Source organism: Lagenorhynchus albirostris, chromosome 5 (assembly GCF_949774975.1).
Source record: "Lagenorhynchus albirostris chromosome 5, mLagAlb1.1, whole genome shotgun sequence".
Taxonomy (NCBI): domain Eukaryota; kingdom Metazoa; phylum Chordata; class Mammalia; order Artiodactyla; family Delphinidae; genus Lagenorhynchus; species Lagenorhynchus albirostris.
This window is the reverse complement of record NC_083099.1, coordinates 47,100,777-47,222,672: the sequence shown is the minus strand read 5'-3', so window position 1 is coordinate 47,222,672 and position 121,896 is coordinate 47,100,777. Positions and strand designations below refer to the sequence as shown.

The 121,896-nt window shown below is 36.5% G+C and overlaps 1 protein-coding gene across 2 annotated transcripts; it reads left to right on the top strand.

Moving 5' to 3' along the window:
* Positions 1–4,825: 4,825 nt before the first annotated feature.
* On the top strand, positions 4,826–110,253 carry ZBBX (zinc finger B-box domain containing). 2 transcript variants are annotated; one of them, XM_060149218.1, is made up of 19 exons: positions 4,826–4,893; positions 8,902–9,015; positions 11,694–11,784; positions 18,504–18,552; positions 19,424–19,533; positions 25,367–25,462; positions 57,161–57,319; positions 62,502–62,676; positions 70,236–70,356; positions 79,385–79,494; positions 79,875–79,975; positions 81,160–81,239; positions 83,023–83,162; positions 88,311–88,618; positions 92,295–92,448; positions 93,198–93,314; positions 98,874–99,131; positions 108,224–108,362; positions 110,127–110,253. In XM_060149218.1, the coding sequence occupies exons 1-19, from the start codon at positions 4,826–4,828 to the stop codon at positions 110,251–110,253; spliced, it is 2,517 nt and encodes an 838-aa protein (XP_060005201.1). The 2 variants fall into 2 exon arrangements, with proteins under 2 accessions (XP_060005201.1, XP_060005202.1); XM_060149219.1 differs by lacking the exon at positions 93,198–93,314.
* The last annotated feature ends 11,643 nt before the right edge of the window (positions 110,254–121,896 follow it).

The window sequence follows — 121,896 nt, the reverse complement described above, 5'->3', positions numbered from 1 at the left end:
TAAGCCTGCCCCCTTCTCTAACCCTGAACTCTCTGAAGCCCTTTATAGGCCACGAATCAGAGACCTTTTGTTCAATAGTCTGCAAATTAGGGAGGGGGAAATCCCTACCTTTTTATACTGGATAAACAAACTGAAGCTCAGAGACCCTCTAACACAAAGGTCTTCTGAACTTAAACCCAGCATCTTTTAATATCACTTATCATTTTTATTTTATTTAAAACAATTTTTATTGAAATATAGTTCATTTAAAATGTTGTCTTGGTTTCAGGTGTACAGCAAAGTAATTCAGTTATATATATATATATTCTTTTCCATTATAGGTTATTACAAGATACTGAGTATAGTTCCCTGTGCTATACAGTAGATCCTTGTTGGTTATCTATTTTGTATATAGTAGTGTGTATATTTTAATCCCAAACTCCTAATTTATCCCTTCCCCCACCCTTCCCCCTTTGGTAAACGCAAGTTTGTTTTCAATGTCTGTGAGTCTATTTCTGTTTTGTAAATAAGTTCATTTGTGTCATTTTTTTAGATTCCATATATAAGCGGTATCATATGACATTTGTCTTTCTCTGACTTACTTCACTTAGTATGATAATCTCTACGTCGATCCGTGTTGCTGCAAATGGCCTTATTTCATTCTTTTTCAGGGCTGAGTAATATTCCATTGTTATTCTTCATGGAACTGCTTATCATTTTTAGTCAGAAATTATCTTAAAAGGATATCTTGCCCCTTGATATTTAAAGCCAAACTTTTTCAGTTGTTCTCAAGGGAACTGGCACATAGAAGGTAAAAAGTGGGTGACTTGGGTACCATTTAGTGCCCTGAAGCAGTGTTTAATTATCAGATATTTTGGTTGGTTGAAAGATTGAATGCAGCCTGGATGTTAATCTCTGATTTACTTTCAGGGTCTATGGTAGGAGAAAATGACATATATTTATTTAGTAGGGCACCCAAGTATAAGATGTTATGCTAAGGACCATGTGTCCTTAGATTAGTCCTTTCCTTAGATTAAAATATATATATATATATATATATATATATACACACACATATATTTAAAATAAGGATTATATCAGGCAGAGAAACTGTTAAAATTCTTTTATCAATTTAACTATTTTTAATTAAATGCATTTTCATTTAACATTTCTTGCTTAGGCCTTTGATTTCTAAATACTATGGTAAATACCCATCCCCAAAAGCCTGCTTATTAGACCCCTTGAAAGTATGTGCTAAAGTAAAGAAAAATCCTTATTTATTGGCTTTTAAGTTTTCAGCTCTAAGATGATCTGGGTTGTTAGAAGAATCAACTAACCTTAGATAAGTTTTCAGTTATATGAAAACAGTGGTTTCCCAAATATCCCATTCTGCCAATGGTGTGATGATAAATTCTCTGAGCCTAGGGCAGCTCTTGAATACTCTGAGTTTGTAGATTTATAGAGCATAAATTCCTTGTTTCCATTCTGTCGCGGCAGGCCTTGATGCTTGGGTTGCTTTCCCAAAAATGGGAACTTATGTAGAAGGATCTTTCAAACCATCATGGGCAGTTCTGGGTCATATTGTGTGTATGTGTCTGGGGAAGAAGAAGGTTGGGGACAAAAATGATGCAGTCTAATAAATCAGGTAACTAGAAAATTTTCCAAATAACTACTGAACTTTTGGTATTCAATTATAAGAAGAAATTTATTGATCAAAGGACACATGGAATTATGAGGTTTGCATAACAGAGAGTATATCTGTATTTCCATGGTTCCATTAAGTGACTAAAGTTTTGTGCCTTGCTATTTTTCCTGCTGACATTGTTATATCCTTGCTGTCCCAAGAACGGTGACTAATTCTCTGTTGGTTTCAGGAAAGGAAACAGGCAGAAGAGCGTGACTCACAATTATAATCTTCCTTTTTTTCTTCATGCAAGAAAATTGGCCTTTGTTTGTGGCTTGATAAAACATTTAATTGAGAAGAAACCTTACTAATTGCATTCAGTGAAGTGAAATGCCCCCTGAATAAGGCTATTTATTGGCTAAATCACATTATCAGCAGAGCTATAAATCTGAATCATCTCATCCTAATGAAATTTACAGATTTTTCTTTCATTCATTTCAGTCCTTGTGTATCAGTTCAGCTTTATGCATAATGTACACACACATATAAAATTGTATATCTCAATGCATAAATGAAGTTAAGGCAATTTAAGTTATTTTAATTAGTCAGACATATTAACTTTGGGGATTCTTTTGTTTTAATTTTTTTTTTTTTTTTTTTTGCGGTACGCGGGCCTCTCACTGTTGTGGCCTCTCCCGTTGCGGAGCACAGGCTCCGGACGCGCAGGCTCAGCGGCCATGGCTCACGGGCCCAGCCGCTCCGCGGCACGTGGGATCTTCCCAGACCGGGGCACGAACCCGCGTCCCCTGCATCGGCAGGCGGATTCTCAACCACTGCGCCACCAGGGAAGCCCTATTTTAATTTTTGATGATAATGGTAATGATAACATTATGGAACTTTTCACGAAAAACTTACTGACAGTAGATGAGTGTCCAGCTGTTGGATTTCCTGATTTAGATCAAAAAGGGATACATAGACTCTCTGTTACTCTATGTCCTAGAAGTTTTTAAAAGGTGCCTTTTGTAGTCTCTGATAGAAATGAGACAAAGGTTTTACCTATAAAGAAGGGGCAGAAGCAAACCAAATTTTGTTTTTCATTCCTGTGGTATCTTTGGTTTTGACACTGATTTTAGCTTTGAGAGACAGGACTTGGTGGTTGAGAAATGAGTCTGAGTTAGACATCTCCCCTAAGTACTTTCTTCTTTCAGAATGTCGCACGGTATTGTCTTTATTTGTGTGTTTTCCCCTTGACTGTGAGTCCTTTGAGGGAAGACACCATGTCTTATTTACCATTGTAACTTCAGTACCCACAATAGGGCTCACAAAGGAGCAGCTAAATAACTGTTGACTGAAGGCACAAATATACTTTGTCCTATGATGCAGCCATTACATTACTTACAGTATAAAATTATTTTGTATAATTCCATTTTGGAATTCTCTTCAGAGAATAAATTCCCTTAGAATTTCCTCTAAGGAATTAAAAATCTACCCTTTCAGGCTAAATCTGATTTCTGGAGGTAGAGTAATTTGAAACTAGATTTGAGTGAACAAAGTAGTTGCTTCTGCTGGCCACCATCATTTTTAGTTTTGAATGAGGTATATAGCAAAGTAGATTTGTGTGTTTGTTGGATATATGATGGACTCTGCAGACAGTCTCAAAAGAGGCATTCCAAAAATGTTTTGATCAGTGGTTGCATCATTGGAATTATAAAATAATCTCCCAGAGATTCGATTCATTCGATCGTGTTGACTTTAATGTCACAGTAGACTTACACTTGATTACTCCTGTTCTGATGTCTTCTCTGCTTAAGTCTTTGAGCATACCTTCTAGGCTTATTTCCTGTTCTTCCTTCTAAAAGTTTCAGTGATTCTCATTAGCTACAGAACACATTCCAAATGCTTTAACTTGGGATTTAATGTCACCCATTATTGGGCCTCAGCCTACAAGTTTACACCTACTTTTCCCCCTCCATTCAAGAGCTGTTTTCCTCTAGCAGTGAGGAAAGTTCATCCCATCCATATCTTTATATATATTAGCCCCCTTCACCTTAAAGCCCCACTTTAAATGCTATCTAGCTTGAATTCTCTTCTTTTGCTCCCCTCTTATATCTGTAAGTTTTATAGCCTTTGTAATTCCTACCTTGTTTTATGGCTTTGATATATAAGTCTTATATGCCCTATTTGACTCTACTATTTGAGCCCAGAGAACAGATCTCCTTGGGCCTTGACTCCTTCATGTCTCTCAGTACAGTGCTGTGCATATAGCAGAGGCTTAATAAATATTTATAGGGGTTATGAGCACATGGGAGCACATATATAAAATGACGGTATCAAAGGGTTTGGGCATTTATGACTATGGACTCTATTATATTGCCTCATATTTAAGAGTGTTTGGAATTTGGAAATTTTTATTCATATAAAAATCTAATAGTTGTGCATGTGATTCAGCAATTCAGCATTACAGAGTAAATTATTGTAGAACCGTGAGTAATTGGGATACTCAGGAAATAGGGTGTTCTGAATAATTTAATTTTCTGGTTAACTTGGAGTTAGGCAAAAAATCTTTTTTGTTTCATTTCTTGTTGAAAAATTCTTTCTAAATATGCTAATTTTTGATCTTAGGCAAAGAGCATCATTAAATTTTTCTTTGATAAATGAATATACTTGAATGCCTTTGGGTAATTTTTGCATACCTTAGTTCTCATTTTACATTACCGTATATGTAAAAAAAAAAAAGGTTTTTGAGTTTGGATTGTGTTTCTAAGGTTCTTTTCACTACCTACCTAGCTTTGGATATTATTTTTGGCTGGGAACAAATACCTGATATATATTGTTATAATCTTAATCATAGAAAGAGCCAGAATATGTGTTCTATTTGTCTTAAGGAATTCATTCTTCACTTTCAGTTTCCACAGTCTTTTGCTATATAATTATTGGCAAAATTTTAGTTCCATCAGATATGTTATAGTTATAACTATATTAGCATATAAATATTTGTATAACATAATACATTTATCATTTATAATAATTTCTTGTTGTTTAACCATTGATTCGATTTTTTCCCTCATAATGTTTTCTTGTTTAAAAATTTTCCTGAGTTATATGTATTTTCAAATTTGTAACGTTAACCACTTTATGTTGACATAATTCTTTTGCCTTTGTTACTTTTTCAGAAGTTTCCGCAAATCACAATAATTTTTAGACAATACTAAGATAGTAATCATGAACACCAAAGATTTTGTGGTTCTTCCATGGGGAAAAGCTGGAAGTTCTGTAAAGCTAAAATATAAGTAAGTGCATATGTGTTTATTACTTAAATAGAATAGTTGCTAAAGTTTCTGTATTTTATAATTTAAAGTATTCTTTTCATATGAGGCTGTTTAGAGTTGAAATAAAATTTTGTGAATTCTCATCTCCATTTTCTTCACATTGCTCTATTTTAAGAGAGTAGGTTTGAAATACTATAAATCTATAATGGTTTAAAAATGAGGACTAAAAATACTTATGACACAAGAATCTATGCGACTTGGGTTCATCAACTATTGAAGCAATACAACAGAAAGTTACATATATTTTTGTAACAATTATACAAAATTAGAAAAGAATCACCCTGAAGAAACTGAAAGAAATTGAAATTTAGGGAGACTGTAAAAGTGAGAGACGAGACCTTTAAACAGGGAATAGAAATCACTAACTACCCTTGCACTTTGCATCTTTAAAGGACTTTATGTTGAATTCACCTTTCCCAGGACAGGTATCTTCTGTCCTAGATTGCCTTGGAGATGCATTCGGCCTGAGTCAAGCAATTCTGGGTATCCTGGAAATTTCAGGACATGGTAGGGGTACCAGAAGTTTCAATATACCATTTCCCTTTTAGATCATCTAGAGTCACTGGGAATTCCCAAGGCCTTCCTCTCAAATATGATTCAGGGCCAGCCATCATGGGTTGGGGGCAGACTGTCAATGTTTAATTTTAGTTTCTGAGTTCCCTGATCCAGATAAATAGTCCTGTGGGTACTCACAGAGCTTTCCTAATTCTCCCTTTACTTTTGGGATACTGTGTGGAAAAGCATTTTGTCAACTGGAAAAAGTTATATGGCATTATCATTATTAGGTTTACTAGTTTTTGGTAGGGAGGGGAGCTATCCAATTGCTAGTATTACTAATTTTACTTTTTTAATGCAAAAAGAGAAGGGACAATGCATTTTGGTGATATGTTTTAAGTCTGTGTGTATATATCTATGAACATTCATCCAACAAACATTTGTTAAGTACACATAGTCTATACACTGTGCTAAGGAACAATGGGTACAAAAGAAGAAAGTCACAATCTTTGCCCTCAGGTAGCTTGTGGAGGATATGAATAAGTAAAATTACATTTACAAAGTAGTGTGAAACATGGTGTGATATTAAAAGCACAGGTAGCTATGAGAACATGGCCCAAACTGCTAGACCAGGGGTGAGGAGGTCTCCAAGCTTTGCCTGAAAGATGCAGTTAGTTGGGTAGTTACTGGGTGAAACTTGTTCAAAGGCACACAGACACATAGTCTGGGGACTTTCAGACATATCCAGTTCACTAAGATTTATAGAACAAAATTGGTGAGAATGGCAAGTCATGTAACTAATAAATTAACTTGTATGCCACACTAAGGAGTTTGGGATTTATCTTGGAGATGAGGGGGAATCACTGTTCCCTGGCCTGCATGTCTCTCTGGTCCACCCATGAACCACAACCCATAGAAACTAGGGCAGGAACACCCATTCTATGGTAATTGCTCTGGAGTTTCTTTTCTTGCCCTTTCCTTCTTCCAAGTCTTTCTTATTTGACATTGTCTCAGCAATTGTCTTAATGTTGTCTTACATTTTGGTGTTCTCCAATTCCTCTCTACTCTTTTCCAGCCTCCACACCATTTCTGTGGGCTGTTTCTGCCTCTTGGATTTGTTGTATTGACACAGTCCCTGTGGGATCAACTTTAGTTGCCCTTCTGGCTCTGTGTCTAAGGATGTCTCCAGGAAGAATCTTTTGTCTTGCTCCAGACCCATGGAATTGCACCGTCAACTTGACCACTTGGTCAGTAGGCCAGTTGCTTTTCTTCAGTCGCACCCCCTTCCTCTACCGTAGTGGGGACTTTCAAAACATCAAAAGTTTTATAAGCAAAGAAGTGACACAATCACATGTGTACTTTTGAACTCTTCCTCTGGAGACCATGTGGAAAGTGTTGTGGGCCACCGAGACTTTGGGCCACTAATCCTGAACTGTGTCCCCAGCCCACCCCAGAGTGAATTAGTTCAGGAAATGGCATCACTGGCCTCCTGGTTGCTCTTGGGATTATCTCAGGTTCCTTCCTTGTCCCTTCCTTGGTCAGTCACCTACTTCTGGTCAGTCTCCAAGTCCAGTTAATTCTATTTTCTTATATTTCGCAAATGTTCCCATTTTTCTCTCCACTGTCTCTGTCCAGTCAGACCAGCAGAGTCTCTCTGTTATTAGGATTACTGAGATAGTCTCCTAACTGGCTGCCTTGTTCTCAGCCTTACACCCTCTGATTAATATTCCATTATACAGCCAGAGTGATCTTTCTAAAGTGCAAGTATTATCAAGTCTCAATTCTCTTAAAACCTTTTAAAAATTCTTATTGCTCATAGAATACAAATCCCAATTCCTCATCATGGCCTACACAGCTCTTCATAATCTGGCCACTGTCCACCTCAGCAGTTCCATTTCTTGCCACTCTCCCCGTCCTGCACTTAATGCCTGGGCACATGGAACTTCTAGTTCCTGGACCCACACATCACTCTTTTCTACTTGTACCCACACTTTTCTTCCTGGAACACTGCTCTCACCACTTCCCTTTGACCGGCTAAGTCCTTTCATCCCTTGGGACTCAGCTTAGTCTTCACTTCCACCAGGTACTGTTCCTACGGCCCCAGGGGCTGGGTATGTGCCCTTTCTGTGTGCTCAGGTATCTCCCTGTACTTCTCCAATGAAAACACCATTATACTATACTTCAGTTACCTTCACACTTGTCTACGTTCCTGTCTATAATGGAAGCTCCATTGGGTCTCACATCCTATCACTTATGACAGTGCTTGTTTGTAGTAGGGGCTGAATTACTCCTTGGGGAACAGATATAATGAAAATAATGCCTCTCTCTCTCAATATCTTCACCAGCTTCTCTGAAGGCTCTAGACAGTTCTCGCCTCCTGTCACTTTCCATATATCTTCCTGGACTGTCCACCTGGGGACATATCTTTGGCCCGCTTGCTCTTTGGTGGATTGCTCACCACCTCTCAATTATTTCCCTCTCTTATCTTCATTATTCTTATTCTGGTTCCTTGCCATGGCACACATACCCAAGTAGCCCACACTACTTGATTATAATAAGACACTAATGAAATAACGAAGGAAGAGATTTAAACTTATGATAGAGAATGAAAGCTAGAGAACTAGGTTGGTTTACTTCTTGAAAGAGAGACTCAGTGACTAATGCTGACAAGGGACCAGAATTGTAGAATGAAGAAAATAGCTTGTGTCAAAAGCTTGATGAACTTCAGATATTATTACGAAAGCTCTTGTACAGGAATCTGTAAGGGGGCTCTGCTCTGTCCTCAGAAACTTTTCTTCTTGTTGCTTTCCTTCAGTGGAAACAATAGGTGATGCTTGGCTCAGTTCCCATTTATCCCTTTGATGGCTCCTGTTCCAAAACCCTTGATAGGTGTTTTCTTCCTAATAGGCTCCAAGCAGGCCCTTCTCTCTCTTTCTCTCTCTCTCTTTCTCTTTTTGTATTATACATAAATGGCATAAAGGTAGAAATTTATCGAAGTTTTCCAAGATGATTAATTTAGCAAAAATGTGTATTCTGCCCATACAGAATAGTTATTTTAAACACTATGATTCAAAGTATTAATACTTGAATCCTTTAAGGACAGTATGAAAATTAGAAAATAATTTTTATTTTATTTTCTATTTGTGTGTCATGGATATTTGTACATATATAAAGACATAGCTCATGTATAACATGAATTACGATTTGAGACCTCTAACAATGTAATAAAACAAAAGTCTAAGATTTGGAGCGATACCTTGCTTCAGGAGAATATTAATTGAAGGCAAATGCTAACTTTAGAAACCATATTTCAAAGACTACGAAGGACGTAGTTAAAATAGTTGTTCACATATTTATTATTCATAATTTTAATTAAGGGCAAACCATAATATAAACTTACTTTGCCTTTTTTTTCTTTTTGGGGGGTTTGTTTGTTTACCCCAAATGAACATTTTGCATTTAAATCTCATCCAGAAATGCTCAAGAACTGAGAATGGAGAAAGTGCAGTTAGAGTTGGAGAACCAAGAGATGGAAAAGAAGCTGCAAGAATTCCAAGCAACAAGGAGCAAAGAAAAGGAAGAAAGAGGGTGGGTGACATTTTTAGAGGATTTTAGAGGAATAAAATGAATTTTATTATAAACTGAAGTCCTTATGTCAAGAACTATTTTATATATTATTGTCATTCCAATGACTGTCTGTCCTGAATGAATCATTTCTGGCTTTTCCTGATGAACAAGCAATATTAAATTTCCCCTACTGTTTCTATTTGTGTCCCTTTCCTCTGAACCTTATTTGGTCTTACATGTTCTTATTTCTCTTCTTACATTCCTCTTCTGAACCAGTTATAGTCTGGAATGTTGAGGACAGCAATGCAGAACTTGCCCTTTGCTCCCATAAAATTGCCATGAATAGGAGACTGCCAGTTTATGTGTAGGGCATTTTTATTTATTAAAAGACTTTTGGGGGGCAGGGGTTAACACGCACACAGATAAGAATCATTCAGACCCTCACGTATGTTTGAAATATTTTTAGCAAATGTGTTTTAGCTGAAATTTTATTAATGAGACTTCTCTAATATTATGCTTGCATATCTGTACTAACTTTACTGAGCATTTTGCTTTGTTGTAAAAATAATACATAAATATAATTAAAATCAAGTATAACTGATAGTTATATAATGAAAATTATCTCTTCTTCACTTTAGGCTGACTCCCAGCCCATTGTGTAGTACCACTTTTAACAATTAAAATGTTTCTTCCCACAAATGTCTTGTCTTTGTTCAAGCCTATGTATATATGTGTTTGAATGTGTGTGTGTGTGTGTGTGTGTGTGTGTGTGTGTGTGTGTGTGTGTGTAGGTTTGTATCTGACATGTCTTTTACATTTTTCAAATGAGTTCATCTATAAAAGTCTGTGGATGGATTCACATTCTACTTTTCTACTTGATATATCTTAGTGCTCTTGCCATGTCAGTGCACAGTGATCTCATTCTTTTAGTGGCTGCATAGTATTTCTTTGTGTGGCTATAATAGCATTTATTTCTCATATCTTTATTAAGTTTTCAGTATTTTGTGATTATATATGCTGCCATGAATATGCTTCTACATATATTTTTGCTTACATCTATAACAGTGTCTATGGGATAAATTTCCACCCATGTAATTTTAGGTCAAAGTATATGGCAGTTTACATTTTGGTAGACATTGGAGAACTCCTTTCAAATAGGCTTCAAAAGTGTATAACTTTCTCCTACAGAGAATGAGTGGGCATATTTCATATGCTTTTGGTGTTACTAAATATTACCAGACTCTTTGTGTATTAAATTTGCTTTTGTTTAGTATTCAAAATGATGATTATCAAATATCTATAAAGTACCTTCTGAACCATTAAAGAAAATTCAAAGGTTTATTATAGTTTTAGTAGTGTTTATCTTTAGAGATTAACTCTGTGAAAAAGTATTCATGAGCTATACACACAACCTTTCTAATAACCAGAGTATCGGTTTAATCAAAGTCATCTCAATGTAGTACATCCCAGGTGACAAAGTTTATTCTGTATCTTGCTGCTCTTATCCTAATGATCCAATGGCCAGTTCTCTTTTTTTATTGTTTTTTTTGGTTTTTCGTTTTCTTTCTTTCTTTTCTTTTCTTTTTTTTTTTTTTTGCGGTATGCAGGCCTCTCACCGCTGTGGCCTCTCCTGTTGCGGAGCACAGGGTCCGGATGCGCAGGCTCAGTGGCCATGGCTCACGGGCCCAGCCGCTCCACGGCATGTGGGACCCTCCTGGACCGGGGCACGAACCCGCGTCCCCTGCATCGGCAGGCAGACCCCCAACCACTGCGCCACCAGGGAAGCCCTCTTTCTTATTTTTTTAAACCTTCACTAATTTGGATTTAGTTTGGGCTTCTCAGTGGATCATGAATATATCTGTGAATCAGAGTTCCTGAAATCAGCCCCCAAGAGTAAATTTTCATTAATTGAGGAACCTTTTCTAGATGTTTTCAAAAATGTTCTAAAGCTTGACTGGGTTTTCAGAATAGTTAAATGCTTTTCTAAGGTCACACAGATAGTAAATGTCACAGCCGGAATGAGAACCTGCTAGTCACTGGTCAGGAAGACGGAAAGTCCGGTTATCCAATCTTGGTTTTATGATTTATTATTTCTGTGGCTTTGGGCAAGTTTTTCTCTCATTATTATTTAAAATAGGAATTGGCCTCCCTGCTCTGTTGACTTCAAAAGATTTTGTGAGTATCAAATAAAAGTACTTTGAAAACTGTAAAACGAAACAGTTTGCCTTCTTTGCAAGCTCTGTTACCTTTTGCTGTTTGAGCTAATTTGAAGTCTTAATAGGAATTCATCACATAGTAGATCTGCTGAATTTTGGGGGGTCTTGTTTTGCTTCCTTTTTCTCTTTGCATTTGTGAACACTTAGCTTTTAAAACTGCATGACAATCTGTAACATTTCCTATAAATCAGTAAAGCTATCTTTAGTCATTGTAAATGTCTAAAAAATGAAATTCTTCATCTGTGTTTGGACATTTCACTTTTATTCATTTCTTCTCAAAAGTTCCAAATATAACAGAGCTATATTTTAAAATTACTGAGGATATTGTGGCATTCTTGATATTTCATTTTCATTTTGTGGTGGTCTGTTAAATGTTAACAACTGAATTTCCATTTTCTGAAACAGGGAAAATATATTTGTTTTCATTAAAAGGAGAAATATATTTAGTAATTACATTTTGTCTTCTGTTCATATATATTGAAGGTCAAGTGGATGTCACTGGAAATCTGCACAAGTGGGCAGATTGGGTAATCAATCATGCATGATGTCACAAAATAAAGGAAATGTTATTAAGGTAAGAAAATACCATTTGATTCTTAGGCAGTTTGCTGAGAAGATATAAATTATTTTTTCAGATCTTGCATTCCCTTCCATACTTAAGAACCTCCTATTCTTGTTTTAACAAGTTTGCATGTTATTGGATTTCAATTATATTTTATGGGCTAATATGCAACTTTCACTATTCAGATATGTTTTTGTTTTTCATCTGAAAGTTGATTTTTAAAAATTCATCTTCAGGTGAATTTTCTAAACTGAATTTTTCCATTCAGTTCAGTTCTGGTTTTTAGTATGTGAAATAGAACTATGTAGTTCTATATTAAGGTGAAAGCAAACTTATTTGATATAACAAAGGACAGACTTTTTTCTGCCTTTTTGTTATATCACAGTTATTTAATGTATTTATGTTCTGCTGGAATAATAATTATTCATAAACTGTTGATTCCATATGTGAAGTTACCCAAGGGAAAATGCTTTAAAATTCCCCAGCCATAGAATTGCTTTATCTTTACTGTGTATTGTAAAATATAACATTACATAATATTTAAGGTTAAAGGCAAATGAGTGTCCTTATGTAAAGAAAACTGTTTTGCTTCTGGATTCTTTAGTACAAAATCTGTGACTTTGTAAGTTTTAACTTCTATAGCTTTTTCTTTTTTATATACCTATCATTAAACTTTCATTGGGTCAGTTGGCATCTACAGACATCTTGGCACTTCTAACAGTTTTGGCTTAGAAAAGGCATTTTATTCTTTGGTGTCATTCTCTTACTGAGATATGTTTCTTTAATTTTTGCATTAAAAGTTTTATAATCCACTTTGCATTTTTCATTATCTTTCTGAGACAGTGTTCCATACTTTAGATGTTGTTGTAAATATATTAAAAGTGCTGACTCTGTGATTATTGATTTATTTATTCAATAGCATTTATTAATGCTATTTATTTATTTATTTATTTTTTTTGCGGTATGCGGGCCTCTCACTGTTGTGGCCTCTCCCGTTGAGGAGCAGCAGGCTCCGGACGCTCAAGCTCAGCGGCCATGGCTCACAGGCCCAGCTGCTCCGCGGCATGTGGGATCTTCCCGTACCGGGGCACGAACCCGTGTCCCCTGCATCGGCAGGCGGACTCTCAACCACTGCGCCACCAGGGAAGCCCTGCTATTTACTAATAGCATTTATTAATGCTTCTTTGTCTTATACTGAATTATCCTTGTTCTCAAGGATATCCTTACCTAATGTAAAAGATGATGCACATATGAAAATATTTATAGGAAAACTCACTATGTAATTTTTGCCATGTAGTGTATTTGTGCTTGGGAAGTAATAGTTTAGCTCTACAAATATTTGAGAGTGTACTAGATATATTTGTAAGGAAAAGTGATGAATAAGTCATAGTGCCCATTCCCATAAACCTCATAATTGATGATGAAAGCATGAGGGGTTGGGGAGTTACAGAAGGTGGGAGTAGAAATAAGATTGGGCAGGAGGGTAGGAGGCCTGAATACCAGACTCAGGAGTGTTGACTTTTTCACTGGGTGAATAGAATTCCCTGACAACTTTGAAGCAGGAGAGTAGCAAGTTTAAGGTAATGATGTATGATGGTTGATCTTGTTAATATCCAGTGCATTTGAAGTTTATATAAGTAGAGTTTAGAGCAAATGATATTCAAACTCTTTTGATCATGTACCACAGCAATAAAGAATATATTTTGAGGGCTTCCCTGGTGGCGCAGTGGTTGAGAGTCCGCCTGCCGATGCAGGGGACACGGGTTCGTGTCCTGGTCTGGGAAGATCCCACATGCCGCGGAGCGGCTGGGCCTGTGAGCCATGGCCGCTGAGCCTGTGCTCCGCAACGGGAGAGGCCACAACAGTGAGAGGCCCGCGTACTGCAAAAAAAAAAAAAAAAAAAAAGAATATATTTTGAGAATGGACTTTCTATCCATGAATTTTTTATCTACTTATAAATATAATTTATTTATATACATACTAATATGTCATGTTCATTGTAAAACAAAATATGGAAATTAATCAAGGACGATATAAACATGAATAGATGCTTCTTTTCTTCTCTTTGATCCTTTCCGAGCTCCCTCAGGCATGCATACATGCTACTTTGGAGGCCACTGATATAGAAGCAGAGACATTTATAAGTCTGTTAAAAGGTCAGATGAGAAGAGTCTGAATGAGAACGTAGCAGAAGAAATATAAAGGAAACATGGACCCAAAACACAGTGAGAAAGGAAAAGAAGAAGTCAAATATAAAACTGGTATTCCAGGATGAATTGCCTAGGAGATAGAAAAATGAAGGAGCTGGAAAGAAAAGTTCTGGTGTTTAGATTTAGAGCTAGATAGTTGGCTTCCTCCTTCTCTCCCTCCCTTCTACCCTCCTTCTCTTACTTTCTTTTCCCAGCTTTATTGTATAATTGGCAAGTAAAATTGTAAGATATTTAAAGTGTACAACACGGTGATTTGATATACATATACATTGTGAGTGAATTCCCTCTATCGAGTTAATTAACACATCCATATTTACCTTGTTTTTTTTAATAAAAACATTTAAGTTCTACTCTCTTAGCAAATTTCAAAGATTTCAGAGTTTTGTTTGCATTCTCATGTTTTAATTGAAGCTGAGAGGGTAAATGTGCTCTCTAAGAATTTATAAAAAGGATAAGAAAGGTGTAAAGGATAAAGGGCAGGTATGAAGGATAAAGCCCAGAGAATATGGAGGCAAAGAGAACTTGAATATTTATTCACTATCTGTTTTATACCAGTCAACAGTGCTTTTCCTGTTATATCTCATTAAGTGCTTATATCACTCATAAGAGGCAGTTGTTATTTTTTCCAGTTCCACAAATGAAGTAATTTAACATCAAAAAAGTTAAATAACTTGCTCACGTCAAGGGTCAGGGCCAAGATTTGAAATGCAGGCTTTCAGGCTAGTTCTAAGATAATTTGCCAGCTCTCCAGTAAAGGGAGCCTGAGAAGAGAAATAATGGGAGAAATAGAGTCAAAGTAATGTAATTTCATAGGAGATGAAAGTAAAGGAGGACATTTTTAGAAAAAAAATGGAGAAGTCAACCTTGATTGATGTATTCGTAATGAAAAAGTTGGGTTTAGTTTTAGCAGTGTTTCTCAACAGGTGGCAATTTTGTCCCCCAGGAGACATTTGGCAATGTGTGGACACATTTTTAGTTATCACCACTGAGAGGGATTTTTTTGGCTAATGGTGTGTAGTGGCTACAAGCCAGGGGTGCTGCTGAACATTCTACAATGCACTGGGCAGACCCCACGACAAAGAATTATTTGGCCTAAAATGTCAGTGGTACCAAGAACAAGAAACCCTTTGGTAGACTATATAGATTAAAATCCTGACTCATCTCATTAGCTTTGTGATTTTAAACAAATGATGTAACCTTTCTTGGGCTACTGTTACCATATTTGTAAACATGCATAACAGTACTTGCTAACTACTTCACAGAGTTTTGAGCAAGGTGTGAGATAATACGTGTGAAACCAATTGTAATATTAACTGAAAATCACATTAAAATGTTTACGGAGAATGAGAATTTTTAAAAACAATAAATTTGATTTGATGGTTGGATTGTTATCAGATGTAAAAATATATTTCAAGTGGTTGAAAAAGAAAGGCAGGTGGCAATGAGTAAAGGCTAAAGTTTCAGTAAACATGAGAACAGAGGGTGATCTCTCAAGGCTTTAATAGGATCAAGGAGACTTTATATATATAATACAAAAATATATAAACAAATACTATATATATAAATACTGTGTGTGTGTATATATATATATATATGTGTGTATATATATATTTAGAATCGGGGGAAGATGTGAGCCAATTTGTAGCTGAGGGATAGATTCACTAGTGGAAGAAAGATTGAAGATTCAAATGAGAGAGGTGCCAGTTGCTGAGGGCTTTGAAGAGGTAGCTCCTTGAGGAGGGCCTGGCCAAGGGAAGGAGGGCACATTTTCTCTGAGACAAGAAAAATGGAAGAGAAAACAGGTGGCAGTAAAGGTACATTTTTAGAGGTTGTTTTTGACAGGCGGTAAGGCAAGAAGCTGTGGAAAAATATTAATAGGAAGACCTTGCCATTCTTAGTAAATTTGAAGGCAAGATCATCTGTTCAGATTAAGGAAAGGAAACGGGGTAGATCTGAGGTTTTTGGAATGGAGAAGATTTGGAGTAGACAAATCTTGTGGGAATCATGTTTGAGGTTTAGTAGCAAATGGATGAATGGATTGCTGAAGAGCCATAAGAGCCCACGGGGCTTATTCAGCATGGATTTGTAGGGGACCCAGTTGCTATTATTTCATCACAATGGTTGGTAGATAATGGGAGGTCTAAGAGGAAGGAGGTAAGGAGATTGCAGTTTGCACTGAGAAACTCTGAGTTTGGGATTTTGAAAGTGTGGCCATTCAGATTGTTGCTTAGGTCCAAGGTTTGGTCATAATGGTCAGGTGGCTGAGGAGGCACTTAGATGTTCATAGTGGTCAGCATGTCGGAGGGTTTTCAGCATCAGGATATTAGGTGAACATGGACAGTAAAGTCTCCACGATCATCACCCAGAAATGTGCTGGAGAGAAATACTGAACAGACTGCTGAGGTTTCAGGTGGAAGAGGATCCTGGGTATTGATAAAGGTGGTAAGTGGATGGTGGGGACCTTCAGTAGAGGCAACTTCGCGTATTGGTGAAAGCGGACCAGTATTCTGGAAGCAGCACTGGGGAGCAAACAGGGAGAACATTTTCCTTCTCTCCTGGTGAGTGAAAGGGGGTAGAAATGGAGCTCTTTCCTCTGGAGAGTTCTGTGGAGAAGGTTGAGTGTGCGGAAAGGTGGGTCCAGTTACTGTGAACTTTTGGAAGAGATACTTTAAGGAAATTTTTAAGGCATAAGAGAGTTAAAGGACTCTTTAATAAGGGCTTCATGGAAGGGCAGAGCAGCCTGGACGGAAGGACAAGTAGTGGAGAATGGCAAAGGTTGAGTAGCTAATTGGATTAAGAATGAGGATATTTGAAAAGGTGGCTTGTGGAAGGAGTGTGGGCCCAGCACGGTGGATTAGGACATTAGTGGCAGGATGGAGGCATTTGTGAATGCCAGGGAGGCTGATGAATACAACGTAGTCTGACCCCAAGGGCCCAGATGATATGTCTGTGTGGTAGAGACACTAAGCTGCCCTGACTCCTGATAGGACCCCTTCAGCATCTCCTGGTGGAGTCATAAGTGGGTTAATAAGATATAGGCTTCAGTATATTGAATTCCTGGTGTTTTATATATACACACATATGCATATCCATATATCTTTATGGTGTTTGCCTGTGTGTGTGTGTGTATCCCTAGTCCAACCCTACTCCACCCTCATCTCTTTCCCCAACAGATAAAAATCAGACTTAGGAAGAAATTCTATTTGCCTAAAAATAGTAAGCTAGCAGTTTGTTCATTGAAATATTTGTATACAGTTTGATTCATATGAAGTAAATATGGCTATATTCATAGAGCAGAAAAATATTATTCACAGTAACAAGAACAAAGTATAACATGTCCCTAATAATGAATTCATTTTGCTTTGGTATATGCATTCTGCCCAGGTAGCCTATAAACACATAGATCATGTTGCAATTCAGATGTATCATTAAGGTAATAGTATTGGATAATTTGGTTATAAAAAATAGGATTAAATTATCTGTAACTTGTACAACACTGCCAGTTTAAAAATAAAAGTGTGGTTCACATAAAAATTGATTATTTCAATTCTATTCTCTTGTCTGCTGTGTTTGGTACATAGCATTTGAGCAGCTCCTTAAAGAATGGGAACAAACAAATGCCTTTTGAAGCAAAAGCACTAGATTCACTGAAAATAATTAGGCCTAAATTTTCAAAGATGACTGCAGTTGGTACAGCCATAGACATAGAGGCAACCATTATTCTCATATTCTCATGTACAAATTGGGCAATTGAGCATGCAAATTGAAAATTGAAAATGAGGCATGAATTGACAGTGTGTGTATAAGTGTGCGCCATGCTCCGTGAATATCTGTGTACTTCAGACGTTGGTTTTAATAAGACCAAGGCAAGTATGTGCAATTGGAGAGTCTGTTTTGTTTCTTAAACTCTTAAGATCCAAGGATTTTAAGTGATTATTTATTTGAAATACCTATCCATAATTGTTACTTACTCATTTTTTTGGCTACAACTTGGGAAAGTCAGGGATCACAAATAATATATTTGAAGGTTATGCCTATGATGCTTAAACATGTGGTTCTCTGATTTGGGCAATTAAGATAATAATATTAGCTTCTACAGTTATGTGAGCAGAATAGCTTAGTCAGAATTCAGCTTAGATTCAGTCTACACAAATATTAGGCTTTGTGTGTTTCAGAAAGATCAGAGATAGAAAAGGCTTACTGAGCCTTTACAATATCTGAATGCTAGTGCTTTCCTAAAATCATTTCATGGTGATATGTAATTTTTGTTTAAAGATAATTTGTGACATTTAAAAAAAACTGGTTTATATATATTTCCAAAATATATTTTTCTTTTATGAATTTTCTCTTGATTTAATTAAAATTCCTATATATGCATTAAAGATCTCATATTATTCTTTCAAAATGTTTGTTTTGTTCAAGATGCACCAAAATGTTATGGCTTTATAATATTTTTATTAGTAACTTAAACTTTATTTGAGTTTGTATACCTGATGTACAATATCTATTTTATTAATACAGCTTTCTGCTGGAAAAGTGAAATTAAAATTACTGAAGGAGCAGCTTCAAGGTAAACAGTTTACCATTGTATTATTAGATGCTGAAGGTATAATTTCTTTTTTTTACATTTGAATTACATAGAAAATTTAAGTGCTAGAACCGTTCATGCAGCATAAAGATTCTAAACCCCAAAATGGTGACTCTTTATCTTTGATACTCAAAATATACTTTATCTGTATTTTGGGGAGGTGTGTTTATTTTATGTCAAAAATCAACTTAGGATATGATCATAATAATAGTATTTTTGAAAAGTGAGGACTTTCATAGCATTGTTCCTTAAACTCTAGGAAGAAAATTTTAGCAGTATAAAATTATAGATTGAAATTTTACTCTGGGAAATTAAAAGAATATTGAAAGTTGCTTTATATTTTAATACATTATTTGAAAATAGCAAAAACCAAAAATAAAATTTGAATTTACAGTACTTCTAAAAGAAATAAGATTTTTAAAATAGAGGATAAACATTTAATTTGGATAGTTAAGATAATTTGATAGAACAAATTATAGAAATATATATAACATTTATTATAGAAGTTGTTCTGTGTGGGCTTTAGTTTGATCCAGAGATGGGGCAGAACACTATGGGAATTCTATCCAAAGCATAGTTTTTAACATTCTGTAATTTTACATGTCTAGTTCAACTGAGTTTACAGCAGAAAGGATATGGGTGGATATGTGTGGCCCTGTGGTCACAGTGGGTGGGAGGGGGACTGTGGGCTCCCTAGTCTACTGGGAAGATTAGACTTGGCTACATGTCATTCTTATTGGGCAACTAATATTTATATACTGTTTGAGAATTTAGAAATGTGCATAATTTCCTTTATCAATCAGAAAACTGAACATCGTATTTTAATGTGATTGGTCTTTTTTTTCCCTTTCAGAGCCAGTGAAAAAACCATCTAATTATAAAATGGCAAATTCTTCTGAATATGAAAAACCCAAGATAAAAGGGAAGGTTTGTGGGCAGTGTGAGAACAAAGCTGCTCTGCTAGTATGTACACTGGAGTAAGATCAGACTTTCACACGGGCTCATACACCTGTCCCGACTTAACCTGCTTGGTAGCCATGTCTTTTTCTTCATGATCATTACTAAGGGTGAAGTGTGCAGGCTGCCAGGAAAGGCCAATGCTACATGATGCCCTGAATCTCATCCTCTTATTCTTGTTTAAAGACACCACCTAACTTTTGTCCTCTCTCCCTTGGATCGTGCCTATCAGCACAAGAACATGCAGTATTTCTCGAACCAAAACTGGAACAGAAATTCTTCTTTGATCCCCACATCTCCCCCTGTACCCCTTTTAGTAACATTTCTAAAGAGTTGTCTACACTTGTTGTCATCACATTATCTCCTCCCATTGTCTCTCTCTCTCTTTTTTTTATTGAGGTATAATTTACCTACTGTGAAATGGACAAATCTTAAATGTATACACCCCCATCAAGATAATAGAATACCCCAGAAGGTTCCCTTGTGCCTTTTCCAATTAACTCCCACTACAAAACCAACTACTATTCTGATTTTTAGCAGCATACATGTAGTGGTGCTAAACCTATTGAAATTTATATAAATGGAATCGTATGGTATGTATTTTTCTGTGTAGGGCTTTGTTGTTTTTCTGTATTCTTGACCCCTTAACGTTGGAGTGCCACAGGGCTTAGTCCTCAGGCCTCTTCTCTAGTCTGTTTATACTTGTTCTTTAGGTAGTTTCATCTACTCTCTTGGCTTTAAAACCCATCTTTATTTTGATGGTTCCCAAATTTACATCTTTAACTCATATCTCTCCCCTGAACTTTCAACTCAGACTGCCTAATCAACACTTCTACTTGGATTTCTAACCAAAATCACTAATTTAGTGTGTTCAAAATTCAACTCTTAATATTTCCCCATCAAATTTTCTCCCTCCAAGGTCTCCTCATATCAATAAAGGTCAACTCAAACATTGCCTGTCCTAACAGCTCTTTATAAAATAGCAACAGCTGAGATGACTCTCTATAGTTTTGTGAAGCTGCCTCATTCATCTACATAACATTTATCACCCTTTAGTGTACGTTTATTTGTTTATTTTCCACTCACCCACAATGTAAATTTCATGAGAGTAGGGATTTACTTTTGTTCCCTGCTGTGTGCTTACCACCTTGAATTATGCCTGCAATTTAATAGGTACTCAGCAAATGTTTGTTAATGAGTCATTTCTTTAAAGCGTTTCTGTTATTGGAAACACTGTTATCATTGAAGCTAACTGAAAGGAAGATATCCAATATATTTTGCAATTAAAATATTATACATACCTAGGAAGCAGTTTTCCCCCAAAGAATTTGATTATAACTAATGTTTGTGGATCACTATAACTAATATTTATTAAATTTCAGAGAATTTAGTTATAATCACTTCTGGTTTAAGATTGTATTACTAGCCGTATTTCATGGCAGTTTTAACTGAGCTCAGAGAGTCAGAGTGCTTTAAGTCTAATAAAGCACTAATAATATTAAATGTAAAACCTTGGCTCTTGGTATAATGCTCTTACTTTTACATCATACATCATACTATTTTTCTCCTTACTTGATATGATGGTGGAATTTTAACAAGTTATACCTATCCAGAAAAGTTAAGAAAATATAAACAAACGCTAATATTCCTGAAGTTTGAAGTATGAAAGCTAAAAGGGTCTTATGGCAGAATTGAATTGTTGGATTCCACTGTTCATGATCTGAAAAAGTATTTGCATAGGAGCTATGAGTCAATATTTCTTATTAATCCTCTTCTATGTTGAGCACTTTTTAAAGACCATGGAATTCAAACAATATGGCATATGTAGATAAGATTTGACTTGGAAATAAAGGATCTGTTTTTCCAGAGAGAAGGAAAAGCAAGCAAAGGACATTCCTGGACAGTATAAATGGCACGTGCCTTGGCTGGAAAGCAGATGAGAGTGATGAAGTGTGCAGTGATTACAAAACTGATTTGCCTGAAAACTGTTGTAAATAGAAGTCAGGGTTTAGGCCCTAACCATTCTTAAAGAATTTACTAAGATTTTAAGAAAAGATGTTCTTTGATTTGAAATGAAAATAATATCCCATGATACTTGTTAAAAGCACAAAAATTATTTAAAAATTCAAGCTCGGTAGATGTAATGAACTCTATAGTGTTGAACTCTGGGGTTACCTTGCGTTCTTAGCTTCCATCATTCTAGATGGTCATGCTGACTGGATAATCAGAGTCAACCTTTCTATATCTTATGACAGGACCTTAATCAGGGAAAATTGTACAGGGATGGGAGGTAGGGAGTAAGAGCTTGCATTTTGGGGGTTTGAATCTCAACTTTACCTGTTGTTAGCTATGTAAACTTCAGCAAATGACTTAATTCTTTTGTTTCTGTCTTCTTTGTAAAATGGGACAAAACGGGTAACAGTGGTATAACGACCTCAGAGTTATTGAGGATAATGGTTAATGCATGTGAAGTGTTTAGCGTTGTGCCTAGCACATTGAGAAGAGATAGTAAATTGTATGCCTTTTGTTGTTGGCACATTTTATATATGTTGCATTCATATATGTTGGTGGTAAAAATAAAACCCCAAATTTGCAGATTTCTTATTTTTAAAAGAAATTCCAGTGGCTTTAGGCTGTTTCTACATAACAAAAGTGAAATGGATAGTTAAAAATTATATATTAATTTGGCAAATGTGGATAATTTAATTAAACTCAAATGGATTCTGAAGGCTTAGTGTAAGTGATCTAGCCTTGAACAAATTAAAAAGATATTTGCTAAAACAGCACTTTAGTACTCCATCGTCAAAGAAGCATCTGTGGTGGAATGGCGTCCTTATCCACATTTTTAGTATGTTCCTGCCAGTTATACAAACTACCTAAAAAGATTTTCCAGTTGGCGGTCATTTTCACCCAATTTAAATCCAAATATGCTTGTATAACAAAATATATAAGCTTACTCTGTGACTGCAGCTTTGATCTTCCAGTATAACATCTGTTTGGCTACTTTCATTGAAAGTCTATTGTTAGCAAATATTTGGCTTAGAATTATATGCTGAAACTGACTCTCAGTCCTCTATATTACATTGTAAAAATGGTGCCGAACATTTATGAGAAATTCATTAAAATATTAGCTGACATGTTGTAGAATACATTTTGAAGTCTACGTTAATACAATAATACTTCCATATGTGTATGTGAAATTATAGCTTTTAATTTTTCACTTAAAAGTTATGGATTTAGATAATATTTGTATCATCATTTCTCTAAGAGACTATAGCCCTTGAAACAGGAATTGAAAGGCTAGGATTAGTTCCCATACTAGGGATAGTATTTATTTTTCTTCCACTAAAATTATAAATCCAGTTCTGTGTAGCTATAATCACATTTGAAAAATACATTTGGATTTTGATAAATACCAGACCATGCAATCATTTGACATTTTGGATTTATTTTGTTGCAGATTTTATGAAGGTTTTCTAATAAATGATTAATACTGAAATTAATGGTCAATGATTATTAGTAATGTGGGTCTTGGGTAAGAGCTTAAGCTTTGAACCAGACTCTGGGGTTGAAATCCTGGCTCCATTAGCTGTATGACTGGACAAATTCTCAATCATTATGTTCCTTTGTTGCCTCATCTTCACAATGGAGGTACAATGGTCATGCTAACCTTATGGGGTTATTGTGAGAATTAAATGAGATGGAACATACAAAGCCCTTAGAACAATGAGTAAGTGCTCCCTGAATGTTGTGGATATTGTTATTGTTATTTGACCCTTCCTTTTTAGTTTCATTTTAGTTATATACAACTTCCTACTCTTTTAACCTATTTTTGGAGTGTTGTCCTAATCATTTCATATTTAATAAACATGGCTACATTATTGTAGGTAACTGCATCATCATGTGGGAACTTGCAATACAATTTTAAAAAATTAATGGACTCTTATTGGGTTTTATTTAATTTTTATTGAAGTATAGTTGAATTACAATGTTGTGTTAATTTCAGGTATACAGCAAAGTGATATATATATTATATATATTCTTTTTTTAAAAAATAATTAATTAATTTATTTTTGGCTGTGTTGGGTCTTCGTTTCTGTGCGAGGGCTTTCTCTAGTTGCGGCAAGTGGGGACCACTCTTCATCGCGGTGCGCGGGCCTCTCACTATCGCGGCCTCTACCGTTGCGGAGCACAGGCTCCAGACGCGCAGGCTCAGTAGTTGTGGCTCACGGGCCCAGTTGCTCCGCGGCATGTGGGATCTTCCCAGACCAGGGCTCGAACCCGTGTCCCCTGCATTGGCAGGCAGATTCTCAACCACTGCGCCACCAGGGAAGCCCTGTATATATATTCTTTTTCAGATTCTTTTCCCTTATAGGTTATAAAAAAAATATTGAGAATAGTTCTCTGTGCTATACAGTAGGTCCTTGTTGGTTATCTGTTTTATATATAGTAGTGTGTATCTGTTAATCCCAAACTCCTAATTTATACCCCCCTAAATTTAGTCTCCTTTTCTTCATCCAGTACACTCTAGTGCCTTCTTACTCCCTGTGTGGTCTGCACCCAGCAGCTGCATGGGCATCACCTGGGATCTTATTAGAATGCAGGATCTTGGGTCCCATTCCAGACTTCCCAAACCACGGTGTGCACTGTAAGGAAATCCCAGGAGATTTGTATGCATGGTACAGTTTGAGAAGTGTCGCTGAATTGCGCATCAGGTCACCAGTGACCCGTACAAGGCAGAAGAACCTGGTCTGTCTCTCCCCAGTCTGCCCCAGCTGCTTTATGCTTATTATACCCTGAGAGAGGGGAGAGGAAGGAGGGGGAGAAGGGTGGTGGGCACCCTAAAGGGAGAGGAAATGAAAGAGAGCTAAAGGGAGTGTGAGCTCCTTGGCACAGACTTTCTGACACTGTCTCTCCAGGCCTCATGCTTTCTTATTTGTACTACTGGATGTTCTCAACCTAGGCCAAACTCAAGAAAAGGGGGGCTACTAGCCATTTGCACTATTTTTTTTTATCATACTGTAAAGGGTGTTAGAGTGGCTGTACGTCTGCACAGTAGTAATTACTCTTGCAGTAAAAATTCCATTTCCTTTTCTCACTTTCACCCTTGCTTGGCACCATCATAGGTAGAGATATATCACATTTTCCAACTTATGCGCAAATTTAAAGAATGACATTTTAGCACCATAGAGAACTTGCAAGACAAATATACACTTGTCTGTAATCATTTCACCAGTCATAAACATTGCTGACATGTTGATGAAGATCCATCCAGTTTTTTTTCTTACACTTTTTTTCCTTTGAGGAATCTCCTAAGAATGCTTTTAAAACAACATTTTGAGAATCACCAGTGAAGTAGTGCCGTTCAAAGAAGACTGTGGGGAATTTTGGAGACAAATAGTATACACATCCTTTGCAACTAATTGTGTCATGTAAATCAATACAGAAAGATAAAAGAACTCATAATGAAATAGTTTTGACCCAGAGATATTGCTGTTAATTTTTACCAGGTTAAGAAGTTTGATCTGAGGTTGCCGTTTTTTTAGTGATTTATTCAGAAATTGTACATACGTACATGCACCTAACACATATATATAAAACCTACTTACAGCTATTATATTTATTTTGCTATGAGAATAGTTAAAGTTTATAAGTTAATTTTTCTCAAAGTTACATCTTAACTGAGACAAATGTTTTCCCGTTTCCTTGGGCTTCTCAGTTCGGCTGACATCTAGGTGTGTAATTGGAGAAGTAAAGATGAGAGCAATGAATCTTTTATGCAAGTATTTTCTCAAAGTCATATTTTATAAGATTGTATGATTTTTCCATATCTTTTAAGGTATGCCTTGAATGTGGAGAAGATTATTGTTCAGGATGCTTTGCTAAAATTCATCAAAAGGGGGCACTGAAACTCCATAGAACAACTCTTTTGCAGGTATGACTGTTTAAAACTCTTTACTTGTAGTGTATTTATAAAATGTTTCCACACAAAGACATATAAAACATGTTTAATTATCTAGAATTTAGGATGCTTTGCATTAATTTGTAAAATTCTATTATCTACAGTCTTTACATATAACTTAAAATTATTTTACTGAATGCTAATCTGGATTTTATTTTGCTGTTTAAACTGTGCTTTAATATAGCTCCTGGAACACTTAGCTTGATTAGAGTTTTTACATTACACATTCTATCTGTGAACTTGACATCTGAAAATTAGACAATATTTTTATCTATTGTGGTTTCAAATGAACACGATTTAAGTATTACTTCTATCTAGTTTATAAATAGAAATCTCTTGTTTTCTTCTCATGTTTATTTTTTTTAATTTGTCTTTTATTTGTCCTCCCCCACTATTTTTTATTTTTTTATTGATTTTATTTATTTATTTATTTATTTATTTTGTGGTACGCAGGCCTCTCACTGCTGTGGCCTCTCCCGCTGCGGAGCGCAGGCTCCAGACGCGCAGGCTCAGCGGCCATGGCTTACGGGCCCAGCCGCTCTGCGGCATGTGGGATCCTCCCGGACCGGGGCATGAACCCGCATCCCCTGCATTGGCAGGCGGACTCTCAACCGCTGTGCCACTAGGGAAGCCCCCCACTATTTTTTAAATACGCTTATCTCTCAGGTTTCTACTTTTCCTCCTACATATCACAAACTTTTATTTATCCTCATATAGTTGTTTTTTGAAATGCCTAAACTCAAACCCTGTCAGATGACTTTAAGATTCTAATACTTAAACAATAATTATGGTTAAATATTGATATAACATTATACCAGTTACGTTTGATGATGCATTGTTTTGTCATAGATTTCATTCATTGTGCAGGGTCAGTGCTAGGCAGTGACCCTACACAGATGAATAACACTAGGATCCTCCTCTTAAGGACCTGGAAGTAAAAGTGAGAGTCGAGTACCTTGTATAATGGATTGAAGGGTTAAATATTATCTTGTAAGTTTTAATATTGATACCTGTATTTAGAAAGGTCACTGGTAGACTTCAATCTTTACATGTTGCTTCAACATATATAAATATTGGTAGCTCTCACAGATGCTGATGACCCACGTCATGATAACCACAAAGCATAAAACTGACCTTACTTTTTTATCAGTATTTACCGAAGTCTGTTAACTTTTGAGTGGCTAGTCAGTGTTGAGAGCCTTCTGGCAGAAGTGATGGAGGGAAAACAAAAGGAAATCCACCAACTACTCCCCTGCCTCAGGAAGTATCCTAAGACTGGACAGTCACAGGAAATGAAAATTAATGTATACAAAAGTGAGTGTAATTGTTAATATGCAAATAGTATAGAATTTAACTAAAGGTACTCCACTGTAGGGGTAAGGAGTGTAATTTCCCACTGTGAATTCTTGTTAGAATTTTCCATTCAATGATTTATTCAGCACATTTTCTGAATTACCGCTCAGTGAGTTTAGGCACTGTGCTAGCTGGTGTGGAGGATACAAAGAAGAATCAGACATGGCTCCTTCCCTCAACTTCAGTATTTGACCTTCAAGATTTATCTAAGTCTGATTCTCTTTTCTCTCTCCCTTCCTTCCCCTTTCTCTTCCAGACCTCTGTCCCTTTCTGCTTCTCTCTCTCAGTCCTCCCCCACCCCCCACATTCAAATTCAAAACACAGTCAGACTTTGCCATGATATGGTTTATTGTAATCCAGAGGCAGATATGACATGGGTCAAATCATGCTTACTAAAAGTTATGTGACATAGCATATGTATAGTAAACATTGAGTATTTTTCTATTCCATGTTAATGTCATTAAAATGGATATATTAGATATCTTAACATAGAAGATGATTTTTGTAAATTATATTCTTATAAAATTCTAAATGTGGAATTGATGCTGAAGTGAGAGAATTAATACTAACTGAGTGTAAGCTTCATCTCATCCCAGCATCACATTTTCTAGTTTTGGTTGCAGGGGAGGAAAGGTTGGTAAGCCAGAAATAGCAGAATGGTATTTAAGTTCTAGTGAATTTCTAATTGTAGAAGATGCATTCATCTCTAGAAATTAACATAAATGGATTTCATAATATGTATACAAATCAAAGAACATAGCAAGTAATAATGAATCCTTGAGAGTTTTTTTCAAACACAGGGATTCTCTTATGTATATATTTTAAAGTTAAATAATGATAAATAGCTGTATATCTTCTATATTTATGTTACTCTTCTGGATTGCCCTCTAGTCTGTGGAGACCAAAGTTGCTACTTGGTGCTATCTTGACGATTTTCCTGGGAAGTTCATTGTCTGCTGGGGAAATCAGATTGTGAGGCTGACCCTTAGAAAAGAGCAAACAGAGACCACCTGTATTGGGAGCTAAACATACATGGTTACTACTCTCTTTGTATATAACATCATTTTATGTACCCAGATTGCTAAGTAATGAAATACTTTGAAGGAGCTATATTTTTTTAGGTAATTCAAGTAAATTTGAGCCTTTATTTTATTCAACTAAAATTTTAAAATTAAAAAAAGTTGTTTTTAAAGGAAGCTATTTCAGAATATATAACCTACTCCCTCCGATCTTAGTAAAGTGTACAGTGGACAGAGTCTCACTATATATTGGTGACTCCTGCCCATTATGTTGACCAGTAGCTGTTATAACAGTTAATAGGAGGTCTCAACTAGCTGATGTAATATGTGTCACTACACATTCATCCTCAGAGATTTGCTTTTCCGGTTAGTACTTTATTTTTGCTCCTCTATCATGGCCTTACCCATTCTCTGCCATCCCATCTTGAATTTAATCCATTGTCCCGTTAGCCAGCTGCCATTTTCTTATTATTTCTGTGCACTATTTAGCCCTTTTTTTTTTTCAGTCATCTTGCTTTTTTTCTTCTTGTTTCCATCATTGTTCCCTGTGCATTAAGGTAAGGTTCTTGATGCTTTTGTGTCTTGGCCTGATGGCCATTGTTCAGCAGCGAGTGGATACCTCTTTCTGTTTAGCCCTCATTAACCAGCCATAGCATTTTTAGTTTTCCACCACTTTGGTAACTGTCAAAGTCATGAGATTTTTTTTGTACACCTGTAACTTATATAATATTGTACAGCAACTGTATCTCAATTTTAAAAATATGCAAACTGTGAAGACAAAGAAAAAGAAGTCATGAGATTTTTTTTTGTTGACTGTTGAATTCATACCTAATCTGAGAAGTTAGAGCAGACATCTTATATCTGAATATTAAGCATTACTATATAAAAAGCAAGCATTCTAGGCTAATGACTGCTATACTTTATATTATTTAACCTATGTTGGCATTTCTGGTTATTATGAAGAATAGCTTATTTTGAGTGTTGTTAATCATTTCAGCCCCCAGCCTACATACCAGTGAGTCTTTACAAAGTTCACAGTCAGTAGGGACCATTTTGTCCTGGCATATTTTGTTTCACATAAGAGATAAATCCCTGAAAAATTGAAGACAAACTATTACCATTTCCATGTTGACTAACATAATTTCAAAGGGTCTTTTGTTTGATTTACGATTGATTAATACTTGGAAGTGATTTCAGCACAAGTTTTGTTTTTTTTTTTAACCTTCTCTAACCTCTGTGAAATAGTTAATTATCTGCGAAATGATGGGTAAATTCATGAGGGGAATTACCAAGGATGAAAATTCTACTTCTGTATTTAGAATGATTTTCAACACTAAGGGTTAAAACAAAAAGTTTTTTCACTTGGTAAGCCTCACATTGGTGAAAAATAAGGCCTCAATATATCAGGAATTCCTATTTCCTTTTAACAACAAAAGATCAAAGAAGAGACAAGGTTAATCAGAGATAAGGGAAAACGGGGAAAAACAAACAAAAGGCATTTCATTGTGAAGTGCGACATGCGCAAGGGGAGGCTGGATTAAGAAAATCATTAATAGATTCTGGTATATATATTTTCTTAATTAGAATGGAGATTTTCTTAACTGGAAAGGAGAGACCTTGGGAAGAGGGGTGGTTAGTAATGAGAGAAGAGATAACTGAGGTAGACTTTCTATGTTTTCTAATATGAGGCATCTATATGCAGCCTCTTCACTTTTTTAACTACGAAGTAAGGTATACCTACATAAATATGGATTATAAGTGGGAGTATTTGTTTGCTTGAACATACCTACAGGAAAATAATTACCAGGCAGAACCTCAGTTATCATAATACTATTTATGCTTTCCGACTTTGGTAGAAAAATGGTCGATTTTTTTTCTTTCATTTGACAATGACCAGTATCAGCTTTTAGGTTCACACTACCGTTATTCTGTTAATGTTCAGGATAATACAGTAATTTTAGGCCATAGCTGGTCCTTTGGATAATATCGTGGTTGCTTACTTGGATGATCCTAATGTACCCGTTTTAAATGCTGTGTACACACATAATGTAGATGCTATGTGTGCCACCCAGATCTTCCTCTTTAGAAATGAGACACTCACTACCCTAGCTGCCTGGAATGTTGCCTGCATTTGTATCATAGTTGAGCCTCTCCCCTGGAATTGCCTTTGCCCAAAGAGAACTGCCACCTCCAAGCCCACACTCCATCCCTGGAGGCAGCCAATCCTCTGGGCCAATATCTGGTCTATGTTAGGGTACAAATTCCCAGCTACCTCTTCTCAATTGGGGACAACTCCGATGGGCCATCACAGCTCCTCCCTTGGGATTGGCAGTTGCATCAAATTCAACTCTCTTCTTTGCCCAGTTCTGCTTCCTTCACTCGCCCACAGGTGTTCTTCTCAGAGAACTCCCCAGTAAAAGTCAGGCAGGCAAATCTCAGAATTGGTTTCTTGGCCAACCTGACTTGTGACAATATGTAATTCAGAATGAGATTACAGTATAGATAATTGTTGGCCAGTTTCAGAGTGTACTGCAATTTTTGAAGGGCAATATATAACATCTCTTTCTTCACTTTCCATGTTCTAAACCAATTGAGAAACAGGTATTAGAGTCAGAGGGTAGAAATCAAAATATCAGTTTTATTATCGATACAATCAGAATTGGTGGTTGTAGCATGGGTGTTCAGACAGATCAGCTTCCTGATATTTCCTGGAACTGAACTTTTTGCCCTCCCCCCTGCCCCAATGTTATAGACAGGGCAGGACCTACCCAGAAAAACTCCTTAATGGAGATCTAGACTAGAATACATCCCTCTCTGGACAGGTAGCCCTTGGAGAACCCAGAAAGGGCAGAGGTCAGCACACTCACTTTCTTCTCCCAAAGTCTCACAAATAAGATAGAAACGTAAGGATGGGGAGTAAATGTTCCCTCAAAAAGGAATTATCGTAAATTCACATGATTTTAGAGTCCAGGTAATGTCAATATCCTAAAAAATTTATAAATATTAGTGTTACACATAAGAAAAAATAAATATTTAAAATATATATAAACAACTGAGTATTGGCATGCTTTTCTTTCTTAAATATAAATAATTCTGTATGATTCAATATGATTATAACTTAGAACTTCTGTCAAAGGATTTTTGAAACTATATTGTTATTGAGTTTTTACTCTTTTATCTCTTCTGATAAATTTCATATCTTGTAAGGAGAGGAACTATTTCTGTCATGTTCATCACTGTATTCTTAGTGCTTAACATTGTACCTGGCATGTAAAAATCTCATTTTTGAATGAGTGAAAGCATGAATAAATCCTGAATGATATGATCAAGCTCGTGAAATAATTTAAAATTACATTTTAAATGGCAAAGTTTATTTCTCTTTAAATTTTCAAAACCAAAGATTGGACAATTAAAAGAATGTATGGTATGTTAATATGTTATGTTGGTGAAGGGTTAAGAAAAGCTTTTCCTCTTGTGTCTGAGAATTTGACCTTTAGTTAACTTAACTTTCTAGCTCTTTTCCTGGGAAACAGATAAAGGGCGTAATGTCACCTATGTTCCTAGACAACATATTCATGGTAAACGTGACTCCTCATTGGCAAATTGCGTCTAATGGGAGGACTATAAATACTTGGGGTAAGCCACAGCTCCCTGAACATGGCGAGCTTTGTAGCTGACACGTGGGCTGTGGGGCTCTGGAAACCTGCAGATGGGGATTGACTCTGGTGGGAAATAAAGCTTCTAAAACAGGTCTGTCCCTCATCTATCTGAGCTGTACTTCTGCGTGAACTATTGCAAGACTCCCAAGAATAACAACTGATGCCGTCTCATTGGTAAACTGTTGTTCCTGTTCTTATCCTTGTGAGCAGACTGTTGCTAAGAGTGGTTTACTGACAGCCTGGTGAGTCTGAAAGTTTAGTTTACCCAGGTAGACTCCTTGGAGGGCATTGCAATTAAGTCTTTGATTAACCAAAATTTCTAAAGACAGAATGATGGCTTACCCAAAAGATAGATCAAGAGCACTTATAGAGGCATCATAGACAAGAATTTTTTAAAAACAGTTTTATTAAGATATAACTCACATATTATATAACTTATCCATTTAAAGTTTATAATTCAATAGATTTTTGTACATTCACGGGTATGTGCAACTATCACCACAGTTAATTGTAGAACATTTTTATCACTTCAAAAAGAAATCCTGTACCATTTTGCTACTATTCCCAACCCCCCTACCATCCTCCCTGTAATCCCCTGGCAACGATTTATCTACTTTCTGTCTCTATGGATTAGCCCATTCTAGATGTTTAATATAAATTGAATCATACAATATGTGGTCTTTTTGACTAGCTGCCTTTACTTAGTATAATGTTTTCAAGTTTCATCCATGTTGTGGCATGTATCTGTGCTTCATTTATTTATGGCCAAATAACATTCCATTGTACGGATATATCACATTTTATTTATCCATTCATTGTCTGATGGACATTTGGCTGTTTCCACCTTTCGGCCATTATGAATAATGCTGCTGTGAATATTTATGGACAGGTTTTTGTGGGCATATGTTTTAATTTTTCGTTGCTATATCTCTAGTAGTGGACTTGCTGGGTTGTATGGTAACTCTAGTATTTAATTGTTTGAGGAACTGCCAGAGTGTTTTCCAAAGTGGCTGCTCCATTTCATACCTATCAACACAATATGAAAGTTCTGATTTCTCTGTGCCCTAGCCAACAGTTATTAATCTCACTTTTTGACCTAGTGGGCGTGAAGTAGTATCTCATTACGGTTTTCATTTGCATTTTCCCGATTACTAATTATGTTGAACATCTTTTCATGTGCTTGTGGCCATTTTGCAGTGCTAGGGTTTAATGCAGAGGTGGCCTGAATTCATCTCAAAGGGAAAAGAGGGTGTTTCTGTAATATTTATGCTAAAAGAATCTTTAAGATAAAACTCATATATGCAAGCTCAGAAGCTTGCAGAGATGTTGTGAGGATCTGATTAAATGACAACAAATATAAAAGTATTCTGCTTATAGCAGGTGCTCCATGCATTAGGTTTTATTAGTCAGGATATAGTATTTGTAAAAATTCAATGCAGTTCTTAGACCATCTAAATTTAGAATCTAGAAAACAAAGTATTTTAATGATAATGACTCTAAAGAATTAATGAAATGGTTACTTTTGGTTTTAGGGAGTTTTAAAAAGTGTTATAGTAATACATATTTTGGAAGACTTTTGTGAAAATACAGTGAGGTAAAATTTTAGAAAAATACAGACCTCTTCCTTATCCAAGTAGAAAATAATAGAAGCTCAATATTAGAGGGGACCATAAAGATCATTAGTCTGAGAACCTGTGACTTGCCAATAAAATGTGACAAAGGTCAAGGGGGTTTGCAGATGTAATTATGGTTCCAAATAAGTTGATTTTGAGTTATCAAAAAGGAGTTGATTCTGGGTGGACCTGGCTTAATCACATGAAAGCTCTTAAAAGGGAGACCGAGGCCCTCCCTGAGGTCAGAGAGATCCTCTAGTTGGCTTTAAAGAAGTAACCTGCCCTGTAGTGAGAGGGCCTGGGAGAGGGAGAGGGCCACATAGCAAGAAAACGTGGGCAGCCTCTAGGAACTGAGAGTAGCCTCAGGCTGGCAGCAAGCAAGAAAACCGGAACTTCAGTCCTGTAGCCTCAGGAACTGAATTCCGTCAACAACCTTGTGAGCTTGGAAGAGAACCCCAAACTCAGGAAGGAATGCAGCCTGGCCCACACCTTGCCTGCAGCCTTCTAAGATCTTGAGCAGAGCATCCAGTTAAGCTGGAACTAGACTCTGACTCATGGAACTCATGAGATAATAAATGTGTGTTGTTTAAAAAAAAATCATTAGTCTAACCACATGTCTGACCCTTTAATCAATCACATTGATGCTGATTATTTGAGGAGTCTTTATAATTTACAGGTGCTACCCATATTATCTTACAGGTTTTTCATGGAGTCTGACAAATTTTACAGTAGTTTTTTCTTTTTTTTTTACTATATTTTATGTTCATTGGTATTTATGGGATAAAAATTGTCAATTGTGATGTACTACTTATACATAGTAGTAGCATTACTATGTATAAGAAAACGAATGAAAAACTACTGATTGTTATTTATTAGTGAGTTTATTCTGCTATGCCTAAAAATCTGTAATTCAAATCATTGCATAGTAAATCATTTGTTCTTCATGTATCTCAAATATGTGTAATTGCTAAAAGCAGCTAACTCATCTGGATACATTATACACGTAATATTAGTTGAAAACAGTAGTAAGTACTTGCTAAGATAATTAATATAGTGTATAATTATATGGCATCAAAACTGCAAATAGAAAGCAGATTGCAGGTGTGAATTTCCTAGGTTGTTTTCTTGTTGCTATTCTGGCTCACTTTTAAGAATGCTCTCTAAATAGAATTTTTAATGTTGCAATAAAATTTGAAAGGCTGAGATCACATTTTATTTTTCTTAATAGCAAGTGATTTAAAAATTTTGACAATATATTATTTTTTAGCTATTACATTTATATGCCATATTGTCTTATTTTTAAATAGTTTAATGGCATTAAGTGTGTTTTATTTTGTTACTCTCACGTTACTTTATGATAGTACTAAATATTGAGTCCAGATTACTTTTATTTGACATTTACTGTCTATTGAATAGTAAATTGCATTTATTATCTGAGGCCTGTGTCCAGGTACTTGCTTTTTTTTTATTATCCCTTATGTGTCAAGAAGGAATAATAACACATAAATCTTTGATTAATAAAACCTGTGGTTTCCATTAGATCTTTGGAGGAAAGGTAAATCTAAGGGTCCTTTAAGTTCTACTTAAAGTTATATTGAAATGATGCTGGAATAAGCAATAAACTTCAGTCAAATGAATTTCACACTTCCAGGATTTGATTCCTAACTAGCTTGCAATAAGTAGTTCTTTATACCATTGACATTTTTGTACTACTCATGCAAATTTCGTATCTGTTTTTAGAAATATGATGAGCAGAACTGGATTTGAAACATGATTCTGTTGTGAGTTTCTCTGTTGCAATTTTCTTTCATCCTATAAATATTTAGTTTTCTCCTGTTTCTTCATGTATTTATATGGGGACTTTTAGTCAAACTCTGTTTTTCTTTCTGGTGTCTGCTATATGGAAATTCCTGTCCTTTGTTTCTTTACCTTTCAGCTGGCCTGAAGTTGACTTTTTTCTTTCTTTCTTTTGATCCTAACAGTAGACGAAAACTTTGGTCAAGTCCTTTATTTATGGATACCTTTTACTTCAACTTTCATGGAAAATTCAGAGTTGACCCTATGGTAAAGCCTATTTTTAGGGAATAAATTTGTACTAAGACTATCTGTAAAGGTGGGTTCATCAGAAAAGCAAACTAACAATTTGCTCTAAGAATAGAGTATGTATTTTAATAATGTGAAAAAATTGAGAGATGAGGCTCCATCTTGATCTGAGAGAGATAGCAGCAGGGTCTTAGTTCCCTGCCCAGGAATCGAACCTGGGTAACCTCAATGAAAACCAGGGCTCAGCTACCTGAGCAGAATCCTAGCTACCAGGGGCTAGAGGCTAGAAGCAAAGTTCCCCCGGCTCTTGCCCCATTTGAAAAATCATTTTTTTAAGGAGGCAAAAACTGTAAAAACAGGTACAAAGTTTATTATTAGAGACACAGTGCAACATGTAGGGGAGAACACAGAGAAACTGTTTTTTTATTTAAGACAGAAGCAAGGCAGAAATACACACCTGGAGAGAAAGGGTGTGGGCGTCCTCCCTAATGAGGAATAGTGTAGTAAAGAGATGGTTAAATCATTTGTACAGGGCAGTTAGTCTGGTCTTTGTTTACCTTTGACCAATTATCTCACTTCTCTTCCCACATCTGACCTGTTCTAGGACACTCCTCAACATGCCTGCGAATGTTGAGTTTTACCAAGATGGATTCCAGCACAGAGGCTAGTGGGAGGTTTGACAGCACCTATTATGGGGTGGCGCCCCTCCCTTTTGACCCCCAAGGAGCCTTTCTGCACATGTGCAGTCGGGGAGGTCTCCTTGACCTCAAGAGTGGTCATCTTATCTCTTTACTCCAGCAGAGCTCAGCTCCTGTCATTAACTTGGTCCTTGAAGTGTCTAGGGAAAACAAATCTCCAATTTTACTCCGCTTGACAAATACCATCTGTCCAGCCCAGGGGCCCATCCACCTCTTACCTCAGTCTTTTTCATTCTTGTTTATTGGGTTAGGATGTTCATAGTTTTGTATTTTTATAAATAATTTTTACTCTGCAAAGATAGTTTTACTAGGTGGAAATTTCATGGGCTTATTGCATCTTATCATAGATACATGATAATTTGAGAAAATTTATCTGCTTGGTATGTTTAGTATTCCTTCTTTTCTATGTAGCTTCCAACTCCGAGAGATTTAGTCTGGTTTGTTATTGTTGATTTTAGTTAACGGGATCCTTACATTATCATCATGCATTGTATTTAATATATATATATATATATAAATATATAAATAGAAATATGCTAGCAAAATAATCTGTGGAGGTTTCTTTGGATAAATATACCTTGAGCAAATGTTTTGATGAGTTTTAATAAAAAAGTATATTTTACTATAAATTAAAGCACAGTTCTTTAGTGTACATGTATTACTGCCGTAGCAATATACAATTTCTGAAAAACTTCCCATTCTGGATAATCCCCTACCTATCTAATAGGGCTCCAGGAAAAATTAGGGTTAGGGGAAGGCCACTCAAATCCCATGGCACTTTGTAATCAGAGCCCTAAGAAAAACAGTTAACCATCCTTATAAAACCACTGGCACATGTTCCTTGAGGACTTGTGTTTCCTTCTCTGTGATATAGGTCCTGGTAGTAATTCACTTCTAATGACATCATTTTTGTCAAAATGAAAACTCTGAATCAAACTGTTGCCTCCTTTCTTAATCCATTGTTTTAAATCAGAGAGTATCTTTATTTCTTCTTTATCTGCACTCACATTTTTTCCAGATAGCTTAACTTAGTGGAATGCATGGTCATTAAAGTCATTAGAGTAGTCTGTACTTGCACTGTGGGGAGGCATTTTTATAGATTTTCAGCTTTTTTTTCCCCCTAAGATCTTTATAAATTGCTAAGATTTTGGCTTTAATTGTGAGACAGCTTGCCCCTGATTGCCTCAAAACAGTAATGTGCTGGAAAAGAAAAACTTAAGAATCAATAAAACTCCATAGTTTTATGCTGACATCATTCCCTTATTTACCAATTGCATATGAGTTAATTCACATCAAAGAAACCAGAAAAAACTGTACTTGGGAAAATATTCTCTATATGGGAGGGAAGTGTTTTCTCAAAAGTAAGGCCAAAAAACCCTATATACCTACACATATATATATATATTCCTTTTTTAAAAATTCCATTAGTGCATAATTTCATCTTCCTGAAATGATTTTTATAGTTAAAAGCTATCCAAATTCCAACTGTGTTCAACAGTCATTGTAACCAGTGAATTCATAATGTTTCTTGGGTTCTGTGTATATGTAACACAATTTTTTCTGTGTATGTGTATATGTGTACACCTCTGTCTCTACCTCTATTATCTATTTGCCTAGCAAGTACCAATAAAATAACAAAACTCTTCTACAGGAATTAGAGTTTTCCATTTTTTTAAATGTTTATTTATCTATTTATTTATTTATTTTTTTATTAGTCATCCATTTTATACACATCAGTAGAGTTTTCCATTTTTAATACAAGGCTGTGGTTGCAGTAAATCTCTTCTAAAATTTTGCAACTAGAAAATCAGTGAAAGTTAGGACCATGAAAAGAGACATTTCAACATTTTGTTTCAAACGTAGGAAGTAACGTCGGTCTAAATCACATGTGAACTTCTTTGAGCTGGAACTTCTGGATCATATAAGGATGCATGGTTATGTCAACATGATTATTAATGTTGCTGGATAGCCAGGGTTTGGGATGATGGTGCTAGAGTTTTGAAACACTGACACTACCATAAAGTGTATCATTTTTCTAACTAAACTAGAACTTCTACTGTTGGACCTTAACTTCTGTAAGGTGCCATCCATTCCAAAATGCTATAAAATATCAACCCTCTTTACTTTGATTAATGATACATTGTCAGAGTGATGAATTCTTCTAGAGTGTAATTTGAAAGATAATATCATTCTAGGGAGAAAAAAAAAGTTCAGGCGAGAAGTTAGAACAGTTACCCGATGAAATCCTAGCATCATGCAGTGTAGTGAAGGCTGTGGGGAACTCTGGAAATGCTGGTAGTAAATCACATTCTTTGGCTTTAGTTTAAGCCTCTCTCTTACAGTGAGATATATGATTTACTATGTGCCCTGAAGGCTGTTTTGTCTTGATTTTTAAACATTTTTGGCATGTAGAGAAGTTGCACAGGTCATTTTATTCAATTTTAGTCCCCTCTGCCTCCTCTTAGTTGCTACCTATGAGTACTGCTATATGTCAATTTTTATGAAGATGGAAATGAAATTATCTTTGAGTTTTTAAAATTTTTTTTTATTGTGGTAAAAGTCACATAATATAAAACATACTATTTTAACCATATTTAACTGTGCAGTTCAGTGGCACTAAGTACATTCACATTGTTGTGCAACTCTCACCATCATCCATCTCCCGAATTTTTAACCTTCCTGAAAGTGAAACTCTGTCCCCTTTAAACACTAACTTCCCATTCTTCCTCCCCAACTCCTCCCCACCCCTACCCCTCGGCCCCTGGCATCGACCAGTGTACTTTCTGACTCTATGAATCTGACTATTCTAGGTACCTCGTATAAGTGGAATCAACAGTATTTGTCTGCACCTAATGTATATTGAAATGTATTTCTAAGGTTAACTTAATAAATGTCCTGCAAACAGATTGTACCTTCTTTTTTTTTTTTTCCTGTGCTATACACATTTACCATTGCAACCAAAGAATAAAATACCTAGGAATAAAGCTACCTAAGGAGGCAAAAGACCTATATGCAGAAAACTACAAGACACTGATGAAAGAAATCAAATATGACACAAATAGATGGAGAGATATACTATGTTCTTGGATTGGAAGAATCAGCATTGTGAAAATGAGTATACTACCCAAAGCACTCTACAGATTCAGTGCAATCCCTATCTAATTACCAATGGCATTCTTTACAGAACTAGAACAAAAAGTTTTACAATTTGTTTGGAAACACAAAAGACCCCAAATGGCCAAAGCAATCTGGAGAAAGAAAAATGGAGCTGGAGGAATAAGGCTCCCTGACTTCAGACTATACTACAAAGCTACAGTAATCAAGACAGTATGGTACTGGCACAAAAACAGAAATATAGATCAATGGAACAGGATAGAAAGCCCAGAGATAAACCCGTGCACCTACTGTCACCCAATCTATGACAAAGGAAGCAAGAATAAACAAGGAGAAAAGACAGTCTCTTCAGTAAGTGGTGCTGGGAAAACTGGACAGCTACATGTGAAAGAATGAAATTAGGACACTCCCTAGCACCGTAAACAAAAATAAGCTCAAAATGGATTAAAGACCTAAATGTAAGCCTGGACAATATAAAACTCTTAGAGGAAAACATAGGCAGAACAGTATTTGACATAAATATTTAAGTTTTAAAATTTGAAAATATCTTATAATACATATCAGACAGTGTTATGACACAACATTTATAGTTATCTATTTTAAATATTTTATAACAATAACCTTTACATTCTTGTTCATTGGTTACTTATTACTTAAAGTGATAGTTGATATATTTTTAAGTGAAAGATAATGTGTTTTGTGTTGAAAATCTAGATGTGTTCTTCTAAGGAAAGACAAAAGGCTGCAGGGATATACACCAAACTGTTAATAGTGGTTACCCCTGAGAAGTAGTATTCATGAATTGGAAGGAACCTCTATTTCTTACTTTTTAGTATGATGGCATGATGATTTATTTTCACTGGGTTTCTGTAATTTTTTTTTAAATGTTGATAGTGTAAGTCTAGGTCTGTGTTACTATTCCTCAATGGGAATCTCTTGAGTGTTTGGGGCAGGAACTTTTCTTGAGGTGGACCATTTCTCACATTTCAGAATATGTATTAAACCTGGTTATCATCCATTAAATGTTAGTAATGCTCTCCAATGCTTGTGAAAACTGAAAACACCTCCCCACTCTTCAGGTTTCCTTGTCTCAATTGGGAAGCACTGATCCTTGTATTAGTTAGGACTTTTTACACTAACTTGGTCAAAAAGAGTTTTTTCTTGTTATTAAAGACCTCACAGATGTCTCATTGTATGAGAGTAGGGGTCATGTAGCTGAATCATGGTAGGAACCAGGACTGGATTTTGGAAATTGTTGAAAGACTAGGCAGACTCCTTCTTCCACTTTTATTATTTTTTCCTGTATATCTACTTTTTTTTTCTTGTAATTAACAAATTATGAAGATACATAATAGAGGATCAATGACAGAGAGACCAATGTTGCTTTCTTGATTTCAAATCTAAATCTTCATGAGCTCAACCTGGTGTCCACTTATTGTCCAGTGAACCGTGGCCCAGAGGGCAGAAATATGTTGAGCAGTTGTATTTTCCATGGTGGGGCTGGTGAGGATGAGCACTGCTGTGGGTCAGGAAGAAATTATGATAGAAGGGGACATGACAAGAGACTGAACATTCACCCTAATACAAGTCTCTGCTGCAGTCAGCCTAGTCTTGTCTTGTTTTATTGTTTAGTCTAAATTCCTTTTATTGAGGTTTAATTTACATACTCTGAAATTCACATTATAACTGTACAATTTGATGATTTAAAAAAAATAGATTTATTTATTTTTTTGGCTGCGCTGGGTTTATTTTTCATTGCTGCACACGGGCTTTCTCTAGTTGCCGTTAGCGAGGGCTACTCTTCATTGCAGTGCGCAGGCTTCTCATTGCGGTGGCTTCTCTTGCTGTGGAGCACAGGCTCTAGGCGCACGGGCTTCAGTAGTTGTGGCATTCAGGTTCAGTAGTTGTGGCTAGTGGGCTCTAGACCGCAGGCTCAGTAGTTGTGGTGCATGGGTTTAGTTGCTCCGCGGCATGTGGGATCTTTCTGCACCAGGGCTCGAACCCGTGTCCCCTGCATTGGCAGGCTGATTCTTAACCGCTGCGCCACCAGGGAAATACCAATTCAATGATTTTTAAAGTAAATTTACAAACCTGTGCAATAGTCACTACAGTTGAGTTTTAGAACATTTCTATCACACCAAAAATTTCCTGGTACTTTTTTGCATTCAATCCTTGCTACCACTTCCAGCCCCGGGCAACCACTGGTCCGTTATCTGTTGCTATAGATTTGTCTTTTCTAGAAATTTCATTTAAATGGAATCATTCCTATGCAATCTTTTGTGTCTGACTTATTTCACTTAGCATAAGATTCCTGAGGTTCTTCCACAGTGTTGCATGTTCATTGTAGTGGTTCATTGCTTTCCAATGATGAATAATATTCCATTGTATGGATATATCATATTTTGTTTATTCAATCATCAATTGATGGACATATAGATTTTTTTTTTAGACTTTTGGCTGTTAGGATAATGATGCTAGGGGTATTTCTTTGTGTACAGGTGCTTGTGAAGACATATTTTTACTGCTCTTGTGTAGGTACCTAGGGGTGGAATTGTTGAGTCCCAAGGTTAGTACTTGTTAACTTTTCAAGAAACTATCAAACTATTTTCCAAAGTGTCGTGCCATTTAACATTTCTTTTTTGTTTTTTTGGGGGGTGCTGTGTTGGGTTTTCATCGCTGCATGCGGGCTTTCTCTAGTTGCGGCGAGAGGGGGCTACTCTTCATTGCGGTGTGCGGGCTTCTCATTGCAGTGGCTTTTCTTGTTATGGAGCACGGGCTCTAGGGCACGCAGGCTTCAGTAGTTGTGGGACGTGGGCTCAGTAATTATGGCTTGCGGGCTTTATAGCACAGGCTTAGTAGTTGTGGTGTATGGGCTTAGTTGCTCCATGGCATGTGGGATCTTCCCGGACCAGGGCTCAAACAGTGTCCCCTGCATTGGCAGGTGGATTCTTAATCACTGCACAACAGGGGAAGTCTGCCATTTTACATTTCTCACCAGTAACATATGAGGGTTTTATTTTCTCCACATTTTTGCCAAAGCTTGGTACTGTCAGTATTTTGCATTATAGCTGTTCTACTATGTGTGTAATGATATCTTATTGTGGTTTTAATTTGCATTTCTCTAATGACTAATGAAGTTGAACATCTTTTTATTTTCTTATTAGCCATTTATATATCTTTGGTGAAATGTTTATTCATATCTTTTGACCATTTTAAAATTGGGTTATTTGTCTTTGTTTATTGAGGTTTGAGTTCTTTATGTATTCTAGATATATGTCTTTATCAGATATATGATTTTCAAATATATTCTCCTAGTCTATGGCTCAACTTTATTTTTTAATACAAATTGAAAAATTCAAATTCTAGGTCTTTTACATTTCCATATACATTTTAGAATAAGATTGTCAATTTTAGGATAAGGTTGTCAATTACTACAAAAACAAACAAACACAAAACTTGATGGAATTTTGGTATAGAATATATGACATTCTCAGATCAAGTTTCATTGATCAAATTTCATAACAAAGCCTCTATTTATCTTTCTTTCATGGGTCATGTTTTTTTGGTTTTTTTTTGTTTTTTTTTTTTTGCGGTACGCGGGCCTCTCACTGTTGTGGCCCCTCCCGTTGCGGAGCACAGGCTCCGGATGCGCAGGCCCAGCGGCCACGGCTCACGGGCCCAGCTGCTCCGCGGCACGTGGGATCCTCCCGGACCGGGGCACGAACCCATGTCCCCTGCATCGGCAGGCGGACTCTCAACCACTGCGCCACCAGGGAAGCCCCATGGGTCATGTTTTAAGTGTCATCTTTAAAAATTTTGCCTGATCCAAGGTCCTTAAACTTTCCCCCTATATTTTATTTGATAAGATTTATAATTTTAGCCCTTGGATTTAGAGCTACAATGCATTTTATTTTGTATACGGTGTGAGGTAAGTGTTTGTAAGTTCATATTTATGCATATTGCACTCTAATTGGCCCAGTACTATTTGTTACAAAGGCTATCATTTCCCATTGAATTTCCTTGGCATCTTTGTTAAAAGTCATTTGAACATAAGGTCTTATTCCTGGACTCTGTATTCTGTTCTTTTGATCTATTTACCTAGCCTGATGCCAATACTACACTGTCTTGATTACTGTAGCTTTATAAGAAGTTTTGAGATCAGGTGATATAAGTTCTCCAATTTTTTTCTTCTGTTTAAAATTATTTTGGCTATTCCAGATCTTCTACATTCCATATACATTTAAAATTTTTAAATTGTGGTAAATCGTACATAACATAAATTCTACCATCTTACTCATTTTTAAGTGTATAACTCAGTATGTTCACATTATTGTGCAATCAATCTCCAGAACTTTATCTTGCAAAACTAAAACTTCATCCCCATAAAACAACATTGTACTTTGTTTCTATGACTTTGACTATTCTAGATACCTAATATAAGTGGAATCATACAATATTTGCCTTTTGGTGACTGACTTATTTCATTTAGCGTAATTTTCTCAAGTTCATCCATGTTGTGGCATATCAGTTTTCCTTCTTTTCTAAGGTTGAATAATATTTCACTGTATCTATATACCACATTTTATTTATCCATTTTATCCATTCATGCACTGATAGACATTTGCATTATTTCTACCTCTTGGCTACTGCTATCCTAATGGGTATTGGATGATATCTCACTGTGTCCATATACATAATAGGATAAGTTTGTCAATTGCTACAAAGAAAAATCTTGATGGGATTTTTTTTTTTTTGGTGGTACGCGGGCCTCTCACTGTTGTGGCCTCTCCCGTTGTGGAGCACAGGCTCCGGACGTGCAGGCTCAGCGGCCATGGCTCACGGGCCCAGCCGCTCTGCAGCATGTGGGATTTTCCCGGACCAGGGCACGAACCCGTGTCCCCTGCATCGGCAGGCAGACTCTCAACCACTGTGCCACCAGGGAAGCCCCTTCATGGGATTTTGCTAAGGATTTTATGGAGTCCACAAATCAATTTGGGGAAAATTGCCACTTAACAATATTGTCTTTCATTCTATGAACATGATTTTGTTTCATTTATTTAGATCTCATTTAATTTCCTTTGTCAATGTTTTGTGGTTTTTAGTCTTAAGTTCTTGTGCTTTTCTGTTAAATGTTTTCCCAAGTATTTTATTCATTTTGAAGTTACTGTGTATGTAATTCTTTTCTTAATTTTATTTTCAGGTTGTTCATTGCTAGTATATAGAAATAAAATAGATTTTTGAATGTTGATCCTGAGTTCTGTGACCTTGATGAACTCACTTATTATAATAGTTGTTTTTTTAGGTACCTTGGGATTTTCTACATAAAGAATTGTATCCTCTACAAATAAAAGTAGTTTTACTTTTTCCTTTCCAACCTAGATGCCTTTTATTTCTTTTGCTTGTCTTAATGTGTTACCTAGAGCTGCCAGTAAATGTTAAAAAGAAGTAGTGAGTGTTTACTTCCTGGCTTTTTTTCTGATTAAGGGCAGAGCATATATTCTTTCACCATTAATTCTGATGTTAGTTATAGGTTTTATTGTAGACGCTTTTATCAGTTTGACGAAGTTCCTTTGTATTTCCTGTTTGTTGTGTGTGTTTCCTGCTCTTACTGAAATAATCATGCTGTTTGTCCTTTATTAACATGGCCTATTACAGTACGTGATCTTCAGATGTTATGATTGCATTACTGGGATGTAATTTCACTTGGTCATGATGCATAATTTACATGTTGGTGGATTGAATTTGTTAATATTTTGGGAAGGAACTTTGTATCTACATTCATGTGGCATATTAAGCTGTAGATTTGTTTTCCTGAAATATGGTTATCTTCTTTGGTATCAGGGTTGTATTAGCCTTATAAAATTCATTTAGAGGTATTTCCTTGTCTATTTTCTGTAAGTGTTTGTATTGGATTGGTTTAATTTCTTCCTTAAATGTTGGATATAATTTGCCAGTGAAGCAATCTGAGTCTGGGACTTTTTTCGTGGGAAAATGTTCAATTACTAATTCAATTTCTTTACCTTATTATTCTACTTTTCTTCTTTTTCTTGCGTCAATTTTGGTAATTTATGTCTTTCATTGAATTTGTCCATTCAATATAAGTTGTCCATTTGTTGGCGTAAATGTTTCAAATTCCACTATAATCCAGAAATTACTGTAGGTCTATAGCGATGTTTCTTATTTCATTATTGATTTGTTAATTTGTATTTTACTCTGTTTTTTTTCTTGGTCAGTTTAGCTAAAAGTTTATAAATTTTTAAGTCTTTCCAATTTTAGTTGCCTTGATTTTTTTTTTTTTTTTTGCAGTATGCGGGCCTCTCACTGTTGTGGCCTCTCCCGTTGCGGAGCACAGGCTCCGGACACGCAGGCTCAGCGTCCATGGCTCACGGGTCCAGCCGCTCCGCGGCACGCGGGATCCTCCCGGACCGGGGCACGAACCCACGTCCCCTGCATTGGCAGGCGGACTCTCAACCACTGCGCCACCAGGGAAGCCCTAGTTGCCTTGATTTTTTTGCAGTTGTTTTTATTTCATTGATTCTACTCTGATCCTTATTTTGTGAATTCTACCTCCTTTTGAACTTTTTTCTTTTCTTTTTCTACCTTCTTGAAGTGAAGCTTAGATTATGATTTTAGATTTTTCTTCCTTTCCAAAATAGCACTGAAAGCTATAACTGTCACTTTAACCACTGCTTTTACTGTATACCATACATTTCTATATGTTGTGTTTTCATTTCCAGTCAATTTTCTAATTTTCTTTGTGACTTATTTTTCATCCAAAGGTGATTTAGAAATGGGTTGTTCAACTTCTAAATATTTTATTATTTCCCAAAACTATTTGTTCCTGATTTATATATTTTTGTTGAGATCAGAGAGCATACTTTCTATGATTTCAATTCTTATGAATTTATTAATACTTATTTTATGTGGAGCATATGTCTGTCTTGGAGAATGTTCCATGTGATCTTGAAAAGAATTCGTAATCTGATGTTGTGAGGTTGAGGGTTCTTTAAATGTTATTTAGGTCGAGTTACTTGATGTCGTTAAAGTTTTCCATGGCCTTACTGATTTTCTGCCTAGCTGTTTCATTAATTTCTGAGAAGGAGGTATTGAAATTTCTAATGGAACAGCGAGGCAGAAAATCAGTAAGGCCATAGTGTTAATGATAATGCTAATGATGTTGCTATATATGATTTTATGCTTCTAAAAGAAATTAAGAAAATAAAAGAGAAAATAAATACTTAAGCATCTTTTCTGTTTACTCATGTATTTATGCTTCCAGGCCTCTATCTTTCTTCTGGTAGATTTAATACCTTTCAGCCTTAAAACCTTTCTTTAGTATTTCTTGTAAGGCTGATATGCTAGAAATGAATGATCCTCTTTCTGAATATAAAATTATCTTTGGCAGTTTTTCCTTTCAGCACTTTGTATCATTCCATTACCTTCTGGGTCTCTATTTTTTTCAGATGTGAAATCAGCTTGTTATTCATACTGATGTAGCCTTATATGTAGTGAGTCATTTTTCCCTTTTTCCTTTCAAATTTTTCTATTTGTCTTTGGCTTTCAGTAGTTTGATTATGATATGTTTTGGTGTGGATCTCTCTATGTTTATCTTTCTTGGGACCTGTTGAGCTTTGTGGATTTTTGAAGTGATAATTTTTCATCAAATATGAATATTTGGGGCCCTCATTTCTTATAATTTTTATGCTTATTTCTCCCCCTCTGATATTCCCACTAAATGTATGTTGGATGCTTGATGCTGTCCCATAAGTCTTTAAAGCTGTGTTCTTTTTCTTTAATCTTTTACATTTTTCTTTTCAATTCAGATGATTTATCTTGGTCTGTCTTCAAGTTGATTGAATCTTCTTCCTTTCATTTCAAATCTATTGTTAGTTTATATAAGTCATACTCAAGAATTTTCACTTGGGTTTTTTCTGTGATTTCCATTTTTTAATCAGCGCTTATATAGATCTCATTTTCAGGATCATCCCATTAAGTGTTTGTCTGGTCCACTGCTCTTCCCAACTGGGACCAAAACCTCAGGCTGTCAGAACCGAAGGTTTTCCCTGTTCATTTATAACCAAATTTTCTAGTTCACTGATAATGCCAAAGTAACTTCAAGACTCTGTCCTCCCCTGGCAATCAGGCACACTCCCTGTTCAGCAAGGCCAGTCTTGCCTTAGTAATTGGCAGACTTGGGAAGGGACATTTAATATAGGAGTAGCCCCATGCAGGGAAGCCTTACACTTTTACTGTTCTTCATTAATTTCAGCGTAGTTTTTCTTGAATAAATATTTCTTAATTTGTTTGCTTTTGGTTGGTTTCCAGAGTTCTGAAATGGTTTTTAACAAATTTATCCAGTTTAGCATTTGTTTTATGGTGATAGAATTATTTACTGACCTCTTCATTATACCGTCGTCAGAGGTCTATTGAATTTGGCAGGAATTCTATTTTCTGGATATTTAAACTATTTACCTTATTTACAGAGAAATGGTATGCTATCGTGATCTAGATAAAATGATAGCAGTCATTGGAATGCATTTCTTTATGTCATCACTCTGCTAGGTGTTTTTCTTAAAAGATATGTATTCACAACAGCCCTGCAAGGTAGAGATTGTCTTCATTTTACAGGTGTAAACACTTAGGCTTAGAGAGGTAAATTATTTGCCCTTTTGTGCTGTTATTAATAGTGCCACTTATTTTGCCTGTGTTGACATTGACTCAGCTTGGGTATAAGGAATGAATGTTCAAATGGAATTTTTAGTCATTTTTATCTCAGTAAGTCAGTTAAATTAGATTCAACCAATATTTCTCAAGTACTTACCAGCATCAAACAATGTTCTAGTTGCAAAGCATGAAGGACAGGGCTGCAGGGAGGAGAATTTCATATATATATGTGTGTGTGTACACATTTATATATATGACATGGTCCCCCCTCTCAAGGAATCAAGGAATTCATCATCACAAAAGAGAAGATAGATATTTTCAAACAACTGTAACACAGCTGACTAAGTGTTCTGACATAGTGATTCTCAAACCTTAATGTATGTTAAATTACATATTAAACTGCAGATTCTGATTCAGTGAGTCTGAGTGGGACATAGATTTCATATTTTTAGCAAGCTTTCGGGTGACGATGATACTGTTGATATATGGATCACACTGAAAAGCAAAGCTCCAGCATAGATGTAAGCTGGGAGTTCTAAGAGCACCCAGAAGACATGAGGTTTTTTTGCTGTGGTTAGTTAAGGAAGAAAACATCATCTCAAAAGGATAAACAGTTTGCTCTTGGAGTGATGTCAACATCATGGTAACATGAGATGCTCTGTCTCTCTCCTTCAGTCTACAACTAGTAAAACATCCATAACTCAGCAAAGCTTCCTCTGTCCAACACACTAGGATGCCAGAGAGTTCCACACATCTGTACATCTGGAAGTGAGTGGACTGGAACACAAAGAAGAGGCAGAACTGTTGGAGCATTGGAGGTGGTACCCATGATCCCAGCCTGCTGACCATGGCAGGTGATCCCACAGCCCCAGAGAACCCAGTAGCAGAGCACATAACTCCAGAATCCCAACTGCAGTGGCACCCATGGTCACAGGGGACCAGGCAGCAGTGCTGGAGGCAAGGGCCCACAACCGTGGTCCCTCCATCTTTGGTGGGTGCCTGTGATTCTGGCCTCCCCCTACCTTTGGCAGTGGCATCCTTGAACCTGACAACCCCAGATGCAGCAGGGGTACTCTTGACCCATGCTACTCTCCCCACAATCCGGGTGACCTTGGATGTGGTGGGGTGTCCACTACCCTGTTGTCCCCAGTGGCAATGCTAGCAACAGCAGTGACACTGGCACAGCAAGGCACCAGCAACCCCGGAGACCCAAACAGTGACAACTTGGATACTGAGGACACCTCTGACAGAGGCAGTGGAGGGTGGGAAATGCCCATTCTCAAATATAGCCAGAGGCAGCTCAGGTAAGAGAAACCAAAAACTTGTGCTGTAGTGCCACCTACTGAAAAACAAAAGAAAGGCTTTTAATATATACCAACTTGTTTAACTGTTAGAATCAAAGCTATAAAGCTTTATCTAAATAAGACAGGTGTTTGCTACTTCAGATGCGCTGGCAGAGGAACAACTCCTCAAGCACCATGAAAAACCATGATAACACAGTATCACAAAAAGAAAGTGACAATTCTCTAGAAATCGAACTTAAAGTCATAGAATAATACAATCTAACTGATAGAGAATTCAAAATAGCTGTCATGATGAAAGTCAGTGAGTTACAAGGAAACTCAGAAAGACCATTCAAGTGAGCTCAGGAATAAAATTAATGAACAGAGGGAATACTTTAGCAAAACCGAAACTCTGAAAAACAGAACAAACAAAATCTAGAGCTGAAGAACTCAATAAATGAGATGAAGAAGGCATTAGAAAGCACTGGAAATAGAGACCATATGGAAAAAAGAATTAGTGAACTCAAAGATATAAATATAGAAGTGATTCAGGTAGAAGAGAAGAGAGAACTAAGATCTTTTGAAAATGAAGAAATTCTATGAGAACTATCCAGCTCCATTAGGAAAGGCAGCATAAGGATAATGGGTATCCTAGAAGGAGAAGAAAGGGAGAAGGGAGCAGAGTTTATTTAAAGAAATAATAGCTGAGAACTTCCCAAATCTGAAGGATCTGGAGATACCAGTCCAGGAAATTAAGAGAACACATTATTATTATCTCAGTGCAAAAAGACCTTCTCTAAGACACATTATATTAGAACTGTCAAAAGGCAATGATAAAGAATTTCGAAGGCAACCAGGAGAAAAAAGATAGTAACTTACAAAGGAACCCCATCAGGCTATCAGCAGAAACTCTACATGCCAGAAGAGAGTGGAATGACATTCTCAAAATATTGAAAGATAAAATCTGTCAGCCAAGAATACTCTACCCAGCAAAGTTATTTTTCAGATATGAAGGAGAAATAAAGCATTTACCAGACAAACAAAAGCTGAGGAAGTTCATCACCATTAGACCTGCCTTACCAAAAATGATAAATTAATTAGGTTGTTAAACAATTATAGCATAGAGGTTAAAGAGGAAAAAGCAGTAAAAATAAATATAGACACTTCAATTTGGTTACAAACTCACAACATAAAAATGGATAATTTGAGACAACAAAAACATATAAAGGGGAAGAGGACAAGCAAATGAAGATAATATGCCATCAGCAGAAAAAGGACTATTTTATCTATGAGACTTTTATATAAACCTCACGGTAACCACAAAACATAAATCTAGAGCAGAGGCATAAAATATAAAACAAGAGGAAGCTGAAAAACATTGTAGGAAACTACCAAAGTAAAGTGGCAGACAGAAACACAAGGAAAAAGAAACAATGGAAATATAGAGAAACCAGAAAACAAGATAAAATGGCAGTACTAAGTCCTCATCTGTCAATAATCATCCTAAATGTGAATAGATTGAACTCACCAGTCAAAAGACACAGAATGGCTGGATGGATTAAAAAACAAGAACCAACTCCATGTTGCCTCAGGAGACTCATCTCAGCTCTAAAAGCAGACATAAGCTTAAAGTAAAGGGATGGGAGATGATAGTCTAAGAAAATGGTAGCCACAGGAAAGTAATTGTAAACATACTCATATCAGTTAAAATAAACCTCAAGCTAAAAAAGTAACAAGAGACAAATATGGACATTATATAATGATAAAGGGAACAATTTATCAAGAATATATAACATTTATTAATATATTTGCACCTAACATAGGAGCACCAAAATATATAAAGCAATTATTAACAGACCTAAAGGGAGGAATTGACAGCAACACAAAAATAGTTAATAGTAGGGAACTTTAACACCCTGCTTACACCAGTGAATAGATCATCCCAGTCAGAAAGTCAACAAGGAAACAGCAACCTTAAATGAAACATTAGACCAGACAAATTTGATAAATTTGTACAGAACATTCCATCCAAATGCAGCAGAGTACACATTCTTCTCAAATGCACATGGAACTTTCTCAAGAATAGACCATACGTTTCAGCACAAAACAAATATCAATAAATTTAAGACAATTGAAATCATGTCAAGCACCTTTTCTGATGACAGTGATATGAAAATAGAAATTAATTATAAGAAGAAAGCTGGAAAAGTCACAAATGTATGAAGACTAAACAGCTTGCCAATGAACAACTGTTGCGTCAATGAAGAAGTCAAAGGAGAAATAAAAAATACCTGAAGACAAAAATGAAAATACAACCTACCAAAATCTATGGGATGCAGCAAAAGTGGTACTATGAGAGAAGTTTGTAGCATTACAGGCCTGACTCGAGAAACAAAAAACCTCTCAAACATTCTAACCTTACACTTAAAGGAACTAGCAAAAGAAGAACAAATGAAGCCCAAAGTCAGTAGAAGAAAGGAAATAATAAAAATCAGAGTGGAAATAAATGAAATAGAGACTTTAGGCAATAGAAAAGATCAATTAAAACAGAGGTCATTCTTTGAAAAGATACAGTTGACACACTTTTAGCTAGATTCACTAAGAAAAGAGGAGGTTCAGATAAATAAAATTAGAAACAAAAGACTAAAAATTACAATGGATACTACAGAAATACAAAGGATCGTAAGAGAATGTTACAAATAGATATACACCAACAATAGGACAACCTAGCAGAAATGGACAAATTCTTAGAATCAAACAATCTTCCAAGACTGAATCATGAAAAAATAGAAAATCTGAATAGACCAATCACTAGTAAGGAGATTGTAACAGTAATCACAAACCCTCCAAAAAGCAAAAGTCCAGGCCTAGACAGCTTCATGAGTGAATTCTACCAAACATTCAGAGAAGATTTAATACCTATCCTTCTCAAACTCTTCCAAATATTTGAAGAGGTGGGAATGTTTATTTTACAAGACCAACATTACCTTGTTACCAAAAACCAAACAAGGACAGCACAAAAAAAATTACAGGCCAATATCTCTGATGAACGTAGATGTGAAAATTCACAACAAAATATTAGCAAACCAGATATAATACATTTAAAGGATCATGCACAATGATCAGGTGGCATTTATTCCAGGGATGCAAAAATGATTCAACAGTCACAAATCAGTCAACATGATACACCACATTAACAAAATGAAGGAGAAAATCAAGTAATCATCTCAAAAGATGCAGAAAAAGGACTTGACAATATTCAACACCCATTTATGATAAAAACTCTCAATAAAATATGTAGATAAGTAATATACTTCAAAGTAATAAAGGCCATATGTGACAGATTCACAGCTAACATCATACTCAAAGATGAAAACCTGAAAGCTATCCCTCTAAGATCAGGAACAAGACAAGGATGCCCACTCTTACTACTCTTATTTAATATAGTATTGGAAGTCCTAGCCAGAACAATTAGGTAAGAAAAAGAAATAAAAAGCATCTAAATTGGAAAGGAAGAAGTTAAACTGTCACTATTTGTGGATGACATGATTTTATTTACAGACAACCATAAAGACTTCATTGAAAAGCTATTAGAATAATAAACAATAACCATAGATTTGCAATCAATATGAAAAAGGTTGTGTTTCTATACACTAGCAACAAATTAGAAGAGAGAGATATTAAGGAAACAATTCATTTACCATTGCAATAAAAAAATAAAATATCTAGGAATAAATTTAACCAAGGAGGTGAAAGTCTTGTGCATGAAAACTATTAACAATATTGCTGAAAGAAATTGAAGAAGACACAAACAAATGGAAAGATATTCTGCAATCATTGGAAGAATTAACATTGTTAAAAATAACATATGAGTGATATATTTTTCACATATGTAGGAACTTTTAAGTATTATAAAATAGCATGTAATAGTATTGTGGTGAATTTCTAATCTTAATGATTCTGTTAAATTTTATACCTCTTAGGGGATAGATGGCTTAAGTTTGTTGTATAATTCTACTCTTATAGAATACTTTTAACTTTGTTGCTCAGAAGTTTTGTTTTCTCAAAGTTCATGTAGCCCTCCAATTCCCCTCTCTCCTGCAATATGTCGGTGAGATGAGTGAAAGGAGTATCTCTATTCCTCCCTTCAATGTGCTAGTGCTTGGTCAAACATGAAAATAAATAAGCACAATAAATGTAATTAAAAACAAGAACTCAACAATCTAATCTCTGCACAAGCAGTTGTATATATCAATGTTATATATGAAAGTTGTTAAGAGAGTAAATCATAAGAGTTCTCATTATAAGGAAAATTCTTTTTCCTATTTAATTTTGTATCTATATGAGAAATGGATGTTCACTAAACTTATTGTGGTAAACATTTCACGATATATATAGTTTTTTTAAATGGAAGGAACAATGTTCATATCCATTATTAGAGATACAATTGAATAATTTTAAGTTGCAGAAAGTCAAAAGTAAACCACATTTTCTGTGTTAACATAATTTGGTAGGGAAAAGGGATTAGGCTGGAAGAAGGAAGACCTTGATTCTAACTCAGGCCGCAGCGTTTTGTATCCACAGTAATGGGGATCACAGTTCTGTTCACTTTCCTTGTAAAATTCTTTTAAGAATGAGAAAAATAGAGTATACATATATACTCTAACAACCAAGAAGAGTAATATTTAAATGTCGTGGGAAAAAAAAATTCACATTTATTGGCATTTTATTTATGTTGAATTAATGGAATCTTAAGACATTTAGATATAGGGTTCCAATTTATCAGTTATTCATGATATTTATCTTATTTTTTAGCACTAAATTTATTTATTTGTTTGTTTTTGTTTTTGGCTGTGTTGGGTCTTTGTTGCTGAGCACGGGCCTTCTCTGGTTGTGGTGTGCCGGGGCTACTCTTCCTTGCGGTGCGCGGGCTTCTCATTGTCGTGGCTTCTCTTGTTGCAGAGCGTGGGTTCTAGACGCTCAGGCTTCAGTAGTTGTGGCATGTGGACTCAGTAGTTGTGGCTTGCAGGCTCTTGAGCACAGGCTCAGTAGTTGTGGCGCACGGACTTAGTTGCTCCGCGACATGTGGGATCTTCCCGGGCCAGAGCTCGAACCCGTGTCGTTGTATATATCAATGTTATATATGAAAGTTGTTAAGAGAGTAAATCATAAGAGTTCTCATCATAAGGAAAAAATTTTTTCCTATTTCTTTAATTTTGTATCTATTGGCAGGCAGATTCTTAACCACTGCACCACCAGGGAAGCCCACTAAATTTAATTTAAGAATAAAATCATTTTTTTGGCCATTTAAGGGTCTCTTAATATGCTACCTAAAACTGTTATAAAAATTACAGAATCATTGATAGCAAGATTCATTTTAGGACAGAAATAATCTTTGTTCTGTGCTATTTAAATATGTATATATATATTTGAATGTTAATTCTATCTTGATAATTTTATATAAAATACTATTGTTTTTTGATATTTTTAAAAATATAAAATATAAACTAGAAATTTTAACCACCTTTGAAGTCAATAGTACTTTATTCTAGGGAATTTAAAATCAGGTTAAATTGGATTACTTCTCTTAAAAAAATATTTGTTAAAATGCAGATGTTTCTGGAAAAATGAAACATTACCATTGGCTTAATTTCCTTTTTTTTCTTGATAAATCAAGTTTATTCAGGTTTAATTTATGAACAATAAAATCACACATTATTTCTGTGTCCACATTGTTTAAAAATTGTGGTAAAATACAAAAAATGTAAACATAACCATCTTAACCATTTTTAAGTTCAGCAATGATAAGTATGTTTACATTGTTGTGTAAAATGCACTCCTTTGAAGTGTGCAGGTTGATTTGTTCTGAAAATACATTACAATACACTTGTGTAACCTTCAGTATAAATAAATACACAGTATTTCTATCACCCCCCAAATGTTCCTTTGTGTCTCTTTATAATCTCCACTAACCCCAAACCAAGTAATGTCCTCAAGAAGACAACAGGTGCTGGCAAGGATGTAGTGGAAAGGGAACCCTCGTACACTGTTGGTGGGGATGTAAATTGGTGCAGCCACTATGGAAAATAATATGGAGTTTCCTCAAGAAATTAAAAATAGATCTACCATATGATTCAACAGTTCCAGTTCTGGATATATAGCCAAAGGAAATTAAAACAGGATTTTGAAGAGATAGATACACTCCTATATAGCATCATTCACAATATCTAAGATATGGAAACAACCTAAATGCCCATCAATAGGTGAATGGATAAAAAAGATGTGGTATATATGCACAATGAAATATCATTCAGCCATGAGAAAGAGGATATCCTCTTGCCATTTGTGACAACATGGATCGACCTTGAACACATTATGCTAAGTGAGATATGTCAGACAGAGAAAGACAAATACTGTATGATATCCCTTATATGTGGAATCCAAAATGTCAGACTCATAAAAAACAGCAAAATGGTGTTTACAGGGGATGGGGCCACGAAGGGGATAAGACTGATGTTTAAGGGTACACACTTGCAACAAGTAGTAAATAAGCCATGGAGATCTAATGCACAGTATAATGAGTATAGATAACAATTTTGTATTATAAATATGAATTTCTTTTAAAAATAAGGACTGCTTAGGTCTGTAAAGGCTTTTTGATGCTCTTTGGGAAAATTTGGAGCAGATGCCATAGGTTTGTATATGGACAGCAATATGTGTGCATAGGTCACTTTAGTCACTTTTCATAGATAAATTTATTAATTCAGTATGAAGTAACACTAGTTAATTTGATGTTCACTGAGTTATTCCAGAATCAGATTGCAGTGAATCTTAATAGATTTACTAAAGATCATAACTGGAAAGTAGTCTTAGCTATTTAAATAGGTAGCTAGATGAAAATTTTAAAATAGGCACATTTTCATGGGAGAGTATAAAATAATCATTTCTGACCCCTGCTGAAGTTTTCCTCTATCTTGAGAACATTTGCTAAGAAGTAAGACCTATTACTTGTGTTCCTAATGTCAGGTTTTCAGAGAGTCTCCAAAGTGTCTGCATCTTCCCTCTGGAGTTTGTTTGGTTCAAGCTCAGATGGGATCCAGAATCCTGCAGGGTCTCCTTGGGCAAACCAGGCTTATTGCTGATGGGAAGTCCTTTAGAGAATAGGGCCTTCCTGAGATTTGCCTGTTCTTTTCCGGCTACTCTGAAGGCACTTGAAAAGGCTTTTTGAATTCTTGTTTCCCAGTTATTTATTTTAATTCTGTAATTCTCCCTCTCCCTCCCCCAACACCTTATTTTTATGTTATTTTGCCATATGCTATTTACCAGGCACTGTGGTAACCACACAAAGATTGAAGAAGACATGATGTTTTCCTTCTGTGAACTTTTATGGTGTAGACAGACATCAAAAGATGATATAAAATCAATACTGTGTGGACTGGTAGGGATATCCTCAGTGTAGAAAGAGGGTGCAGAGGATGGGCGCCTCATGCATCTGTGGGAGGGCGGCAGGGAGAGGTGCCTGGACCCATGGGAGTAACTTGGGGTGAATCTAGAAGGAGAGGTAGGAGTGTGCCCAGCAAAGAAGATAATAGAGGAGGGAGGGCCTTCTTGGTAAGTGAAACTCATGAGCAAAGGCATGGCGAGAAGAACAACTTGGAGTTTGCTAGGGCACTTCTGGATGTGCACTTTTGAGTAGTTGATACCTTCTAAAGATGTTTTATCACCAACAAAATACTCATTACGGCTTATTCAGGCTCCCGCTAGATTATATTTAGTTCTTTAGCGGTGATGTGCGCAAAATAGCACACCTACCTATTTAGGGCTGATATAGTGGAAAGGCTAGGAGTCATTAGAATTATACACACCTGGGGTCACTTCCCAGCTCTGCCACCCACTCACCATGTGACCAAGGGCAAGTTATTTAAACCCTCAAAACTTTCCTTTCTTTATCCCTAAAACAATGATAAAAATAGTTATGCTTTAGAGTTGAGGATTAAATGACATGTTTTTAAGATACTTAGGATAGTATGAGCTCAAACTAGCCCTTCAGTAGATGGCAGCTGTCACTATTATATGGTTGATGTAAATGGCAATTTGTATTTTTAAATATTAAATAAAATGCATTGAATTTTATTAGTCATAGAATAATGAAAACAGGATTTAATATATCTAAATTAGTTAAGCTGACATATTAGGCTTTTTATTCCTATTTTGTTTACTTATAGGCAAAATCTCAAATATTATCCAATGTATTGGATGTTGCCCATCAGTTTATAAAGAAAGTTAATCCGGATGAACCCAAAGGGGAGAATCATTCTACAAAAGGGATTAGTGAAAGTCAGCATAAAACCAAATCTCTTCTTCTTCAGGGGAGCAGCTCTGAGGTAAGCTGAGGAAAATATAGTAGACATTTTCTGTCATACATGATCATGGAAACTGTCATTCATATACTCAGCTAGAGCTGTAGAGTTTTGGAGATTATTTGATCACATTGTTGGTTAATATGAATTTGTTTTTTTTATTAATCAGAAACACTTTAACTGTAAAAATCCTTTTAAAGAGATTGCTTTAAGTTCTCTGGCTACTAGTTTTTTGATGAATGATCCTTTGATCATATTGCTTTCCAGGCATTTTCACCACATCAGGAAATGAATATTTGGGAGAAATATAAAAAAAAAAACCACAATGCAATATAACAATTTTATATTAATCAGGATCTCAGAGAGGCTAAAAATACAAAACCTTGCCAAGTGTTTTAGGTGACAGGCAATTTCACAGTTATTTAAAATCAGATTTATACCAAATTGTGTGGTCATTCACATTGATTACTGATCCTATGATGTACTAGATAAGCTTTCATCAGCTCATGTTTGTGTTTTAATAATAGACTTGTTGTATTGATTCTTTAGCAAGAAAGAAACTTCCTCAAATTTTGATCCTTGTAATTAATAATCCTCATTCTTTTAGATGCCACTCGCCTTTTCACTGTAGTTCAGAAATAGTAACTTGGCCAGAGTCACACAGCTTGTTACTTTGTGACAGACTCAGACTTGAACTTCAGTCCCGTGAGTTCCTAACCTTTGCTCAGAGAACATGAAAGAAAACAGGCTCTATGGTAGCAGGCCCTCTTTACAGCGGAGAAACTATACTTGAATTGTCCAGGAAGGTTAGCAGTTTGGCATGAATTTCACTAATAGACCTGCCAAGGGTGCTTGTGAATAATCACTGAATGAGTTACAGTCTTATTAGAATAATAATGTACTGAGGACCGACTATGTGCCAGACACCATCCTACATATTTCACGTGTATTATCTCTTTTTACCCTTTTAAAATTTTTTTCTTTTTTTTCAGATGAGAAAATAGTGGCAAAGCGTTTTTTTTAATTGCCCAAGATATCATTGATAGTGGAACTTCAGTTTGAACCCAGGCCTTATGACCCCAAATTACCTGCTTTTAACCATTACCCAGAGGCTGTGGTTTTAAGGGTTTCTCCTTCATGCCTGCCATTTTATCTAATTTTTTTTTCATTTTATCTAATTTATCCTACCAATAAAAATAGTGATAAATCAACAGCTAACATTTATTAAACACTGTATGCTAGGCTTAATCCTTTAATTGCTTTATCTTATCCAATAATCAAAATAACCATATAAGTTTTACATTATTATCTCACTTAACCGATGAGAAAGCCAGAGAAGATTTAAGTAACTAGCTCTACTAGAAAGCTATAGAGCTACTCTTTTGCCTGCTCTTTTAATCCCTAAAATAAATGCTGCCTCTTGTCCCCATTGGTAACTGTGTATGCTGTATAGACCCTCCACCCCTGGTCTTAACTTAAAGCCATTAATTCAGTGGTTTCATCCAGGAATGCACATTATAATCAACTGGAGAAACATTAGAGAAACACACATGACTGAGTTTAGCATCTCTCTGGGTGGGTCCAGACGTGTGGTTTTAACACCTGCTCAGTCATTCTGGTGAGTGGTCCTGGTTGGGCATCCCTGCTGTCGACCCTCAGGTGTGCACCTGTACACAGTGCACGCACTAAAGAAGTATCCCCCTCATATGCTTGGTACTACTCTGTGCTGAAGAGCAGAGGTTCTCCAACTGCAATAAGCATCTGAATCACTGGGTAAGTTTGTAAAAAATGTGCATTCCTGGCCTGCCACTCAAACTTCGATTTTTTTTACATCTAGGTTGGGCCCAGGAATCTGATTTTTAATTGGCTTACCAAGCAATTTGCATGCCTGGAAGAGTCAAAATGGTGCTAAAGCCTGATATCTGTCTTAGGACTTTTCTTATGGATTCAAGCCAGTGGATATCCTTGGAAATGGGTGCAGTTCATGAAAGAACTTTCATTTTAGAGGCTGAAACCTGGGTTTGAAATCCTGACTCTGGTTTTCTAGCTTTGTATCATCGGGCAGTTTACTTTAGCCTTTTGATCCTCTGTTTCGTTTTCTGGAAAGTGGGGATATTAAAACGTATTTTGTGGGGTATCATGTAGCCTAGAGGGGTAGTGGATGCACAGCATTGGATTCCATGTGCTTCTTCAAATTTCCTAGCCCCTGTAGAATCGGGCAGGGTCCTGATGTGCTCTGAGTGGAGGTGAAATATGACAGTTCTGAGCTGAAACATTTAAGAGCCAATGTACTATCCTCTGGCTTTTTCCTATCCTGCCACCGCTGCGTGGAAGCCAAGTATTCCATAGGCATAGCTGTAAAATGCAAATGTCTCTGATTCATTGCTTGGAAAGGAGCTGCCCTGGAAAGCTGCTAGAATCACCAGAATACTTGACTCATTTTGTATTAAGCACTGAGTTTTCAGTGCATCTTCATGAGTGCAGCCTACATATACACACACATTCACATATTGCTTACTGAGTACCTGTAAATACCTTCCCACCTACTTCTAAGACAGAGGTATTTCCAAACGAAATTCATCATGTCTTCTCCAAAACCTATGGATGTTACTGTTGGTGGCAGCCTCTCTTCTAGCTTTCCAAGCCAGCAGGAACATTTCTTTTCTTTTCTTTTCTTTTTTTTTTTTTTTCTTGGTACGCGGGCCTCTCACTGTTGTGGCCTCTCCCGTTGCGGAGCACAGGCTCCGGATGCGCAGGCCCAGCAGCCATGGCTCACGGGCCCAGCCGCTCCGCGGCATGTGGGATCTTCCCTTACTGGGGCACGACGAACCCGCGTCCCCTGCATCGGCAGGCGGACTCTCAACCACTGCGCCACCAGGGAAGCCCAGGAACATTTATTTTCTACAGTCATTTCTCTTTCTCCTTTGCATATCCAATCAGTTACCACATCTCATCTTAAAACCGTCTGAAAACTCTTGAATATTTGGTCACTTCTATTCTTATTGTTATTCCAAATACTGAAATGAGCTTTTGCTTAAAGTGCAAAAGGTCTATAAAGTGAAAAGTGCATTTTCTTCTCTCCCCTTCTAGAAGCTAATGATTATTCTACTTTTGTATGTATGTATTTCTTAACACAAATATTAGAATGTTGCATACTGCTCTGCAAACATGCTTTTTACACTAAACAGTAGTTTTGCTATCCATATAAGTGTATTCCACAGCCTTCTTATTCTATATAGTGGTTGTAAAATACTCCATGTATTGGATATAAAATAACTTTTAAACTATGTTTTCTCTGATCAGCATTTATACTGTTTTGTCTTTTGCCAGTATAAACTATAGTATAAAAATAATTTTGAAAAATATTGTTTTGCATATATATGAGTATATCCATATGATAAAATCCTAAAATTCTTAGGTGAAGAGGGTTATGCATTTGTAATGTTGATAGATATTGAGAAATGGATGTAAATTTTAATTGGTTTCCTTGCATCCAAACTCACTGTTCTCCAATTTCTTTCTCTCCCACACTACTGTGTGGGACTGTTCAGTAGCTACTGGGTGGGGCTCTTCAGTAGGTTTGCATTTCCAATATGTTTAAGTGTAATTTTCTCTGGATGGCAGGCAGGATCCTTTACAATCTGCCCCTACTTGTCTTTCCACCCTTTATATTTTCTCATATCCCACTTTTTGCTATAGCAACACAACTGCATACAGTTCCATGCCACTGTGTTCTTTAACTCCATGCCTTAACATATATACCATTCTCTCACTCCAGAATACTGACCCTGCCACTTTTTTGTCCATAGGATTCTTGTTTATCTGAGTTAAATTCCTGCTCTTTGCTTCTATTTCTATTTCTGTGTTTCTGTGTCAACGACTAGCATAGTGTCTGTAGGTTCCAGATGCTTTTTGTTTATACTGAATTTTATATATGCATACATTTAACGATTTTCTCTCAATTGTCCTCTGACAATCTGCCTGGTTTTTTGCAATTAAGGGCTGAACACAGAGGATTCTACTGTTGTATCTAGAAGATACACATGGAGATTTAGCAATTTCATCAGTATAGGTAATCCACATTTGATAATTCAGCATTGGTGAGGAACTTATTTTGCTTTAGTTTCCTAATTTGGCTGTTTTCTCTGATTCACTGGATAACTGCCAATTCCTACCTTTATTTTCTTCTGTGTGTTCACAGTGGATCTATATTTTGTACGGAATTCATCCTTTCCCCCCGTCATTACATTGAGAAGCAGGCAGTGTTTCATCTGCATTCATTAATTTGTCCATTCATTCAGCTAACTTTTAATGAGCACCTACTTTGTGCCAGGCACTACTCTTGGCACTGAGGAAACAGACAACATTCCTGATCCTATTAACATTCTAATGGGGAGAGACCAGCAATAAACAAACATGTAGAGTAAATTCCCATGGAGATAGGTTATTGAGAGAAAAATAAAGCAGATAAGAGATTGGAAAGTTGGGGAGAAAGGGGCTTTGTTTTTAGGGTCATCAGTAGCGTCATCACCTATTCTCTGAGTAGGTGATGTTTGAGCCAAGACCGAGTTAAATGAGTGGAATGGCTGTGTGAAGATATGAAGAGGGACCATTCCAGACACTGGATATAGCTAGCACAAGGCCCTCGAGTGGAATATGCTTGATGAGTTCCTAGAACTGAAAGAAGATAAGTTTAGTTGGAGCAGAGTGAATGAAGGGGAGAATTAAAGGAAGTGAAGTGAAAGGCAGGGGTGTGCAAGGTTGTGTACAGCCTTGTAAGTCCTAGTAGGAACTGAGGGTTTCACAGGGAGTCATTGGAGGGTTTGGAGCAGAGAAGTGACATCAGATTTACATGTTAAGAAACTGTTCTTTCTGCTGTGGGGAGGTTGCAGGGAACAGGCGACTGGAGAAATAGGATTAGATACAAGGTTATCACTGCTTTCCAGGGAAAACACTGGTGGATAACTTAATGATAAACCCTCAGTCCTGTAGGCTCTAGTTTTAGTACTTTCTGAAGAGACCGTTTAAAACTGTCTATAGTTTTAAAGAAATCAGTAAAGCACATAAATAAGTACAACTTAAAAACATTCTATTCTAAGTTTAAAAATAATGTGTGATTCACAGTGCTCAGTAATTAATGCTACCTGTATTGTAAGATAGAAAACATTTAGTAAAGCATACTTAGATACACTATTAATTGTTTTAGGTAGAACTTTCAGCAACAAAAAAAGAAGAATGTACAAATACAGGAGATAGGCCCTTGTGTGAAGGGCCATTTGTTGAACAAGCTTCTGCCCAATCCTTTCAAGAAGTTCTAAAGCAATGGAGAACTGGGCATCATGATGACAATGAGAAACAGAAGTTACATGCAGCAAAACCAGGTACCGCTTTTTTTTTTTTAAATAAAATGAATGCTTTAAAATAAAGCTGAATTTATTTTATCTCCATTCTCCATGAATATAAATGCAGTGTTCAGAAACACTGAAACATTGGGATAGTAGTTTGATATAACTCTTCAAAGGAGTAGTCACTCTATGACCATTGGTTTAGTGGTTTAATATTTATAATCCCCTGAATTGGGCATTGGGGATATATTTGCCTTTGTTTCCTACGTAAATTCAGGCTGTCAAATGAATAGAGAATTCGATTCTCTCAGCTCCTCTTCTAGCAGAAAGTTTTGTCAGAACAACTATTCCTATATTGAACGGTAATTACAACACATAAAACAGGACGATCTATGAGATGAGAGGAATAGAGAATTTTCTTGTATGTGTCTTGAGAAATATATTTCAGGGACTGCTGTGAAGTTCAGGGGGATAATTAATTTGTCTTTTGTTTTTCTTTCTTTTTGAAGAAATATTTGTTTTTATTTTTCCTTGGTAATTTTCACGCCCATATTCTAGACATTGAAGATCTGGATGACCGAAGTGTACAGTGTCTTCTCTTTGTTTCCCAGTACCTTTTGAGGGAAATCATACCTTTAGAAGTATTCAATTTATTAATTTTATTACTCAGAATCTTGTTGAGGCTTCCAATTGCTTTTCATTAAAAATAAAGTATTAGATAATAAACTTAAATCATGTAACTTAGTTGACAGCATTCAATTTTATGATTTTTATTTCATTTTTTTCCCAGTGAAGGACCTCTCCTGATTAGTCCTCTTTTGTAACATAGTGTAATTCCTAATGTCAAGATATCACACACCTTATTCCCAAATAAAATCTGATTTTTTACTAAATAATGTTCTCTCTTTCAAATATTTTTCCTACATTTGTTCATGATACATCAATTTTGTTAATACTTCCAAGACTTTATTTGTATACCCTGTTTTAGCATGTACATCAACATAACTCTCATTGACTATGTTATTTTATGTGCTCTTTTATTTGTGCTTTCACATTTTGATGTATTTTTTACTTTTTTACTCTGAAAAGGATTAAGTCTTCTATAGAAATACCTTTTTGATTGTCCACTTTGAGGACATAGTATTTAAAAATAATAGAAGAACTGATATGTTGTAGCTTTCCTCTATAGGCTGAAGATTGTGGATAAAGATGCTTAAATGGAATTGAACTGCCTGATTTCAAAGGAATCATGGAAACCTGGAATAGTAGAGGCCAGATGTTGGCATATAATTATCAAAGTTATAGTGGAAAAATTACCAAAATAAGGGGCAAGGAAGACTAGTAATTAGATTGTTTCAGTTCACAGAGATCTGTGGTACTAATTGGAGTACGTAAGAATGAAAAAGTTTGTATAGACTCCTGTTTTTCCTATCTGAGTAGAAAATTTCCATCCTGATGCACAGAGACCCAACTTGAGCTACCATACTGGGGATTCAGAGTTTATTATAAAGTTCTCAGCCCTAAGCCACACCACAAATCTAAAGCCCCTTGAGGTAGAGGCTGGGTCCTTTTGCAGGATTTTGTAGTGTGGTCACAGGGTACACTATGAATCTTCCTCTAAGCTTTCACTACAGAATTTATGGCTATTTACCAGGATAAACAGGCACTGAGGAAAGGCAATGCCCAGACTTTCAGAGGGGTTATTAGATTCTGGGTCTGAACTGACAGTTAGACACCCTGGAGACCCTAAGTACCACCAAAATCCACCAGTCAGTCTTAGAGATTTATGGAAGTGGAATGATAGATAGAATCTTGTCTTTATTCTGTCTCATAGTGCATTGGAACTGTGGGACCATTATGTGGTTATTTTTCCAGTCTTGATTCTTGGAAACGGATATACTTAGTAACAGGAATAATGCCTGTGTTGATGGTCTGACCTGTGGCATGAAGGTTGTTATGGTAGTACGTAAGTAGAAGACCCTAGAACTGTCTCCCTCCCTTGCCAATGTCCATGCTAATAAAATACCATGCCAGAAGCAATACCTGGGGATTGCAAAGATTAATGCCAGCATCAAAGACCTGAAAGATGCAGGAATACTGCTTTTTATTATATTTCCATTTACCTTACTTATTTGGTACAAAACCCAATGATCTTGGAAAATGACTACAGATTAGAGTAAACTTGATCCGATGATGATGATACAGGTCACAGTCGCTTTTCTGGATGTAGTGTCTTTGCTGGAGAAAACCAACACATTCTCCATGGTTGGAGGAGGGAGACAGCTATTGACCTAGCCTAGGGGTTGATTTTTCTGTAAAGTGACACATAGTAAATATTTTAAGCTTTGAGGGCCATTCAGAAGGGCCATACAACTTTGCCACTGTATCATGAAAGACAATATATAAACAAACGAGTGTGACTATTTTCTAATAAAACCTTGTTTATGGATACAAATTTGAGTTTTACATAATTTTCACATGTCACAATATATTATCCTTCTTTTGATGTTTTTCAGCCATTAAAATATGTAGAAACCATTCTTAGCTTGAAAGCCATACAAAAGCAGTGGGCCAGATTTGGCCCAAGGGCTATAGTTTACTGCTCCTTGACATATCAGATGTATTCTTTTTTATTTCTATTAATAAATATAGCCAGAGATCGTTTGATATCATATGGGTTACAGTATACCTTCACAGTCTTGCTTCAGACCTACATTAGCTCTCCAGCTTTCTAGCATTATATAGTCCCAAAGAACCTTGATTGTCTTGCTATTGCACAAAAGCTATTGCCCATTAGATTGATGGCATGATGCTAAGTGGATTTTGTGAACAGGGAGTATCTGTTACAGAATGATTATATTGGACCTTTCTATCATGGGTAGGGCAGTAATTTGTCCTCATGGGAAAAGCTACATATTTCAGAAAAGGATTTGCCTTCTCTTCCTGTAGTGTATCTGCCAGCAGAAGCTTTATTTGTCACTGTGGTGTCTTACACAATGAGTGTCTTAGATCAAGACACTCATTTTATTATGAAAAAGGTATAGGAATAAGCTCATACTCATGGAATTCACTCATCTTACCATGTGCAGCACTATCCAGCTAGCTTGATAGTTTTGTGGAATGGCCTGCTGAAGGTTCAGTATGGGTTCCAGCTGAGAAACAACATCTTGTGAGTTTGGGGTGCTTTTCCTACAAGGGGCTCTATAGTACATGAAACTCCGGCAAAACTTCCATTAAACAGGAAGCTGAGACTACCCACTGCCATTTGGGGCTCATCAGCACTGAGTTAATAGTCAGGAAGGGTCACTGTACTGACCATGTTGTTTGAGCACAAGTATGAAGGAACAATTAGATTGTTATCATACAATAAAGAAAAGATAGACTTCATCTGCAAACCATTCAGTGGCATACTTAATTTTTCTGTGTCCAGTAATAATGTTCATTGGAAAAATGTGGCAAGCCAATGAAAAGAGGGCTTCTATGGTCTTGAATCCTTTGAGAATGAAGATTTTAGTCACTCTACCAGGTAAAAGGGGTTGGCAGAGAGTAAGGTAAACAGAATGGGTGGTGAGAGAAGGAAGCTATGGTAAACAAATCAAGGTAGGCTTCAAAACCAGCTACAAAATGAAGAACCATGGCAGCCAAGTTTTATATTGAGTAATTGTTTTTTTTCTCCTCTCTTTTTCCTTATACCTAATATGACACATACTACTGGTATCTAACATTTAAATTTAGTTGGGAGTATCACTAAATTGAAATCTCCCTCTGATACATAGTGGCTGTAGAACTTTGTGTTCCCTGTGCTTCAGACATGAGTTAGTTTTGTTTTGTTTTGTTTTGTTTTCAGAGGAAGAGACAGACAGACAAATGGATGCTTAGATGCAAACTAAGTAGACTCTGTCTCTCCAGATCCGTTCTTTCCCATTTCTGCCCTACTCTGTGCCCCTAGAGGTTGATCCTTGGAGGCTGCATCACATGAACTCTCTTGTTCTCTGGCTTCTGGTTGGGTTTGACCAGTTGGAGACACTAGCAGAACATTGAAGGGTGAGAAGAAAGAGGTAGAGGTATTCACTCTCCCTCTCCTTTATGTGCTGAGATTTTGCAGTTACTGCTTTGTCTGCATATATCATTAGCTCCACTCAGATGACCTTTCATCCACAGCCATTGCTTTCCATGACTACTTACAACACTTGCCTTACTTTGTCCTCTCAAGCCTAGGGTTGGTAACAGTTCTCCACTATTTTTAGTCTCTGAGTGCTTCAACATCACTTGTTCCCTTAACCTTAACATGATTATAAGTTAGTCCCTTCATTTGATCTTCTTCAAATTACCCCTTTGAGTTTTTTCTTTCCTGTTAGAACCCTGACTGATAATTAAAAAGGGATTTCTAAGAAGCCAAGATTCAAGTTGAAGGCTAGAAAATGAGTTGGAGACAAATTAGAATGTACAAAGGCTCCATGGTGAAGAGAGCATATCGTGTTAATGGAACTGAAGGTAGATGTGCATGGCTGTACCTCAGAGAGCAAGGTTGTAGCACAGCAAGCTAGAGAGGAATTACATTTAGTGGCTTGGAAAGACAAGGCTACAAACAAGACAAAGTGTGGCATAGATATAGGAGGAAAGTTGGTAAAGTGTATTATCATAAAAATCCATGGAGGACAGTGTTTTTAAGTAAAGAAATGAGGTCAACAGTGTGGTTGCCATGGAGAAATCATTAAGATGAGGACTTCTGTTGATATAATATGTGATTTTATTTTGCCTCAGAGTATTATAAATGTGATTGTTTATGTGCGTGTATATATTATATGTATGTGTTTGTAAATATTTTCCTTTCCCTAAGATATTAAGTAGATAAAAAGAACATTTATAAAATTTATATACCTTATGGAGAAAAACAAAACAATAAGAACCTGTTCTCTTCCTCTTCCCTCCCCTCTAAGTGATTATCACTAGCCTGGATTTGTATTTTTTCATTCCCTTGATTTCCTTGCAGTTTACTGCATGTGTGTATCTCTAAACAATATATTGTTAAATTTGCATGTATTTAAACATTGTGTAAATGGAAAACTAGTATATGTACTCTTTTTCAACCTGTTTAACTTATTCAACATAATTTACTGAGATTTACCCATAAAGATGTGCATAGTTGTATTTCATTCATTTTCCCTGCTTAAGAGTCTTATGCTTAAAAGTCTTCTTTATATGACTGCACCACTGTTTACCTGTTTAAATATTGATGTTTGTTTAGGTTGATTCCCATTTGGGGTAAGAAAGAGGTAGAAGTACTTACTTTTCCTCTCCTTGATGTGCTGAGATTTTGCAGTGACTGCATTTTCTACTTATGTTACAGAGCAGCACTTAGATGACCTTTCATCCACAGCCCTTGCTTTCAATGACTTCTTACAAATTTCTCCTACTTTGTCCTCTCAAGCCTAGAGTTGGTAACAGCTTTCCATTATTTTTAGTTTCTGAGTGCTTCAACATCACTTATTCCCTTAACCCTACCCAGCAAACACTGCTGTTTTGAATATTCTTGCACAGGTGTCCTAATACACATGTGTACACATTTCTAGGTGTCTCTTCCTGGGAGCAGAATAGCTGGGTCATAGGGTGTCTGTGTCTTTAACTATACTAGGTTAACCTGAATTTTCTTTACCAGAGTATTTGTGTTAGTTTATACTCCTCTCTGCAGTATATAAATGGTTTGGCTGCTTCCCATTATCACCAACACTTTAACTGTCAGTTTTTAAAAATTTTTGCTGGTCTGATAGAGATGAAATTGTATATTTCATTTGTGTACCTCATTACAGATGACATTGAGTATGTTTTCCTGTGTTTCTTGGCCATTAGCTTTGAATTTTCAAGTGTTCTAGTGATTCTGTTATTGATTTCTAACTTGATTACGTTTTAGTGAACTGTAATTTCATTTCCTTCAGTGTGAAAGGCAAATACTTCCAATGGCCTAGAAGGTTCAATGTAATCTGAAGTCCCTGTCTCTGTGATCTCACTTCCTATTACTCTCTCCTTGGCTTGTTCTGTTTCAGCCACACTGGCCTCCTGGCTGTTCCTTAAATACCTTGGGCAAATTTACCTTAAGACTTTTAAAAGCATTGTCTATTAAGGAAAATACCCATCATCCCTTCAATATGAACAATGGGACGTCTTACACAACTTCACACAAAAGGTAGCTAGAGAACCATTAAACAAGGGAGCAAACCAGAACCTCAGTTCCATAGCTTGTGTGGCATTGTTCAGGGAGACATGACTCATGAATCCATGTGTTCTAGATTTGTTTTATGTAAGCAATTTGAAACAAAGCTTATCCTGCTGAATGCATTACGTAGCTAAAGTCTCTCTTTCTAGAAAATATCATTAATCTGTTTTCCAGAAAGTCTAGTTGTTAGCATATTCACAAGCAAGTTAACCCAGGCTACCTGCCATCTTTATTTCCTGGGAATGTGCCATTGGTGATGGGAGAAGAGTGAGTCCCAGGTCAGCTGCTTCATCTCCTTCCTCCTCATCACCCTTCTAGACTTGGGGGTTATCTCTCAAGCCAAGCGACTCTTCTCCATGACCTGGACAGAAAAAAAAGTGAGTCCTCATTTTTTTTCTCTTTCGGCTTCCCTGCTGGGAAATATTTTGTTTTCTTATGAAAAGGAGGACTCACAGTGGAGGGCTCTCCTTTTTTCTATGACTTGCACTTGTCCTTGACTCCTACTCTTTCAGTTCATACGTTCTGATGGTGGTTCCCAGAACATCCTCCAGTTGCTTTCTTCAGCACTGCTCTACACTTTGGGAGGAATAGGAGTGGGTGACTTACATTCTTTTGGTTTATTTCTATTGCTGGCATTTGGCTGTTTCTAAAAGCTATTTATTAAAGGCTGCAGTATGAGCTTGGGATTATTCTCTAGTTTCAGTCTATAAAAAAATAATTGTTTCCCTCTTTACTACTTCTCTATCTTCTCCCACATTTTTCCTCCTGTTATGGTCATTATGGAGAGAGGGCTAATATCTAGGAGGGTGGAGAGACTAGTAACTCTGTATTTATGCTGCTTTCTTTCCCAGAAATCTCCATCAGTTTTAAATATCTTTGAATGGTGGTTTTAATTTAGTAGTACTTCAGAAACATCTTAAGCATCTGGAAGTAAGTTACCATGTAGATATAAATTCATGAGGACAGTTGTCTCCTCCAGGTGCCATTTTGAGTTATTTATTTTCTGTTTCCCATAATGTGTAAATATTATTGTCAGTGGCTCTAACACATACCTTTATGTGTGTGTGCATTTATAGAATATATAATGAATCCATTTGTATTTATCTTTATCGTGTAAAATAATTAGTTGCTTTAAAAAACCTTGTGAATCATAAGATTTTTTTCATTTCAAGAAATTATTGAAGAAAACTATCTATACAGTAATATAATAAATCACCAATATTTAACACTTTTGCATCATTTAAACCTAGAACTATTGATTATACAGACAAATATCAAAGCACATTTGCCTCAAAAATGGTGAGTTCTATATCTTGAGAGAAGATGTGGTAATTTGTAGACTAGGTTACCTTAATTATGCATATTATGTTTATTTTTATAGAGTCATTGGAAGAATGTGAAGTACAAACTAATCTGAGAATTTGGACAGAACCACTTATGATTGAATTTAAAGAAGATAGTCTATCCTACATGGAAAAATTATGGCTTAAAAAACACAGAAGGTATTTTCTGATTTTTTGCATTATTAATAAGAAATGTAAAAGCTATTTACGATCCGTGTGTGACATGCTTTTTTGTAGCAATGTTATTTATTTACTTCACATTTGCATAAATAATTTTAAAGCAATATTAAATCCCTGTGAAGCTTCTACCGTTCTGATAAGAATTTTAATTCTATTTATGTATGTAATATGTGATTGATTTAGGGTTTGCCTTGAGAAGTGGAAATGTGTATGTGGGAAACAAGGCACAAATATGGTATAGAGTTTAAAAATAATAGCAAAAATAATGTGATAAATGAAAGCTTACTTTGAAGAGGTAATTTTTGAGCTGTACTCTTCAGAAACTTTTAAGTTACTTTTAAAGTTACTTTTAAGTTAAGCAGACCTTTGATTTTATAGTTTTATTAATAGTATTCAAATATATTTTATTCAAAGGCTATATCATTAGATGTAGCATTTCATAAGTGGTTTAAAAGTTAAATATCAAACCAAATTGATGACTGAGTACATGTTGGAGTCATGCATAATTTTACCATGATATAAGAACCACATTGGGAGGTACCTTCAAAGGCCATGGTCTCAGTTTCCCCTATAGCAGTGCTACTCACACTTCATTGTGCCTATGAATCAGCTAGAGACTATGGCAAAATACAGATTCTTCTTCAGTAGGTATGGGTGGAGCCTGAGATTTTGCATTTCTGAATTTCTGATAGCTCCCATGTGATACTGCCGTGGGTAATGCTACTCTCTGAACCACATTTTGAGGAGGAGGGTGTTAGAAAACCTGTCTAGAATGTACCTGAGGAGTGGTTTTCGAGCCCTTGCTTCATTCACTTCCAGTCATACAAAACCATCTCCCGAGATGACCCACTCCATCCTTGGAACATTCTGTCTCCTATGATATCTCCTAGTGAGCTGCAATTTTTTCTGACTAGTTGCTAACTTGGTCCTAATTCTACCAATTAAACCAATACTGAGCCAATTGAATCTCTCCTCTTCATGGTATCCCTTCATATTTTTAAAAATCAGCCCTTATGACTTCCTTGAATCTTCTGTTTGACAGGTTACCATCTGCCCCCACACCCCTTCAGCTGTTTTTCATGGGCAGATTTCTTTTCTTTTAATTTTTTTTTAAATTTTGAAATAAGACATGCAATCAAGAGTTGCAAAACAACATGAAGAATTTCCACTTGCCATTCATTCAGCTTTTCTAATGGTAACATCTTATATAATCATAGTGCATGTATCAACACCAAGAAATTAACATTAGTACAATATAAATCACTAAACTACACACTTTATTTGGATTTCACCAGTTTTTGTCACTAATGTCCTTATTCTGTTTCAGGATTCAATTCAGGATCTCACATTGCAGTTTTGTCCTATCTCCTTATCCATTGCAATTCCTCAGTCTTCCCTTGTCTTCATGACCTGGACATGAGTACTTGCTGGGTATTTCATAGAATATACTCAGTGTGGGTCTATCTGGTGTTTTTTCGTAATTAGATTGAGGTTGTGCATTTTGAGGAAGAATGCCACAGAGAGGGTGCACCCTTCTCAGTGCATGATATCACCCGATCAAACTATATCTCATCACCTGGACGTTAACCTTGAACACATGGTTAATGTGGTACTCACCAAGGTTCCCTGCTGCAAAACCACTCTTTTCCTTTCATAATTAACATTGTGGTCTGTTCAAGCTGTCAGAATAGCATAGACTGGGTGGCTTATAAACAACACACATTTATTTTTCACAGTTCTTAAGGGTGGGAAGTTAAGATCAAGGTGCCAGCAGACTTGGTGACTGGAGAGACCCAGCTTCCTGGTTCATAGAGGGCTGTCTTCTCACTGTGTCCTCACAGGGCAGAAGGGGTGAGAGGTCTCTCTTGGGGAGAGACTAATCCCATTCATGGGGGTGCTACCCTCTTGACCTAATCACCTCCCAAAGGCTCACCACCTAATACCATCACCTTGGAGGTTAGCATTTCAACATGTGAATTTTGTGGGGACACAAACATTCAGAAGAGAGCTTTCTGCTCCTTGCCCTCCACCAGTTTATGTCCTGCTCGCATGCAAAATAAGTTCATTCTATCCCAAAAGCTCCAAAAGTCTTAACTCCTTCCATCATCAACTCAAAACTCTGAAGTCTTAATTCTAAAGTCTTATCTAAGTATCATCTAAATCAGATATGGGTGAGATTCAATGTCTGATTCATTCTGAGACAAATTGCTCTCTAACTGTGAACGTATGAAATCAAACACGTTCTGTGCTTCCAAAATACAAAAGTGGGACAGGCATAGGATAGATATTCCCATTCTAAAAGGGAAAAATTGGAAATAAAAAAGAAGTAACATGTCCTGAGCAAGTCTGAAACCTAACGGGGCAAATGCTATTAGACCTTAAATCTTGAGAGTATCCTCTGCTGTCCAGGCCCACTGGGATAGAAGCCCCACTTCTGGACACACTGAGGCAGCAGTTCTGCCCCGAGCTTTGCCTGGCAGGGGCTGGGCCCCCAAGGCTCTGGTTGGCTCTGCCCTGTGGCTTTGAGTGGCCCCATTCCTCAGATGGCTCTGAGCTCTGTGACTCCCTGGGCTTGAATTGTGTGGCTGGTCTAGTCTGGGGTCACAGGGGCAGCCTTGCCCCCAGGGATTTACTGGGCTGTTGCTCTAACGGGGCTCTCTGTGATGGGAGAGATATTAGCCCTGATGACTTCTGAATTGCCTTTGGGATCATTCTTCCATTGTCTTGGATAATAGGTCATATCTTCTGTTTAGATGGCTAACTGATCTCCCTGTGAGATGATCCTTTGGCCATATACTTCCTATTCTCTCCTGTATAGGTTGTGCCATACTTTTCAATATAAATATAAATAGGCTGAGAATGTTCCAAATCTTTAAGTTTTGCTTCTCTTTTGATTAATTCTGTCTTTAATTCATTTCTCTCTTCCTTGCATTTTGTTATGAGCAGTCATGAGAAACCAGGCCTCTCCTTCAACACTTTGCTTAGAAATTGCATCGGCCATATGTCTAATTTCATTACTCACAAGTTCTACCTTCCATAAAACACTAGGACATGAATGCAATTCAGTTAAGCTCTTTGCCACTTTATTAGCAAGGATTGCCTTTCCTCCATTGTATGATAAATTGTTCCTTACTTCCATCTGATACCTCACCAAAATTGCATTTACCATCCATATTACTACTGACATTCTATTCAGGATTACTTCGGTATTCTTTAAGACTATTGAAGCTTTTTCTACAGCTCTCTCTTTTTTTTGAGCCCTTACCAGAATTGTCTTTAAAGATCTATTAATAGCAATGTAGCCTTTTCCTAGCATGAACTTCAGACCTCTTCCAGCCTTTACTAATTAGCCAGCTCCAAAGCTGCTTTCACATTTTAAGGAATTTTATAGCAGCACCCCACTTCTGGTACCCATTTCTGTCTTTGTCCATTTGGGATGTTATAACAGAATACCATAGACTGGGTGGCTTATAAAAAACAAACATTTATTTCTCAGTGTTCCTGCGGTTAGGAAGTCCCAGATCAAGATACCAGCAGATTCAGAGTCTGGTGATGGCCTGCTTCCTGGTTCATAGGAGAAATCTTTTCATGGTGTCTTCGCAGGGCTCTCATGAGCCTCTTCTATAAAGGTGCTAATCCCATGTGGGGACTCTGCCTTCATGACTTAATCACCTCCCAAAGGCCTCATCTCTTAATGCCATCACACTGAGTGTTAGAATTTCAACATATGAATTGGGTGGGGGGGGACTTAATCACATCACAATAATAAATATTTTAGGGGAGATACTTTGAGATGATGCAAAATTCTGTTTTTCTTTAAACTTTCATCTACTAATTTTAGCATTTGTCAGTGGATTTTGCCTGTAGCAGTTATTACTCTGCTGCTCTACTGGGGATTTTCTATTTCCTCTATTCCTTCTACATTTATTAATTGGAATTCTTCAAGGAAGAATATCTCTTTTCCCACTTTGGTTTATTTATTCAATTGTTTATGTGGACTCATGGATATTTATTTTATTTTGGATTAATAGCCAATACGATTGTCATTTATTTTTTGACTCAAGTTCCTGCTTTGATCATTGAGAACTCCTTCAGGTTGACTTCTCGCTCCTTTCAATACGTTCTTGCCATTTTTTGTTTGTTGGCTGGTTTGCGTTGAACATCTCTTTATTTTTCTAGCACCTGAGATGCATTTTCCTGTCCTAACCTGGGAATCATTTTTCCAAGGAAACCTGATTCCTTTTACTGGAGACTGTTATTCAGAAACCAAGATCTCAACTTAGGTGTGCACCTTGCTACTCAGGAGTCACAGATCCTAGGTTTTCTCAGAGAACATCTAGAAGATACATGTATATATACTAACCCAGGATACACACACAACTAAATTTACTTCTGTACCTGTCTAACTGGATATCTATTAAAGTACACATGAGTTCATATTCATACATCCAAGCCAACATCAACTGGTTCATTTACATTCTCCCTTTGCTTATTTGTGGTTTCTTTCACCTGCAGTGAGAATCCTGGCTCTCAGTATCTATAATATATTTATTAATTTGTCACCCTTAATATATGTGTAAAGTAGTTTCAGAATCTCTAACTAATTTCACTGTGAGAAACAAATTTACCAATTAGAGTACACTGTGTATAGTGCTTTCTACAGTGTCCAGTCAAAATCTTGTTTTCCAAAGTTGCTTAGGCCGTGGCAACTCATTGCTTTCCCATCTCCTTTAGAGTGGTTCTACCATTCTTTGGGGTATGCCCATATCCTGAGTACTTTTTAAAATTTGAATAAACTTGTGTACAGTTCTGTGGGCTTTTGCCAATGCCTAGAGCCATGTGTTCACCACAGTACTGAAGAATACAGTTCCATCACCCCATAATCCCTCATGCTTCCTCTTTCTTTAGTCAACCATTCTTCCTCAACCCATGACAACTATTGGTCTGTTTCCATCCTTATACATTTGCCTTTTTCTGAATGTCATGTAAATTAAATCATAAAATATGTAGCTTTTTGCATCCTTCATTTAGCAAAATGCATTTAAGATTCAACCATGTTCTTGAGTGAATCAAAGTCTGTTCCTTTTTATGGTAGAGTAGTATTTCATAATCATGGTATATATTTTATCCATTCATCTGTTAAACAACAGCCTGCTGGTTTCTAGTTTTGGGCAATTATGACTAAATCTGTTATAAACATTTGCATATAGGTTTTTGTTTGAATATAAGTTTTTAATTCCCTGGGTAAATACCTGGACCGGGATGGCTGAGTTATATGGTAAATATATGTTTATCTTGATGAGAAACTGCCAAACTGTTTCCAAAGTGACTGAATAGTTTTGCATTTTTTTCTGTAATGTGTGAGAATTCCAGTTGCTCCACATCCTTGTCAGTGCCTGGTATTCTCAGGTTATTTTTTCTTTTGACGGTTGTTTTAACAGGTGTGTAGTTATATCCCATTGTGGTTTACATGGCAGGGTTTTAAGTTCATACATAGACTATTCTGGTTATTCCTATGTAACTATTGTCCAAGTTGTCTGTATCTCTTTTAAAGTATCATGTCCATAACAGTCTTTCAGGTGTGAAACTTAGTAGTGTATATCTGTCAATTGCCTCTTTCTAGCTTAGGAATTAGTACATAAAAGTAATCCCAAGGTCACTTACCTTTTTTAGTGGCTGCCTTTCAAGGCGCTTCACACTGAGTTTCCTATACAGTAAAAGAAGAACACTTTTGTTAAATGACTGACTTCATTTCTGCCTATAATTTTCATATTTTATAAAAGGCTTAACAGGCTTATAAATATATGTTCTATTGCATTTTGTTTTTATATCACTTTTCTGATTTGGATAGTAATGATTTTTGTATATTACCTGCCAATACGTAAGTGTTGATACACCTTAATAGCAATCTTAATATCTCCAGTGGTTCTTTTTGTTGTAGTTGAGATAACATTTGTTTATAACATTATATATATGTTTCATGTGTGCAGATTATATTTCACACTGCAACCTGCTCACGTATACACTGCAACCTGCTCACGTATACACTGCAACCTGCTCACGACCAAAAGTTTAGTTTCCATTCGTTACTGTGCAGTTGACCACCTTTACTCATTTTGCCCTCTTCTACTCCCCTTCCCCTCTGGTAACCACTAATCTGTTCTCTGTATTAATGTGTTTGTTTTTGTTTTGTTTTGTTTGTTTATTTTTGATTTTTTTATATTTCACTTATGAGTGAAATCGTTTGTCTTTCTCTGACATTTTTCACTTATACTATCAAGGTCTATCTATGTTGTCACAAATGTCAAGATTTTATGTTTGCTTATAGCTAAGTAGTATTCCATAGTGTGTGTGTGTGTGTGTGTGTGTGTGTGTGTGTGTGTGTGTGTGTGTGTATAACCACATTTTTATCCATTCATCTGTTGCTGGGCACTTAGGTTTTTTCCATATCCTGGCTACTGTAAATAAAGCTGCAAAGGGGTACATATATCTTTTCAAATTATTATTTTCATTTTCTTCAGATAAATACCCAGAAATGGAATAGCTAGATCATATGGTAGTTCTATTCTTAATTTTTTGAGGAATCTCCATACTGTTTTCCGTAGTGGCTACACCAAATTACATTTCCACTAACAGTGTATAAAGTTCCCTTTTCTCCATATCTTCTCCAACATTTGCTATTCCTTTGTGACGATGGCCATTCTAGCAGGTGTGAGGTGATATCTCATTGTGGTTTTCATTTGCATTTCCCTAATAATTAGTGATGTTGAACACCTTTTTATGTGCCTGTTGGCCATCTGTATGCCTTCTTTGGAAAAATGTCTATTCAGATCCTCTGCCGATTTTTAATTGGGTTCTTTGGGATTTTTGTTGTTGATTTATATATCTTAGATATTACTTAGATATTAGTTCCTTATTAAATATATGATTTGCAAATATCTTCTCATTTGGTAGGCTGTCTTTTCATTTTGTTGATGGTCTCCTTTGCTGTGCAGACGCTTTTTAGTTTGATGTAGTCCCACTGGTTTATTTTCTCTTCTGTTTCTAGTGGATCTTCTAAATGCTAGGAAAGTTTCATGAAAGAGATACAATTTGGATTTAGAGTATTTTAAGGGTGGATATTTAAAAATTAGCTGGTATTTCTACTCCAGTTCCCCTACTCTTTTTATTATATGTACTTCTCAGTTCTAGCTGATCATCAGAAGCATGGGGAGAGGTTTTTAGAATGCTGATTTCTCCTCCCGGCCCCAGACAGACCTAAAAATCAGTGTTTTTAAGGATGGGTATGAGACTCTGCATTCAAAAAGATCTTCTCTGGTGATTCTGATGCAAACAGCCTAACACTGATTCACAGTGTTAGAACCATTCATCACAAAAATGATTTGGTCACTTTGGTTTCCCCAAATGAATTGGTCAATGCTCAATACATATTTGTTTAAATTTTAAAAGAGGAAAATCTGGTGAGGTAATCCTATTCTAAAGCATATGTCATCTTTTATTTATGTGGCATGATCTTTTGACAAAGCAATTGTGTTAGGGTCCCAATCCAGAATGTAGAGTTAGTTTATTGACTAACTAGTTGTTTGTTCACGGGCAAATCACTTTAATTCTCTTGGTCCAAATTTTATCACCTGAAAAACATTGAGTTTGGAATAAATAATCTAAGGGACCCCGTCAGCTCCAGTGCTCTATTAACTAGACTCTCTAAGTCTTTGGTTCAGGGCTTTCCTCCTAAAATTAGGTAAGTTTTCACTTCATGAAGGAGTATCTGGATATTAGTACATTTATGTGTATCAGTGACTGAATTTTTAGTACAGTATATCTATGTCAAACTGGAAAGAGGCTGGTGACCAGATGCCAGTTTGTCTTTGAACTTTACTCTTTAATATTTTCCATCATTTAATTAAATTTTGGATGTAAGATGACATGCTCTTCAAAGCTGGATAATATATAAATATTTTGGAGTGTTCTGATATATATATTACATATACTGGGGAAATGCACATAGTCACAGTTTGCCAGGAGATCATTAAATTTTTAGTACCTTTGCAAATTGTGAGAGAGGCAATATAGAGTAATGATTAAGAACATGGGCTTAGGGAGGCAGACTGCTTGAGTTCATATTGTCTTTGCTGCATTTACTACCTGAATGACTGAACAAGTTGGTTTACTTCTTTGTGCTTTAATTTTCTCATCAAACTTAGATAATATTAACACCTATTTAATATTCCTGTTAAGATTCAGTACCCCAAATTGTTTAGAACATAGCCTGTTACATTTTTTGTATTATTGTCACCAGCTAATATTATTAAGAAGGCCCTGACTTTTATATGGGGACTCAATGAGCATGCATAATCTAGAAGAGCTGTGCGGTTTAAGGGCAGTTAAAAAGTGACTCCCTTCCCCATTGTTTGGGACTATCCTTTGGAACCAAATGCACAAGGCCTCTAAGAATTCCTGTGCTTCATTGCCTTGTATGTGAGACAGGCCACATCAGACCTCATTGTTAATTAAATAATAGATGCTACAGCCGGAACACCTCACATTCTTATCGTGGAAGCCTATGTTATTACGCGACTGGCTTGGTGGAAGTTCAGAAAAATGTCTTCAGTTCTCTTAGAACTTATCAACATAATGCCAAGTCTGTGAGATACAACACACATTTGTAAATTAGCTTTTTAAACAGTGTGATATGTTTCATGGATTCCATGTGTTTTTTTGCAAAAATACCGAATTCTATCATAACTTTGATTTTCATCCTAAAGGAAAAACAATAAGATATGAAATTAAAAATGTTGTGTGATGTTAATTTGATTTATAAAATTATTTTAGTAGATTAAGATTATGTTATACAGTTGTACTTTTCTTCTGTGAATTAGAGGTATGGCTATGGTTTTCATTATTAATTTTGTAGACTCACTTGTTTGTGAAATAAATCAAGATCTTGTCTGGAGAAATTTCAGATAATGTACTTTAGGCTTTTAATTGCTTCTTTCTTGTTTTGTAGAACTCCACAGGAGCAACTTCAAAACATGCTAGTGGACACCTTTATACCTCAGTGTAAAACCGGTAGTGAGGCACAGTGTTCTCAGAATGAAAATGATGAAGATAGTGATGGTTAGTTCAGCCTTAATTAGATATTTTCAAATTTACTATTTCAAATTATATACACTGAGCATTAATCAGCATCTGCTTTTCATTTTCTTTACTGTATCATTCTCAACTGCACTGTGTACACTTTATCTCCAGATCAAAATCATGCACACTCTCCTTGCCATTCTCTAGATTTACTTTGCCTTAGTTTAAATAGTTTCATTTAAAAATCGAATGTTAAGTAAATGTGTATTTTACTTGAACTGGGAAAATTGACAGTATTTCTTCCTTTGTGTGGATGCACAGGAGAACATTCTTCTTCTATTGTTGCCTATGTTATTTGAAGATGAATTATCAGGTAAGGTATATGCTTTGATGATATTATTTTTAATCTTATTTTCTAGTTGAAGATATCAAAATACAACCCCCAGCTCTTTTTCTGCCAGTAGAAGAACTAAACATAGAGAGACCTGAACCATCTCTAAAAATAGTCGAACTGGATGATGTAAGTTCATAATGACCACTCATATTACTTAACAAACAGGAAATTCATAACATACAGTTACAACTACATGTTATTTTCAACAAGATTTCTTGTTGAAATAAATTTACAAGTATATAACAAGTATTATAAATTTACAAGTATTTGAATTTAAATATGCTGACCGGAATACAACAGACTATTATTTTAATGTAGACAGTAAATTTGTGAGCTAAATTGGTATTGTGTCATAGTATGGGAGATGAGAAGACGTTTCACTCTTTTAACTTGTAGAAATGTAGTTTAGTGTTTGTTTTATTTAGTTCTCTGTGTTATCAGGCTTTTTAACAAAGACTATTCTCATTATATGATATTTATTTAATAAAATTTGTATAAATTTAGTTTGTTGAATGTCATTTAATATTTTCTATTTAAAGGAAAAATAGTATTAAGATTTAAGGGATTTAGTATAATAATAAATTGAATACAAACCTCTAGAAGACACCAGGTAGAATAAGCTGCAGCTAGAGCCAGTCAGAGCTAGAGCTCCAGGCTGAAGGGTTAAGTTGTGATAAACTCAGTGCATTTCTGACTTTCTAGTCCTCTAGTAGCTGAGTATACCCCCTGTCCTCAGTGTTGCTCTTACTGTGGTTGTCACAGAGAAGGACTACAATGAGGAAGTACCTTTTTAAGTACTACTTTCTTCTTGAGGTTAATAGCTTCTGCTGTGTGTGTGTGTGTGTGTGTGTGTGTGTGTGTGTGTGTGTGTATGCCTGGCAACATTTTTATTTCTGCTCTGGATAAATTGAAGATTCTGAACAAATAAATACATACATGCATGTGTATTTGTGTGTGCTCTTCATTAAATTGTTCATGCATATGGTATGACATGCTGGCCAGAGAATGAAAAACATCTTAATCACTGATCTACTTGGCACTTAGTAGTTACAAAATAAAACCTAAGTTGTTATATTTGGTTCTGGGTGTGATAGTAGTGATAAATGTACTGACACAGCAAAAGCCCTCAGCAAATATCTGTTGAATTTGTTTAGTTCTCCTAGAACTAATGCTCTATGGCATATAGTCAGAGAGCTCATGACATTTCTTTGTGAGAAAAAAAATTCTCTAAATATTATACACAAATTAGCTGGTTAATGTATTATAAATTTGTTGAACATACTAATATTATACAACATGCGTTTAATAAGACTGATGAAGCAGAATCTGAAGAACCGGGAAATGTCGTGCCTTATAAAGTTGAGTTAGCAGATGCAGACAGTCAACAAAGGTAAGATCTTTCTAATTCACTTTTGATACTTATTAAAAACTCACCAAAAATTAACTATCTCTTGAGAAATTCACAACATAAAAAAATGTGACTTTAATGTTAGAATATATTTTATTTAAGCCATGTTTAAATTTAGGTACAATATTGCTAATATTTATCAGCATTCAGTAATTAGAAAATTTTCTATAATGATATGTTTATACTCTTACCTAATATCTGGATTATTTAATAGATGCTTCTGTATTTAGGAATTGTTATTATTTGAAATGGCCTCCCAAGTCATATATTTCATATGAACTTCCTTACTTTCTCCAAAGATACTCTTTGGATTTTTCTTCAGTTTGTTATGAACCCTAAATAAAAACAGGTACGTTAATAAGTTGAGAGACAAGAAAATCCCCCAAACTATAGATTACTTCCTAGGTAGATTTTACTGTGTGATAAATTAAATAATGAATTATAATGATTCAGCTTGTAAATTTTTTTTAGAATTTTGTCATTTCCAAATGAAAAATAATGTCTAGCTGTATCTGTTAGTAATGCTAAAAATTATTCTAAGTCCTCTTTGCTGTTGAAACTTTAGCTAGGATTTCACATGTTTTGACTACAAAGCATTAAGTTGGGTAAACAGCAGAATGAAGTTCCTATTAAGTAGCCCCTACACCGATTCTTTGTTTATATGTTCAGATCACCTTAGGCCCCTGTCAGCACTTTGGAGCAGCAGTGGGCCTAAGTGATGCCCTCAGACCCGAAAAGCCCCACGTTTGGACACATAGACCCAGATATTTAGCAGCAAATGTGCTTTTGGCAGGAGACAACCTTATGGTCAGTATATAAGAGGTTTATATGCACTACTGTATCCCTAAGGAAATGGATTTCTACTCTCAAACTTGATTCTTTTATATATCTTATCACAAGTCTTTGCTTTGACCTCCATGTTAGACAAGGCAGAGAAAGTTACTGATTACAGTTGCAATAGTTTTGCATCTTGGATTTGGAGGTGCCCATAGAGCGTCTTTTCTAAGAGTCATAAAGCATCATAAGTGACACAAGAGGACCTTTTTGGTTAAGCATGATCCATGAGTTTTTATGATGGTACTATGTAGAGCTTACGTAAGGCTATGTAAGGCTTTTGAACCTACACCACATAAGGCTTTTGAACTCATATAGTTCATGATGAACAAATAAAAAGTTTATTTAAGCAGTAAAACCTTGATTTCATGAGCTTGATGAGATTGAAAGATAACTCTCCATTTTTAGAAGAAAGACCATGAGAAACCAAACTTATTTCAGAATTTTTTTTTTTTTTTTTTTTTGCGGTACGCGGGCCTCTCACAGTTGTGGCCTCTCCCGTTGCGGAGCACAGGCTCCGGACGCACAGGCTCAGTGGCCATGGCTCACGGGCCCAGCCACTCCGCGGCATGTGGGATCCTCCCGGACCGGGGCACGAACCCGTGTCCCCTGCATCGGCAGGCAGACTCTCAACCACTGCACCACCAGGGAAGCCCCTATTTCAGAATATTTTTAACAAGAAACTGTCAATTAAAAATTTGTAGTTAAATCAGGTTTGTCCCAGTTGCCTATTTCCTTTAAATTCATAATACTGTTTAGTTACTTGTAGTTCAGAATTGTCCACAGTATGTTGAAGCAAATATTAAATTAATGTGAATAACCCTATTCCCTTAAGGTTTTACTGTATTTATTTTAATAAGCTGGGTCTTTTAACTTTTTTATATATAATTTCTTTCAACTCTATTCTTTTGCTTGTCCCTAAACATGAAAGTTGCACATTTCATGATTATCAGAATACTTTTCTATATGAAAATGACATCCGTCAACATCATATTTTCACCAAGGGAAAAACACACCTCTTACATCTTCATCTGAGCAACAACACTTCTTATTGTAAAGATAACTCAAAAGGTAACTTTTTTTGTTGTTGCTTAATATTATTAATGGTGAATGTTAGTAACTGAATAAAACCAATAGGTATTGCAGTATGTAAAAGCTTTGCCTATTTTGCTGTTCATTTTAAACCCAGAAGATTTAGTCCTCAGGAGAAAATTGGTTGAAAATACATAATTTTCTATCAAATACTCTTTTTGGTCAATGGACAATGGTATTTGTATTCAGAGGAAAAAGCAGCCGGTATAGGACTACTCTAAAAGTTATTATGGACTGAGCTAGCATTTAAAGGATTACATAGATGGGCTTTTAGTGACAAAAGTCTGATTGACACTCTTTTGTCCTCCCTCCCTTGCACTAAATCTTTTCCTAAAATATTTAAGTTTGTGTAAAGTTTCACATTAGTGATAAAACCAAAACAAATCATCTGTTTATATATCTACATTGTTATTACTAGTAGTACCCTTGGGATCTATAGATTAGAATACTGTGTGCTAATGTCTGGTTTTAATTTCTAGATGCTGAGATCATCATTTAAAGACAGTCATAGCAAAGTATCCTGGCCTGCGAGTCAGGTTTTGTTTTCATTTCTGCCTTAAATTGCTGTGTGACCTTGAACATGTCACTTCCTTTCTTAGATCTCACTTTCCGAAACTAAAATATGGGAACTAGATTATTTCTAATCTGCTTTTATCTACTTAGGATTTTATATTATCTACTTAGGATTTTCAGAAAAACCAATAAATATATCTTATGTGAAGAATTTTAGAGATGCCAGAGATCATTATTTAAAGTGACTAGTTGTAAAACTGATGATTACCTTTTCATTGGGAAACAGATGATAGAGAGCAATGATTTGTAGCCATCATGCTGGTTTTAACATTTTCAGCTACGAAGCCTCTAAATCATATGACAATGAACTATACCCACATGGGAATTTAGGACTTTACAGGGCTCCAGGTCTAAGCCAGAAGGTATTTTTAACCTACCTGGAGCATGGAGTTCCAATTGCCTTTGGGAAAATGCTGAATACAAATGCCCATTAAGTGTTACTTTAAAGATACTTAATTTATTTGAATAGACTTTATTTTTTAGAGCAGTTTTAGGTTCATAGGAAAATTGAGCATAAAGTACAGAGTTTCCATATACCCTCAGACTCCACAAACTCATATCTTCTTCCACTATCAGCATCCCAAACCAGAGTAGTACAAATTACTTAACAATACTTTGTTAAAATCAATGAACATAGACACATCATTTTTACCCAGAATCCACAGTTTACATTAGGGTTCACTCTTGGTGTTGTACGTTCTCTGGGTCTGGACAAATGTATAATGACTTGTATCCAACATTATAGAATAATGCAAGGTAGGTTCAGTGCCCGAAAAATCCTCTGTGCTCTGCCTTTTCACACAAACTTCCCTGCTAACCCTTGGCAATCACCGATCTTTTTACTGTCTCCAGTTTTGCCTTTTCCAGAATATCATATAGCTGAAATCATACAATAGTCTTTTCAGATTGGCTTCTTTTACTTAATAATATGTATTTAAAGGTGCCCCTATGTGTTTTCATGGCTTGGATAGCTCACTTCTTTTTAGTGCTGAATAATATTCCATCGTCTGAATGTACCACAATTTATTTATACATTCACTTATTAAAGAACATCGTGGTTGCTTTCAAGTTTTGGCAGTTATGAATAAACCTGTTATAAAAATCCATGTTTGAGTTTTTGTTTGGACGTAAGTATTTAACTCATTTCGGTAAATACCAAGGAGCACAATTGTTGGTAAGAGTATGTTTAATTTTGTAAGAAACCACCAAACTGTCTTTCAAATTGACTTTACCACTTTTCATTCCCACCAACAGCAAATGAGTCTTCCTGTTTTTCAGACCCTTGCCGATATTTGGCATTGTCAGTGTTTTGGATTTTTGCCATCCTAATAATTGTATAGTGGTATCTCGTTTTAATTTGAAATTCTCTAATGATGTATGATGTTGAGCATCTTTTCATATACTTATTTGCCATATATATCTTCTTTGATGAGGTGTCTTTTAAGGCCTTTTGCCCATTTTTTAATTGGGTTGTCTGTTTTCTTACTGTTGAAAATTTTAGAGTTCTTTTGTATATTTTGGATAATAGTATTTTTATGTATGTGTTTTGCAAATATTTTCTCCAAATATTTGGCTTGTCTTCTCATTCTCTTAGCAGTGTCTTTCACAGAACAGAGGTCTTTAATTTTAATGAAGTCCAGCTTATCAATTATTTCTTCCATGGATCCTGCCTTTTGTGTTGTATTTTAAAATGTCATTACCATAACCAAGATTGTCTGGATTTTCTCCTATCTTCTAGGAGTTTTATAGTTTTGCATTTTACAGTTAGGTTTATCATTCATTTTGAGTTAATTTTTGTGAAGAGTGTAAGGTCTGTGTCCAGATTTATTTGGGGACGTGTGGATGTCCACTTGTTCCAACACCATTTGTTGAAAAGACTGTCTTTTCTCCACTGTATTGCTTTTACTCTTTTGTCAAGGATCAGTTGCCTATATTTAAGTGAATCTGTTTATGGATTCTCCATTCTGTTCCATTGATCTATTTTTATATTTTTGCTAATACCACTTTGTCTGGATTACTATAGCTGTGTGATAATTTTCAAAGTTGGATAGTGTCAATCATTCAATATTGTGTTGCCTATTCTGGGTCTTTGCCTCTCCATATAAATTTTAAAATCACTTTGTAAATATATACAAAATAACTTGCTGGGATTTTGATAGGGATTGCATTGAATCTTTAGATGAAATTGGAAAGAACTGACATCTTGACAAATTGAGTCTTCTTATCCATGAATATGAACTAGCCCTTCACTTATTTAGTTTTTTGATTTCTTTCATCAGAGGTTTCTAGTTTTCCTCATGTAGATCTTACATTTTTTTAAGATTTATACCTAAGTATTTCAATTTTTTGTGTGCTAATGTAAATGGTATTGTGTTATTAATTTTAAATTCCACTTCTTCATGTTGGTGTGTAGGAAAGCAATTGACTTTTGTATGTTGACCTTATATCCTGCAACCATTCAATAATCACTTAATAATTCCAGAAGTTTTTGGTCAACTCTTTTGGATCTATACATAGACAATCATCTAATCTGTGAACAAAATCAGATTTATTTCTTCCTTCCCAATCTGTACACCTTTTACTTCCTTTTCTTGTCTTACTGAATTAGCTAGGGCTTCCAGTACAATGTTGAAAAGAAGTGGTAAGAGTGGACATCTTTATCTCGTTCCTGATATTAGAGATAAAGCTTTTAGTTTCTTATAATTTTAGTTTCTTATAATTAATTTAGTTTCTTATAATTAATTATAATTAAATTAATTATAATTAATTTAGTTTCTTATAATTATAATATCATATAATTATGATATTAACTGTAGTTTTTTTTTAGGTAGTCTTTATTAAGTTGAGGAAATTCCCCTTTATTTATAGTATGCTGAGAGTTTTTATCATGAATGAGTGTTGGATTTCGTTGAATGCTTTTTCTGCATCTATTGATATGATCCTGTGATTTTTCTTCTTTATCCTGTTGATGTGACAGGTTAGAATAATTGATTTTTGAACGTTGAACCAAAACATCTATTTTTTATGACTTAAAAGGGCTTCTAATGAGACTAAATTAAATCATATCTGTACTTTCTGTATTGCATTTTAAACATTATTAAGAGGCTGTGTTGTCACCTTTTTAGCAGCAATAAATCCTAATAATGGAATTTTACAATCTTGCAAAAATATTGTAGAGGTTCGTTGTAGACATTTATACGTAGGAAATGGCAGCTCTATCCGCAAAAATATTAGATTCAGATAATTTCTTTTCAAGTTTAGTAGGAAAGTACAGCATTACCATGAAAGTTTCATTAAATTGAGTAGCTTTTATAAAGTTTTTCTATAAAATATTTCTCTGACATACAACTTATTGCATTTCTCACAGTACTTGTGCAATTTAAGAGGTGATATTGGAAGTGGAAGTTCTAAGTACTGTGTGTAATTGCTGAATTGTATAAACATTTGATTGCAACAAGTAAGTCCTTTGGACTGTAAGGCAGAGTTTGTATCACTGGAGACTATTTTAGTCATAGTCTCTACTATTTTCACAGTCTGTTTATAGAGATAAGACATGTATATTGGAAAGAGAATACGGGATAATCAGAAGAAGCTGTATTCAGCCTGGATAAATGTGTGTGTGTGTGTGTGTGTGTGTGTGTGTGTGTGTGTGTGTGTGTGTGTGTGTGAGAGAGAGAGAGAGAGAGAGAGAGAGAGAGAGAGAGAGATAATGAAAGCAATATGGTACAAAGCTTTTTAAAGAATTTTTATTCTTAAGAAAATCTAGAACAATGTTTCATAATCCTGGTTGCACATTATAATCACCTGGAGAACTTGGTGGAGGGGGAAAAAAACAAAAAGCAGTGCTTAAGTCCCACTGTCAGTGTTTGATTTAATAGTTTGGGGTCAGGCCCATACACTGACGGTTTTAAACAGTACCTTCAGATGATTCCATTGTGTAACCAGGTTGAAAACCAGTGATCTAAACCAGTGATTTTTTAAAGCAGACATAGTGAGGTGGGTGACTAATATAATTTTGCTCATTTTGTAGTTTTTCAGAGGCAGGTGTCCCAGCTTAAACATTTCTGTGCCCCTAAATGCTGCTGTTCTTTCATCTGGCAGATTTCCCTTTGCCCTCTCCTCATTACTAGTCATGCTAAGCAAAAGAGGTAAAATGTGGGAAATAAGGTTCCCTCTGTATTATTTCTCATAAGTTGCTGATATAAAACTTGAGTGGGAGAGAGGGTAGGAAAGTGGGAATTGAACCACAGGCTGAAATAAAAATTTGCATCAATTTCAAGATTGCATTAGAAAACATATCTTGTCCCCCTCCATTACTCTAAATAATTTAGGCTTGAATATATATATATATATATATATATATATAAAATTATCATTTATGAACATAAGCCATGTAAAAGTATTTTAACACTGAGAACTCAGTAAAGAAACATTGGTTAAAAAAATAGTGTTTAATGATAAAGGTTTATAGCACAGAATTTTTGGTTAGTGAACAGTTTAATCAATTTATTTGTTTATATTTATTTAACTTTTGTAAATATGTGTTTTCAACAGCAGGAACTTCAAGTGCAGATTTTGGTGACATTGTGAATCCTGATGCTTACTCTCCTGCTGTTGAAAAATTAGAGGAAAACAGCTTTTTTGAGAGAAATTTCAAAGAGGACAGCATAGATATAGAAAGTAGTCAAAAGTATGACGATTCCTGCATATCACTTGAGAGCAAGGATTCTTTGCCAAGTACAGATTTAGAAGAAGCCTCCTTTAAGGGGAAATTATCTCAAGAGGACAAGGAATCCTTGGAATTTAGCGATCTGCATGAGAGGCCAAACTCTGAAGATTCTAAAACTACAGAGTCACCACTGGTAAATATCAATTATGTTTATTGTATTACAAATTTTATAATAAACATAAAAAATTCATATTGACACAATATATTCTTAAAGGTTACTTCCTATTGAATTTAAAATGTGTGACCTTATAGTTGAAGAGTAACTCACATGGGAAAGAATATAAATGACTTGCAGAACAAATTCTAATATGGTAAATGCCATTATAACAAGTGATTTTCTATGACAAATAATTTAAGGCCCACCTCATGCACCATAGTAAGAGTGCTGTTACTTTTCTAAATGAAATTCATTATTATGAATAATTTACTGTAATAAATCCTTTCTAGCTTTCTACTCTATAGTCACTGGTTAAAATGAGAAAAAAAATGCAGTTTTGTAGATAAAACCAGTTTTTGTGCCTTAATGTAAATATAAGGTTGAAAAGGTAATTCTTCAGGAATATGGCTAATAAAGAAATAGGGGTGTAGTTTTTGTTTCTTCTTAGAGAAAAAAAGATAAAGCAGTTCATTATTGCATTATTGCCAAATTTAAAAACTATATTTGAATCTCTGTTCTATGTACTAAAAATCTTAAGTAATTATGATTATTAATAATAAGTTATTTAGAAATTGGACAAGTCAAATGTTAAATTATTTGGAAATTGAGGAAGTCAAACACTTTAACAAGACTTTACAGTCATTTGTAATGAATCTCCATGGTGCCTAAACTGAAGGAGGGACCAAAAAAGTTGAAGAATGAATATTGAGTTGCTGCTACTTCTGCTTAAGAGTTTGGATTTCTTTGCCCACTTAGTGACAGGTCTTTTTCCTTTTCAAAGTGAGAAATTAGAATTGAGACCTCTGCAAAAACCTTAGATCCCTAAAAGTCTGCTCAGTCTCTGAAGGAATACACAAGGAGACATACTCACAGGTACAACAAGATGAAAGGAAACTGATTTTTGCAGGGGATCTGGCCCAAGTCAATAAATATCTTATCTGAAAAATGGAAATCTTGGACTTTAATCCAGCTTCGGTTTAGAGTTTGAATGTACATTTCTTACTTGGAATCTGCAAGCCAATAAATTAACACTAATGTTGATCCACGTCTATTGATGCCCTGATGTATCTGGCAAAAGTTAAACCCCAATCCCTTCTAGGAAGACATTCCCACAATTTAGCCAATAACAAAGTCCCCAAATCAATGCCCACGGCAGCTGAGCTTCTCCCTTTCCCCCAGTGAAGAAAACAATTAATCATAGAATGAATTTCTGCAAACAGAACAAACAAGGACTCTGATTTTCCAGTTTCCACAGGGCATCATGCGGAGGGCTAGGTGACACCTGCCCATGCTGTGTGCTGTGTTATAAGAGAGGAATTCTGAGCATAGAGAACCCAATTCTTTTATACTGGGCGTCAGCCTGCCTGACCTCTGCCCTGGGGGGGACATTATTTTCTGTAACCTAATAAAAGACATTTGGCAAAACTCACAGATACATAATCTGTGGTAATTCACACAATGGAAAGCAATGTAACAATTAAAATGAATGAAACATAGCTACTTTTATTAACGTGGATACATTCTCAAAAATGTGATGTTAAAGTTTAAATATGAAAGGATACATAGAGTAAATATAAGTCTGATAGCATTTTTGGAAACATTTAAGATAATTGGAACTTTTTATGGATACACTCAGATGAAATAATAGTCAAAAACTTACATTGTAATAGTGTATGTCAACTTCAATATAATAATATAATAAATTCTACTTATAAAGTCTAATATATATATATTTGGTATAGATATTTGAAGCAAGTCTTTTAAATTACTGATATTGTGTGAGAAAGTTATATTATGTGTTGTACATATCTATATATTTAAAGTATTTCATCATTAAAATTGAAATGTTAAAAAACTACTAATTTTGATCTCTTATACTACTATTGTAAAAAAAATAAGTGGCAAATGATTATATCATAGAACCACAGTGCTTTACACTTAGTGGTAGAATCTACTTTCTTTTCATCCCTAATGACTCTACATGAACTGCTTTTACTCTTCCCCTGCCCTAGTAGAAACCATTCCCTGAGCAGAAACTATTTAGAAATCAGTTCTGCTCCAGTAGAAAATTCAGGAGTGGACAGTAGGGGCAATTTTAAGCAGTGGCATTACTTGACTTCAAACTGGAGTATAAGACAGTACATTTTGCACTTCAGTTTCCAGAAATTGAGTTCTTCATAAAGGTGTGGAATTGAGTACTAAGTTGTAAAGCAGCAGCAGTGAGGTAGGGGCATGTGCCAGGAAGAACATGGACTAGTCGGGGGCTCTTGGTTTTGAATCTGAAACCTCCAATAGTTAACTTGGTGACATTGGGCAAACAAGCAAATTCACTCTCATTGTTCTCTGTTAGCCTAGGCTTTAAAAGAAACTTCCATATTTTTAATTGTCCAATCCAAATATGAGCTCCACTAGAGCTGAAGGGGGGTCCTGTGAATTTCTTTTTCTTTTTCTTTTTTTTTTGCGGTACGCGGGCCTCTCACTGTTGTGTGGCCTCTCCCGTTGCGGAGCACAGGCTCCGGACGCGCAGGCTCAGCGGCCATGGCTCACGGGCCCAGCTGCTGTGCGGCATGTGGGATCTTCCCGGACCGGGGCACGAACCCGTGTTCCCCGCATCGGCAGGCGGACTCCCAGCCACTTCGCCACCAGGGAAGCCCATTCCTGTGAATTTTTGATCAGTGTCTGGGAGAGCCAGTGAAGGCGTCATGAGTAGGGTGGACTTGGACTTGTCTTTGAAGGAAGTGCTTTATTGGTCACTAACTTGGTTTTGTAATATCATTTATATGATTTATACATTTGAGTAGAGTTATCGTAATTTTCTTTGTGTGATTACCACCTTGAAACAGACGGCATCTGGGCATTAGTTAGATACATTAGGGAACTGTTAAATACTGATAGCCACTCTGATTGTATTTTAAGTCCATCCAGAGCTCTCACTGGTACATCTCCAATCTGTTTCCTACGAGACCCATGTACTTTTTAAATCCCATATTTATATTCTTCCCTAGGATGAAAGCATAACAAAATATGAATTCATAGGGTGGTGGAGTAAGCCTAGGCTTCAGATCAGCCAGATCTATATATTCAAAATCTAGGTCTGCTAGTTTCTACCTGTATGAACTTCACAAATTACTTAGCTCACCCTTGCCTCAGTTTCCTACTGGTATATTTTATTCATGGTGAATGTTTTGTTAACTTGGATTTTCTCTGTGACCATGATCAGATCAGATGTGTTTCCATCAGTATTTTACTTTCGTCTCTGAATTTATTTTATGTATAGACAAAGACACTACTAATACAAAAGCACAGCACATGAGAGTCTATTTTCCAGAGTAATTTATGTGCAAAGACACTGAGGGAAGAAAATAAAGGAAAGGAAAGAGATAGGAAAACTTAACTTTTTTTTTCGTGAACTTCTGTCCTCCTTAGATTTGATGGCAACTTTCAGATTATTACTGTAATTGTGGTTTATGCATTTTTCCGAATTTACTCTAGATAAATGTTGTGTTATTACTTATGTCTTCACAACTAGAACCTAAACTTGATGTGGGCAGAATCCATGCCAAGAACATAGTAGGCGCTCAGTGAATGAACGTGCTGGTTTGTGTGAATGAGATAAAATAAACTTAACTTTGTTGAATATTTTGTTTCCTAGTTGTTACAAGAAATAGCCCTCAGAAGTAAGCCCATAACTGAACAATATCAAGGACTTGAAAGATTCTTTGTTTTCGATAAAAATGAAAGACTCAACTTACTTCCTTCTCATAGCTTAGAATGCAGCTACTCCAGTACTAGGATTACAATTGCAGGTAAATTCAGACATAAAATCAGACAGCCTGTGGACCAAGCTAACAGTTTTCTGACACCTTTTTTTAAAACAGTTTGTCAACATCTTAGGAAATACTGGGCAATTCTGTTCAACAAATAAATCATTTTCTTCTTTTCTGGCTGGAATTATTAACCCTGTGTGAGTTGCCATATATTTATATTTAAGGCTACTGTCAGAAAACATGGCTATAATGAGACTGAGAGAGATTATTTTCGTATTTTAGAAGTGTGGCCCTTAATAAATTAATAGTAATTCTTCAAATCACTTGATTGACTATCAATCAATCAATGTTAAGTATTGTACGATAATTCTTAAATGCCATCTTAAAATCTTAGGATCTGTGAGATTTCTGAGACATATCCATAATTTTCTTTTAAAGCCATGTCTTGGTGTCGCCTGTATTCTTAAATTTCCTATGTATTCAAATATATTTTGTCACATACAAATGATTATATTTTATGTTATATTGCCGTATACTTTAAAAAATATTTGTTTCTGTTCAAACTTGTATGTGTGTGTATGTGTGTGTGTGCAATATCTTTGAAATTTAGAATTTTTCCTTTTGTTGTATAATTACGAGATTTTCTTTTCATAATATATACCTCACTGTTATAAATGTTTTTTATTTAGCTAAATATTATCCAGTAAGGCAATACATATAATAAAGCAACAATATCGATGTCTCCTCTTTGTCAACTTTATATAATTTTACCACTTTTCCATTTTTAGGAGACAGAGAATGGATCCCAGACCATAGCGTAAGTGCCTATGCTGATAATGCAGTTGCCTTGGGTGTTCTGAAGAGAGCCCAGAGCGCATCATCAAGGAGAACACAGCAAAAGACTGGTAAGATTGGCTGTAAGACTGCAGTGCCGTATTGGTGGCTCACTTCATTTATTAGTTTGTCTCTTAGCAGTTTACTAGGCACCTGAAAATTAGTTTTTGCAGTTACTTAATTTAAACTTACTCATTTAAACTGTCCTGGACTTTTCTTCCAAAACCAAAAAACCAAGAGTAGTCTTTATTCTTCTCAAAAACATAAATTTTACAGTCTTAGCTCCTTTCTGTAACAGTGTATTAGAGATTAATATTTTTAAAATGTAGCTCAGGATATGGCATATATTTTGAACAACGCTTATAAAATACATGCTGGGTTTCGTTACACTTTCAGGAAAGAGTATATCTATACTAGATTTCGCATACTCCTCTTCTTGATTCGTATTATGATCACACAAAGCCATAAGATTGCTACTTGCTGCTCTGGTTAAGAAACCTCTGCTTTAAACCTGATGCTTAATATGTTGGCCCTGGAATCTTGATTTCAGTTCATTAACTCTATTTTCTAGCCAAAATAATTTCAAGATTTTCTATAGGATAACTCTTTCGACATACTGAATGCTCATTGCAGTATTTTCCTAGTGAGGGTATGCAGAGAATTTTGGCATGATTAAAATCAATAGTATTATTAGATCATTATTGTTATCCTAAAATACCTTCTGAAGTAGGTTTGCTTTGTGCTGAATTTCAGATGAAGTTGTATAGATGACTGAGGAATTAAGGCAATTCAATACACGTGTTGAGTATGACAGCACTGTGCCGGGCCCTGGGAGAAAATGGTTGCATAAGGCACGTTCCCTGATCTTTGGGAGAAACACTTGACAAAGGGGACTGTTTGCCTTCGTCTAAAGGCCATCTTCAAGCTAGAAATTTAATTACATATGATTTGTCCAAATATGTAAGGTTTATATGTCTCTCTTGCCCTAAATCCTATGATTAAAACTACTTGGCTAGCTTAGATTCTTTCCATGTGCATTTATGTTGAGAACCTGTCAGATTTTAAAAGGTATTTTTTTTAGTGGAAAATCCATTCATTTATGATAAATGTTTTTTGGCTCTATAATTAGAAACCTATTCTCACATCAAAGTCTAGGGCAGCTTTAAATATTCTGGCTGCTTCCTTCTGAGGCAGTCAAGGATACTTCTTAAGGTCACTATATATTGATTAAAAACAAGTTCACATGCATGCTATGAGAATTTGTTACTAAGACAAATGTTTTTTTTTTTGAAGATGTTGGGGGTAGGAGTTTATTAATTTATTTATTTTTGCTGTGTTGGGTCTTCGTTTCTGTGCGAGGGCTTTCTCTAGTTGTGGCAAGCGGGGACCACTCTTCATCGCTGTGCGCAGGCCTCTCACTGTCGCAGCCTTTCTTGTTGCGGAGCACAGGCTCCAGACATGCAGGCTCAGTAGTTGTGGCTCATGGGCCTAGTTGCTCCACGGCATGTGGGATCTTCCCAGACCAGAGCTCGAACCATGTCCCCTGCATTGGCAGGCAGATTCTCAACCACTGCGCCACCAGTGAAGCCCAAGACAAATCTTTATATGTAAGTAGCCAAATGCCTTTAAGTATCAACTTAGAGTGATCAGTTGAAATCAATAATTTACTATAAAAAACAATTTGAAGGGGCACCTACTTGAGGCCTGGTGCTGGTGATATAAAATAAACCTTCTTCCCAGAAGCCCGAAAGCTTAGAGTCCAGTTCAAAGGCTCTTGAATGTGAGCATGAACATAATCACCTGGGAAACCTGTTGCAATGAGGATTTTTCATTGTCACTCTTAGAGATTCTGATTCATTAAGGCTGAGATAAGGTCCAGGAATTTGCATTTATTTTATCAACAATTCCATGTCATGCTGATGTAGATAGTCCAAAAATCATACTTGGAGAAAACTGCTGTTTAGACATGTAAATACATAAATTGTACCATATGTATTAATAATAAAAGGTTTATGAAAGAACCACGAGTAACATGCTTCTGGAGACTGATAGGTAACTAATAATAGTACACATGATCAGTTATAATAGAGGTAGATGCATGTGCAGTCTTTTAGGAATGGAGATAGTAAAATGATTGCTTTGCCATTGAAACATGTTGATATTTAAGACGTTAGAGAGTAGGTGACATTTCAGCCAAATCTTAAAGCATTATTAAGACTTCCCAGTTAGAGGTGGAAAGAGATGACTTTCTGGACAGAGATAGTGGCCTGAAATAAAAATGAAATTTTCCTGACTGCGCCACAAGTTACAGAAATCTTATGTTCTGAACTGATGCCAGTATATAAAGGAATTCCTCTTTCTGTAAGATTTTTAAGTTTGTGAATGTAAAAGCATGATAGCTATGAAATACATGTGTGTTGAGCAGGAAGTCCATTGCTTCTCCCCACCCGCTGCCCAAACCTACTGCTCCCCGACTCCGACTTCCTATCTCTGTAATCTGAGGAAATTATAGATTAACACTGATCACAGTTATACTATAAATATAACAGAAGAAATTGTCCTTGGTATTAGCTCAATAATATAGGCTATGATTACTAATAAGACCAGTGAAATATTGGGAAAATAATGTAAAATGGTGCTTTGGGTTACATTAATGGGCATAAGAATGCCGATATATAAAAAATATTAATCACTCACTGAAGAGTCTTTAATACAATAGTAATTATTACTATTCTAAATAAAACATTAGAAGTGGATGAAACATAAGCAGAGCAACATGCTTTTTGCATACTGTTTCAATAACAAGTAGCATTCTGACCAAAGGACTCAATATTTTTTCCCTGGATAAAGGTCGCAAAACATTATTGTCTTTTGATATTCTTGCTCCACTGTGTAAATTACTGAGAATTTATACATTAAAAAAATGTATTTTCTAAGAGTTCCTGAAACATATATGGGAATATTATTTACATTGCCAATGATACCATAAGTTACTTCCAAAAGGAATTTCTTATGTTTTATAATCTACAAATTGGACTTTAAAAAAAAATATGGGATGATCCCTTTAGTTGTGGCATTTTTCATTAGTGCCCATCTTAACTGGTTCTCTAATCTTAGCCCTAGCAATAACACTAATAAGCTTATACAGGAAACACCAGAGGAAATGACATACCTAAATGAACAAAATAAAATCAAGGACCAACCTGAAGCCTCACTGTCTTTCTATGTTTTAGGTACTTTAAATTACACTTTGCGTATATGTCCAGTAAGAAAGATGGTCTGTCTCTTTGCTGTGTGCTAAGCATAAGTCTGATCCAACCCCAGTGTACTTGTTTTTTCTCAGCTGGGATCAATTAACCTCTAATACTGTAGCAGCCAGATGTTGTTATAAGAGTTCAGCAAGCGTTTGTACTCTCCTGAATTTTCTGAAGGGCATCTACATTATGTTAAATTTTTCTCACCTCATGTTTGCCTGTGTTGGCAGAAGTCCAGTTCTTCCTAATAACTTCTTTTGTTTGTTTATTTTTTAATATTTATTTATTTTTTATTAGTCATGCATGTTATACACATCAGTGTATACATGTCAATCCCAATCTCCCAATTCATCCCACCACCCCCCACCCCCACCCCCGCCGATTTCCCCCCTTGGTGTCCTTGTTTGTTTATTTTAACGAGTTTTAAATTCCTTTTAATTTTGACTGAGACATAGCACAATACAAATAGAAGGGTGTGGTTTTCTCCATAGATCTAGAAGTTTCTATTTATATAGCTGAATTACTGTTATACTCTCTGACCTTTACTTCCACCATTACTGTTCCTACTTTACTCTTGGGAATGGCAAGTTTGTTTTTCTTGACGGCTATAAATAAAATATTGATTCCTTACATATTACAGGTAAAATCATTTCCAAATTCTAGTCATTAAAATAAATCTTAGGGATATTTACATTTATTTTTTAAAAAACATAGGCACGTTTTTGTCAGTTATTTTTCTTCAGAATTGTCTCTGAGCACAAATAGACACAAAAAGGTCAGAATCTTAATTTATTCACAATCTCACTCCCACAAAAATTGTTTTCAAAATTGATTTCTGAAATGTTCATTAAAATTGGTGCCCTTTGGGACTTACCTTAGTCAGTTTTAATTGCTTAAATAATTACATACTGCATTAAGATTCTTCTTAGGGTAGTAGCTACCTTCAAAATAGATCTTTTAAGTTAAAAATAAAAGACAAACTCAATAATCATTAACCGTTTAATACATGACAATTGCCTGTAGCCACCCTTCTAAATCTTACATTTTCCTTTGAGTCAATAGAGTGGGCATAATGTTATATGGCATATGTTAAGTCAAATCATGACTTTTATGATAATGACAATAGCACTTCTTTAAAGAATCCAATATTTTACACAAAGGCAATTTATATTAAGGGAATGCAAGATTATCTTATAAATTATTTACATTTAATGTATATATATTTTACATCTTTATTGGCATATAATTGCTTTATATATACTTTATTGGAGTATAATTGCTTTACAATGGTGTGTTAGTTTCTGCTTTATAACAAAGTGAATCAGTTATACATATACATATGTTCCCATATCTCTTCCCTCTTGCGTCTCCCTCCCTCCCACCCTCCCTATCCCACCCCTCCAGGCGGTCACAAAGCACCGAGCTGATCTCCCTATGCTATGCGGCTACTTCCCACTAGCTAGCTATATTTATCTAAATCAGAACAATGATTCAGGATATTAAAAATATACCTGTACTATGCATTTCCAAATTTATGCCTTGAATATTCATTCCCTTGGCCTTTTTTAAAGAACCTTGTGAGCAGTACCAAATGATACATAGTTATGTTCTGTTAGTATGTTTTGAACGGATTATGTTTTCCTACTATGAAAGAAACACACATATTGAAGAAACCAACTAAGTCAACCTTTGAAATAGATCAAGATAAAGTGGTCACTACCCTACTGGAACAAAGTGATAATCTGACTCAGATCTGTGCTTCTGGAACTTTTCCACTGAAGCACCCTATAAAGTGGCTGAGAGTGAACTCATATTTAGCAAAATTAGAGATGTGTTCTCAATTTCTTTAAAGCCTGTGTTTTTCTAAAAGATTTTGCATACTGGTCTATTTTGTCTCCATATCTGTTTTAATAGAAGAATGTTACACACCATCAAATAAAATTGGTCCACTAGGAAGTGATACCATGTTTATCCTATCCTCTTACAAGGCACAGTGTGGCATTGTCCTAGAATTGAAGATACAGGGCACACTGGTTGGCTATGGGATAGATGATAAGATTGGGGTGTTGAATTGTTGTGGAATTGACTGGGTTTACAGATGTTTTGTTTTAGTTAATATTAAAATTAGCTTGCCTTTCTCTGAATGTAGAAAAAATTTGGGAAGAATAACCCAGAAGTGTTCTTTATGACATAGGGAAAGTAATTCGGGATTCACAAATTGAGGTAAACCAAAACGGATGATAATCTAAAGTTCATTTTCTCATAAATTCTGTTGTATGAATTTAGCTGTTCTAAGTTCAGGGGACTGGTCTTTTGTATCTTTAAGCACTCATTCAGAATTTTAAAAACAGTTGATTTAAATTTTTTTTATTTTAGGCTGGACATCACAGAGACCTTCAACAGCAAATTTACCACTTTGCAACTCTGTGAAAAGAAGTTCCAGCCGCCTTTCCTCTTCTCATCCCTGGTCAAGAAATACAGCTGCTCGATCACTCTCTAGAGCTGCTTCTGAAATTTCAGAAATTGAATATATTGATGATACTGACCATGACGAGCCTTTCTTAGACGACACTGCTGATCAACAAACCTTAGACAGTTTGGAAAAAGAATTAAATGCACTGAGAAATCCTGCAGGTAATGCTATTTTTTCACCATAGACAACATTAACTCTGCCTTCCACCTGATTCTTCATACCATCCTCCAAGAAAACAAGCCTTTCCCTTCTCTTTTAACCATCAACCTTTGTGTCTGTTTTCTTGACTATCCCCCGATGTCACCCTGAAAATGTTATAAAACATGTGGGTGCCCAGCCATATCAGAGGTAGTCCCCTTAGCTCACATAATACACAGTTAAATTGTGGCTTAAGGACCTTCATCCTTCATGCGGACATAAAAAAATTGTTTTTTCTCCTTCCTACAAACTCAGTGAGTGGCTAATCTCTGTTGCTTTATAAAAGCCGTTGCCCAACACACTTTGAGAAGTGAGCTGTTCAATCTTTTTTTTTTTCCCAGTACACGGGCCTCTCACTGTCGTGGCCTCTCCCGTTGTGGAGCACAGGCTCCGGACACACAGGCTCAGCGGCCATGGCTTACGGGCCCAGCCACTCCACGGCACGTGGGATCTTCCCGGACCGGGGCACGAACCCGCATCCCCTGCATCGGCAGGCGGACTCTCAACCACTGCACCACCAGGGAAGCCCTGTTAGATCTTTTGAAGCAGTGTTTCTCAAGTTTCAATGTGTACGCAGATCCCCTGGTGGTCTTGTTAAAATGCAGATTCTGATTCTTATGTCTGGGATGGGGCCTGAGATTCTGCATTTTTATAAGACTTCCCAATTTTGAACCTTTTATTCTGATTCTTTTCTAGAAGTTTTGATGGTGGTATTCTGGAGAATGTCTGAGTTTTATCTTTATGGTCAATTGGCAAGTTAGCTAGATTAATTTAGTGGATCATAGTTCTTTTCCTCTGCGCTCAGTAGACATTTCTCCAGTGTCTTCTGTCCCTGGATATGGTGCTAGTTAGTCCTTTGGCATGCTTTTTCCATTTAAATTTTGTTTGGTTGAATTTAATTGTCAAATACTTCTTTCCCTCTGGTAGAGCTCATGGTAGCTCTGTTACTGGAGTCCTGTCATGTTTGAGAATGGCTGCTACCTTTGTATTTGAATGGCAAATTGACTGCGGGTAATTTCCTTGGGTCACTTTTCTCTTCAACCTTGAACATACTGATTCATTGTCTCCTGGGTCTGAATTTGCTGTGAAATAGTCTGAGGTCTCCAATTTTTTACTTCACCCTCTCTCTTGCATGTGACTTGCTTCTTTCCTGACTGGATGTTAGAAGAACTTCTTAATCTTTGAAATTCAGTTACCGGACCAGGATTATATTTCAGTGTCAGTAATTCAGCATTCTTTTTTTTTTTTTTTTTTTTGCAGTATATGGGCCTCTCACTGTTGTGGCCTCTCCCGTTGCGGAGCACAGGCTCTGGACGCGCAGGCTCAGTGGCCATGGCTCACGGGCCCAGCCGCTCTGCGGCATGTGAGATCTTCCTGGACCGGGGCACGAACCCATGTCCCCTGCATCAGCAGGCGGATTCTCAACCACTGCGCCACCAGGGAAGCCCAGTAATTCAGTATTCTTAAAGCGCTTAAGTTCCTCCTTAGTTTCAGAGAAATTGTCTGCTATTGTATATTTGAGTTGCTTTTCTGTTCCATTTGGCTTTCTCCTGCTGAGACCTGTTTTGTTTATGTTGGATCTTCTTACATTTTCTTCAACTGTTTTAACCTGTTTTTATCTTCCTTTGCATTTACTGACATCTTCTATGTCAGAATTTCAATTTTCAGCTGGTTTTAGTCCGTTCTTTATTGATTGACTTAATAAATTAGCCCTTTACAGGTATTGCTTTGACTATTTTTGGTAATTTTTACTTTGATATAATTTCAGATTTACAGATAATTTGCAAGAACACAAGAATAGTACAAGGAACTGCCATATGCACTTTACCCAGTTCACCACCTGTTTGTCTCTTACCTCATTTGCGTATATGTACACACAAACACAACACTGTTTCTGAACCATTTGAGAAGTTATAAACATCACGACCCTTTTCTAAAAAATACTTCAGTGTATTTTCCACGAACAACAACATTTTCTTATATAACCATGGTACAATGATCAAAATCAGGAAATCTAACAATGATACACTATAATTCTCTAATCCACAGTGCGTATCTAATGTTTTCAAATTGTCTCAGTGATGTTCATTATAGCTTGTTTTTTCCTGGTGCAAGATCCAGTCCAGGAACAAGTGATCATTTAATTTATTATCCTTTTTGATGTCTGACATGTTGTTGTTTGATCTTTGATATTAGTTTTATTCTTTTTAAAAATGTCATTTTCATTATTTCTTCTGTAGCCCAAGGACTTATGGGGGAGTTTTGTTATGGTCTTGATCTGTTATCTGCCAGATTGGTCTTTCATTGAATCATTCTTTATGTGCTGTGGATTCTTGGATTCCAGTTTGTTTGCGTAACTAGTTGCTGTCAGTTCCATGTATCTTACTTGCTCACATGCATTGTGGGTGGCTTTGCTCATATCTTCTGTCTTTTCTGATATAGTGAGACTGCATTCTCCCTGAAACTCTCTCCACCTGTACTGAGATGTGTTAATCTTCTCTTTGGAGCTACTATTTGGGGGTTGGCTGTTGCACTCTTTTCTGTACCCTGCTGGCTCAAAGGCACAGGAAGGATACATGCAGGACTGGGGAGTTTAACCTCTTTTGTTGGAGGATCTGGGCTCTTTTGTCTTTTTTTCTGGATTTTATTAAACACTAAACTTTACTGGACCTGATTTCAAGTGTGTTCTGTCCCTGGGGGGACACCTGCAAGTTTGCAATTTTCTTGCCTCTGCTGAGATCTTCTGGTGGATGTTTTAGGGCTTAAAAATATTTATAATGTTTTCTCCTTACTTCCCCTTCACCCACTTTTCTCTAAATCTGTGTGGTATTAGTGAGACTTGTCAGCACCTTAGATGACTCTCCTTTTCCTGTTACTAGTTTGTGTGCTTACTGGGTGGGGAGGGGAGGGGGTGGACAGCAGTAGCCCCCAGCTCTACCTGAATGAATCTTCTGTTTATTCCTTTGGTTGTCCCTTGTCAAAGTTTATTATGTGAACGTGTACCTCTTCCTTTGGTTCTTTTTATGATTTTATTTTATTTTTTATTTTTCTGCTTTTTCCATTCATTTCATTAGGGGTTGGGGGAGGAGAGATTGTGTTCCATCTTTACCTGTCATTCATTTGCCTGACTCCACATTACTAAAAATCAAATGGAAATATCCTTGGAGGTAATTCTCACATTAAAAGCCAATTCTAAAATGAAGCATATCAGGTCTGAACTGGATCAAAAGGATAATCATACAATTTTAAATCAGAAGGTGAAAGGTTTTTTATTTTGATAAATTGATTAAGTTCCATTATTTACAAATGAAATATTTTAAAAACAGTAGTCTTTCTTTGTTTCTAACCTCTCAGCTTTTCCATTTCCTCTGTCAGGTTTGTCCTTACATGCTGCACTTTTTCTCCGTGTCACTCATTTCCTCGTACTCCAACACCAATATTTTCACTAGAATACATAACTTTTCATATATAAAAGCAAGCACCCACTATGTAGCCTGTGAACCGCCAGGGCTTTCTGATAGTTCAGGAGCAGAATGCAATCACTTACACACACTCTACCCCGGAACAGCTCTCTTTCTATCTGGGAAGATTGGCCTTGGATGAGTGCACAGCTTTGGAGACACTCACCTGGAGCTGAGGAGGGAAGAGGACAGCACATCAGCTGAATCGTCCCAGGAGTCAGTGAGGGGACAGATGCTATGGTGCAATCAGGCCCTACTCTAGAAAATTCACTGATTCAGCACAGGCTTTTGTGTTCTGTTCAGCACCACTGGGCAGAAAAATTCCACCTACATGTCACTACCCATGGTGCATTCTGGAAAAACTTCATGAGGTCTGGTGTCACACAGACACAGCTACACAATTGGACTCTTAGCAAATATATATGAGTTCGCACCCCTGTGAAACCTGCCTTTTTGTGAGCAGCAGACCTTCTGACTTGTTTTCTGTTAGCTCTAGGATAGATACATCCACTTCCCCTAAGTTCTAGGAAAAGAGCCAAGGAGCCTGGAGAAGAAAAGACACAAAATAACTATAATACATTGAGTAGTTTCTCCTTTGACTCTGATTGCTAAAGCTGACAGTAGAGCCATTTCAAAAGGAGGTGGGGCCGGCAGGGGGCTAGGGATGTGCGCGCGCACGCTCACATGTGTGTGTGTGTGTTTGTGCGCACATGTATGCAGGTTGCAGATACAACTGCCTGCTGAATCAGGAGACGAGGGGCAGCAAGGCAGGTGGTTGAGAATCAGGCTCTGGGGCCAGGGGTCCAGCTCTGAAACTCTGAAATTCCTACCTTCTTGACATTGGGCAAATTACTTTCTTAAACTCACACTGCATCAGTTTCCATGTATGAAAGATGAATATGATAATAGGCCCTATCATAAAATTGTTCAGTGATTGAATTTGAGTACAGGTATATATTAAATATTATATTTATAAAAATTTTCTCTCTCCACACACACACATGCACACACACATGCATTTTAACATTTAAGTGCCCAGCACATAGTCTGTCCTGAAAATACTGTTAAATTATATAAGAAACCCATGGGTGGTGCTTTTGACATACAGTAAGGTATGGTGCACTTGACAAGTACAGTTTTTAGTCAAAAACATGTAAAAGCTGTTTCTATTCTAGAACTATGTTTTTTTCTGGGCACTTTGAGGATTATAGTTAGCTATAGTTCAGGCTGTATTTTTACTCCCTCCACAAATATCTTTGTAAATAACACTATAGTCACTCCCTTAATGAACTCAACATACCAGTATAATTTACTTACCAAGGCATTTTTTTAGTTTTGGGATATTGTTATAGCCTGAAGAATTTGGAAATATCAGAAGATATGCATTACGAGAAAGTATCAGTAATAATACACAGTAAAGCATTCATCTTTTCAATAGGTAAAAATGATTCATTTGTTTTAAACTCATTCTGATTTGTGGTTTAAGAGTTTTTGTGGGGCTTCCCTGGTGGCGCAGTGGTGGAGAGTCCGCCTGCTGATGCAGCGGACACGGGTTCGTGCACCGGTCCGGGAAGATCCCACATGCCGCGGAGCAGCTGGGCTCGTGAGCCATGGCCACTGAGCCTGCGCGTCCGGAGCCTGTGCTCCGCAATGGGAGAGGCCACAACAGTGAGAGGCCCGCGTAATGCAAAAAAAAAAAAAAGAGTTTTTGTGGTCCTTACATTTCCATGGCAGTCTTAATGCTTCTACGAGCCCAAAGGTACTGAGCCAAGTAATTAAAGAGAGGAAGGAAAAGACTTTTTCTTAAACAAGAAAGAATAAAAATCTACCTGATACTAGCAGATGTAGCCATACTGCCTGTGAAGTAAAAGAGTGAGGCAGTAGTTTCCTGAGTAATTAAAAGGTTGACCATCAAGTAAGATATTAAACTGTAAAAGGGCTAATCAGGATTTATAGTTAGCTAATTAACTAGATAACCCTTGTAAAGACAGTCAGGTTAAGTTGGGTTAGAATGGCAATCTGTTTGCTTTAGGGCATCTGAATTTTGGAAAAAAAATTGAGTGACACATAAAAGTGAAAGTCAACATATTAAATACATTCTGATGTAAGGAATATGAAACCATTCAGTGAGTAGTAATAATCACTGTTTATTCTTCCATGAAATGTTGCTCCATTTGATCTTCACAGCTACCCCGTGAGGTAGATGGGGCCGGTGCTGCTTTTAGTCCCCCCTGTGTGGCTACAGTAACTGAGGCTCTGGATGGGGCAGTAACTGCCTCCCCTGGGTGCTCAGAAGCCCCCAGGCACAAACCCAGGCAAGGCTGCCCCACATTCCTTTGTCTTACCACCAGACCACAGTGCCACTTAAACAGTGTGAAATTCTTCCTGCAAATCACTATTGTGATCACTTGAGAGGGAGAGGGTGTGGGCAGAGTGAAGGCAAAGGAGAGAAGGGATGGAGGATAAAGAAGGCAAGACAGTGGGTGAGGAGGAAGACGCAGGCGGGCTGGGCACAGGCTCACAGGTTACAGGGCGAGGGTCCTGGTTGTCACACCTCCCGAACATTGGGGTGTCCTTTGTATGTGTATCTAGTTCTTGTTTTTGTTGTTGGTGGTGAATCCCTTATTGGGAAATAGCCTGTCTGCTTTGTTTTTGTTCTTTGAAGTTTTTAACCTGTTTCTTTGGTCCTGCCTTTCTTCTTTACTTCTTTTTTTTTTTTTTAACAGCTTTATTGGAGTATAATTGCTTTACATTGTTGTGTTAGTTGCTGCTGTATAACAAAGTGAATCAGCTATATGTATACATATATCCCCATATTCATATGTGTTTATTTCCCCATAGAATAAAGTTTTATGTACATGTTTTAAATGACCTGAGTTTTAGAAATACACTGTAGAACTTTGTATTTAGTCAATTTTCCTCCTTGGCCATTCTTTATTATTGCATTTAAGAGATTCTTCAGTGATCAGAGAACATACACTCTTACTCCAGGGATAGAAAAGATTTAATTTCAGTCCACTCCTCAACAATCAGCTGACTTCACCGTTATAAAGTAAAATCTCCAATGTAAGCATCAATGCAGTCTTCCTTGGTTCTGTATGAGGAAAATCAGAAGACTTAGGTTTTTGTACGGTTGACCTCTTAGGTTTTAACGCTAACCTGCAGTAGGGTTTTTGTTAGCAGTTTTATTTTTCTCTGCCTTGAAAGTCAAGTGATGTCACCTTTGTTCCTGCTAACTTCACAAGGTATTCTGAAATATAATTTTGAGAATGAATAATTTTACAAAAATAGTCTCATCCTATTTGCACAATTTGAATTAGCTCTGCACTCATTCAGTTAGGACTCAAATGCCTAACAGAGGTTGAATATCTCTCCTGGTGGGATTCCTTAGGTCTGAGTATCACCATTGGGTTTTAGCACTGTGGTTCTACCAATTCCAAATTCTGAATTGACTGCTTTCCCACGGGTAACATTCTCTATCACCGGGGTATGTGAAGGGACCTTGCCTGCCTGTTTTCTTCCATCTTGTGGAAAAACAGGAGAGAAGATAGTAGCCTAATGCTAAAGAATTAGATTCTGGAACATAGTGATTTATTATTTCGGTGAGCTAAAAGAGCTTAGGTTGAGTTCCAGTTCTTCTGTTATGTAGTTACATGACTTTGAATAAGTTATCAATCCCCGGTGGGCCCTCAATTTCCTAATCTCCAGCAAGTGGGGATGGGACAAAAATTTTAGCTGAGGAATCTTTTGTTTTTCTCAAAGTTAATCTTATAGAGAGTTCCTAAACATAAACGAGACCAGGGAAAGCTGTCCTGCTTGCTTTGGGGTGGCGGTGGGAGCCGCAGCCTTATCCCTCAGCCTACTGAATTTCTCCACGTATTGTAATTTAGAAGTCACTGGGATTTTAAGGACACTTTCAGTCGTAAATGTATTGAGCTCTATCTTGCAGGAGGAATAATCTAAGTTACCTTCTGTAGGGGAAGCTCTGCTTGCTTAAAAACTTCAAGTTGGGCTTCCCTGGTGGCACAGTGGTTGAGAGTCCGCCTGCCGATGCAGGGGATGCGGGTTCGTGCCCCTGTCCGGGAGGATCCCACATGCCGCGGAGCGGCTGGGCCCGTGAGCCATGGCCGCTGAGCCTGCGCGTCTGGAGCCTGTGCTCTGCAACGGGAGAGGCCACAACAGTGAGAGGCCCGCGTACAACAACAACAAAAACACAAAAAACTTCAAGTTATTTCTAACCAGCCCCCCACCACAAAAGTATCTTTTGTCAAGTGTATAATACTCGTAGTTTGGTGTTTGGTCCTTCTGATCTTGGTGCTTTCATAAGAGTGAAGGGAGGAACAGCAGCCAGTAGTTTTAAGTTTTAAAAGTCTCCATAACATAACCTCATGTATAAGTTAGATGGCTCTTACAACTTTATCAATGACAAAACGAGGGCATTATGACCTAATATAGCAATTGTATTTATTTCTATACTTGACTTTTTGGTAGTTCATATAAGGATATGTTTGCTTATTTAGCTTGTACTATTTGTCCTTACTCAGGCTGAATCACTGGCCAGATTCATGAAAATGAAGAAGATTTAAGGCTTCACCCCTTTCACATACACATGGCTATTACCTACCCAAACAAAGCAAGGAAGTCTAAAAAGAAAGGGTAGCTTTTCCAAGACTAACCATTGCCTCAGACTGTGTGTGGGCAAACCTTTTAATTCTTAGAAGATAAAAAGATATAATAAAGTATTTAACTTTCAGGCAAGTTTAGGAGTTGCCCAGTATTGTAACTTTAAAGAGGCTCACTTGATTTTCTTTGGAATTTTGGGAATTTTCAGGGCATTTGACACTTAAAATGTCAAAAAATCAAAATTCGTATACTAAAAATCAATGTGGCTGGGTAAAGTAAGTCAGATAGAGGAAGGCAAATACTGTCTATACTACACTATCCAAAACTATACAAATATCACTTCTGTGTGGACCCAGAAAAAGCCAAAATCATAGAAACAGAGAAAAGTGGTGGTTACCAGGAGAGGAGAGTGGGAGAAATGGGGAGATGTTAGTCAAACAGTATAAACTTATAAGATGAATAACTTCTGGGGATCTAATGTACAGCATAGTGATTATAGTTAGTAATACTGTATTGTATACTTGAAAGTTGCTAGGAGAGAAGATCTTAAATATTCTCACCACAAAAAAGAAATGGGAGTTATGTGGAATGATGGAGGTATAAACTAACACTATAGTGGTAATCATTTTACAATATTTGTGTCTCTAATCAACACACTGTTTTATACCTTAAACTTACACAATGTTACATGTCAATTGTATCTCAAAAAAACTGAAAAAATTGGGAAATTTGCTAAAAATAAATCAGTGTGATTAACGTGACGATACCCATGCCCTCATTTGGAATCTCAGATCAAACATACCTCACATTCAGCCCACCCCACCAATACTAAAAAATTGAGGTGATTGAAAATCTGTACTGACCGTCTTTGTACTGCTTGTAGTTTACTTTGAGTAAACTTCCAGCACCATATGCTGTACATGTGTTTCTTGAATTTATGTGTTGACAATGCATGAAATAAAATATTTCAGATCCTTCAGAAAAACTTTACAGCCTAACCTCAGAAGAGTTATCAGCCTTCAACAACCATTCGCTGAATACAAGTCAGACTACCCAGAATTTCCGTAAGAGCTCACGTGCGAGGGACCCATGTGGAGTTGAGGAACAGAGGTAGGTTAAATCTGCAGCTTATATGTACAGACAGTGCATAATAAAATTTTTGACAAGCCCCACCTCGTTATCTTTACTACAAAAAGAAAGATTGTCCTCATGTGTGTACTTTATATGTCCATTCTTTGTAAAATGTTTAGGTCCTTTGCTGACCTATTATCAGGATTTAGTGAAAGGCTTATGAAATTCTTACTTTAACGTGAAGAGATAATTCTCTGCTACACAATGTGTGTCAGGAAAATGAAAAAACATTTGGAATTTAATAATCCTTCAGCATTTCTTCTTATATTGAAAAACAGTTGCCTTGCTTGCATTCATTAACTTACTGAATTTCAACACTTTGCGTTAATAGCCTCTTACTCAATGTATAGAATGGAATATTGAGAAGTCTCCTTGAAATCAAGCCTAGATCATTAATGATAGCATATTTTAATCTGTATAACTTCATTGTTTCCTTACATAAGAACATTTATTTAGAGATGATGATCTGTTTATAAGGAACATGGGTTATACTAATAAATCTTCAGAAAAGTAGTCTATCATATCAGGCTACTTTTGACATACTGGAATTCCCTGAAAAAGGAAGAGGGATTCTTCTAAAAAGACTGAGATAAATGTAAAATAAAAATCCCTTGACTTGTAAATTCCTTTGATTGGTTGAAGTCTAATATTGCAGTAAAAGGGAATCAAGAGTCCATTACTTTGTCTTTCTGAAGGAGGAAATCATTTAGCTGTGGTCCGAGGATTTTTGCATTTCTAACACCACGAATATATTTTTTTAAGGGATCAATGTAAAGTTGCTATTTTTTCCCTAAAAAGTCATTAAGAACAAAGTAACTAAACCAACTTCATGCTCTCACCACCATTTCATAAAAGGAAAGACATTTAGTACTAAATATAAAGAGACTATACTAATAGAATAAAGCACAGTTCTTCAAAATGAAAAATTTCATGAAAAAGTTATTACCTTGTCCTTCTTTTCTCAGACCAGTGAAGACTTTTTTTTTTTTTTTTAATCACAGTTAGATATGAACTGGTCCACCAACAAGAGTTTAGGAAATCCTGGTTTAGCCTGTGTTGGGCATAAAATCCAAAGAAGAGTTCTATCTGTCACAGGGTGAACTATTATATATTATTTAGTAGCATACATCGGCTGAAATTCTAGATAACTTGGACCAAAATATCTGAACTATGCAGGCTCCTCTCTGTTCCCCCATTCTACGTCTTTCCCCAAATTTCAGACAGCAACACACTAGAGTTTCCACGAGTTCCTTTCCACCATAAAATAAAATAACTATATAATTGCTGTTCTGGATTTTGGCTTTGGCATATCTTGACTGGCTATCCACATAGTCCTCATTTACCGCACCCAAAAGAGGTGATTTATCTGGCAGTCTATTCACTGGGATTCTGTTAAAGAGCCAATGTAATGATGAATGTTCTTAACGATGACCCGGAGGCTCTGTAAGTTTGTGAAGTACCTTCTGAATCATCAATGAACGACACAACAAGAGACCATAAAATCTTCTCTCCTTGGTTCCACTGTGGCTTTATTTCTTGGGAGAGGGAGAATGATGGGGATCTCTCACTACAAGGAGGCTTTGTGTATTGGGCACATCGAAAATTATGGTCTCAGTCTAAGACAGCCCCCTCACGTCTGCCTGCCTCCGATGACTTCAGCGTGTATAGTATTGATCAGAAGATAAATGAAGAGTTGAAACCTGGTTCTGTATATTGTGTATTGATCTTTTCATGTATTTCCAGCTCTTCTGAAAAAGATACTGAAATCCAGTCCTTGCTGACAGTTTCTGAAAGCAGTACGGATGAGGAGGAAGAAGATTTTCTTGACGAGCAACATGTCATTACACTCTCGTGGTCAAAGAGTACCTAATGATCATTTGTTCATTACTTTTTCCATTTTGCACCCAGAATAAAGCGAACAACTGAAAAAAGTAATCAAGTGATTACGTGTCCAGGTGCTGGAGATTTTTTTTTTTTTTTTTTTTTTTGCCGTACGCGGGCCTCTCACTGTAGTGGCCTCTCCCGTTGCGGAGCACAGGCTCCGGACGCGCAGGCTCAGTGGCCATGGCTCACGGGCCCAGCCGCTCCGCGGCATGTAGGATCTTCCCAGAGCGGGGCACGAACCCGTGTCCCCTGCATCGGCAGGCGGACTCTCAACCACTGTGCCACCAGGGAAGCCCTGGAGATTTTGATGATTGTCTCTGATACTTCAAGGTTTGCAGACTAATAAAAGTTAGTGAAATTACAAGTTTAAGGGCTTTTTCTTCCAAATGGTATATTGTATGTCAAATACTAATCTATATCGCAGATCATATTAGTAAAATTTAGTGAAATTTAAAAAGTAAGTGGCGGGGGGTGGCGGTGGTGTGATGAATTGGGAGATTGGGGTTGACATATATACACTAATATATATAAAATAGATAACTAATAACCTGCTGTATAAAAAAATAAATAAAATTAAATTAAAAAAAGGAAATTGATAAAAAGTAAGTTATAACTATGTCTCTAAGAACTTATCATAAGATGATACATGATTATATTTTTAAAATTAATTAATTATTTTTATTGAAGTACATTTGATATATAATATTATATAAATTAGTAAATGATTATCTTTAAAGTAACACTAATTGTTAAATTACATTTTAAATAATTATGTCATCAATGTACATTTGATGGCCAAGTTATACTTGGTAGTATCATTAATTGAGCCTGGAATCCATTTTTTACTTTGGTGATTACAGCTTTTTTTTTTTTTTTTTCTATTGGTGTTTTTGACATTTATAGAAGTTCTGGTAACATCAAAAGTTTCTGCTGGAAGAGAAAAAGGGGACCTAAAATAAAGTGGACATAATACTTGCCATTCTCTGTTCTAGTAAAACACAGAAAAGATTCCCTAAGTATCTTATTTGGGGAGGATCAGTGTGAAGGTTAATTTTTTGTGTCAACTTGGCCAGGCTAAGGTACTCAGATATTTGGTCACATTTTATTTTAGATGTTTCTATGAAGGTATTTTTTAGATGAGATTAACATTTAAATCAATAGATTTTGAGTAAAGCAAGTTACCATCCATAGTGTGTGTGGGTCTCACCCAATCGTTTGAAAGTCTTAAGAGAAAGAAGACTGAAATCCTCTAAGGAAGAGAGAATTCTGCCTTCAGACTGATTTCAGGTTCAAGCTGCGACATCAGCTCTTCCCTGGCCTCCAGCCTGCCAGCCTGCCCTATAGATTTTGAATTTGCTAGCCATCACAATTGGTTCTGTTTCTCTGGAGAACCCTGACTAATTCAAACATAGTTTGAAGGACTGTTGTGGTAGCCAAAGAAAATAACACATTTGGAAGTGTTTTGCTAGTCTTGAGTGGTAGTGGATCTTGGAGTTGGTAGGTGTTCAAGGTTTTACGTAATTTTATAATGCAAGGGCTTAAAAAAGAGCAGAAGACGACATGGGAGGATAGTTTTATGGATGTCCCTTTGTGACAGTTTAGGACACTTTCCCCTTAAGGAGTCTGTTGACCTATCAGAAGAACATCCCTACAGGTTGGTTATGCTATCACCACAGCATAGTCATATCTCGGGGTTCAAACCCTTCTGAGTAGTACTCCAAGATTCTAAATTCTGAGATTCTGGGTAGAAACCCCTTACACAAGACTGATGTTTGTTTAGTGTAAATTGATCTTGGATACTTTTTTCACAGCATCAAAAAATTGTACTGGCATTCACAAACATCATCTACTGACAGGATAGAAAATGATGGTGAAGAGAACCTATAGCCCTTTCTATGTCTTTTAGCATAAAAATGCCATTTATTAAAAGTGATTAACATAAGTGAACAATAAGTAATCAGGGAAGCCAATCATAGTATCAGACTAAAATTTTTCAGAAGAAATATCTTAAAATTAACAGCGTGACTCCTCTGTAATTGTTACTGTTCTCTTAGTACTTCTACTGCAATCCCATAGAGAGACAGCAGTGAGTCACCCTTGAATCTTTGTCATTTGTGTCAAAAGCCCTTCTGGCATCTTATCCTGAGGCTGCTAGCTTTCTGAATATTAGTATCTAAGTTTAAATGGAGATTTCCTCTTCATCTGTTCAGAAAGGAAAAGATACTGTTTTTCTTTTTAACATGTCTGCTCAGGTTTAAAGTTTCTTGGCTTCCCCTCTCCTCCTTTGTTCTAAGACATCTTCCTTTTCCCTTTTGATGGAAAAGAAAATTGTTCCTCTGGGTGCAATTTATAAAACTCCAATGTTTTTTCTCAGACAAAATGACAGGAGAGGTTGTCTTATTCTCATTAGGAAAGTAGAACCACTACTATCCCTTCTGTGTATTTGGCCATAGCTTGAGTTTTTTTATAAACTAGTTCAGAAGGAGATTTTATAAGATGCTATTACCTTTTACAATATAAGAATTTTGAAATAAAAATTAAGCTGGTAATTGGTTGTCGTCAGTACATTTCTGGCCAGAATTTGAAATAAGGAGTGTACCAATGACTTTGTCATTTGACTTTTAATACGACATTGAAATTAAACATGAGGGTCCTCGGGCAGAGCAGACCCCCTCCTGCCTTTATTTGCTTCCCATAACCAGACATTTAGAAAAGTTCCTTAATTCATTTGCCATTAGTCTAATGAGGAAATAAAAACTAAATAAGATGAGGGCCTTTGCCCGAAGCAGCTTCAATGTGCTCTCTCATCTTGGAGATCAAGCTTAAAAATCACTGTGAAAGGCATGCACCTAGTTCTGACTGTGGAATTGAGAGAGTGACAGACATTCTAGAAGAATCACAACCATATTCCTAATCCTAGAGTTAGTATAGTGTACTTCTAGCAACTATTGGACAAATGATCATATGATTTTACATGCATGTTAGGATTTAGCAGTTTATATGCAGATTTGCCTCTGGTGTATAGCCATAGGAAATTCTGTAAATTTGTAACTCTGGCCATACACATGATGGAAACAAATTGAAATTAAATTATATTTGATAGTTTTAATATGTTGTTTGATATTCATTGAAGTCATTCACATCTGGTGCACTCTGAGTGTGTCACACAACACAGGCAAGTGGCACACCCCACCCTTAAGACCACCTAATTCTGTGTTTTATATGTGAGGTACACAAAATTTTTCTTAAACACATGAATGTTACACAATGGCTCCATCTCTGAAATAATGTGCTCAAATATTTTGAATAATGCCTTTATTCAGAGAAACCAGTTCTCTTTGTCCCTATGATTCAGTTGTTGGAAAGATCTTGAGCAATGATTAGCTCATCTTGGTTGTGGGCACATGCAATTTCTCATCTCCAAGGTCTCAGAATGTCCCTTCTCAAGAGACTCTCTAACGTCTATCTAAATTAATTCCCCTTGTTCCTTTTATTCTTTCTCACAGCATCCTACTTTTTCCTTGTAGCACTTATAATTATTAATTTATTTGTGTGGGTTTTTTTGATGTATGTCTCTCAACTAGATGATACAGTTCTATAGAACATGGGTTATATCTGTTTTGTTCACCACTCTATTAGCTCAGCCACTATCATGTGCCTGGCTGAGATTGGGTGGTCATTAGTAACGAATGAATGAATGAATGAATGTGCAGGATCCAACTGATAAGCTGTCTCAGTCCCTAACTTTTCCTGAGGGGAGGCAGCATGATATATGTAGTGCGAGAAACACAGGTTATCAGGTTACACTGTTTACTAGACGGCAGATCACTTATTTGAATGTGTTTCTTCATGAATTGGAGAAAAAGACTGTGTTGACTTAGCTCAAAAGATGGTGTGGGGACTTCCCTGGCAGTCCAGTGGTTAAGACTCCGTGCTTCCATTGCAGGGGGCACAGGTTCGATCCCCGGTCGGAAAACTAGGCTTCCACATGCCGCGTGGCACACATAAAAAAAAAAAAAAAGATGGTGTGAGTATAAAGTGCAGTAATGTGTGTAGACTCCCTTTGGGAACTGTAAAGGGCTCTACCATGCTTATTATCATTTCTCATGAGTTTACCCTACAATCATGGAATATACAGACAAATTAGAGGATGGATTAGTGAATTTAGAACCAAGTTGACATCAATGATCCATAAAAATAACTCACTATCAAAAGTGAAGAATGCATTCAGTGAGTTGGACAATTAGATTGAATATTGTATAAAGCTGGTGTTTTTGTTAAAATCGAAATATCTAATTTTGTTAAAAATCTTTCTGAAACGTTATTTCCCTGTGTTTATAGATTTCTTCTATCATGCAAATTCAGAGTTTTTGAGTATTATAATTGCACTGGTACTTTATAAGCACCCTGTGCATCATATTTCCAGAAAGGAGAAATTTAAAAAACATACTATTTATACCTCCCCAAATCTGTTTTTATAGAGTATTCTGTTTCATCATAATTTTCATCCCTGTTATTTATTACTAGCCACATTTGCATGAAAACAATCTTTATTTCCTCAGAGTTCATCTGTGCCTGTAGTTTATCCCGTACCTAAAGTCATAATTCTTTGTTAGTGACACCCTGATTGTTTGCTGGGTAAATGATTATGATGTTGCAAACAGGATTATGGCTTTAGCTGGGGAATAACCAGCAGGCATAGATGAACTCTAAGGAAATAAAGATCCTCTTCTTTTAATGCAAATGTCTTTCATATTAAGAAAAAGGAGAGAATCTTCTTAATATTCTCCACGAGGTGACAGTTATGTTTAAAATGAAAAGAATTAATTGATTGATGGGATTATCTTGTGGGTTTTTTTTTTTTCAGATACATATACTATACAATAACAGTTATGGAAACATCGGTGTGAAAGTGCTCTCTATATGCCCTTATTTCTCCCAGAAGGAAGCAATATGTGAACTGTTTTCTATCCAGAAAACAAATACACGTTATTCTACATACAAATGCTTAGAAAGATTTCTAAGAGGGGAAATGTATTTCATCCCTATTTACAATTAACTAAACCTTATATATTCAAAATTAGTTAAGTATGAAAGAGATGTTTTAAGGTGAGTTTGGATATAATTTCACATTATTTAGGTAAATGTAATACTTTTATAGGATAACGTTTTGTTGTTTATTCAAACGATGGCAGAGTTCTTAAACAGCTTCTGTACTTAAAAGAAGAGAGCTGCAAGTGGAGGCATGAGATAAACAGATGCACATTTTATTCTTCAAAAGTAATCATCACATCTACTTTCTCCTCTGACCTCCTATGCTGTAGCCCTGGAAGAATATCTTGTAAGTTAGACTACTGAATCAATTAGGATTTGGTTTAATTTTATGTTATAGGTAACATCAAAGAACAGTGGAATAACATGGAGTGTGTTCCCCTTGTATGTCAAGTGTGGGATGAGGCACTCAAGAGCTCCTCGGGCAGTACATCTCACTACGTTGTTTCCATCCTCAAGGTCCCCGCGTCATAGGAGAAGGTTGTAGATCTTTGGCCATCACAATCTGAGTTTGAGGCACCGAGAGGGGCGGCAGTAGGGAGAGAAAGATAGGCACCTCGTCGCTGAGGCAGCTTGCTTGAAACCAGCCTTTCTGGAAATCTCACACAACACTTCTGCTTACATCTTATTGGCCAGAACTTAGCCATGTCTAGACGCAAGGGAGCTTGGAACTGTAGCTGCTTAAGTGGTCACATTGCTGCTCAAAATAAAACTGGGGCTGTGTTGCTAGGGAAGATGGGGAGAGTGGATACTGGGGCAACTGGCCTCTCTGTTAGAGAATGTTATTCTCATCACTGATCCACAGCTTCTTGCTTTCAGAATATATGGATTTTGAAGTTAATGTGGTTTGAAATATGTGGTAGAAACCACCTTTTGAGATTTAAATAAGTCAAATTTAAGAGACACTGCTATGCTTATATCATTCAATTTCTTACAGAAACCATACCTCTTTTTTAGTCTGAAAGACATACTTGAGTTACACAAAACAGAGACGTCATCATTGTTCAGCTTCAAGTTTTCACCTTAGGGCTTCTTGAAACACATTCCACATCTCCTAAAAGTTCAGTCTTTGGGCTGGTGCCCAAATCCAATCTGCTTTAGCAAAGACTTTCAGTGCATTCTGTTAAAAATACTGTGATAGGAAATATTTGTCTCAGATGGATGTTCCAATATTAGGCTATTTTGAAACCTATGATGTTGGAAATTTTCACAAGAACACGTAGAGAACAAATATAAAATAATTTCTTCTTATAGGACCGCTGAATATTTGTACAGTAGAGCCAGAGATTACAGATGGTTTCAGAGGTAAAGCCTTGTGTTTATGTTCCCATAGGGCAGTGCTTAAATCCTTTATAGTCCAGATATAAAATGAGAGGTTAATTGCTTTCAAACTGAGTTCTGGGGACTGTTAGGGTTTCTTGATCTGGTGGGGGAGTATCAAGGGGATGCCCAACAAATGCCCAACTACAGATGCATCTGTAGTTGGATATTTTTTTATATAAAGAGGTTTTTTGTAAAACTGAAGAAAGAATTCTGTGAGAAAAGTTAGAGATCCTTGGCCTACTGTCCTAGGAGGTCTCTGGGCCCTCTCTCAGGCTGGTATTCTGAGATTTATGTTGTCACAGAATGTTAAATGTTGTTAAGATATGTGACTGGATTTTTATATCTTTGGTTTAAAACCAGACCCCAGAGAACCACAGAGAGAAGATAGTTTCTCCTCCTCAGTTCTTTGGAAGGTATCCAAACATTATCCAACCTTAGCTGCCTGTATTGCCAACTGAATTCAAGTTAGAATTTTTTCCTCATGTATGGAAACCACTCAAAATACTTAAAGTGGGCTTATTTTAATGAGAAGTGGAATTGTATGGAAATCCAAGAACAGGAACTATAGAAGAGTTGGCCTCACGGGGATTTAGGGTTCCTGGACCTGAGACAGTTCTCCACCAGGATGGTCGTGGACACACATGGGTCCTTGATTTTCGGGGGCAAGTTAGTTCTGTTTCTCCCTACTGGCTGACTTCCTACGTTCACTCGTCCTTTCTGCTTATGCACAGGGATTTAATTTATTAATGTTCATGCAGGCCTCTCATTCTGCTCACAGCCTCCCTCTCAGCACTACTCAGGCAGCTAACAGTCTCAGTCTCTTGAGTTGGTTTTGCAGTTCCAATTCTAGAGAGAGAAGTTAGATTGTTCCAGTTTATATTTGCAAACCAGGTAACGTGGTTGCCTAAGGAGGGCCCAGGGCTGGGTCAGGCTCAAACAATTGTTGCCAGGCCATGGTGAGGGAGTGGATAGAGGGAAGGGCAACTTGTTACATGGCCTTTGCATCTCAACAGGCCCAGGGCTATGATTTAAGGCAGTTTTAAAAAGTGAAGTCGGTCTGGTATGCCACAGACCTCCCTGAAAGACCCACAGGGAAGGAGCACAAAGTCAAGGAGAGGAGGTTTGTAGGACCGAGCTGTAAAAACGTTGGGGTGGGTGTGAGGAGAAGGACAGTAAAGGAGAGGGTATGAAGGGTTGGTGGCATGTCAGGATCACCCTGACATATGGGGACAGTGCAGGTGGTACCTCGTCTCAGACAGCATCAACGTGAAGTGCAGGTGCTCTAGGCCTCCTCCAGGCCATCCTCCCCCACGTGACTGGAGTGTAAATATTACTCTATTCTCAAAAGCCATTGCTGGAAATGAGTAACCTGGAGCTTCATTCTAATTTTGTTCCATAATGTCCTCACCACAGACACTTTTTCATTTCCAGGACTGATCTGCTTGACAAATATGAAAGGAAATTTCACACCAAATTCCCCTTGGGGCAGAGTAGTCTCTGGAGGTCCCCGCGGACTCTCAAAAGCAATGGTACAAATGTGGCAGGCGCCTCCCGTTGGCTTGCCTGCCATCCAGGGCCAGGTGAGTCTGACAGCCTGTCTCACACAGATTCCCCTTTGTTGGTTTTTTATTTTATTTTATTATTATTATTTTTTTGCGGTACGCGGGACTCTCACTGCTGTGGCCTCTCCCGTTGCAGAGCACAGGCTCCGGACGCGCAGGCTCAGTGGCCATGGCTCACGGGCCCAGCCGCTCGGCGGCATGTGGGATCTTCCCGGACCGGGGCACGAACCCGCATCCCCTGCATCGGCAGGCGGACCCTCAACCACTGCTCCACCAGGGAAGCCCTATTGGTGTTTTAAATGGCCCCATTTTCTTCTTTATAGAGGAGGAATGAAACCTCAACCAGATGCTTGTGATTAAAATAAGGAATAATGATGACAGAACTTTTACCAAGGATATGTCTCCTCCTGCTATCAGCTAAATACCAAGGTGAAAATGAGCCATTTATCCACAAATAAACATTGCACTAGGGGTAAATGGTTTATTTTCCAAGTTTGAGACAATTATACTTTGACAGCATCACTCTCCTCTCAAGATTTTAGGTTTATTATAACATCATTAAAAACACATTTAGTTGGTATTAGTGAAACGGTTCATTGCACTGTTATGTAAAAGACAAATTTGACATAAAGCTAGTTAAAAAGGTCTCAATTTAATTTTTCATATTTCCAAAAAATATTTCCTATCTTTTCATAAATTAAAGTATCTGACTCACTGAGACTTCTTTGAATAGATAAAATTTTATTTTATTTTTCCATAAACAAGAACGATAGATTACAATCATACCAAATGGTCAAATTTTCACTGTATGGTATTTTCTGGTCTAGAAATAGAAGTGCTTCAGTTTTTCAATTGGATTTAGAGAAATTATTCTACTTGTTTATACAATACCAGTCAACATAAATTATACTTCAGAGGAAGTGTTTTTGCATTGTCTTCATGGAATCCAACTGTACAAAGTTTAAATCCAGTTGAAGCATCTATTTTTTTTTTTGGAATGAATACCCTTTTCAATACCCACCACAGATTTGGTGTGAGATTTGTTAATAAAGGAGATAGAATTCATCCCATCTCTTGCTCAATCCAAAAAGTTCTTTTTAGAGAGGGGACAGCATATTGTTGTGAGTTCCATTGAAAAATAGATTTCTTTGAACCCATATCCTCATTAGCCATTCCCCTCACTATCACTTTTGCTCCCTCTGTAGTAAAATTTCTAGAGAAAGATGTCTATACACACTTCCATTTCCTCACGCCCTGCGTTCTCTTTGACCCATGAAATTAGGCTCTTGTTCTCACCATCTGATCATAGTGTTCTTGTCCATAGTAACCTCCATATCTCTCAGAGCTCACCTTAGCCTCTCAGCACCGTTTGATGTGGTTGACTCCTCCATCCTCTATGAAACTCTTCTTCACATATCCTTGGGGACACAACATTCTCATGATTTTTCTTTTCAGACTGCAGCTTTACAGTGTTGTCTGAAATTCCTTCTCCTTTTCTCAGTTTCTGAATATCGATGTGCTCAGGGAACAATCTTGTGACCTCCTATATCAATATTCTCTCTAAGTGACCCTTTCCAACTCGAAATACATAACTTCACCTTAAAAATCACCCCTTGGGGCTTCCCTGGTGGCGCAGTGAGAGTCCGCCTGCTGATGCAGGGGACACGGGTTCGTGCCCCGGTCCGGGAAGATCCCACGTGCCGCGGAGGGGATGCGGCCTGCCTACAAAGCAATCCTGTGAGGCACCTCATTTATATCAGTAGTCAGTATTATCCACTTAATAAACATTTTTGACAATCCATTATGTGCTAGGCCCTGAAGTAGGCTCTGGGGCTAAATGAATAATGTGTGAATCCTGCCTCAAGGAATGTATGGTCTGATCAGGAGGATACACACATGAATAATTGCACTAATGAATGCAGATTGACCTCACCTCTCTGAGATTTGTGTTAAGGACATCTTCACAGATGAAGTGATCTTCAGTTTGGGTCTTGAGAATGATTTAGGTTTTGTCATCTCAACCAAGATAGTTGGGTAGAAGTTGAAAAGCAGTCTTGGACAAACTTGTGTGACAGAAATAGCCCCCAATAGAGAGGGCAACAGTTGCCTTTTGGGGTTTCTCATTAATAAGTTCAGTAATTATCATTCTGTATTCAGACAACTTATGAAGATGGAAGATTCTGAATTTTCATGTGCTAAGGTTATCTTAAGTTTTGACATCAGGGATCAGTATATTCTTCTAAGCTCTAGGGATTTGACATTCTGTCCTAAAGGAACAGGAAACAATGGAATCTATTTTTCAATTTATACATTAAGTAGTGATGACAGGATGGAAAAAGAGCAAGGGGACCTCCACTGATACATGGGGACAAGCTGAAGCCAGCCATACATGGCAGGAGCATGTCATTCAGCAGAACAGCAATGCACTGATTTGCCTTCTTGAATTCCTGGAAAAATAGTCATCACCGGGAAAATCTAGCAAAATGATTGACAGTGTCATGGGCTGTCTTCCTTTCTTTATTTTGTGGAAGATGGGAAGCATTATCTGTACTCTTTATTGAGATAGTTATCTCCTGTATTGTCATATGCAGCTTAGATTCAACAAAGCAGAAAATATTTTATGTCAATATGCTTCAAACTCTGCTCCACAGAGCGCTGGTGGTTCTAAGAAGACCTCTCAGGGTGGAGGGCATCAGGGGGCAGGGTCACAACCCCTATCTATGCTTCAGTTCAGAAACTCTACTTCTGTCTTCTCCCTATCACTTTTTTGTGTAAGATTTTTCTCCACCAAAGATTTCTCATCTAAAATATTTAAATAGCACTGTTCAATCCTAAGTGTGCTGTAATGAGAAAGGAGCCCTTCTTATGGGTGCTATTCTAATTGAGTGGAATAGTACGGTGTACATGCTTAGGGCAGCATAATGCACAAATCCATAAGACAGACTGCAGAGCACCTTGTTTTGGAAAAACTCAGCTTGACACAGAAGCTGAGTCATTGTTCTGATGATGTACTTTTATCAATTTAAAAAGCACTTTAACTCTGTAGCCTCTGGTTCTGCTGAAAGGAGTTTAAGAGATAACCTCTTAATGTGTGAAGTGACTCTACAACCTATTTTTATTCATTTATAGTTATAAGGAACTGAACAAATAAGAGAGATTTTAAAAGTCTTTTCATTTAAGAGATATTCAATTTCAGAGGATTTTTTTCCCTACTTTTAGAGTGTTTGAAAGTGTTTTCGGGATGGACCTGAAGAGATTGGAAAGGTCCAGGACCTAGACTAAAAACATATTCCCTTGGTGGGACATGCACTGGGTCTCAGGGAAGGTACCATTATCCATCTATAGGCAAGGACAATGGTCCAGCCTTGCAGAAGATGCACTGGAAATAAAGGGGAGGAGCAATTAGCCCAGCCCCTGCCACGCACCTGGTATTCAGGAGAGTAAACAGAGTAAGATCAAGGCAGAACCCCAGCAAGAGAAGATGCAGGGTGTTGAAGAGATCATCAAAACAGAGCTCAGGGGCTTCCCTGGTGGCGCAGTGGTTGAGAGTCCGCCTGCCGATGCAGGGGACACGGGTTCGTGCCCCGGTCCGGGAAGATCCCACATGCCGCGGAGCGGCTGGGCCCGTGAGCCATGGCCGCTGAGCCTGCGCGTCCGGAGCCTGTGCTCCACAACGGGAGAGGCCACAACAG

Bases quoted from the DNA above. Each gene is read 5' to 3' on its own strand.
- ZBBX (XM_060149218.1), top strand. From the start codon at position 4,826: ATGAACACCAAAGATTTTGTGGTTCTTCCATGGGGAAAAGCTGGAAGT. The intron at 70,357-79,384 runs GTATTTTCTGAT...CTTGTTTTGTAG, and splicing joins TGGCTTAAAAAACACAGAAG to AACTCCACAGGAGCAACTTC. The intron at 81,240-83,022 runs GTAAGATCTTTC...TAAACATGAAAG, and splicing joins GATGCAGACAGTCAACAAAG to TTGCACATTTCATGATTATC.